At 44.0% G+C, this 144179-nt stretch overlaps 1 protein-coding gene across 1 annotated transcript; it reads left to right on the top strand.

The window, feature by feature from the left end:
• The first annotated feature begins 40790 nt into the window (after positions 1–40790).
• adcy8 (adenylate cyclase 8 (brain)) lies at positions 40791–122835 on the top strand. The gene is made up of 18 exons (XM_041948587.1): positions 40791–41714; positions 67610–67759; positions 76664–76794; positions 77387–77498; positions 79011–79138; positions 84074–84232; positions 86097–86367; positions 97946–98143; positions 101533–101633; positions 102063–102264; positions 104025–104114; positions 104930–105102; positions 106594–106672; positions 113754–113912; positions 117998–118144; positions 120466–120558; positions 120775–120889; positions 122336–122835. The coding sequence occupies exons 1-18, from the start codon at positions 40791–40793 to the stop codon at positions 122833–122835; spliced, it is 3732 nt and encodes a 1243-aa protein (XP_041804521.1).
• Positions 122836–144179: the final 21344 nt, after the last annotated feature.

Raw genomic sequence — 144179 nt, 5'->3', positions numbered from 1 at the left:
TGTGTGTGTGTGTGTGTGTGTGTGTGTGTGTCCAAGCTCCCTGCACACACACACACACACACTTAAAGGAAAGCAGCAATAGAAGCTAAGAAAACCTGGCTGTCAGTAAAATACACAGATGTTCTGTTTTAACTTAATGTGATTTAATGATTAATATGTGTTTAATATTACTTTGGTTCAATTTATTAAGACATCAATTTAATTGTCTATACTTAAATGCTACTTTAGTGCATTTCTTCCCTGTTGAGAGCTTGAAAAGTGATCTGACATAAAGTTTGCAGAGTGAAAATAACTCTGAAGAAGAAGAAGAAACAGCACAGGAGCTTTAAGAGTCCATTTACAGGAAGTGAGAGACTGGCAGACATTTAAATTTCATCGGTCCTATTTTTCAGGCGGTGCTGCCTCAGGTGTGAGATATGAACTTCTGTGCCGGATCCAGCTGATGGATGCTGTATCCCGGCAGGAGCTGACACTCGGCTCCACAACAGAGCATCAAGGTGAAGGATCTGCGGTGGGAAATGTTAGCGCTGTGCTTTGGCTGATGAACGGCTCTGTTCAGATAATTGAGCTCCACGTCCTTCTCTCCACACGACCTTTTTATCAGCTGCACCGATTCATTCGTCGTGTCAACAGACGTACTGGCTGACGTTGACCTCTCTGTCATTTGTCCCCATGAAAAATGCAACTACAAGCTGAACTTTTAAGCTGCATCGACAAACAGCCAAGCAGATGCGTTTGCTTTAGCTGCACAACAAAAAAAAAATATCACCACATTATAACTCACCATAAAGTAATGAGAACTGTCGGCCTTTTGCAGCTTTTTTTTCTGCATTTTATTGTCAGTTGTAATGAAAACAGAAAATTGTCAGTATTTCTAGTCATGATTGAAGTAAGAACTGCACAAGAAATCAATAAAAACACTAGAATCTGGCGTTATGGCATGATGAAAAGTCATTTGCACACAGATGATTTGCAGTGTTAACTATCATGTCTGGTGTTAATGCATTGATCTCAGGTCTGTGGCATTTTGTAGCATCTCGGTACTGATGTTTTGCTGTAATCCTGCAGTGCTGACATACTGTTTTTATGCATGTCCTCACGTCACCGCCGTGAGCTCCTGAACCCTTTAACTGCTCCAGTAAAGCTGCTCAGTGTCCAGCAGATGAGAGTGCACAGCTTCCAGGTGCCAGTGAGTGCAAATGGGGTTAATGGACCGCATTTATAGAGCGCTTTTCAGTCTTACCGGCCACTCCAAGTGCTTTACAACACCAGCCAGCATTCACCCATTCACATGCACATTCATACACTGTTGGCAGAGGCTACCATGCTAGGCGTCTCACGCACACTCTTGCATTGATGGCACAGCAATTTGGCATTCAGTATCTTGCCGAAGGACACTTGGACATGTATACTGCAGGACAACACTTTACCTCCTGAGCCACAGCCAAGTGTGAACACCGTGTTCCTAAAAATCTGCTCACTGCTCGCAGAAACGTCTCTCTGGATAAATAAAGGATGAAAACAAAAATGCAATCACAGTTTTTCTCAATGGCTAGCAGACATCGGTCAATACTGAGCTCTTCATATGGTCTGAATGACCAGGGTGCATCATGGCAGAACAGAATCTCACATCCAAAAACTCTAAATACGCTCGTTGGACCGTGACGCTGCCAATCAGACAGCAAACTCACACAAACACAAACAGCAGGAAGCATCACAGCTTTCATCAATCCGTGTTTCATCATAGAGTAACACCTTTTCACTCACTTACTGCGCTGCTTTCATGTTCTCTGTTTTGTACAAAATTAAACAAAACGGTAATTCCTGAAATTCCAGGCTGGCATCATCATCAGCATGTATGTTATAATCATACTGTGCAGTGCTGTGAGGGTCCAGGTCCTCGCTCTGTCCTCATGTATCTTTGAAAGCATCTTCTACAACGTCTAATCCAGCCCTGGCAGTCTTCATTCATGGCATCCCTTAAAGACATCCGGCCTGTGGATGGTGGTTATAAACCTTCGCCCTCACACAGAGGAAAACTGGAAGGTGGAGTGTGAAGGTTGGAGCAGTGCTGACATCCTGGGATACGGGGCTGCAGCAGAGAGGTGGAATGTGGGGTTACTCGCCCCTTGACTCCTCTTCTCCAGCGGCACGAGCCGATTATACAGATCATCCAGAAATAAATCAGCCTTTCTGTTTCTACGGGCCGACGAGCAGTTTGTGTAACAGCAGACCATCGGTGGACAGCTCCTCATCACATTCCTTCCCCCACAGCGTGCTTTTGTCAGGTCGAATCCATCTTCATCCACAAAGATGAATGTATGTGCAGTTTGGCTGGTTTCCATCTCCATCACTCTCTAAAATGCCTAAAATCAAAGTCAAAGTCAGCTTTATTGTCAATTCTGCAGTATGTACAGGACAAACAGAGAATCGAAATTGCTTTACTCTTCAACCCTTTGTGACAGGACATATATTAAAAAAGAGAGATAAATAAAAACTGTACAATCTAAATAAAAAACTGTACAAACTAAGTAAAAACTGTGCAATCTAAACAATGAAACATTGAGAATGTAATAGTGCAAATGCAAACGGTAGTGCAAAAAGAATTAGCTTAACAACTGGAGGTGAATAAAGTGACTGTGTGTTGTTTTCCTGAGGGGAGGGGTTCACATCAGTGAGAGTTTGTAGGGTCCAGGGTGTATACATGTGTGTGTGTGTGTGTGTGGTGGGGGCATTTCAGAGTCCAGGGTGTGTGTGTGTGTGTGTTTGGGGGGGCAGCAGGGAGTTATAGTCCAGGTTGAGTGTTTGTGTGGAGGAGGGGGAGGGCAGAGAGAGTTCAGCATCCTGACAGCCTGGTGGACGAAGCTGTCCCGCAGTCTGCTGGTCTTGGCCCGCAGACTCTGCAGTCTCCTCCCTGATGGCAGCAGGCTGAAGAGGCTGTGTGACGGGTGGGTGGGGTCTCTCACAATGCAGAGGGCTTTGCGAGTGAGGCGGGAGGTGAAGAGGTCATGGAGGGAGGGGAGAGAAGCACCGACGATCTTCTCAGCTGCTCTCACGATGCGCTGGAGGTTCTTCCTGCAGGACGTGGAGCAGGCGCCATACCACACGGTGATGCTGCTGGTCAGGATGCTCTCGATGGTGCCTCTGTAGAAGGTGTGCATGATGGGGGCCGGGGCTCTAGCTTTCCTCAGTTTGCGGAGGAAGTAGAGGTGCTGGTTCGCTTTCTTGGCCAGCGATGTGGTGTTGGTGGTCCAGGAGAAGTCCTCAGTGACGTGCACACCCAGGAATTTGGTGCTGCTTACCCTCTCCACCGTAGCACCATTGATGGTAAGGGGGGCATACTGGGGGCGTCTTCTCCAGTAAATTCAGTTTTACACCACTTTACATGATGCCTAGCTGTGTCCAGTTTGGATACTGCAGCTTCAGAAACGATGCAGATTCAAAGACAAAAATCCAAAATAAATAAACATGCTGCAAAAGAAAGCACATGTCGCAGAAAGCCAAAACAAATACATTAAAAGCAACCGTGCTGCAAACACAGATGCTACAGAAACAATGCAAAGTCTGAAACACAAACTCTGAAAACAAATGCGATAGAAAAACGCTGCATTTCCAGACGACACAACGGAAGTCCTCCAGGCCTCTAGGGGGAGCGCTCAGTGGGGCAGCTTGATTCTTGACCCAGGAGAGACCAGACGACAGAGTGTTTGTTTTTAATGTGGGAAGAGAGACAAAAAAAGTGGAACATCAAAAGCAAACACTCCTTTGAAACTCCTTTGTCAAGCAATTTTTTCTTCTTCTGTCCTTTAATGGAATGAAAACCAGCAGGAGGCTGGGAGGCATTCAGGAGTTGTCCCTCCTCAGTGTGGTTACTGACCCATGGCCAGTGTCAGTAAACACATCATCCTCAGTCAGCCCTGCTGTCAGCTCGCTCAGGTCAGCTTCACTCGACTCCGTCTACACAGAGGAAACAAAGACTGAACAGCAGAGTCGAAGCAAAGATGTGAAGATGATGCAGTCAGTCGGTACGGGGCAAAACAAAACACTGTTAGACAAATCAGGGAAATTTAGCAAATTCAGCACAGAGGCAGCTTTCCAAATAAATCACAGCCGCTAAAAACTGCTTGTCAATGCAAATAAATGCAGCCTGCAGAGAAATCCAAATCTGACAAATCCAAACTCAGATCAGAGCTGCAGCCTGGAAACACTTCATGTAACAGGCAGAAAGACTTTTACTACATCAGCCAGAAAACACAGCAGCCTTTGTTTGACGACATCTCGTATTTTTACCTTCATTTGACAATAAAGTAAAGAGGAAATGTGGGGTGAAAGCACTGTTGACCTGAGGAGTGAAGTCATGCTTTGGCTCTTTTGTTCAAGCTGAAGTCAAAACATTCATTCTTCAGCCGTCATTCAGCAGCAGGCTGCGTCTTTAAAGCTGTTTTTGTGATCATGCAGATGTTTACAGTCCGACCCAAATGATAAATCTTTATCTGCAGCATGATGAACGAATAAATCCAGTATTTCCTGGTCTGTTCAGTCCTCTCCAGAGGTCGGTCTGTGGAGATGCTGGATTTTGACTCACAAATGGGATAATGAACACATCCTGCTGCTGAATGATAAGTAAAAATAACGTTTCGACAACAGATGGCGTCATATTTAAAAGCCTCTCTCTACTTCAAACTGCGGGGGACAGATGCAGAGATGCAACACAAACACAGGAAGAAGAAACGAGATGCAGGAGAAGAGAAAGAACCTGCGAGTCGAGAAAGAGGCCGAGTTAGAGACCAGCAGGACAGAAACAAGCAGAGATGTTTTCCCTGTTCGCTCTGATCGATGATGACGAGAGCTCCTCTTACCTCTTCATCAGACCGACCCGTGACTCTGCGCTCTTTTCTCTTCATACTGCCTCTCCTCCGTCCTGTCAGCGCCGAGCCTTCTCCTCCTCCTCCTTCTTCTGCAGCTGATTCAGGAGGACTCGGGATGAACACTCAGCTCTTTGAAGAAAGAGGCGACCTCACAGCCAAACATTCACAGCTTCAGTTTACAGCTGCGACCTGAAGCATCAGGATCAGGCCTCAGTCCTGAATCAAAGAGGTTTTCCTCTCAGAACTGCCGAGATGTTCAACAGCCTAACAGGGAGAGACGAGGAAACGCTATTTCTACATCCTGAGGAGCGGCAAATGACTTCTGTCATGTTTGATGTTTTTCTTTTTGTTCCTCTTTTGTTTGTAGCATCAGAATCACATCAACCATGTTATTCTGCACAGAAAGGGAATATTTACGGCTTTTATACCATGAATGCATCAACCCGAGAAAACTAGAGGAGGGATCAGTTGCATAGAGGTGGAGCCTCTCTCCTGTTTAAGGAACAGTGGAGCCAACAAATGTTTGCACTGAGATGCATCTTTTCGAAGATCGTATTTTTGTTCTTTGAAAAATGCACAAAAAGAGGTGATCATGTGTGCTGTTTTACGAGTGCACAGATGCTACAGGAGAGAGTTGACTACAGCTCCCAAGATGCATTTCTGTAAGAAACATCCAATCACAGGCCAGAAAAACCCTGAAAAAAAGAGAACAAAGATAAAACATTCAACATTTTTGGATTTTGTTCACAAATGCAACAATAAATTGTTCTGATGCTCTGATTCTCACCTTTGACCAACCTTTCCGTCATTGCAGCAGTGGCTGAGGCTCATGGGAATTGTAGTATTAAGAACCACCTGGATGCTGTTCGCTGTCACGTGTTTGCTTGTATATAAAAATGTCATTTCTAGAGACTGAAGAGACAGATTCAACTAAAGTCATGTTCAAAATATTAAAGAAAGTGGAATTGTTCTGCATGAAGCCATTAATAATAATAATCATCATCATCCTGATACTCTGTGACTGTTTTATCCAAACATAGCATTCATGTTAATGGGCGAGGCGGCAGAGCAGCGACAGAGTGACTCATCTGCGCCCTCGCCGCCGTTTCCACATTCACTTCACATTAAACAGCTTTATCAGCGTGTGAAGGTTTTCCTGCAACGACGCTCGGCCGAGCCCTGAAACAGACGACCTCAGTATCCAGCATCAGCATCATGTTTCCAGACCGGCTTGCTGCACCAGCCTCATGTGGCGCTCTTTGCATTGTGCACGTGGTGCTCACGCCTCAGTCGCAGCTTCACTGTCCACTGAGGACATGTCAGCAGCAGAGCCTCCGTTCTTAATATCACTGACAGTTGTTCTGCTGATCTTGTGCATGTTTTACAGGTATGACTTCACTTCTCCGGCTCATTTTGACGCGATTTGGCTGCATGTAATAACATTTTATTGCCTCAAACCTTTTTTAAATGTCAGTGTCAGCTGCTGCATTAACCTGTACTGTTGTTGCGTCTACCTGATGATGACCTGATCATAAAATGATGATTTTTATCTGCAGCTTGGTGATATCTGCTGGTCAACAGCATGCATGAGCTTCAGTCACATTTCATACTTGTTATCCGACAACAGAGTCAGTGACAGTGAGGATGAAGGATCGAGGTTTCTCTTGTCTCTCTTTTAAAGTAGCTGCATATGATTTCACGTCAGTCTTCTTTTATTTTGGCGCCGTTATGCTCTGTTGGACAAATTACAGCTTATCTGTGGTTCGTGAGCAGTATACTGATGATGTCTTCCTTTTTTATTATAAAAGGTTTGTGACATTGCACACACACACACACACGATAATGAAGGTGTTGAGATGAGGATGAGGAGTTTATTCTGGTGAAGTAGGAGGTGACGGGGGAGGATGTGGGCGGAGGACTCTGAAAAGTAACTGGGGTGTGAAACAGAATTACAGGATCAGTTCTGTTAATGCATCAATCAGAATAAATGAGTTTGGCAGGTTTACCAGATAAAAAAGTTTCCCTCAGAAGTGAGTTTTTGGTGTTCGTGAAGGAAAATAACGTCACCTGACCGTGAAGAAACTGTGGTCGCTCACCACAGGCTTCATTTCCTGGGGAGGTCAGAGATTCGTGTCATTTGTCCTCTGACTCCATCCAATACTGTGACTGTAAGCTTGTTGGAGATGAGCCAGGTCTCGATCAGTCAGGCGATCAGTCAGATTTCTGTCCGGCTTCCTCTGACGTCCCATCAACAACGCTGACCTCGCGACATTAAGGCGGCTGCGACGCCTGGCTCTCCGTTAGAGAGCTGATTGGTTTAGATGTTGGGTCACCAACATGACTTTTTGTAGAAATGTTTTCGTTTTTTGTTGTAATCAGAGAGATTTGGATTTGGCTGAATTCAGTAGATTTCGGATAGTTCTTAGTATTTGAGTGCTTTCAGACAATTTTCACTACACTGTTTCTTTAATGACACACCTGAGTCTGTTTGACTCCTCTGTACATAACGAAGAGCAGATTTAAGCTTGACGTGTTCTTTTCTTCATGAAATACAGAAGAAATCTGTCGCAAATCCTTTGTGTACATTAATATCTTACTAAATTCACTGTACACACTGTAAATACACATTACTATAAGTTATTGCATATATATAAATATATTCTTTACCTTTATTCTATACAATAAAAGCATTCCAGGGGGGTGAAGCGATGTCGCCCCCTCAACCACTGGAAGTGCCTTCACGTTAAAAAGATGCAACACATTATTATCATGACAAACAGGAACAGACCAGAAATCTTCTTCATGAAATAAAAGCCTGTCTCAAATAAAAACCCAGCTCGTTATTGACGATTATCACTATTATTCATGCGAAATCAAACCTTTACCTAGACATGTACTAACCTTTACATCACAGTTACTTAAAGAAAATATTTTTGTAAAGATTAGAAGCGATAAGAGCCAGATTTTATGACACTTTGCACATCTGACATGTAACACACTGTACTGCTGACTAGTTTAATAAGATGAGTGTGAGCCAAATCCCCGATGCTGCAGTCTGTGTGTTATCTGGACAGGAATATACCAGGTCACTGTCTATTTCTGTCTCAGGACCAGAACTGGCAGTCTAGACAGTCCACTGACCCAGCTCCGTCTCCCCTGTTCCTGCACAAAACTCAAATATTACCAGATTTCAGTCCAGAGAAACCTTTACTTCTTTCTAATTCATATCCCAAAAAACTTTCTGGAAATAATGATTGACTGTCTCAGTGTTTTCGAACATGAATTCAAACCAGCTGACGAGCTCAACCCGACAGAACTTCCTGTTTGACAAATTCATGACGCTTCAACTGTAACTTTATTTGTACATTTGAGATAATCAATGACAAACTGCTGCACTACTTTCTTCTTTCTACAACAGCGGATCAATAACATCAGATGAACAAATTTTACTGGTTTGTGAGACACACACAGACACACACACACACACACACTTACAAAAGGCTTCAGGAATGAGAGCAAACATTCGTTTTTCCATTTAATTGTTGAGGCGAATTTGAAGTGAAAGCAATTAGAAAAAAAAGATGATAATTAGGAATGTTTCCATCAGCTGGTTTAAAGTGAATAAACTAGAAGAAGAAGCTGGAGGTACAGGCTATGTTGTGCATGGCTGTAATAAACAGAGCAGAAGAAGTTGTTTGCCAGCGGCCCAAAAAACTCAGTGAAGAAGAAGAAAAAGAAGTAGACTTTTTTTTCCAAACTTTATTGAACTTGACAATAATTATAAATTCCAGTACGTATCTCCACTATGACTTCTTACAGAAACATAAACAAGTGCAAGGCAAATAAAATTCTATATATTAACCAAGACATATTAGAAAATAACATAATATAGAAAATAAACTAAATAACTAAATAAAGCAGGCAGTCCATCTTTTGCCATGAGACAGACCTTCTTCCCATTACATTCACAGTTCAAACACATGAAAGTGGTGCTTAAGGACACTTTAACACATGAAGACATTTCCATTACAGTCATTAAAAGTTGTGACAGGTTGTTGCAAAGTTCTTGTATTGGTCCATATTTTTCAGCTAAAAGTACTAGAGAGGATAACAAGATTTTTAGTTCATTTTTTAAAGATATTAGTGAAGGTCTTTGATTTTTCAATTTAAATGTATGTAAATGATATTTTCCCATAATTATGATAATATTGATCATATCAGATATTTCTTTAGCGGTGTCATTTTTGTATATTAGGATTTCATTCATATCAAAGGTGTGATGTTCTATATTGTAGAACTTGACCAGGTATGCAGGTTCTGCCAAAATTGCCTTGTGACTCTACATAAATAGAAGAGATGTTCAATAGTTTCAGGTTTCTCCAGACAGAAAACGCAGGCTTCGACCTCAAATCCAAATCTTTTTTTAAGAGTTTCTGCTGCAGGGTAATATCTATTAATAATTTTATATTGTACTTCTTTTACTTTTAGTGGAATTGGCCATTTTAAATATTTGAAGTACTTATCTGTGCTACATAAAACGTTGCTTATTCTAATTTTGGCAGTTTTAGTATAATCATGAAAAAATTTACACTTGAAAGCTTTTCTAATAAATTGGTTGTTACATTTCCTATCACTAATATGCAATTGGTCAATTTTTAACTCTGGTATGACCACTTGTATTCTTGATTGAGGAAGAAGAAGACAAGAGAGAAGTATTCAGGAATGTTTTGACAGGGGGAAACAGTTTCTTCTTCTTCTTCTCTTGGGGTACAAACAACTGATCAGTCATGTGAGTTTTAATGTTTGCTACGTCAGAACTTAATTTGAAAAGGAGTTTCCGTCTCCTTTCAAGAGGGAAAAAACATTTCAGGTGTGTCCATCCACCTTTTCTAATTCATACATCAAGCTGCGTATGAAAGCATGTTGCACCATGTTTTTAGCAGAAGGTGTCGAGGTGCCGGCTTGCACCTGTTTTCACTTTCCTCTTCTTCACACCTGAACTGAACCATCACTGAACTTTTGACACGACAGTTTTTCTCCATACAGGAAATGAGGGCCGGCGATGAACCAGTGAGGCAGACAGATCACATTTTAATTCATTAAACTGATGATTAAATCTGTATTAGGACCGGTCGGCTGCTCCTCAGAAATCCTGTGAAGTGACTTCAGTCGGCAGCTCTCAGCACCTGTCTGTCATCACACCTGGACGGCAGGACAGCTCTGCTTTAAGAGAGCACATTCGAGACATTTGTGATGTGTCCCGGCACTGAACACAATGTGTATTTTTCCTTCTTCCTGTCTGCGGTTTAGCCGTGAGGCGAGGCAGTAATAAACATCCTGCAGTGACAGCTGGCTGGGAAACCTGTCCGGGACCAGAGACAGTATTTACAGGTGCGACCTTGGTGTTTGTAGATTTACTCAGCAGAGGACAGACTGTGTGTGTGCTGCATAACGAGACACAACTCATACCCACATACTGATCTATGTGGATCAGTGGCTGAAGCGACGCACTAACAATGACCGGGGTAGGGGTTTCATTTCCTGCATGGCTCAAGAGACCTCACGTAAGATAATCAAGTCATTTCTTTAAAAATAAGAACAAAAAATTAGACATATCGGTCAGTTCCTGACATAAATATGTAAAAGTTCTGTTTGGCTGGTAATGTCCAGGTTAAAACATCTCAACAAATACTAAATGAATGAGTTTTCAACCTCATGCAGACGTTCATGATCCCCAGAGGATGAATCCTGCTGATGGTGCTGATCCTCCTCGGCTGGTGTCACCAGCAGGTTCATGACGCCTTTAAAGCTAAAGACAGAAATCCAGTCAGATCAATGCTAGCATGCTAATATTAGCATGTGGTTTAGTGACTCTTCATCAAGAGTCCTACGCTGAACGTTTTTGTCTCCTCCTCTCTCTCAAAATTTCCAAAAGCCAGGAGGACAGACCGGGCAGACAGATTAGTGGTGCAGAGTGTGTGGCCGGGTCACTTCCTCTGACTTGTCACGATGTTTGTTCAGGCGGCGTGAGAGCGTCGGACAGTAAACTACCTCATACCGAAAGTGTGCATGTTCCATTAGCACGCTAACACAATCACAGCTAGAGTTGAAATTCATGAGTTCTCCAGTTCTGCCTCAAAGAAATGCTTGTGGAGATAAATCTTAAATAGATAAACAGCAATGATGTATTTCATACACATAACCCACTTCACCCGAACCAGGAATTAAGCCGAAGCGAAACAGCCTCAGGTAATACTGAAGAAAAATCTAATAAAAACGCTGTCTGTCCTTTTCACTGAGCGATGTTTCAAACGAGCAGCTTTAATGTCAGAGCAGCGTTTACCACTTCATTATCCCTCACATCCTGCGAACCGTACGACACACGCTTGATTAAAGAGTGGTGTTCAGGTGTGATGCACTGTGTTTAGGTGTGGTGTGTTGCTTCACAGTGGTGATGCAGGTCTCCTCGTGTTAATCTGATGGTGTTGGTGCAGATCAGCTGTAAAAACAGACGAGCAGCCTATTCATTCACTGGTTTTCTCTCGCTTTAAGTCGTTTTTGTTGAATTTCTCAGTGTTTATCCTGTTTTATTCATCATCTATTCATTTCTCCAGCTCTTTAAATGGACTCCTCTCTGCTGTTTTGCTTTATTCAACATGCCTTCAAAGAGCTCCCGTCAGTCGGACAACTGGATTTCCAGAAGTTCTTAATGAGCATCTGCAGGAACTCAAGGTGGCATAACTGCACATGTAGTCCCAGACATGTGTTCCTGATGCAGATCAGAGAGTTCAAACAGCAGCAGAGTGTCCTCAGTTTACTCTGGGGAGACATCCGGCCGCTGACTGTCTGACTCTCTCTCAGCTGCTCTGGCACATTGTTCCTCTTGCAGTCCAAGCCGTTAATTATTGCAGCCAGTTCACAGTTTCGATAGCAGTGCTTTGGCGCTCTGCGACATCCCAACTGTCAGTTTAATCATAGAGCGGGGTCGACGACACCGACCGCGCCGGGCTGGCTCTGCCTCGCCTCATCCCACGCTGCAAAAAATGTCTGTCACCAAAAGCCACTGCACCCGCTGCTGCTCGACCTTTTCCACTCACGGCTTTAAGACGGCACAGAAAGCTGCCAGATGTTTAAGAAGAACAAACTCTGGATCATTTTCATGCATTTTGTTTATTATATCATGCTCTGCAGGTCATAAACCTGCATTTTATTAAATGATTTCCGTCTGAAACATCCTCATTTTTCTACATTTCATGGTGTCATGGTGCACAAGATGAAACTGAACTTCTTACAGCACCAGCCACTTCTCTTCACCTGTCTTAGGTAAACATTAATTATTAATTAATTAATTACAGAGAAAGAAAGAAAATGAGGATTTGCTCGAAGACGTTTTTGGGCAGTTCGGGTACATTAACCAGAAATGGTCACATGTTGAGTTAAGATCACTGGCTGAATGTGACTCTTGCTGCAGTGTGGAGGAGGATCGGCCCGGGAGCCGGCGAGTCGTTTCATCCGGTGGTGTTCAACCTTCATGGTTCGTGGTTTCCAAAAACAAACAGACGGCACGACACAAAGTGCAACCCGATTCATACGAGCAAACCTCAAACAGACAGAAATGATACAGCTTCACATCAATAAGCACCGCAGCTGCCTGATAACGTTGGGAAATGTGATTCATGTTGCACATTAAATCCTGATTTTATAATCCCGGTCAGCGCTGATTTAGCGAATTGCAGCTTAAAAATTGCACGTCGGTTAAAGCAGAGCTGAAGGTTTGTACATGTGTAAGTTGCATGTAGCTGTTGCATGTATGTGCAGCTCTTTCATTGACTTAGATTTCAGTATGAAGCAGTGTGTTCATCCTCGATGTCTAAAACAAACGGCCATTTTTAGCCACGTTAGCCGGCTGGTCCACCGCTTTGTTTCAAACTGAAATATCAGCCATGAAGTTCAGTATGTTCTTGTTCTATCTATGACATTCATCTCACCCATCAATTAACTCAAATAACCATCTCGTGCCATCATGAGGTAAAAAAATCAATTTTCCTAATACGAATAATATCTCCCAGTTGGTTAACATGACAAATATCACCTTATAACATCAGCATGCTAACATGCTAATGTTAGCATTTACCACAAAGCGTTCCACGTTGATTTTACTGACACCACTTCCTTTATCAGTTCTGATGATCGGCTCCATTATTGATCCATGCCAGTCGAGCTGGCTGCAGCCTGAGAGCTAGTCGTAGCAACAGCCTGCCTGTCATCATCTAAAACAGACGAAATGAGAGAACATTTGTGCAGCATTCATTTTAATTTAGGGCTTTTTGCTCCAAGAAAAGATCTGCTAAGCCCGCCTTCCTGCGCGGTGCTGGCGTTTTTATATCTCAGGATATTTACGGACGTGCTGCTCGGTTGGGAAACAGAAGCAGTCATGCATCAAATATACGGCATTACTGGAATTGAAGCCCGTGACTCCTTTCTGCGAGTTTCCAGCAGCGTAGACGCATAAGTTTGACGCAATTGTTTTACAGCGTGTGTCAGAAAGACATGGCGGCATTAACAGAAGAAACTGACGAGCTTGGCTTTGGAGCCAGTTATCATCGGTTCCTGTTCATGATTCCTGTCCCACAGTTGCACGAGCAGCGAGGAAGCATGTGGAAGAAGTGAAATTAAAACAAGTTTTTAAAGCATTTTCTTCAAAATTGCTTCATTAATTCTTTGCTTGAATTCAGTTTTCATATAAACATCTTGGGTCTTATTGTAGCAGCCAGGTTAACAGCAACAGGTTAAAACTAGTGAAATAAGACAACGTGTACTAAGCTGAAGTATAACAGAGAGTACGGGTGTTGTTTTCTGAGCAGCTGACTCTACAGTATATAGAATTGTTTTTCTTCTCCTGCTCTGCCACCTGAGGTCAAGCTGTGAGTAAAGCTACTAAAATAAGCTCAGGACATTGCTGGAAATCAAACCGCGGCTCTTACTTTGCAGCGAATCCTGTTTGCTTTTCTAAATTACTGTTGGTGTTCAAAGACTGCTCGCTGGTCCAGGAGGGTTTTACAACAAGGCTGTCTTAGCCACACACACACACACACACACACACACACACACACACACACACACACACAGCGAACACGGCCAGTAGCGCGTCAGAAGTGCTGTCTGAATTTTGAAGGCTTATTAATGGTCCATTTCTGTCTGCGCTGATATGATGTGTGCCACCCGCCGCCATGTAAATACGACATCCTGTCCTGGAGAGGGTCGAAAATAGCTGCTCATTAACTGGCTTCTCCTCCACACACACACACGCACACACGCACACACACACACACACACATAGACAAAGTAAGCCGTCCACACACAGACCCACATGAAGATTTTTTTTTCTACACACACATTCACAGGGATTCATGAACACACCCCAACAATTTGTCTCCACGCAGATGATTCACTGGAGCTTTGACTTTAACTGCACACACACAAACACACACACACACACAGACACACACACACGCACACACTCCAGGTTACAGTCACACCTGTGCTGAGTGAAGAGGTTGTATTTTGGACGTGAGAAGAAGACGGACGGTTCACGTGATGAAGGAAATTCAGCTTCCTGCGGATCATTGAGCGAGGTGAGTCGCACCAGCAGAGGGTCAGCAGGCCGAACTGGAGGTGTCAAACAGCAGATGATAACACATGACAGGAAGAAGCGAATCAGCCGCTGGCTCCCCCCGCAGACTCGGAGACGCCGTCTGCTTGACTCGATGACGTGACTTCGACCTTCGGCGTCTGCTCTGCTTTGGTCGAAGTGGCAGTTTCATGTGTGAGATCACATCCTTCTGCTGCTACGGTTCGTGATTCAGTTTGCTAACGTTAGCACGGCGACAGCTACGAAGTTTTATTCAGCTGTGAAACTAAATCACCTAATCTACCTCGGGGTCGAGTAGTAAAGTAGTAAAGTAAAGAGCATGCTTCGGTGTGACGCTGGGCTGGGCACATATCCAGCGTTTAGCTTTTGCCCGATGTTCAGTTCTTTCAGCAGTCCTCCTCTCAGGCTGCAGGTAACCTCCACCTACCAGCAGGTGGGGCTGTAGCCTGTATGCGACGTTATCACAATTAACTAAAATTTAACTAGAAACTAAAGCTTGCTGTGACAAAATTGACCAAAAGAAACTAAGAATATGCAGGAAATGTCTTTAGTTACAACACAACAAGCATGAGGACGTGTTCGTATTGTAACACCTGTTCTCAACTTCTTCAACTTCTTCAATCTGAAAACTAAACCAAAACTTTTTAAACAACAAAAACTAAACTGAAATGAGAAATAAAAACGAATGAAACATAAAAAAACTCTTTGTTAGTTTGTTAGTTGCCTGACAGACAAACCCAGGGCACACAGCATGTAGTTCTGTAACTCACAGTGTTGGTTTATATCCCTGAACATCCCATAAAAAGTAGTGTTTTCTGTTTTAGAGGACGCTGCCGACCACAGTTGACAGTGAACAAGGTCCTTCTGGGACAAGAAGCAGCTTTTTGGCTCTCCAAGACAGAAACTACCACAAAATAAACCAAAACAAGCTTCTCCAGCCCTGCTGTGTGACTTCAGAAACCCTTTCATAGCCAACAAGGTAAGCAACCGAGTGAGCGCACAGTTTTTAAAAACATCTTGCTTCTTTTTTATATGTTTGAACAGATGTTTTGTCGAGTCGCTGAGTCTTCTGTTTTGGAGTAAATCTTTATTCATGGGTTTGGCAGCAGGAAGCTGCAGACCAGCGGCGAAACGCAGCAACAGACGGGGAGACTGGCGTCGTTTTGGGAGCCGACATGTTTTGTCAGCTGCGGGGGTCTGGGGGGAGGAAACGTCGGCGTCGTCAGCGTTTGGCGACGCTCCAGACACGCGACATGTGACACACTGTGTGAACGCTCGGTGACTCCATGCATCAACCTGACAGCGTGCAGCCTGGGACCCTGACGTCTGCTGCTGCTGCTGCTGTGATCAGACACACCAGACTGAAACACACTGCACACAAACCAGAGAAACATTACTTCATTACCGCAAAACCTGTATTTCAATGTGGTTATGTGAACATTTAGAAAGTGAACAGAAGTGTGAAGTATGTCAGGATGAGATGAAAGAACAAGCCCCAGGACAGATGCATACAGAGGAAAGAATGAGCCGTAAAACATTATGATAAAAGCAGGCAGGTCCGTAAAAGTCTATAAAATACTTTACATTTATATCTACATTCATGCATTTGAAGTACAAATGAGGTACAATCCAAGCCTCGAGCCGCAACAAGAGGTTGAAGTAACTCAGTCTCTCTGTGACCAGTTGCTGTTGTTTGCAGATCGTTGCTCAGAAACCTGACTGACGGTGTTCAGGGAGATGGACGCCCGGCTGGTGGCGACTCAATAGACGAGGTGGCTGGTTGAAGAGCAGACGTGTGGCTGCACACTTTTACTGCGCAGGCTGGCAGCTCGGCGTTACGGCAGTCAGCCTCATCTTCCTGATGTTATATAGTGTGAGGCAGCAGTAGTCAGTCAAGATGCGCAGATTTCATGAAAATGCACAACCCTGATTCTCAAAAACGTTGTATAAAACAACTAAAAACAGAATTAAATCATCTGCAAACAAACTGTGACAACAGTTTCCTGAAGTGTTCCTGAGTCCAGGTATTAATCTCTTTATCCAATCATGTGTTGACAAAGTGTTGAACCTCGCTCCATCCTCGCTGTGAACCACTGAGCCTTTCAATCATGATGCTATCACCTGTTACCAATCAGCCTGTTTACCTGTGGAATGATCCAAACAGGTGTTTTTGGAGCGTTCCACATCTTTCCCAGTCTTTAGTTGCTCCTGTCACAACTTGTTGCTGCATCAGATTCAGAATCAGCAGATATTTACAGAAATCAAAGAAGCTGATGAGCTCAAACATTAAATATATTGACTTTGTGCTGTTTTCAGTGCGGTTGAAGTCAGAAAGGATCAGCAGGTGATCACTTTCTGTTATACTGATGTTTTACACAGCGTCCCAGCTGTTTTGGAATCAGGGTTGTATTTGGAGGGTGGAGCTGAGAAGGATTTTCATGTTGTGCTGGTCAGAGGGACCACATGACGGGTACGTGGTGGGTGGAATCATCAGCAGTAACTGGACCAATGGAGGTGGTGTCTGTAAAGACGAGAAGCACCGATCGCTGGGGAAACACACAGAAGACAACGTGAAAACAACATGTGTTCAAATCATTTTCAAATAAAAAGGCAATTTTCTAACAATACAAACAATCTGATTTAATTTTGAAAGCACTTTACACAGCGTTGTTGCACCCTGAGGATACAGTTTATCTGTTCTCTGCTCACTGTCGACTGCATTCACTGCGCCAAAACACATCAATACCTCAAAGTCTTCATTCAAGATCTCCGTTAAGCTTGTAATTGTGGCGCATTTCCAATCATTTACTGTAACTGTTGGGGCTAAAGTGGTGAAACCAGGTGCAGACGCAGTCCAGTATGAGATTGAATGCACTGCAGAGGGAGTGGGATATGAGCCGGGGCCGGACCAGCGAACGGGGGGCAGAGCTGAGCAGGTCCACGGCAGAATCCAGGAAGCTGCTGGGAGTCCGAGGGACGGGAGCGGGGCGGATGAGACGAGTCCTGACTGCAGGACGGCCGGAGAGGATCTGCTCAGGCACACCTGTGATCAAACAGAGAGAGAGAGGCCCAGAGGGACTCACATTATGTTCTGGGTGCAGATGTACAGAACCAGGTGCACGTTTGTCCCAAAAAACGAGGCTCAGAAAAGCAGAGCTTATCTTATTGAGTCAGAGCTGATGAGCTCAAACTGAGTCACGACAGCAAACACAGGAAGAGAGAATTCAGCAGCATGTTGCAGATGAGATAGATGAGCTCTTTTCTTAGCAGGTTGTTGCTTCCTAATCACAGTCATCTAATCATTAGCTCATGAGTTTTCTTTGTATTGTAGCAGGATGATTCATTTTACAGTGATAAAATGCATTAATTAGCATTTCCTGAGACCATTTGAGTGACCGGATGATTCCATCTTTACGTCTTATAGTGGTTCAATGTAATAATAATTTGTAACACAGACATTAAAAGAAGATCAATGAAACAAACGCTGTGATGTATGCAGAATATTTTGTTAAAACAATTTATTTATTTGGTATTGTGATGAAGATTGCGTCGAAGTTGTGTTTTTTTTCCTCACTAGAGTCAATACAGAGTTGTGTAGTGGCCATGAGAGGAACTGCAGCTTGAGAAGATGATTTGAACTGAGTCAGTCTGAGCTGAATTAAACCACCTGATGGCAAACCTGACTGTCCTGCAGGAACGGAAACGCCACCACAGGCAGCGTGGACACGACCAGCGCTGATGAGCTGAGTGTTGAGGTAATTTGTGTGGCTTGTAAAGTGCAGTGACCCATGGGAAACAGAGGTGAAGGTGGTGCCGATCGACATCATTACACAGCCGACGAGCAGCAGCCTCGTTGTAATAAATCACTCAGTGACTGAATGAATCTGCTCTGAGAGGCACACTGGGAAATCTTTGCTCCTGGATGAACAATAGCTATCGAGCAACAGTCAACGCTGCTTCCAGTCTATATGAAGAAAAGGCAGCGACGTCCTTTTTCCCCTTTAAACTTTATTGACTGACTTTATTGTCCCCAAAGAGAAAACATGCAGCCAGGAGAAACACAGAACGCACATACACGTACAACTGCCCACAATCCATAAAACAAACATATAAAACAAAAAGCAAAAGTTTAAACAAAGCAAATCTACTAACAGCAAACCTGGAAAACATCCAGCCATCATCCAAAATGCCTCCAGTGTGAACCATCCCAAAATTCCCAATCTGCAATATGGCTGATGGAAAAGACAGGATCATCAGCGAAAGAGCTGAACCTAAACTTTTTTCATGAACGTTAAGGCAGAGCTGCAGGTCTCCTGTATATATATATATATATATATATATATATATATATATATATATAGATAGATAGATAGACTTTATTTATCCCAAGCTGGGAAATTGCAGTGCAGCAGCAGCATTACACACAGTGAAATAAGTGAAAATAAGACTATAAAGAACAAACTATACATAATAAAAATATAAAAATAGCGAGCAGTAAAAAGATTATATACATAACAAAATAATAAAATAGCCAAATAGTAAACAGTAGTAAAAGTATTGCACAAAAAAGAATATCAAAAGCAAATGGCAGTGAAAATAAAGTGTACCGTGACTGTAAGAACAAACTATATATAATAAAATATTGAAATAGCAAGCAGTAAAAAATTATATACATAATAATAAAATATCAAAAGCAAACAGTAGTGGTAAGAAGTATTGTATTATTATTATTATTAGACAACATGCAACACGTGGTCCAACTCAGTGTCTAAAATGTTGCTGACCAGAGAACAGCAGCTAAGTGGAAAAAAGAAGACGCTTCACTGTGAATGCAGATGATTACAATACTTCGACTGAACTAAAACAATGTCATACTGGTGGAAATCTCTCGCACTCATCCATAAATAGATGCACTGACGTGTTTGGACATCAAACCTTCAGTTCAGGCTGGGCTGCCGTCGTGCAACATTTTCTTAAAAAATCCTCCTCCAATGAAAACACAAAACAACTATTGAACCGCTGTCAAGAATATGCCAAACCAACGGGTTGCGATATAGCCCGAAACCGAAAGCCATGTTGGCCAATCAGAAGCCTGGAAAAAAGCGTTTGGTGACCTGCAGCTCCTCCACAGAGTCCACCGCGTTGCTCCGCCATGTTTCTTCAGTAGCCCAGAGCGGACAAACCACGCCAGAGAGAGCCTTTCACGTTTTTAACGGCCATCGTATGAGCGGGTGAGAGGAGGCGTGTCCAGGTGGTTGCAATCTGCAATCTCACCACTAGATGCCACTAAAGTCCACACACTGTGCCGTTCGGTGGCAGCAACCCGCTGTAACACTTTCATTTAGTTTGTGAGACAGATTTCAGCCTTTTATAGAAAGTGTCTACCACAGGAATGATGACTCTCATTGAGTATGAAAAAACTGGAGGAAGTGATTTAATCTTCAGCATAAACAATCGCAATCACCTGCATTACTGAAAAATCTCATTATCAATTTAAAGTGAGCTATCTATCATCAGCCAACAGCAAAGAAAACAAAAGGACAAAAGAGACAAATTAAGACAAATTAAACTCCACATTTAGGCTCTGAATGATGTGATGACGCAAATGACTGTCAGTTCTAATCATGGACCTAAACATTAAACATCAGCATCTTGACTGTCCTCAGCCCAATCAGCAAGAGAGAAATGTTTCTGTATTGATCCGATTCCAACATTCTCTGATTACCAGCGTGATTACGGATGATTAATGCCGAAGCTCGAAGCCAAACAACGAGAACCGGCAGCCAAATGGACGACGAGCTGAGCGCAGCAGATTACAAGCGAGGGACTGGAGGAATGAGGAGGAGGAGGGAAAAAAGAGAAAGAAAGTCCTCTGGATGACTCATCCCCTCAGGCTGCCTCTCAGATATGATGCCAGCACAGTTGGTTATTTGCAGCAGGCTCAAACCGCCGCGTTACCCTCAAACATGATCATTTCCAGAGCCAGCCTCAGCCTCCGTGACTGCCCGACATCATCCGAGTGCAAAAACATCTCAACCAGTTCTTTAATCTCGTACAGAGGATTAAAAACTTATATCACTTGGAGCGCATGAGGGTGATTTCTGTGTGTTTTCACTGCAGATCAGCTTGTTTTAAGACTTCTTCTTGATTAGTTATGTAATTTTCATACTAGCACAAGTGGAGGATTACTATGGACATATTTTGTGCTTCTCAAACTTCCAAACTAGCATCCTGTTCTGCAAAGATACAGAGCTCTGGTGATGACGTAAATTGAGGGCATATTTCTGTGGGAATTGATTTTTCTTTGCACATCTATTTAAAGGGCCACACCAGCAGCTTTAACACTGAGGACACTCAGGTGGTTTAAGGTCATGTCAGTTTTTTTTTTTTTTAAACTTCAGGTATATTTTCAGCTAGATTACTTTTATCAAGATGAATAAATTCTAAAATGTATTCCTGATAGTGTGGAGACGACTTTGATGCTTGATTTTATTCGCCTAGAATTTCTACTAGTTTCCTGGAAAGAACTGCAATCACAGGAAAATAGAGACACAGTGATCCCTCGCTATAACGCGGTTTACTTTTCACGGTTTCGCTACTTCGCGGATTTGCATCGTGCATTGTGTTCTGCATTCTGATTGGCTAACAGGTCACTCCGCTTCTTCTCTACCTGCGCGTCAATAAGGTTGCAGTTTAAAATGAACACGTACATAAAACAGCTCGCCAAATTTACATTACGTACGTGCAAATTCTCTTGCAATTTCGAGTTTTGCCTATCACTGTGTTCATCTGCACCGCGGGCTTCAAAGGAAGAAAACACTGCAGAGCGGAGTCAGGATGCAGCAGCTCAGTTTGAAGAGCAGTGAAATACACCTGAGTCACTATTTGTCCGACTGTACTTTGTATTTTTTTCATAATCATTTTTAATTTTCTCCCGTTTAATCCAATTACTCGGGTCGCGGTGGGCGGTGCTAATCTCCGCAATTTGAAGCCTTCTGTTCACATCGATGATTAAAATTATTATTTGACAGCACAGTACAGAAGTTATTTGTTAAAAAAACGTTTCTAAAGTACTTTTATTTGTGAAACAAATGCTTGAGCCTGTAAAATGGTTTGTTCTTTCTTTTCAATGTATAATAGAGTATTTAATTGTATAATAATTGTAAAAAAATAAATAAAGGTTTCTACTTCACGGATTTTGCCTATCACAGGTTCTTTTTGGAACGTAACCCCCGCGAAAAACAAGGGTATACTGTACTTGTTTTGGTCATACTACTCATTTCAGGTAGTTCTGTTCAGTGTTTTCTCTCTTCCTCATGCGATGTGGTTGCACACGGGACAGCGGTCTGTGGGGTCAAAGTCCAGTGTTTGTTTGACCCATCTGTCCACTCCACCTTCCTCCACACGCAGGGTTTCTTGCTCTTTATTCTGCTTCACCTGATTTCCTCCTTTGTTTCCGTCTGAATTACTACGGCCACTAGAGGTCGCCACCGAACAATGCCGCTTGCACAGACGACTTATATTTCTGGTGATTTGCAGAGGACTTTCTTTGAAAGAACTGCTCAATTTTAATGAATCTTGCAGAAAATATAATTAGACAGTCAGACGACAGATTTTTTTTCCACATTGTAACAAAACAGTTATTTGGCATTTTCAATAAAGATCATGTTGAAAAAAGTGACTACACATCATGCATCATTCAACAGACTGGCTTCAGTCTCTCACAGAGACTTTCCTTTATGTACGTTCATATGATCCAAGATGTTTAATTAAGGCTTTGCTGAAATTTGATTTGGTTGCTCCCCCTTAATTAAATCTGATTGCATTTTGGCTGAGTTGGATCTGGAAAACCTCAACTCAGCAGGTTTGAATTAAAGGAGCTGCAGCAGTCAGCCAATCAGAGCACAGCGGTGTGAGGACAGACTGTTCAAATCCATTCAGTCAAGAAACTTTAAACAAAACTGCATTTATTGAGAACCAGAAGCAGGCCTAGATTAATCCACTACCTGAGTCCCATACTACCAAGAGTCAGTGTTGGTTTCTTTCACCATTAACCACCATCTTTCTCTAACCTCAACCAAAAAGAAGCAAACCTTATGTTGCTGTAAGTTTGTGGATAAACACCCTATGTTATCATTCAGATGGGAGCTCGGCTGTACTTCAGCACAGAGGTGCTTTGAGCTAACGCTAATGCTAGCATGCTCACAATGACACTGCTAACATGCTGACGTTTACCAGGTATAATGTTTATCATTCTATTTGAGTGTGCTAGCATGCTTGCATTTGCTAACTAGCTCTAAACAAGAAGCACAGTCGTAATTCTATGAACAGTCAGAAGATCAATAACATGTGGTAGTCCATCCATCGTCCATTCACTGGTGGTGACACTATAGGAAAAGTCATGGGATCAGGATTCACCCTCTGGGGACCAAAAATGTCCCGACCAAAGAATCGGACACACACATCAGCCATCATCTGATTTTCATGAGTGAAAACATTTAAACTGGTGTGTTTCCATCGCATAATGACCTTTCTGTTTCACATGTGTTTGAACATATTCATCACTGCTGCAGGCAGATCATGTGCAACATCAGTGCATCTTTCCAGCCGTAATCCGACACCGACATATCTATGAACACGTGTGCTGAAAGTCATGCATGCATCCACATACACATACAGGTGCACATACACACACACACACACACACACTATACATAAACATGCCCGTAACACTAATACGCTCACACACACTCACGCTCGTAACGGACCGCAGGCAGGCTGAAGCTCGTCGGTGGTGGCTTGAGGAGTGCAGGTGAGCGTGGCGGGAGGAGGCGGGGGTGCAGTATGTGTGTGTATGTGTGTGTGTGTGTGCTGATAAGACTCCCACAGCCTCTCTCATTTCCCAGCCTGCCTCTGATCTGTCAGATAAACTACAGCAGAGTTAAAACTTCAGCATCAACAGAATGTGCATGGTGTCATCGCACAGAGAGCGACGACGCAGAGCTGAGGTCAGAGTGACGTCCAGGAGTCCTCACATCGACGGTCTGAGCCTCTCGCCACGTCCACACGGCAGACGTGTGAGTCACAGAAATGAGCTGCTGTCGTCAAAAATAAACAGAAATCAAACTGTGGAAATGCTAGAATGTTGTTTCCAGGAGCTTTACAGGAGCTGCTCTCCCACTGCACAGTAAAATACATTTTCAGCTCACTTAGAAGGTCAGCAATGATAGCAGCCGGGAAAAGAAATGCAGCCACGCATCTATACTTGTCTCACCTTGAGCCTGTCGATTAACACTGATCCATAATGTTGTTTATGTGGAGACAATTTGACAAGATTTCTATACAGCGAGTTCATCATCGTCATTGTATCTGGACGTTAAAGGGTCAGCCACGCTCTGTGCTGAAAGACATGACCTGCAAGGAATCAATGAGAGTTACTGAAGGCCGAGGCGCTTGAACAGAAAGAACGAGCTGGCTGATGTTTGCAAGCTTGCTAGCTGCTCGCAGACCAGCAGTGTTAACCCTGAGATGGTTGTTTTTTTTCACGCTTCACAAGGAACTTGTGTTAGCAAACAGCCTAATAGCAAATGTTAGCACACGAGCCGAGCAGGCTGTCTTCAGTGGCTTGTGTCTGTTGCATGACTCACCGCCTTCAGGTTGTTATATTTAAAGCTTCTGAGAGCTTTGTTTCAACGCTTCCCTCAAATAATAACGATTATGAACTGAATGAGCAAATAATGAAGGACAAAGTGTTTAAAAAAGACACACCTGCCTCACAGTTCAGGTAAGTCAGATTTTCCAGATGCTTGAGGACTGAATTCCTGGATTTTCCCTGGAAAAGAGAAACCAGCTTCTGCTGCAATGAGCACAGTGAAATGGGATCAAATGAGCGTGTAATAAAGCGACTGTACATGCAATTTACCAGCTCAAGTGAGGAACCCCACAAATGTCACCACAGTTTGATTCAGAGCAGCATCACAAAGATTCACCATACGGTTGCACTGCTTAATTGTGATTGGTGCATGGAAGTAGGTGACATCATCAAATCTCTCATGTGAGAAAAGAAGTTTTTTTTAAGATGTTCGGTTGTATCTGATTTCCTCACAGCTTGATAACATCAGCAGCATTCAGCACAACCCACGAAGCCTCTGCTCAGCGTGGCGGTCTCTGAGGTCTGGATGCAGGATAGCACTACAAACAGGAACTACATTCAGGTTCCACTCACTGCATGAATGCATTGATTCTCAGTCCGCTGATGTTTGTCTGGATGTTTCTTCCTCAGTGAGCTACTGTGTTCTTAAGCTGAAGTTTTTTTAGTCCACTTTTGCTACAAACCAAGCTTCCCGTCAGGCTAATAAGGAGTCTTCGTCTCGGATCATGTCTGACCCACGTTTAAACCCAGTCAACGCTGCAGCGAGACAAATAACACAAGACCTTTATTCTTTTGCTGCCTGTCTTTGTTCCATCCACTGATGAGCCGTAATCCTACGGGGAATGAAGAGAGTCTGTCTGCAGTTCCTCGCCAGACTCAGTTTCCACACACTTGATTATCTGTGTTGTTGCCTCGGTTTTAACCCCGATGGCTCCAGAACACCGACTCAGTGCAGAGGCAAACGTTTATCTGTGTAATTATTAACCTTTATTTAACCGGAGAGAGGTGGCTGAGCTTTCACACTCTCTTTTTCCACCCGCTCCCTCCTTCAGTCGCACATTAACATTTGGCAGCAGGTCGGTACAGTTTGTTTTCACTGGAGCTGAATCGGAGTGAGTGAACTGGAGAAGGTTGGAAACACAGAGAAATGCCAGAAGTAGTCAGAATTATTATTTATGGAAAGGAAAAACTCAAATCAGGCTGGATGAGGACCATCTCACATATGTCACAAACTGTTTATCTATCTATCTATCTATCTATCTATCTATCTATCTATCTATCTATCTATCTAGTTTCCTCCTTTCTAGGCAGTCTGACAAGTGCCTTCAAAGAACAGCTCGGTGTGAACGGTCTCACCAACTGTGGATTCTGATGTTGCTGAATCCTGATTGGTGCATCACAGTTAGTGCATCATCATAGTTAGTGCATCAAATTAGCAAGAAGACCACGAAGGACAACAGAAAACTTTAACCCTCGTATTGTCTTCCCATCTACTCTGCACCTTTTGTCGTCAAAATTGACCCGGTCTGGTTTGACTGCTTGTAAAGCATGAAGTATAAAATAATCATCAAATTCTGTGTTGAACCTTTTTAGTCAACTTGTTTCCAACACATCAACATATATTTTACACTTATTTTTGTAATGTATGATATAATAGATGTGATTTATAAATCATTACACTTCATTTTTTATTTAAAAAAACAGAAATTCTGATTATTTTGACTGTGGTTATGATCTGAGGCACATAAATTGATGTATTATCACAGACTGGCACATGTCAAAGTTTAGTCAGGACACTGTTTTGACTGTTTATAAAGCATGAAGTATAAATGTGTGTGTGTGTGTGTGTGTGTTTATTGTACTGGAAAGCACAATAGTTTGATCCATTATACCACTTATTGTGGCCGGGTCAAATTTGACCGGGAAGACCACAGATGCTATAAATTTTAATAAAACACACATAATTAAAAGAATATAGTCATAATTAATTTTACTTGCAAAGAGCATAGTATGGAACCATGCATGTCATTTTCAAGCAATTATATGAGGGAAAAACAGAGTTATGATATGCAAACACTTGAAAACGGGTCAAAGTTGACCCGAAGACAACAGGAGGGTTAAGAAACTACCTCCTCGGTGCCGTTACGTTCAGCTAAAATCAATGTAAAAGTGCTCGGTTCATCTTTGAAAGAAATTGACTGTCAGCAGCTTCTCCTTCTAAACCAATCACCTGCATCCACTCTGAGAGACGTGCATTTAATAAATATGTGCATGACACAATTAAGATGTATAATCAGCTGACATGTTTCTACTCAGAAACACATGAAGCATCAGACTCACAGCCTGTGCTAGAGGACTCCTCTGAGACCTTGTCTTCTGTGGGGGAAATGGACCAGAAACCAGCCTGCCAGAAGAGTTAATAAGGTTATAACTCACGCGACGTAAACAACGACACAGCCTGGACAAACACAAATAAGTTACGTGATGTAAATCATTATGCCGGAAGGAAATTGTAAGTGGTGAAGTATGAAACACAGGTAGCTGAAGCAGCTTGATGGATGAAGTGGAAAACGACCTTCACAGCAGGCGGCGGCAGTCTGAGGGGGAGGAACAGAACATGTGTCTGCAGATAACAAGCAGGGTCAAGGGTTCAGACTCCCCTGAGGACACTCATATGGAGACATATGGACCATAATGCTTTGTGCAGAAATGAGCCCGTGAACCACAAAGAGAAACTGTTGCTCAGTGTTTAAGATGATGCTCATTGTTTCGCTGTTATTAGGATGTTAATGAGAAGACTGTCTGAAGCCATGGCTTCTAATGATGTCCTTTAATTACAGCTCGTCATTTTTATGAATGACTAGGCTCATAACTTGGCTTTGACTGTTTCAAGGTGATTGACGTCTTCACACCAAGTGCACACCGTTTAAATGTATTATGTGTATCACCACAACCTTCCGTAGTGTATATGATATTTATATCGTATAAATTCTTTGATATGCATTTGGATCATGTGAGGGATAACACAGAGGCGAAGAACAAAGCCTCTGGACACGTCCACCTGCCAGCGAATCAGAATCAAGTATTCTCTGTGAGCATGGCTAAATCGACAATCCAAAAATTCTCTCTTCATGTGTTCATAGACTGTGTTTCCTGACTGACCCACAGTGAAGGGACAGTAACACAAAGAGGAGATCAGCTCTAAAGGTGTAAATACTGGTCATCCCTCAGTCTGTACAAAGTCAGGATCCCTTTTAGATATATATTCATTTAACGCCTCAAAATTCCCTTAATTTTCTAAACTAAGCGATTAGCAACAATAAAGCTTAAATTCAGTCATTAAAATCCCTAATGAGAGCAGCCTGAAGTGTCTAAACAACATTTGGGGCTTGACTTTGATCGGTTTTGACCTCATCAACCAGCTGACAAAACCTGTGTTCAGGCCTCTGTGTTGATTCTGTATTACAGGTTTTCTCAGATCTGAATGAAAATTCTCTTAACATTTAGTCATTTGAGCACATCATAGTAGTAATTTCTCTTTCCTCTGAAACAATTGCAAATGTTTTTGGACATGTTTCAGCTGCTTTCATACAACTCTCTGCTGTTTTAAACATTATCAGTTGCTGATGTCACATCAGTCAAAATGAACTACACTCATGGATGCTGAATAGTCGTTCCCAGTAAAACTAATAGTCCTCATTTTATTGTTGAGTCATCACATACAAAATTGTTGAACTAGTTATCAAATTTCTGAAGCAAATTTGAACCTTTCTTTATCATTTTTTCCTGGAAATGTCTCCTAAATGAACAATTATGAGTCCAGACAGACGGGAACGTCTGGATGTGCCAGAATGATTTACCTTTGTTCAGTTACAATATGAGCTGTTATATTGTTCACTTTGTGCACAGCTCAACCAAAAGAGTGTTTCTCATGTTTGTTCTAAATAAGTGACTGCAGGGTATTTTTCTTTTGCACAATGTTGTAGAACTGCAAAGCACATATACAGTAAAAATGTGAAACGTCTTGTACTCACTGACTCCTCTAACTACAGCAATGTGTAACTGTACTGTTGTTTTCAGTGGTGGTACAGGTAGTGTACAGTGCTGTCTGAGTATTTTCAGGTAGTGTCACTGAGTTCTGACCGTTTCTGGAAAACACTGAGAGAATAAACTGTCATAATGAAAACATGACGAAGCCATTTGACTGTCTTGTTCATACACGATGGTGTCAAGACTTCTCATTTTGATGACACTGGCAGTTTCATTGACATAAATACTTGCTTTGAGGGATGGACTATCCATTTTTTAGCAAGTGATGTGCTTTTGCAGGTTAGCCACCAGGTTTTGCAGTTTGCACTAATTGTTTTGAGAAGTTCACTAACTGTAACTTTTAAGAGTGATGTGAGAAAAGCACCAAAGCGACTGAGAAAAACTGTTAGTTCTTCCTCTGAGACCTGCTCATTATCTTGTTAAGACACATCCAACAGAATGCTACAAGTTTCATAGCGTCCAGCTGTGTTCCAGCTGTGCTCCGGTTATGACCAGGCTGTGGTCTGGTTGTGGTCTGGTTGTGGTTCGGTTGTGGTCTGGTTGTGGTCTGGTTGTGGTTCGGTTGTGGTCCGGTTGTGGTCTGGTTGTGGTCCGGCTGTGGTCTGGTTGTGGTCTGGTTGTGGTTCGGTTGTGACCAGGCTGTGGTCTGGTTGTGGTTCGGTTGTGGTCTGGTTGTGGTTCGGTTGTGGTTCGGTTGTGTTTCGGTTGTGACCAGGCTGTGGTCCGGTTGTGACCAGGCTGTGGTCTGGTTGTGGTCCGGTTGTGGTCCGGTTGTGGTCTGGTTGTGGTTCGGTTGTGGTTCGGTTGTGGTCCGGTTGTGGTTCGGTTGTGGTCTGGTTGTGGTCCGGTTGTGGTCCGGTTGTGGTTCGGTTGTGACCAGGCTGTGGTCCGGTTGTGGTCCGGTTGTGGTCTGGTTGTGGTCCGGTTGTGGTCCGGTTGTGGTCCGGTCGTGACCAGGCTGTGGTCCGGTTGTGGTCCGGTTGTGGTCCGGTTGTGGTCCGGATGTGGTCCGGTTGTGGTCTGGTTGTGGTCCGGTTGTGGTCTGGTTGTGGTCTGGTTGTGGTCCGGTTGTGGTCTGGTTGTGGTCTGGTTGTGCTCTGGTTGTGACCAGGCTGTGGTCTGGTTGTGGTTCGGTTGTGGTCCGGTTGTGGTTCGGTTGTGGTTCGGTTGTGGTTCGGTTGTGACCAGGCTGTGGTCTGGTTGTGGTCCGGTTGTGACCAGGCTGTGGTCTGGTTGTGGTCCGGTTGTGGTCCGGTTGTGGTCTGGTTGTGGTTCGGTTGTGGTTTGGTTGTGGTCTGGTTGTGGTTCGGTTGTGGTCTGGTTGTGGTCCGGTTGTGGTCCGGTTGTGACCAGGCTGTGGTCTGGTTGTGGTTCGGTTGTGGTCTGGTTGTGGTCCGGTTGTGGTCCGGTTGTGGTCTGGTTGTGGTCCGGTCGTGACCAGGCTGTGGTCTGGTTGTGGTCCGGATGTGGTCCGGTTGTGGTCTGGTTGTGGTCTGGTTGTGGTCTGGTTGTGCTCTGGTTGTGACCAGGCTGTGGTCTGGTTGTGCTCTGGTTGTGACCAGGCTGTGGTCCGGTTGTGGTCTGGTTGTGGTCCGGTTGTGGTTCGGCTTCGGTATTTGTTGCTCATTTTGTCGTAACAGATGCCGTTTGGATTTGCCATGAAGATGACGACCTTTTGTCACGTCTAGCCTTCACTCACTCACTCATTCCAGACGTCAGGCGCTGATCTCAGCTGCAGCCATTAAACTGTATTTGTGTTTGTTTTGTCTGTGGATGTCGCCGTCATTAAATAATGATTTCATCTTGCAGTCAAGCAGCTTGGTAATGAGCTGCAATCAAATTTCATACTGGTTCACTTATCTTACAACGAAACAGGAAAACATGCCTGAGAACAGCAACACAAAGAGCTGGATCCTGTGTGCAGCAGCTATCAACGGGGAAAGGAAACGAACATCTGCATGTTCTATCCTGTCATCAGGTGAAGTTTTATTCCCACTGTAATGAATAATTAACTGATTAATTAGCGGCTGACTTATGGAGTTTTTGTCGGATGTGTTCTGTCCTAATGAGTTTGATTCAATGGCAGAGCTCCTGGTGGTGAATCATCCCAATAAAATAACCGCGGCTGATCTCGGAGCAGCAGTTGTTCATTATTCATCGTCCGTGGAGCTGCTCCGGATGACGCCATCGCTCCGGTGCGTTTGTCTGCTGTTCAGCTGAGCGAGTAATATAGAAATATCACATTACACCTTCCTCTTCTTTGCTTTTGATTCCTCTGTCTGGCATTATTTTGGGTAACTTTGTTCGTATTTGATAGTTCTGGATTCAGACGGAGCAGCTGGTGCTTCTGAAACCACTTTTCTAGCAGAGCTGCGTTCTTTCAGAGGGAAGTGTTGGACTTTATAAGATCACATTTATTTAACAGCTGGAGTTATTGGCTACTTTGAAGAGTCCCATTTTCAAATTTCAAATATTGGTAAAACTAAAATATCTCCAACAAGTTACAAAAAATCTGTGACTTTTCTGCTTGGTGATGCTCTGATGTTTAGTTTTAGGTGTAAGACTTTCGTTCTTTCCTTTACATCCTCATTTCCTTCTTTGCTTTCTTTCTTGATTCTTTCCTTCTGTCTTTAATTTTTAATTCTCAAAACAAGAGATAGAAGTACTTTTACTTTTGACTCCTGAGTACATCATTTTGCTACTTTTAATAATAATATTAAACTTTATTTGCATAGTCCCATGCACCTGGTGCTTCACATAGAAAAGTATTAAGTTCTCGTTCCACCACTAAACGTGGCAAAACTTTACGCCCAACTGTTGTGTGTTTTTGAGATGATGAATGAGTCTGCTGTGCTGCTGTGGGCCTATCCACGATTCATGCACACATGAGCTGTGAGAACAACTACATAAAACCTCAAGACAGAAAGAAAGAAAGTGAAGTAGAGGCGACGTCCTGCTCCTGGCAGGTTGTGACCTCCAGTGGAGACGAATGATGAGAATAAAAACCTTCCCATGTCTCCCTCCATTATTCAAGGTAAGGCCTATTTTAGCTCTGCAGCTAGCCGCGGGGCACGGCCCGTGCAGGGACTGCAGCCTTGACACGCAGTCAGCTGACGTCTCGGGGAGGGGACGTATTCGTCCTTGCTTGCCATCTTTAAGCCCTGTGCATACGAACAGAGGGCGAGGCGTCCCTCATTTCCTGTCAGCTCGTCACTGAAACCTCAAATTACGGCACCGTGGAATTGATGAGCTGTCAGGCACGGCCCTGCAGAGCTGTCAGGGGCTGACACCCTGAAAATGAGCAGGTCCGGGCGAAAAGGCAAACAGCTTAATTTCTGAGGGAACTGCGACATTTTGACGGGCCAGGGGCCGCGCAGACCGATGCACTTCACTAATGTATGCAGGCTTTAATGTGGCGGGGGCAAAGTAAATGAAGGCTTTCACTCTAAGTGGAATTGCACTACATTTAAATCGGCACCTGATTTTCACGACTTAATATCACAAATGAGCGCAAATCGAATCGGCTTGATTGTTACTTGGTTTTAAGGAAAGTAAGTGAGTGACTCAGTAACGAAAGTGGCTTGCTGTCCGTCTTCGGTCTCTTCTGAGGAGCCACGTATCTGACACGGCCATGATGTTTAAAACCAACAGCGGTGGAGAGCAGCGACGTGCACATCAAACGAGCACTTTAACAACATTTTGCAGTAATTTGCTGGTAGTTCAAACACATTAATATTTGCATCATGATTAAAGCTGTTAAATTACTTTCTTGACACAACTACTGAAACAATTTTTGGCCATAAAAGGAAAGAAGTGATTTTTAACCCCTTAATGCCGATTGTCGCATATTAACATCACACCGCTTTAATCCACATTGCAGCCGAATCGCGCTGCATTCCTCTGATGCCGGTTTGTGCATATTCAACACACACCTAGGAACCTTTGCAAGCACTGGTTTCTCGTCGGACCGGTTAAAGTGAAAGAACCCCTGTTCTAATTGTTGTTACAATGTAATGGTTGTAAGCCAATTCTGTGGCTGTTTTGATAAAATAAATTAATTTTTAATACACAAAAAAGAAAAAAGTGGACATATACTCTCTATTTGAAGCCTATTCTAGTTTGTGAACCTACCTACATTTATATCTGTTGTATGTGCTCCAGAAAATTGAACAAACTCACCAATTATTATTATTTTTTTTTTACCATAGCTTCTTGCCCTGAATATGGGTATTTTATTTATTTTCTTTTTTTTTGGTGTATGTATGATCTGTGAACAGTTCATCTCAGTTGAGTGGCACTTTTCTTGCTGGCATGTTGCTTTTTTATATTCTACATGTGTATTGTATATGTTTGATCATTTTTAGTTAACTTTAGCTTTAGTTAAGGTGACTAGATTTCGCCCGAGCTTTGCTATAGCGTGAAGAAGCCTAATCGATAGAATGCAACGTTATGTTTTTGCACCGTGAGCAGCTTCTGTTTTCATCAGGAGAAGCAGGTTTTGTAGTTGACGACACGTCGTCCAAAAAAACGAAACGTGCACGTGAGTCATTGGTGGGTTGAACTGAGCATTGACCATGCTAATGTGTGCAGAGGCCACAGCAGGACAAACGTCACACACACAGAGTGGATGTAATCAGAAAAGCATGATGCATACTCTGTTACTAAAATAACTGCCATGGAAGCAGTGACTGTTGGAGCTTTTGACCACAGCACATGGCCTTCATGAGCTCCAATGAACCTGGAGCAGGAGAAGACCTTAACCCTCGTATTGTCTTCCCATCTACTCTGCACCTTTTGTCGTCAAAATTGACCCGGTCTGGTTTGACTGCTTGTAAAGCATGAAGTATAAAATAATCATCAAATTCTGTGTTGAACCTTTTTAGTCAACTTGTTTCCAACACATCAACATATATTTTACACTTATTTTTGTAATGTATGATATAATAGATGTAAATTATAAAACATTACACTGCATTTTTTATTAAAAAAAAAACAGAAATTCTGATTATTTTGACTATGGTTATGATCTGAGGCACATAAATTGATGTATTATCACAGACTGGCACATGTCAAAGTTTAGTCAGGACACTGTTTTGAAATAATGTAAAATTTTTTAATGGCTTGACTGTTTATAAAGCATGAAGTATAAATGTGTGTGTGTGTGTGTGTGTGTGTGTGTGTGTTTATTGTACTGGAAAGCACAATAGTTTGATCCATTATACCACTTATTGTGGCCGGGTCAAATTTGACCGGGAAGACCACAGATGCTATAAATTTTAATAAAACACACATAATTCAAAGAATATCGTCATAATTAATTTTACTTGCAAAGAGCATAGTATGGAACCATGCATGTCATTTTCAAGCAATTATATGAGAGAAAAAACCATAGCTATGATATGCAAACACTTGAAAACGGGTCAAAATTGACCCGAAGACAACAGGAGGGTTAAAGAATCGACATCTGAATGAGTTTCCTGTGTGAGTCTGTCTGTCAGACGCTGAAGCAGAAGTGCTCCGATGTTGTAGAGCTGCATTAACTTTGCATCTTGTTTTTTACTAACATGTTGGTTAAGGTGAGGTGACGATTGTTGTCAGAGTAAAGGAACCAAGTAGTTGTGTCCCTAAATTCAACAAAGCCTTCATCACTGATGTGGCAGACAAGAAACCACCATAGGATGAATTTATGGTCTAACAGCACTGACGAGTGCTGCTGCTCTGCTGATAATAACAATAATAATAATTAACTTGTGCTGTATAGCACCTTTCATACAGGAAGTGCTTTACAACAAAGAAATGACATAAACCAAGTGAGTGTTCCACATAGAAAACACAGAATGGACTTAAAAAACAGGATGAAAATATGAATGTAAAAAAGGACGGAGAACAAAACCCACTTGATAAAGATAATGAGGATGAAAATAAAAATAAGGATAAAGCATAAAACCAGACAATAAAGTAATAAAATATAGTTAAAAATAGATGACATAGAAAAAATAAAATAAAGTAAAAAAGAGCATTTTGACAGAGGTGCAGCAGTGTGAGGCAAAGCAGGGTTTCAGGCCTGCATCAGGACGCCACAGCTGGTTCAAGGCTCAAGTGAAGAGATCAGGTTTTAGCTTTTCTTTTAAAAATATTCAGCGAGCTGCTTCTCTGATATCTGCAGGTGGTTCGTTCCAGAGCTTTGGGGCGTACTGGACAAAGGCTGCATCCCTGATTATCTTTCCACTGCTTCTGGAAAACTCCAACACACCAGCAGCAGATGATCACAGTGCTCTTAAAATAATTACGTCGGCTTGAATAAAGGCATGAATCAGCATCTCTTTGATTCATAAATTAAGCTGTTTCTGAGGTGGAAAAAGTTTTTGTCACCTTGTTGACCAACAGATCAGAAATGCTGCAGTGTGCTTGAGAAGGAAATAAATGAAATGACAGTGATAATCTCCTGCTGGGGACATTACAGGAAGCAATAGAGGTAGCAATAGCAAAGGCAAAAGAGATAAAATATCCAAAATAAAAGTTGACTATATGACTGTATGTACATTTTATACAAAAAGACTATAAAAATATGAGTTTGATTGACCATATTTGGATTTATATGTTCATTTCTTTTCTATCAACACATAAAGAACTTGTGATTTTGTTGGATTTGTAGCACATTTTGTTTTGACGTTGTGGGTTAAATTGCTCTGATTAAGGATTTTCTTCATGGTGTTATGTAAAAGCTGCCTGGTTGAGTCCGCAGGCTATTTTTTAAAAAAATCAACAATCATGAATAAAAAACAATTCAGGCTCATAAAAATATGGCAGAATTGACCATGAAGATGGGCTCAGGATGTGTTAGATTCTCTGTCATTTGTTCTGTAAACAGATTTAATTATATTTTGGTCTCAGTTTAGTATTTACATCATTTGATAATACTCATCCCTTATGTTCCTGATGTTTGCTCGTTAAAAACGTGGACGTGCAGCCTTGTTCGCACGCTGCGCCTCGTCTTTCTGAAGCAGCTTTCCTTCTGAAGCTCAGACTCCAGCGACGTGGGAATCGCAGCTTTACAATTTTAATATTTTTTTTTATCAGTTACGGCGCCCTACTTATAAGGACAAATAAAGGGCACGGTGAATAATAGGCAGCTCTCACTGGTGCTTGATAGCGTTCAGCGAGGTTTGGGGAAGGATTTCAGTAATTCTCCTTTCCTGGGAATCAGCAGAGAAAAAAGCTCCGTTCGAGACACGGCAGGCGAAAGGAGGGTAAAAATAGGCTGAATAGCAATGAGGCAACTTTCCTGTAGCCCGGAGCCATGCGTGAGTCAAAGTGGGGGTTGCTTCTCCTCATAAGGACCTCTCGCAGCTCCTCAAGGTTTAGGAGGGAATAATTTTGCCTGATTTAATCCAAGTCCGGCGAGCTCTGACAGGCCTCGGCCCTCCTCTCAGATAAGGAAAACTGGGACAAGATGCTCGCACATAGCGGGGGGGACGATGGAGCCTCCACCGTGCATGTTTCCTTCTCCAATGGGGCTGCGTTTTGGGCATTTTGATGACCCTCAATCTGAATGAATCTCACTTTAAGCAGAGTCTGTGGAGGATGGCTGTAAACACATCTCCCCCCTGTTCATCATTAATTTGAAGTTTGCTGTTTGTGATTAACACTCGAGCCTCAGATTAGAATCGTGATCAAGTTAGATCACAGAGAATATTATTTACATTTTAGCTGGTAAATTGAAGCTCGTATGCTGGGTGACAGCAGAATAAAGCTTGAATTAAAGATCAACACTAGAAATCAGACGTGAATTGTGGAACTGCAAACAAAGTCAGCTGATGGGACTAAGATATTGTTTTAGGTGTTAGAGCCATGGTTAATAATATTGTAGTAGCCGTTTGTCCAAGCAACAAAAAATTTCAAAGCAAACTTCAAATCATAAAAAATCAAAGGGCCACTGCTGCACCATGGGTTTGTGGTGTACGCGGATGGGAAAAACGTAATGTCCAAACAAATGTTCAATTTCAACAAAAAAACATGGTTTATTTAACCAAACAGCGAGCAAGCAAAGAACAAAGACATTCCACAGTGCTTCTCCCGCTCCGGTAAAAAAACCATTTGCCCACCCAGGTGCATGCTGGTCCCTTACCGTAGCCCTACTTATGTCATCGGGTGCACCCCTAACGTGCCCAAATGAAACAAAACCACAAATGACAAACAATAAAAAACACCTATACTAAACAAATAAACAGAATACTAACAGAAATCTAATCATAATGAAATCAAATAAATTGATTCAGAATAATCAAATCTAAATACTAACAAAACTAAATACTAAACTAAACAACACTAAATACCAATAAATAAATAGCTCCAACAAATATAATTTGAAAGCAACATAAGAATTCATATATTTAGTATTTTGTAATTTCTAGTTTGTTTATTTCATGAAAGAGATGTTTACTGTAAGTAAGGGGTCATTTAACGGTCATTCGGGACTTTTAATTTGAGGGCTGAAGGATTTTAGACCAGCACGGATGTATACAGTTTTTTGACCGTGCTTGCTGTGTAACTCTGAAACATGGAGATTGTATTTCAAGACCTTTTTTGTTAACCTTTTTTATTAGATAAAGTATTTTGTTTGATTAAGAACCCGGCTTGCTCGGGTCCATTCTTTTAAAAAGTGCTGGACTGAATGACACACAGATATTGGATCTGCTGCCATAACATTAGGTGTTTCTAAAGTAGCACAATACAATAGCCGACATGAGTCGTGCTAATAGCTAAGAAAGAAATAGCTAACAAATGTTAAAGTCACACTTCCTGTAGAAATCAGTATCTGCTTCTTGCTCTGCGTTGTGACTTCAGTGCACACCTGGTGCAGGTTTTGAAAATACATGAATAAAAAGTAGCACCTGGTGGGAGTCAGCTAATGCTAGCTAACTCGGCTAACTAGCTTCCTCTCTCCACGTGGAATACAAGCTTCACAGCAATGGGTCCTCTGACAGTTTTAGCGTCCTAAAACAGCTCACACGACGGCCTGGTGGGTCAACAATCCTGCAGGAGGATCAATGCCTGCTTCTAGAAGCAAGTCCAGTTTGTGAGCTCTTAGCAGGCTAAACGTGATGATGAATGTGAGCAGACTTTGCGGCTTTCAGGACTTACGGTCAGTTTTTTCAAAGGTCACTGGGAAGAATCGCTGGGTGGTGCAAAGGGACCTGGTCCTGGTCAGTCGTGTCACCGGAAAGTGTTGCTTGCTAAAACTTACAGCTAATGTTAGCAGAGTCTGTAGCTAAATTAGCTTTTTGTAAGGGAATGAAAAGACGCCGCAAAAACACTTCAGCTGCCAAATTCACATGAATAAAATGAGGATGCATTCAGTTTCAGTTCACACCACTGAAATTATTTGTTCAAATTTAAACACATTATCACTGAAATTCACTTGGTCTTGTTTTAAATGATATACCAAAAAACCCTGTAGCTCCAATGCTAACACTGCTATAAGAAAAGGGCTGTTTCTGTTAAAGTAACATGATATAAGATGTCAAACTACTCGTCAATTGTTGGACTTTTCACTTTTAATGAAGCTGCACTCGCGCCTCTGCCTGCCTGCTGAGGCTAGCAAGTCCAGGACCGGTCTCTGTGCTGGGCCCACAAAGATGAAACCAACATCGATCCTCTGATACGAGACAGGAAGCAGGCTTGTATCCCAAAATGTCTCAGCATTTCCACAGTTTCTAAACCGCCATGAACAACATGAGTCTATTTGTGTGTGTGTGTGTGTGTGTGTGTGTGCGAGCTTTGCGGGACAATGAGTCTGATGACTCATTTCACTGCTATACCAGCTGATGCAGTCAGTCCCGTTATAAAACACCAAACGCAGCCTCTCGCTTCACGCCGCTACAACTTCAACGGAGAGCTCAGAGGTCTGACACCTGCTTCACGTGTTAATTATTGTCGCCACTGATCAGTCGCCAAGATTATTTTCTGACCTGCCGCCTCCAAAGTTTGGTTCACTATAACTACTGGTGCACGTTTTAGGAAAGATGGTCGTGGTTTAAAGGAAGTGGCAGTTTGAAGGCGGGATGTGAACCGCTGTCTCCACCTCAACCTCCTGCTGAGGTTTGGTGTCGCTATGACAATGTCCTGATTTTGCCTTTTCCTCAGACCCAAAGTCATTATTCACTCGGCCACAAGAGGTCAGTTGTCAGAAAATGACATTATTTTTAGTGTTAACAAAAAACCTGGTGCTGTTGTTTTTCTTGTGAGAACAGCCTCATTACATGCGTTAGCTGAATCTCAGAATATACATTTTCGTATATTTTCAGCTGTTGGTATATTTTATTGTTTATTGTCTTAGTATATTTTATTTCTGGTATATTTTCTTTTTTTATTGCATTTACGCATATTTTTACTGCATGTTAGTTTATTTTATTCCCTTATCTTTACTTTATTTTATTATCTTTCTTATCTTTCTTATTATCTACACGGGGGTTGCAATGCAAATTTCGTTGATTTGCTCAATGACAATAAAAGGATTCTTGATTCTTTTTCTGTTTTCTTTCATGCTAAACGTATGCATCATTAGCATTGACTCCTGCTAACTCGTGTCGTGTTTTGCTTATTTTGTTGACATCATTCTTGCTTTTTTTGCACAGATAATTTCTGACGATCCATATTTGTTACCAGTAGCTTATTCTGACTCATTAATCGTGAGGTTTACTTTACGCACACTACATATACAAAAGTAATTGGACACCCGAACAAGCTATGACAGCCCCCACTCCTGTGATGGTGGGCGATCCGGTCTGGCTCACAGTCGGCGTTCAGGTTCATCCCAAAGGTATAAGATGGGGTTGGGGTCAGGGCTCTGAGCAGACCAGTCAAACTCTTCCACACCTCCTCCATAAGAGGGTGGAGGTGTGTCGTCTGACTTTCCTGCAGGACACCGCTTTACCTTAATCTTTCCTCTCAAAACTAGAGATGTCCTCTTCTTTCGTTTGACGCCTTCTTCTTTCTTGTTAAAACCTGGCGCCTACATTACCCACAATGCAACACAGGCACAGACAGTTTGACTGGAGATGGCTAACAGCCCAAATATTGGAAACTCACTGACTCCATGAGGGCCTCGACCTCAACAAAGGGACCAGAGAAGAAGAAGAGAGCAAAGTGGGACAGAAAGAGGGAGAGGCAAAAGGCAAGGAGAGAAATATGTGGGGGCAGAGGGGTGGATGAAGGGAGGAGGAGAAAGAAGGAAAGGATGGACATGGATAAAGGAGAAGAGGAGCATGGGATGATGAAGGCGGTTAAGACAAGGAGAGAGGGGGAGCGCGCGCACACACACACACACACACACACGCAGATCCAGAGGTGACTGTGACGTCAAACCGGAGCCCAGCTGACTCGCGCGCTGCTCCGTGCCTTTCGCTGACCAGCCTCGCGCTCTCTGCACATCCACTCCACGCGGCTGCTGCTCGACCTCAACACCGAGGAGGAGGAGAAGGACGACGAAGAAGAAGAAGAAGAAGGAAGGGGGGAAACAGGGAGGACTCAAGCGGAGAGACGGCTCACCGGAGGAGGAGGAGGAGGAACTGGAGGAGGAGGAGGAGGAAGGAGGCTACGTTCTCATCCTCGCGCGCTGCACGGGGACACACAGGACATCATTCTCTGGACACTGTCAATGGAGACGAGTCGCTCCTCGCGCTGTCTCCTCAGAGAGACAACAGAGTAGGATTGTGACGGAGGGTCGTTGTGTGTCTCGGCGCCGCGCCCCGCCGCACCCCCACCCAGGTGTTGCATTCAAGCGCGAGCCCCTCGTGTGGATGGCTCGAACAGTCGGCACTGATCCTGTCTGCGGAGCCTGTTCAGCTGCAAGTTGACAGTCCCGACGCTCTGCCTCCAGACAAACGGATTTTTTCTTTCCTGGTCTTTCCTGTCCGCTGCTCACACACCGGATTTGTCTTTTTCTTGCATCTTTCACGAACGTTACAGAAAACGGGAATTAACGCGTAAATTTGTGGCTTTTTTTGTGCTCCACAGCGGACCCAGCTGTGCCAGCGACGCGCGAGCCATTTCTGGGGCTCACTTCAAAGATCCCTCGCGTGCGACAGCTGCTGCCTGACACCGCGTGCATCCCGAACCTCCGCCTTGTTTTCACGGATCCCGGCTCTCCGTGACGCCGCGGCACCCTGATGGTGCGGACGGTCGGCGCACGGTGGCTCGAGCTGCTGCTTGGACACACCGCCCGGTGATTTTTAGCCTTCAGCGCGGGGACACGGTGCACGGTGGTGATGGTTGTGATGGTGCGCGGTTAATCCGGGAGATGCTTTTCCACTCGAGTCGGATTTATGTGCTGTTTCTTCAGTGGAATCGTTCGCGTGACGATGACCTCCAACCGCGCTTTACCCCGAGCCGTGCTCGCCGCAACCCGAGAGAGAAGCACGCGCCCCCGGTTCAATGCGCACGAGAGGACGTCGTCTCCCCAAAATCGCTGAGCTAACTCGCACCCGGGAAGGCAGGGATAATATCAACCGACACAACCGATAGAAGAAGACAACAACAGCAACAAGAGCAACACGCGGCAGCGGTGATGGAGCTGTCCGAGGTCCGGTGCTCCAGCGCGAGCGAGGAGCTGTACACCATCAACAAGACGCCGAGCAGCAGCAACAACAGCAACAGCAGCGGCAGCGGCGGCGGCGGCAGCGCGCGACCCAAGCGGCTGCTGTGGCAGAACGCGGTGCGGCACATCACCGAGCAGCGCTTCATCCACGAGCAGGGCGGCGGAGGCGGAGGAGGGGTGAAGGGCATCGGGCCGGATGACCCCTACGACCCGGGCCAGGGCGCGCGGAAGCAGTCGGCGGGGCGGACGTCGGTGGGAGACCGGCACAACAACGGCGGGACCAAGGTGTTCCCGGAGCGCGCCAGCAGCGACCTGGGATTCTTGCAGATCGACTGTGCACCGAGCAACTCCGACTTCTTCCTGAACTGGGGCTACACGTACCGGGGCGTCATCTTCCCCACGCTGCGGAACGCCTTCAAGTCTCGCGACCTGGAGCGGCTGTACCAGCGCTACTTTCTGGGCCAGAGGCGCAAGTCGGTGGTGGTGATGAACATCCTGGACGTGGTGACCAAGCTCACCCTGCTGGTGCTGCACCTCACCTTGGCCTCGTCCCCGATGGACCCGATCAAAGGGACGCTGCTGGGCTTCTTCACGGGCATCGAAGTCGTCATTTGTGCCTTAGTGGTGGTGCGGAAGGACACCACGTCGCACAGCTACCTGCAGTACAGCGGCGTGGTCACCTGGGTGGCCATGGCCACGCAGATCCTGGCGGCCGGGCTGGGCTACGGGCTGCTGGGTGACGGGGTGGGATACGTGCTGTTTACCCTGTTCGCCACCTACAGCATGCTGCCGCTGCCGCTCACCTGGGCCATCCTGGCCGGCCTGTTCACCTCGGGACTCCACATTCTGGTCCAGCTGCTCATCTCCCAGAATGCACAACTCTCTACCAACCAGGTGAGCGCCCACCTGTCCTCTTTTCTCCATCTTCCCCTCCTCTTCCTCTCCGCCCATCCTCCTCTCCTGTCCTTCTCCTCTTCTTCCTTAATGGCCTCCTCCTCTTCCTCCTCCATGTTCTACCCCTCCCCCTTATCGTCTTCCTTGCTTGTCTCCTCTTTGTTGCCCCTGTAGCCTCCTCTCCTCTTTTTGTCTCTCAGTCTTCCTCTACTCTTCTCCTCCTCTCTTCCATCCTCTTCCTCCTCTTCTCCTCCTTTACTGACCTCCTCTTCTTCCTCCTTCATCTCTTACCACCTCCCCTAATCCTGCTCTTATCCACTTTCTATTTCTTCACTTATTCTCCTTCTCTTCTATCCTCCTCCTCTTTGGAGCTGCAGCGATTAATCGATTAGTCGACATCTATTCAATGCAACTGAACTGAATATCTTTAGTTTGTGGATGCAACAGGATATTTTAGGATGTTCTCAGATGTCATTGTTTGAAAAATGATCATCGTAATCGGTTACTCGAGAAAATAAATGACAGATTGAATGAAGACATTGGTTAATTGCAGCTCTCCTCCTCTTCTCCTCCTTTATTCGCCTCCTCACCATCCATCGGCATTTCTTCCTCTCTCCTGACGCTCCCCTCCTCCACCCCCTCCACCTCCTGGCTGTTCTGTTTGTTTGGGTTCCTCAGAGAAACTTCCAGACTTGATGATGAATGTGTGCAGAGTGCTGCCTGATGCCTGACGAGGCGTTCACTGACGCTCTCCGCTGTGGGGGAACGTAGATTTAGCTTTTTGATTGTGATCATAAAAACCAAAACTGGGCAGCCGATCCCCGTGTTTCCTCATCAGTGACTTGGCTCGTGTTAGCCTGCATGATGGCGTTCATGTGTTGGCTCAGTTGGGCTGTTTGTCGCTCTGCGTCTCAGATTTCCTGACGGATTTCTCACATTTTGAACTTATTTCTGTGAAAGGTTTCGGTTTTCATGAGGAAACGAGACAGTTTGTGTGCGGCACCAGCCTGACTGCTGAGGTTTCAGCACCAGGAGCTGTCCAACACACACGCACACACACACACACACACACAGAGAGAGGGGTCCTGAAATGCACCAGCTCCAAATAGGCTCAGCACCCCCTACTGGTGAATATTATAATCATAAATCAGCTTTCTTCTTTCTTTCTTTCTTTCTTTCTTTCTTTTGTTTTTTTGTTTTAAAGTCCTTTTTTAACACTCGAGTCAATGTAAAAATAAAGAGTGTGCATTGCAGTGTATGAGCTGTGTGTTCCAGCACGTTGGACTTACCATCTGATGAGTAGTTTAGGACTCGTCCTAAGGCGACAGATCAGGCATCCAAGGAGCTTTTTTATTGACTGGCAGTGGAATATTCTTTCAGTCAGTCTCAGTCCAACTAAACTGTTTATTTAGGTTCTGTCTCTTAAAATTTGGGGATAAAGTGAGCTCTGTTCATCTGATACGGATATAAAAACACACTCAGAGATGAGAGTCAGCACTTAAACCTCCGAGGTGATTCAAATCAAATCCAGTGTGCTGGGACTGGCAACCAACCATTCCTCTCTCCTGCTACTTGTCTTTTTACCTGAATTTGTAGATTCCTGTGCATGGACTCATATGCTCCATTTTTGATGTGGGTGGATGCCTGAAGCACAGGACGTCCCACAAGCTTTGTTTTGAAAGTCTAACAGGACGTTTCTCAAATCAGATCTTTAGGACAGACTGTCCACACTGTTTTTTTTTTGCAAGCGATCAGATCGGATTTGTCTCTCCAGACATCACCAACCTATCTACATCTGTTGCTGTGGTAACGATGTAGGCGTCAGTAAGGCGACACAGCTTTCCAAGACGGGAGCGTGGGAAATGGAAGTGCATCGTTCCGTCCTGCAAACAATCGCACTATCAATATGTAATGCAGGAGACTGTTGCTCTCTGTTGTCCTCCATACCGCTCTGCTTGCAGCAGCGTGGACTCTGCCCACCCGGTCTGATGCACTTCAGTCGTTCTGGATTTGACGTCGTCGCTGTGTGTCGCACTGCGAAAAATCTGATTTGAGCAGCCAGAGCGTCCAGACTGAGATGCATCTGCAGAAATCGCATTTCAAACCACCTCCTTTTTTTTTTTTTTTGCTGTTCAGACTTTCTAAAGTCCGTGTGGACACAATCTGGATAAACCAAAATGTGAGTTGAGCTGGCAGTCTGAACGAGGCGTCAGTCAGTCAGACAGTAAAGCATTAAAAACCTGCAGCTCCCACCAGCCTGCAACTCCTCTGGTTGATTTATGGAAGCAGAACAAGAGCTTTTAAAACTGTACAACCAGAAAGGTTTCTGTTGTTTGTCATGAGGAAACTCAAGCGAGAGAAAAGCCCCCTCCCCCATAATTCTCTTCCTAAGTGGTACTGCAGAGCGCTGCATGGGAAACCTGCTGTATGTCACATCTATACAAGCTAAATCAACAAAATGCTTTTTGATTGGACCATGTCGGTGCACACTTGACAGACTAGCTTATGCTGTTGAAATGTTTTCACTTCCTGGTAATTAGGGAGTGAAAGCTAAAGTGTTTTGAAGGGATTAGAGAACTGCCAGTGTGCACTCAAAGTTAACAAGACAATTATTCATCAGTTTTTCATTTTCTTCTGTGACTCATTCGTCCTGGTTGCTCTTAATGGAGCTTGTTTGACTGAGTGTGAACAGACGTCCTTCACGTTTTACATCACGTTTGAGAATTGTTGGTCAACACAGTTCAGGATGTTTTCTTGGTTTGTTCGGTGGTGAGTAGATTAGAGGCAAACTGAAGCACAGCGGTGCTGCGGACGAAGGCTGGACTTGATAGAAAGTCGGGTAAAAAAGTGTGTTTTAATGCAGCAGTTATTTTCTCAAGAGGTGTGTTAAATATCCTGAAGGGGAGCGTTCGTCCCGTTCCAGACTGAAGGTCTTGAACTCTTCACGTCAGCTCGCTCTGGTTCCAGTTGTCCCACAGCGGCTCCAGCTTGTTTTTATTGGCGCTATAATACTGAGGACTTACAGGCCGTAAACGTGGACAGCACAGAAACATGAAACACAACAGAACACAAAGTTAACTGAACAAAACATCGGATCAGAGTACGTGCTGGAGACAGAATCACACCTGCTGAACCGGTAGCATGAGGGGAGCAGGTATCCAACAGCCTTCAGTGACAGAACAAACGCACTGTCGGCACATTTACAGGTGAGGATCATGTGAGGCGTGAGAGGTGATAATAAAGTTAAATTCTTCACACGTTTCTGCTGAATATCAGTTTTAATTTGATCTCAACAGTCTTTTATTGCTCATTCTGAAATTCTGTGAGTCTGTGTGTGCTTTGTGCATCGTGGATGTGGCAGGACCCCCCAGTTCATGGGGATTCATGCTCTCATGATGCACAGCTTGTTGGTGTTTGACATCAGCAGCACGTTGTCTCATTTTTCTCTCGGTAATTTTCAGCATCTTTAACACAAAGAGGCTGTTTTTAAGTTTCATGTCCACGTTGTCACGCAGGTCAGATGACGGCCTTCAGCCCTTTGATTTGCCATTTGTGTCCTTTTTTATTCCATGTTAAATTATTTTTGAATCTACTCTTGACCGGGTTGTTTTATCTTAGAAAAGCAGAGCTGGAACGACCTGCCAACTTATTGATTAGCAGATCCACAGAATCTTTCTCGGCAACAATTGTGACCGTCGATTGATCGTTCAATTCTCTGTTTTCAGCTTTTTAATCATGAGGATCTGCAGCTTTTGTCTGTTTTATATTGTTGAAAACTGAGAATCTTTGTGTTTTGGACTGTAGCTCAGACAATAATCGGATAAGATACGATAGGATAGATAATCATTGATTACAGACAGTCGCTGATTGCAGCCCTAGAAACATGGACACCTCACACAGATTTGGCGGCTTTCGTTTAGATTGTTCTTACTCTGCTGTGTTAAACTGATTTTGGACCCAGAAGCAGAACCCAGGAGTTAGAGCGAAGTCTACGGCTGCAGGACGGGCAAACAAACTCAGGATTACTGACAAGAGCAAATCTGTGGTGAAGCGTTAGAACCACGCTGGTGAAGTGGACGATCTGGAGTGTAGAGCCGGGGTAAATATACTGCCGGGGCAGATGAGCGGACGGGTTGCAGGTGTGCAGGCTGAGTGGCAGCAGCTGGGAAAAGGAAATGCCACGCCCAGAGAAACACAGAGGGGGAGGGATGAAGAGCAGGAGCACTCAGGACGAGGCAGAGGTGCAGCCGGACCGCCACGTTCAGTCGTGTAGAGGGAGGCAGGTGTACGTGTTGTATTTTATTGAGTAAGACGGACAGAAGCCCATATTTCACTGTGTCATCTTACACGAGGCGGGGTCACCAGGCTGTGCACAGAGAATATCTGAGTCGTGGCTTATTTTCATCGTGCTTGTTGACGCAGCTCACACTCATCGATGTTCAGACATGCAGGAAACACCAGAAACACTCGCGTGCTGCAGCCTCGACGCTGTAAAACAACGCTGAGCGTGCTCAGTGCAACATGCTGCCTGATCTGAGGGCTGCATGAACAGAGCCTTGTCCTTCCACCCCTGTCACGCTGAATCCCATCATGCCTCACTCCTGCGTCTCAGCTGACGCCCTGACCCCACGCCTGGCCGCACGGACGGCTGCGGATGTGCTGCGGCTGACTGTACGCTGCGCTGTGCGTCTCTTGTTGTGGAGCTCCGGGGGGATTTCCCAGCTCCCCCTTGTGCGGGTCAGCTGTGTCACTCCGCTGGCAGCCACCGACCCAGCGGGCCTCTCACAGGGGAGGTCGGAGGTCGAGGCCGCTGCTAGCCGCATCTGAGAGCGTGACACTTTGCTTTTCGGCGGTTGATTGCCAATAAAACCTCTGATAGATTGGACGCAGCAGCGGTTCAGCCTGTTTCCATTTGCTGCTTGAAATATCACAGTGTTCTGAGGTCTAAAGCCCGATCACACATTCCAAGAGTGCGTCCGCTGCCGGGGTCGCCGTTCGTTTTTGAGTTTACGGAGAAAAAATTGATGAAGCTGATGAGGTCAAACATGAAACATACTGTCTGTGTGCTGTTTTCAGTTGAGCAGATGTCAAAAAGCAAGTTTTATTCATGTTTTACACAGTGTCTAAACCTTTTCTGGGCTGTATTTTCAATCAGAGCTGCAATAATTAAGTCAATTAGTCAATTAGTCGATAGACAGAAAATCAACATTAATTATCAATTTTGGTAATTAATTGTTTGTCATCTCCCAGAGTGGAAATATTTTCAGCTTTTTTCTGTTTTGTATTGTTGTAAGCTGAACATCTTTGGGGTTTGACTACCAGTTGGACAAAAAAAGGATGCAGAAGACGTCACCTCAGACTCTGGGAAGCTGTGAGGGACATTTTTCACCATTTTCTAACATTTAATTAACTAAATGATCAATTAATTAATGAAGAAAATAATCAGCGATTGCTGTTGCAGTTCAAAATCGTTTCAAAGTGAATCAAGTAGTACAGATTAAAAATGAAGTAGCATCGAAACAGCTAAACTTCTTAAAAAAACCCCGTTCAGCCCAGTTTGATCCCAGATGGTGAAACATTTTCTGACGTGTGTTTCACCAAATCGTCGATTAACAGGAACAAACATTCAAACAGTCTGAACAGTCCCGTTATTCCTCTGATGGATCCCTGCCTTCATGCTGTGATAAATAAAGTCATCACTGATCTGTGGAGTGTTTTTACAAGTTCAGTTCAATAATTAGCTTCCGCTCTCGCTGTGTTAATCTTAACTTGTGTCATCATTAGAAGTGTTAGCTCTCTGGCAGCTCTGTGGGCGGGAGGGATTACGTTAGCATCGCGTGTTGATATTAGTCGACCTGAAGATGTTCGGAGATCAGGGCCCCACATGTTCCGTCTTAACTCGCCTGCGACGACATGCGAGCTGTGTTGCGTGCGGACGGACGGACGCAGCGGCGGCGGAGGGAGGATTAGGACGGCTCACGCTACGCTCCTGGGGTTAGGACGACCGGGCTCGCTGTGAAATTAAACATCCTCGACTCGAGCGCTGCTAATCTGCTCTTATTAATTGTGTTTGCTTAAGGATGTGAACATATAACGTACATATTAACTCCAGAGAGGCGAGGAGGAGGAGGAGGACGCTGACTGTCAGTTTAATTAGAAAATGAAGCTCTGGATTAATCAAACCTCCCAGAACCACAAAGTTAAACAGGGACGAAAGTGTTCCTCTGCCTCAGAGCAGCACAAACAGTCATGGATGTCACGTCTGTTTGATTTAATGTCACATCAGCATCGTTTTAAAGTAATAATGACGTTTTTTGTCGGGACAGAATGTTGAGGCCTCTGTAACAGGCAGTTTGTGGTAGTTTTCAGTGAGTTTTTCTCACTTTTTGTGGTTAAAGTCCAGATGAAACATATCCAGATTCCTTCTAGCCATGTGTTTACCAGGAAACATGGAGAGTCACACATCTTCATCACACCTTCATCACCCCCATTTCCATCAGGAGAGCCCTGTAAGAGAAGCAAAACATTTTAAATCAAGATTCAATTTATTGTGAACATGAGAAACAGACTTTGGAGCTTTGGAGACCCAGCAGGAAGTAGATCACCATGTGAAGCGGGCCTGTGGATCAGGTGCTTCCAAAATGAAGGAAACTCCCTCAGGGAATGAACAGTGATGCTGGTGAGGAGAACGGAGGGTTTGATCGGATCATCACAGCTGAGGTGGTGGAGGGGTGGAGGTGGGAGCATTTTTAAGATTTGACAGCTCACAGATGATTGGCTAAAGGTGAGCGTGGAAGAAGACGTGAATGAGCTTGTGGAGCTTAGCATGCTGTCGCTAACGAATGAAGCTTCGTGCTGCTGAACGACTGATTGATGGGTGGATGTCACGACGTCGTTGGTTGAAACCGGTTAATTCAAGCTTATGTAAGAACACCTCATATTCTATTTTATTTCAAATATCTTATTCATCGGAAGAGAACAGGATTTTGATATGATGCAAGGAGAGTGATGTGTGTTATCATCCTCACCGTCACAGCAGGAATTATAAAAACCGCTGAGAGTCTACCGCCGCTCCCTCCGTCTCCGAGCCTGATCGCTCCTGTCAGGCTCAGAATAGCCTCCATCGATCCGGCTCCGTCTCTTTAGAGCCTCTCTGTGACCATGCTGGCCCCGCATCCTTTGTCTCCGGCATTCGTCGCCGCCTTTCCTTTAAAACCTTCGCACCAGTACGATCAGATCCCGTCCTCCGGCGCTCAATACAATAACATCATATTGACCTGCTGTTGGCTTTTTCCTCCTCCTGAATAGACTCCGAATAGACCTGATCCTGGTTCTCCATTCGCTGCTGTATTGATGGCTGCCTTTGTGCAGAGGGTATTTAGCCTTTTGCTAGCTCTTCATTGAACAGAGGCGTCAGTAAATTACCGATTAGGTTGTTCTGGCTTGTGGGTGTGTGTGTGTGTGTGTGATATTGTGTGTGTTTTGGTATTGGGGGGGTGTTCTGGTGCAGCTAAGAGCATTATAAAACTGCCAGTAGCACTGTATCTTCTTCCCTTTGTCACACACACACACACAGCTGGAGCTTCACACCCACTGATTAGCCGCTCTTCAAGCTCGCCGCTGTTTCCTCTTTCAAGGTCAAACTCAGCTTACCTGGAGCGCCGGCTGCACGGAGGAGATAGAGGAGCGTGCACATCACAAGGAGACGACACGCATGCATTTTCAACCGCCTCTAGCGAGCCCTGGAAATACGTCCCGTGTGTTTTAACATTAAAAAAAACTTTGCTGCCGGTCAATCGCAGTCAAATCCAGTTTTATTCCTCTTCAAAGCTTCGTCTGCGTCTGCTTTCACTCACGTTTTTATATAAAGACAGAGCGGCTCAGATCTCCTGTGACTGATTCTCAGGGTTTTTTTGCGCACAGTGCCCCCGGCTGATCACGACCCCATTTACTGATTCAAATGAAGAATTTTCTTGAATTTCCACTGCAAATGCTGCACCACATTCATGCACAGGAGACACTTAAAGTTTGTGTTTCTGCGATGACTCTCAGGGCTGCACGTGTGCATCGCAGAGCGCTTTAAATGGCCTGTGCTTCACTTCTTTCAGCCGTGACCATGTTTCTCTTGCGTCTCTTGTCGTTAACACAGTCGTGGCAGTTCAACGTGCAGACATACAGGCCACCCAGCTCCATGTGGACGTCCATGTTCAGCTTTTTTCAGATACATAGAAGCATATTATTTGTCTTTTTATAGAAGCTACGTGTCTCCTGCCTCTGTGATTAACATGTGCTGTGTAAATGAGGCTGTTTGGCCACTTTAAGGACTTCTGCTGGCTGAAACGCAGAGACTGAAAGTAGTGTCTCAAAAGCTGTGTTAGATTTGGATTTATTTAGTGTGATGAGAACAAACAGAAGAGAGAAAATCCTTGTGCTGTCCTGGTCTGACACTTCGGAAAGTGTGATCAGATCACTGAAATACTCGTTTAAAAACAATACTGTGCATATTCCCTGCAGCCGGCGGTCACTTGTTACTAGGCAGAATGTCTTCTTCTATGACAGGGAAAGGCCGCCATGTTTATCCCGACGCAGCTCCTGTTATCTGAAGTCGCTGTGACCTTTACAGTCTGCTTGTCATTCAGGTGACGGCTCACCTCGCTGCCGTCTATCTGCAGATTAACTCTTGTTTCCGTCTGAAGACGTTCCCTCCGCGAGCAGCCGACTGACTCAGCTCGATGAGAAATCATTTCTGGGGGAGGAGGGCCGATGGCACAAAGGGCCGAATCAGTGCGACTCCTGCATCCTTTATCTCCTCTCCTTCCCCCTCCCTCACCTCTCTTTCACCCTTCTCCTCCTCCCTTATCTCGTCCGTTTCATGCGATTGATCTCGGACGATCTCGCCGTTACCAGACACTGCACTCAGCCACCCTTAATATTTAATGAAGGATCAGGGCCATCAGCAGCAGCTTTTTGAGCTTTTAATGGTGGAGTTTTCCTGTGACATTTTTGTGCTGTGACCTCTCAGGCATTTGCAAAAAATTGCTGCAGACGTAAAAGCTTTTACCGTCCTTCGTTCTCAGTCTTCTGTCATGAATGACCCCAAAAACAGAAATCAGCAGGCGCCATTACAGTTTAACCATCCAAACACGACTTTTTTTGGAGATGCTTCTGAAGGGGACTTACTGAGGGCCAAAGCTTTTTTTAAAAATCATGCAATATTATAAAAGCTTCCTCCAAATACAGTTAAATCACTTGCTTAGCATGTGTGAGGCTCGGCTGCACTAAACATTCATTTTGTACCCAAATAACTTACCTAAATTCTCAAGTAGTGTCAGGAGCCTTCGTTTTCCTCGACTGCAGAAGGGTCTAAGCCTTTTATTCCTGTATTAGAAGCAGACATGCAGCACTAATTCACCCTGATCTGATGAGTTTTTATCAGATTTTAGTGTTTTAATTTGCTGTCGCTGCTGTTTTCTGTTCACACAATCAACACTTGAAGCGTCTCTCCGTCCATTTGAATCACCTGGAAGTGTTTTATGATGAAACGTCTGCAGGAAGTGAAATAAAGTTTACACAGCGAGAGTCAGTTTCCTGTCGCTGCGTAAGACATCACAAGACAATACTTTGGATTACGCAGTGAGACACTGTGGCCATTTTCGGTCTGTTTAAAGGCGAAAAGAGTGAAATGCGTGATTTAATATTTGGCTCACTGCCATCACAAACTTGGCTTTGGCCGCCGTTTGTCACCGTGTTTATTCCTCCGGCCTCGTCCTCGCTGAGACCACATGAATCAGTCTGAGTCTGAGACGCCTCACAGTGGCTCATTTCCTCCTCTGTCTGCTCTCTGCTGTGGGCTCTTAAACCTTTTGGGGAGTTTCAGTGCCGGACGAGTGTCCTGACCTGATAAATGAAACCTTGTGTGGTTTTACAGCACAATCGGTCCTGACGCTGCCTGCAGGGAGTACTGAAGCCGCTTTCCGCTTTCTCTCACTGAAGTTTATCCTTTGTTGCTTTTACTCAAACGTCGTATCGTCGAGTCAGCGTGCGAGCGTTCAGCAGAGGCGACCGACCTCCAGTGTTACCTGCAGCTTTTCTCGCCAAGCGCTGACTCAACACTCACCTCCTCCTCGTCCTCCACTATCAGCTGGCCAGCCAGACGAGACACGTGTCCTGAGAAACCAGGCAGGCGAACAGAGGAAACAAATACAAAAACCAGAGAACAAGACAACGCGCTGATAAAGACAGTCTGGCAGGGAAACGAACGAGGGTTTGAACTGAGTAATGAGAGCAGCAGGAGATGTTAGCCTTTCAAAATAAAACAGGAAATACAACACGCAGAGAGAGACTGTCGCTGCTGCTGGTAAATATAAGAAGCATGACTGTTCGCATGTGAACTCTTTGAAGTCTTTGGGTTTTCTTTTGCAGTGTCAGCAAAGTGTTCTTCATTTCTGCTGCACTAAAGCTTCTGATCAAGGATTTGGCTTGAGACACACACCCAGGTACTTCAGTGTGATGAAGTGTATGAAAAACAGAGCTGCTCTGTTTCAGCCTGACAAACACAGACTGAGGGAGAGGAGCGAGAGCTGCTTTTCTTTATCTCGCATGATAATAAACTGAATATCTTTTTTTGGCTGTTGGATGGACAAAATAAGACGTTTGATTCAATTCAGTGTTTAATAAAAGCTGAAAAGTAAATGCATGTTTGGAGGTTTTTTTAAATCTCATGATCAGCTCAATCCACTTGACACTGAGGAGCTAAAACAGCTGCATCTCCATCTTGCTTGTGTAGACCGTGGAAAGAGTTTTGTGCAGAAAATTGATTTAAAGGGTGAACCCTGGAGCTCTTCAAATCTAATAAAAATAAAAAGATATTTACCAGGATCATAAGTTGAATTGTAAAACTGGAAGCCGGAGTTACGGCCTCTGATCCTAATGATGAGCAGAGATTTAAACCAGAAACCTGGTTGCCTGCCTGGACCTCATCCTGCCCTCTGTGTCGATGCTCCTCGCTGTCCCTGCTGCCCTGTCGCTGTGTTAATTAAGCGTAGTGGCGGCTCGAGGCCGGGTCAGGAGGTCAAACGGCAGCGGCTCTGTCTTAATGGACAGAGCGGCGGGACGTGTCGCATCTCCTCAGGGGCCCGAGGTCGAACACACGACAAACAGAGTAATGATCAGAAACAGGTGAGGAGCTGACAGGTTGACACCCGATTGGGATCTTGACTTCAGGCAGACGTGTGGACTCATCCGTCTTCATTGAGGCTGCAGATTGACTCCACCTGTTTGGCTTTAGGTCAAATCCACACAAGTCTCCCAGTCCACTTTCCTGAGGGGTCTCCAGCTCTGAAAGATCTAATCACATTTTCAACAGTCTAAGATCAACTGATATGCTAGATTTAAGATGGAAAAAGCTAAAATTCACTCAGTGGCCACTTTATTAGGTACATTTCTAACACAGGACAACATTCCTGAGAGATTCTGCTCCATGGTGACTTGATAGCATCACACAGTTGCTACAGGTCTGTCGGCTCCACGTTCATGCCGAGAATCGGCTGTTCCACCACATCCCATGGTGGAAGCATGTTACCTGCTGGAGGTAACATTAGAAGATGATGGACTGCACATAGAGGGATACACATGGTCAGCAACGATGCTCAGGTAGCCTGTGGCAGCTACAGCATGCTCAGTCAGAGTTCAGTGGCCTTATGTGTGCCAAGAAAGTCCTGATTACACTGCACCCAAGGATCTGAGATTATCCATTATTTCCCATCATCGGCTTAGTTCCCATGAGTCGTGTTTTGTCTTGTAACACCTGGTTGTTTGAGTCACCTGCTCACATTTCTTCCTCATTCTAATGTTTGGGGAGTAGGTAGGTATTTGCATTAAGGAGCGGGTGTGCAGGCGTACCTAATAAAGTGGAAACTGAGTGTATAACCTTTGCTTTAGCTGCATTTCAACATGTGGCGACACCTGTCTCACCCTCTGCCCTCACTTCCTACCATCAGACAGACCTGACCCCCCCCCTCCCTAAATGTATCTATGCAGCTTTACTCAGAAAGATCGTCCATATTTCAGAAGCTTCAGTCCAGTTCTCCTTTCTTGGGAGCTTTCAGTCCTTTTGGTTGCAGAATTAGTGAACGCATGCAGACTCCACTGGATGCTCATTGTTATTTATTCAAAATAGATATTTGAAGGATCTAAGGGACGCTGAGGAGAGCAGCTGTCTGAAAACATGAAGTGTAGTTTAAAAAATAAAGTTCCTCGCCTCCTCCCTCGCTCTTCTCATCCTTTTTCCAGAACAACCTGAGGTGGTTTTGTGCGAAACCTTCTTCCTTCTTTGTGTTTTCACCTCGTAGATTAAAGTGGGTTTGATATGCAACAGCATTTGCCCTGTTTGAGTCTGAGAACATATTGAGTGGGGTTTTAGGCTTAAAGTCGGGGTGATTTTCGGCTTATTCTTCGCATTGAGGATGATTTCAGACGGGATTACCTCCCAGCTGTAATCTATTCATAGCAGCGGGCGCCAGCCAGCGGCGTTCACCGCTCTCCTCTGGGGTCAGCGTTTAATGAGATTACTTTTGGATTACTGTTATCTGTTTGAAACGTGGAAAAACAGCAGGTAGAAAGATGCACGAATGCCTCACGGTAAAAATGTTTGACCACAAACGATTTATTGAAAAACGTCCCAGTCGTCAAGCGTGTCGCCATTTTTTACTGACGTTAGCAGAAATCTGAGAAGGTGTAAAGATTGACGGCTACGTACGATGACATGGAAATAATAAATAACATGCAGAGATTTAAACTGATTTTGCTGAGGCTGATTTGCTTTTAGTCGTACGGTGGCTGCCAGGGACAAACTTTATGGAAGAAAACAGACCAAAAGACTTTAACAGAAGCTTTTAAGTGCTGTCTCGAACGGTTTCCCGCCTGTGTGCCGGCGCCTTGTATTGATTTGTCCATCAGAGACAAATCTTTGGCCTTTGTTCTGATCCTGAATCTGCTTCCTCCGGCAGTTTTGACTGAGAAAATGAAACTCAGCCTCCCTCAAAAAGCTCCTCTGGCTTTCCGACAGGTTGTACCGGCTCTCCGCAGACGACTTCAGAGCCTCTCTTAGACGCTCGTGTTTAAGTTGGTTTGGGCATTTTAATTTAAAATGAACACTGGAGTTTGGATTTTGCTATAAAACATCATTTACAGCAACAACTTTTACTTCAATGACTTAATTTACTGTGCGTTTTTGTCTGTTTGGTCTGTTTCTCCCTCTTCTTCTGCTTCTGTCTCTGACTCTCTTTTTGGGGAGGTTATTACTAAATTAATTTTAATATTTAGCAGGTGACAGGTTCGCTGTACGTCTCCCGTTACAACCAATCAGGTTCCTGGATGGCACACTGGATGCACTGAAGCCTCTTGTTATAAAGACAGAATAAAGTCTTCACTGCACTAATATCAACAAAATGGCAGAAATAAGTGGGACGTTCTTGACGTAGACTCAACAGTATCTCGTTGAAGCAGTTAAAGCCCAGTGTGGATCCAAACAGAGCAGTCTGACACTCGCCATGAAAGCGGCTGGCTCGCGGTGGATCTGCCTCTGGGCTGTGTGCAGGTCGACACCCTGGTTTTACACAACAACGACTATCTGTCATGTCTGATAAGACTGTGGCAGCAGGAAAACCATTAGCTTTTAGAGAGTGTTGGACAACAAACATGGACATCATCACAGCCGAGTGTGTCATAACCGGACAGGAAGAGTGAGACATTTGGATTTTCTATTTTATGTGTTTAACCTTTATTTAACCAGGAAGTCCCTTCAGATTAAGACCTGGTGAAGACAGCACGCCAGTTCTGCATCATTGCTATGACTTACCCTGATTTTTCAGGTATTTAGTTGGCTTCATCAGGCAAAAACAGACATTACCATATGGTTATTAAACAACTTGAGTTTATAGCAAGCTGCAGAAGAACTCCTGAGATATTAAATGTTAGTGCAGCTAACATGACAGCAAACACAGCCAGCAGACACACAGCAGCATGACGAGTGTAAGCCCAATAGTCACTCTCCTATTAGCTCTGGTTTGGTCTCCACCAGCTCTTTAGCTGCTAAATGCTGCACTTTGTTCCCCAGCTGGTCTCTGACTGTGTGTCTGTTTAGGCTGAGACGCTGTGCAGAGCTGCAGGGTCGGCAGGGATTTATGTCTTCCTCCATGGTCTCGTGCCTTGTAGTGGCCCGTGGTCCCCCTGTGTGCTGAGCGTCCCCTGGGACGACCGGTCTTCGGTGGATCCAGTATCACAGACTGTCTGTCCTCTCCCTCGGGCTGCTACCTGCTCTCAGCGATCCGTCGCTGTGACAGCTTCGGGGAACAGCCGTCAGCTCGCCGTTCACGACAAACACGGCTGTTGACTCCGCGAAAAACAGTGTTAGCACTGTTACTGCTTTATCACCTGAGGACTCAGCAGTAATTACTGCACTATTAGATGAGTCCATGTAGTCACACTCATTTTGAGCTACACACCTGTACAGTTTCACGCCTGCATCTGAGTCACATGGTGGAGACATCACCAGCCACGCTGTCACAGCTGGTGATGAAGCTTTTAGCTGTTTAGAGTTGCATGTTTTATATTGCATATTAAATTTATACAGAATGACACTTCAAAGACAGAACTGCATGAATACAATGTAACCCCCCCCCCACTCAACAGAGCCCCATCCCTACAACAATATTACTGTACCATTAAGTAATTAAATAATGATCTTATAAAGAATTACTTATACATACAAATAGAAAAATAGATGTATATAGAAATCAAAAATAAGCAAATGTGAATAAATAAATAAATAAATAAATAAAACATTAAAATAAAATAAACAAGATAGCAATCGAGATAAACAAAATAATATTCGAGTATCCAAAAAAATAATAAAAGAAAGGAAAGGAACTGAAATTAAATAAGTGGGCTATAGATTTTATACAATATAGGATCAATTAGAGTTCCATGTTTTGATCGAGTGAACTGGATGTCGCACTGCTGCAACATTTCGTTGCACACAGGCGCTTTGTGTTTTCACAGTGTCGTTGCTGTTCTGCATGTGAGTCTCTGTCCACCACGAGGTGAAGATCCAGAGAGAAGTTAACTGTTCATCTGCATCAAAACTGTGTCCTCGGTTGTGATTTGTGACCTTAAGGACCAGGGTTATACACAGAGCTTTAAAAGTGAGCAGCACTGATCAGTGATACGCTGAGATTTCCCACATCTGAGGAGAAAAGAGGAGCTCACATGCAGTATAATGCCTAGCAAGGATTCAGTTAGCGGTATCAGTAAATCAGCCTCAGAAGAGCGTAGATGAACTCTGACATGCACCAGTCTGATATGTGTGTCAGCGCTCAGTGACTCTGTGCGCTCAGGCAGCAATCCATCAAACTTGTTTACAGCCACGCAGAGAGCTGATGGAGCTCGCCACAATGGCCGCTCTCAGCTTCTCGTCCCGCTCCTCGCTCCGAGGAAAAAAACAAGATGTTGAATCCATAAGGTGACATTAAAGAGACGAGCGTGCCGCTGAGCTGCGGGCTGAGCTGTGGGGAAATGTCAGGATCACATGCTCGGGAAGGCTGTGCCAAAGGCCGCAGCAGGGGAGGTGCATGCACGCTGGATGTAATGTTGAACGCAGAGAAGGTTTGTCAGAGGTCGGAGGTGGCTGTTGTTAAACCGCTGCTGCGATCTGCCGCTGCAGCGCTGACGGGGGTGTTTTCCCTGCGTGTCTTGTGCAGAGCCACATGCATGTGACGCTCATCTGAGGTTAATGCACAAACATGTTTGTCTGTGTGTTCGGGGCTGGAAATCATCAGTGACCATCAAGCTGCTTTCTTTTTTTTCTCAGAGCTGTATCTCATCACTGCTTGGTGGAAACCTTGTAACTCCATTAGCTGAAAGCGTCAAAGAAAGCTAGTAAGTGAAGCTTTGAGTAGAGATTGATCTGAAACTGTTTAAAACTTGACAAGTGTTTCTTAAATGGTGAATGATGCCAAGAGGGTGATTCTAATAACTCTGTTCATCCCCCGACTTTTGATTTATCAATTGATTTGTCCTGTTTTTATTCTTTTTTCTTCTTCAGCGGGTCTATCTCCTGTCCTGCTGTGACGCTTAATCTCAATCAAGAAAGTGTCGACTCATTGTATTTCTTCCTCTAGCGCCATCATGAGGTCCAAAACTTTCTCCAATACACTGATTTATGACTAAATACCTGAGAAACTAACGACATCCCGTCAGTCAGTTCTTTTACTTTGGTGCACATTTGCTTTGCACCATTAGCTGCAAGGCATCACCGTGGTAACAACGACCACTACGATGCCAACTCACACCTGCAGAGGGCTAAAAACAGACTAATATCAATTTCTATCCGTTGTACAATCTGGTTTTCTTGGCTTTACAGCCTCCCAGAGCTGCAGCGACGTAATACAGCTCTGTTTTAGTAAAGGTCTGAAAAGTAGTTAAAGACAGTCCCATACCTGTCAGATAAATGTGGTGAGCGACGTGTCCCTCGAGGTAAAGTAGCTAGAAATGTACCTTAATTACAGCACTTGAGTAAATGGACACTCAAAGTTTGTTCCAGAGTCGGCAACGTGTTGTGACACGTCGTTAAATTGACGCCGCCCTTTGAGGAGGCGTCTCATTAAAATGTGCTTCCAAGCAGCGCACGCTAAAAATTCATCACGTTCGGCGCATGCAGTTAGTCCGACGCTTCATCGCAGCGCTGCTTCCGATCGCACGCTCAGAACATATTGGTGAATGTCTCAGCTTTCACGGCTGCTGGTTTGATGCTGCAACACGCACGTCCTCCTGCAGAAGCTCAGTTGTCATCACAGTCTTTAGTACGATCTTCACGTTCGGCCTGAGAACACGGCCGAGCTGTTCAGGCTGGAGGTGCCAAGAGGAGCTGTTTCCAGGCTGACAGGGAGAAGTGTTTATGATGTGACTGTATAATCCGTACACTGCCCTGCTTCAGAGACAGGAGACAAACACAGTGGTTATTTTGGAGCCTGTGTTTTACATTTGTGGTTCATCAGATGGGATTTGGAAGGAAGTCTGCTGCGTTTCTTTACTGCACGAAACAGGAAGAGGGTTAACGTTTCTGATGATGCACAGAGACGCTCATAGTTAGGGTTTGTTTGTGTTTTAATAGCTTTAAACCTTCACACTTTACAGTTTTGCAGGCTAATTTTAAAGATACTGTGGGTTCCATTCTGAATGTAGATGGCTGCTGCTACTGTCTACACTGCACCGTGCATTTTAGTAAATATTCTGAGAGCTATATTGTAGCCTCAGATCACTCCAGCAGCTACTTGCGAGTGAGCTAGCATGGCTACAAAGCTGGATAGAAGCAAATACTTCTAAACTCAGTGATTTAACTAGAGTTAATATAAAAGGAGTATCTGTGAAACCAGAACCACCAGGTGTATGACTGTCCTACATTAACCTGCTGAATAAAATGCAGCTTGTCTTATAATCTTTTCTTTCAAGAAAACACACGTGAAGCGCTGAAACAGATAAACGTAACGTTTCCTAAATCATCTACAAGGCTTTTGCTGCGTCTGCAGGTGGAGTCACACCTGTGGGAAGCAAAGGTGGTCAGGGTGGAGCAGGGGAGGCCCCCTACTCAAAAAATGCCCCTGAGGCAGAGAAAGTACATTCATTAAAGAGCCGGTGTGTTTAGTGGCATCTAGTGGTGAGGTTGCAGATTACAACCGGCTGAATGCACCTCACACTTCCTTTCCAAACATGTAGGAGAAGCTATGGTGGTCTTCACTTTAACGTAAAAACGTGAGTCAGCGTTTGGTTTGTCCGCTCTGGGCTACTGTAGAAACATGGCGGCGCAACATGGCGGACTCTGTGGAAGTGTGTGTAGGTATAAGGAGCTCATTCTAACATGAGCTGAACCTTATTTTCAGGTGATTATACACTAATGAACACATGATTACGAATATTCCATCTCTACAACTGACCCCTGAATGCCGCGCATCGGACCTGCTTCGATGTAAAAAACACAACACGGAGTGGTTGTTTGCATTGGAAATAACAAAAATCTCTTCGTGTTTCCTGTGATTGGGCCACTTTTCTGTGGTGAAGTCAGAAGTGTCTCCTGATTGCATCGTTGACACCGGTCTAAATGTGTTCTCCTCCCAGGAAAAGCCTCAGTGGCTCCAAAACCGTCCGTGACGATAGTCCCTGCCGAATGACATCAGATGTCGCCATGGTAACCAGCCGCATATAGGTCACGTGCCACGGGATTCACATTTGGGAGCAGAGTTTCGTCCGGTCTAGGACGGAACTGAAAACTGAAGAACTGAAAAAGAGAAAGTGCTTGAATGCGACTTTTTGATGCTCACACAGAAAAGAAAACACGAGATGTGTGTCGCAGGAAGGAGAAAAGGGTGTGAACGGGAACAGAAACTCAACGTCACGGCGAGAGACGCAAATGTTTAACCAGCAGAAATCAATGTTGCACAGCCGCAACTGATTTCGCCTGTAATCCAGCGGTGTGACGAGGTAAAGGCTGGGATTTAAATCTGATGTTATTATAGTGTTTCTACTATTTTGACCAAGTCTTTTATAAACCCGAGCCTCGGCGATCACAGTTGAATCAGATCCTCTCTGACACAGTTTCAACGATTATTACCAACCATGACTCTTTCTCTGAGCCAGTCCAGTTTAGACACAGTACGATCAGCAGCTGAGCAGCTCTGCAGTACACCTGCTACTGAACCTCAGTGCCTTTTAAAAATAAAGCGTCCATACATCCCGCCCTGTCTCCTGGAGCAGGACACGTGATTCCTACCTGGATCACGTTTTCTGACGTGACGGCAGCTGGACGCCGTCATTCGTCTGTTCCCTCGCTGTGGTTAAAGCCAGGTTTAGGCACGAATGAAAGATCATGTTTGGGGTTAAATTAACCACTTCGTGAAGATCAAGGAAACCTTCATTATAATGTCACAATATTAGCAAAAAGCACAGACTTTTGATATTTAACACCACAATCTTTGCCGTGAGTGAAACATTTATAAGGTGGATGTGAATGTAGCAGCAGCTGTTTCACCTGAGAAGTGAAGGAGAGGCAAAGTGACTGACAGTGAGGAGTTCATTAAGGAAACTGCTGCCTGTTATTCATCTCAGTCATTCACTCAATCTCAGCGATGTGTTCTGTCTCTTTCTGGTCATTTAAAGAGACGAGCTGGTCCTGAGGGTCATTGTGCAGACTGGCTTCAAACGCCCCTCTTTAATACGGCTAATTACTGAAACGCGGTGCTGTGTAAAGCTTGTATTGGCAGATTGTCACAGATCCCGCTCCAGTCCGGGTTATAAAAGAGACGGATGATGATTAGATCAGGTTCATTCTGGTTACACAAGCTTTAATGGAGTTAGAATAGAGAGACTGACTGGTGGGATAAATACTGACAGTGTGTTCACTGCGAGAGCTTCAGTTTGTTTTTCCACAAAGTCTGACTGCAAACATCACGGCGGTGATGAATTATTAATCGAGGCCCTCCATGCCGTGTCAAATTTAAAAGTCATATCTTTTGACGGCCTGCGTTGACTGTGGAATATCTCCATCTCGTCGTCGGCAGATAGCCGAGCGTGTGAAGCCGAGTTAATCATCCGCTGTCCTCTTGTGTTCCAGAGTAAATCCCTTGGTTTGGCAGAGGAGGGCTTTCTGCAGAGACCAGCGCTCTGCTGCTCCGAGCCAGCTGCTCTTCTAACATGTTTTCATACCGCCGTCATCAGATACCAAAGAGCAGGTTGAACCGTGCTGTGACTCCTTCATCTGGAGTACATGTGTTATTCTGTAAACGCTCCTCTATGCATGTAGTGTAAGTCCAGACATGCAGGAAGGTAACTGATAGCTCTGAAATATTGATGCCGGGTGGGAGCCTGCGCTGCGTGGCAGATCTGGTCGTCTGCCTGCTGTTTCCAAGTCGTTTTGTTGGGTTAAGAGGCGACACTCGCTCATCGTGCTGCCGATGTGACGAGTGGAGAAGCTCCCACGCTCGTCTTAACCTCGCTTTCTTCCCTCTGCAGCCTCGAAATGTGCCGTTACTGGAAGATCAGGAGACGAGATGATCGCATTGGTCTGGCTTGGTGCGATTAGCTCCCTCTTTTCATTAGCCCACTGTCCTTTAAATTCTGCTCATATTGGATGATTGTGCACATTTTTACATCCAGTGACAACAGTTGGTGCTGCTGCAGGAAGCTGAGCCCTTTATGTGGTGAGGTGCAACATAAGGGAGTGAAAAGTTCTGCAGAGCTGCTCTGCTTTGCACATGTGAGGGAAAATAGGAGTTTGAGAATGAGAAAAAAAACGTTCAGGTGGTGCATCAGCTGCCATTAATTAATGCTAACAGCTTGAGTAACTTGCCAGAAATGAAGCTTGTCGGGTTCGTGTGCTGTTTGTTTGCAGCCACAGGTCACATGTGAGGGAAGGAACTCCAAACGAGGACAGAGCGGACCTCGTCTTGGATTATAACAGCCCAGCGGAGACCAAACGTTATCCCTCCGTACACTTTCGACTGCTTCTGGATTTCATTTAATGTGAAGAACATCCAAAGGATGGAAAGGATGACATCTGCTTTAAACTTTTCACAATGCAAACCAGAGAAAAGCGTCAAACGAGGTGAACAGTGGTGCTGCAGCTCCACAGGCATCAAGACAAGAAGATAAGGGAAAAAATCGTTTGTAAGACCTCGTTGAGTAAATGCAGGAAGCGTTCCGTGTTGCAGTCTGACTGATTTCAGTTGCTTTGTGCTGGTTTGATTTCCTTTTGGTGCATTGTTTGGTTGGGATGGGATTTTTACTTTATTCCTTTTTTAAATTATTCTTTTTTCTTTTCTTTCCTGTACTCGGAGGAATTCTTTGGGTTTTTGGGGGAGTTTTATTGATGCTGAGGTGTAGACGCTTCACCTTTCTGTTTATGCAGACAGACTGTAACTGACTACAGATGTGTCAGTTCATGTTCCATGTCATGCTGGATGCTCCTCACCCTTGAATCAAATTGAAAACATTATGGTAATTATTACTATTATTAACCCTGCCTCATTATTTTCCATGTAGCTGTTTGTAAGCTGCCTCTCCCTGGCCCACTGCTCTTAATGAGACCTTGTTAAAAACATCCACATCACTGGCATTTTGCTTTAATGAGTGCACCGGCGGTATCCGTGCTGATGCCCTTTACGGCGAGCCAGCGCTGCTCTTTTCCAAAACAACATGGACGCCGCCGCGGCTACCGCAGCTGCCGCAGCTTACGAGGTTTTAATTTTCGTCTCGGCGGGAGGAGCAGAGGCCTTCGGGGGCCAAGTAGAAATTGAATCATGGCTGATGGCGTCCTGGGAGGGATTCACAATAACACACAATAACACCGCGTAATGCACTGGGAGGCTCCTCGGCTCTGTGAGATACAGTAAAAAGCCTCAGGGGAGGAGACTGTGAGGAGGATGGCTCGGCGTGTGTGTGTGTGTGTGTGTGAGTGTGTGTGTGTCTGAGAGGAAAAACACACCTACAGATATTCAGTTTTGAGTGTTATGGTAACATGCTGGGTTTCCTGAAGCAGCAGTTTCTTCCGGCAGAAACAGGTTACATGACCACCTCCACCGAAATGAAAGCGGTTTCAGTGAATAAAACCCTCTTTGAGTCTGAGGCTTATTCAAAAAACACAGATTGTGACAGATTAATAAAGTATCTATCTATCTATCCATCTATCTTCTTTGAGTCTGAGGCTTATTCACAAACACAGATGAAAATTTTAAGTTGTCTTATTTTTTGCTGCTGCAGAAAACAGAACTGGAAAACATCGATTTTATACGTCAAAGTGTGATGTCCCAAAGTGTCCCATAAAGCCTCAGTGTCCTCAAGTGACGTCACTTGAGTCAGTGTTGGTTGGGGCTGAAGAGTACAAGTTAGGCAGTGAAACAGATCTGTAGGTTTGGGGTTTATCTGGGGTTCCGTTGCATTGATTTTGTTATAGGAGTGCAGTGCTAAACCGGTGGAAAAGAAGAGTGATGTTTGGCTCCAGACCTCTGATTTGAATTTTTGTGGTGCTTTTAGATTCAGGCTAAATGAGCAGATGCTGCACAGTGAAGGTCATGTATTTAGCATTAGCATTAGCTGTTCACTTGTGATGTGGTCTTTTCCTGGAACCTCTGATGACCGTCCTCTCTCTGAAGCAGAGTTGGAAGTAAAACGTCTGTTCACGTCCTGTCTGAGTTGATGTCTTGGTGGTGTCTTTTAAGCTTAACCTCCATCTGTCCTGCACCTCGACTCCGTGGGATTCACTGACTAAACTAAACAAAACCTTTACCATGAAGGTGGAACCATATGGGTTCCACCTTTTACACGACGCTGGCTGAGTCTTTTGTTTGTGTATGAGAGCTTGCAGCTTTGATCGGTCCCTCATTTAAATCAAATGTCTCTAATTATATATCACATTAGCAAGTACGAGTCAGGATCTGTGAGACTGAGCTGAGCAGAGCCAAACCTTCGTCTCAGTTAAAGGTCTGAATGTCTTCCTCCTCTCAGGAAAGCATCGAGCTGTTGAGAGCGGATCAGAAAATCCCCTCTTCATGCTCTGCGCTCCCCTCTTGAAACGTCCTGTTAGTGCAGCAATTTTACCAAACAAGCACTTCAGAGCTTTTCTCTCAGCGACGGAGGACACTGAACCGTCTGTTTGAGGTTTTCATCAGCTGTGACACGACTCTGCCTCGAATGTTAGAGCGACGGCGTTTTCTCCTCCTCAACAAAGGGAAAACCGAGACAGTCGGTGGGGAGCGGTGAAACAGGCTCGAAGTTATTTAATGGCATCGCTTTGATTTACAGCGCACCTCATGCTAATGAGAGGAGTGAGCTGTAAACGGAGCATTTAAACACACATTTCTGTAGATTTTAGAGACTCCTTTTCACTGAGCCTTTGAGACAAAACACAGAAGAAGAGGTGGCTAATTACTGGAGGAACCCAAAGGAAGAGAGGGAAAATAGCCTCATGATAAATTCTGGAATTATAAACCTGCCTCGGCATTTATGTATTTTTGGAAAACAGGGTGTTTTATAAGCATTTAAAGCACAAATGCACTGAGTCACCGATGGTGTTCGTCATCTGAACAGCTCGGTCTGCCTCAAGCGCTGCCTCCGCTGGATCCATCTGCAGTTTACGGTTCATACAGGAAGTGGTGGAGCGTTGCTGTGCCGTAGCCGCCAGGTTGGTGGATGGCTGCGTAACGTGTTTGTGTTTGTCCGTGGCTTCATCAAATATTTAGCGAGTCTTGAGCAGGAGTCGTCTGGTGAATATAACGAAGATTAAGTGCTGGTTTTGGCAAAGACATCCACTGAAGAGAAGATGACCTCAAGTGATGAAATATTTAAACATGCTTCCTATAGATACTGTCATAAAATATTAAACTATAAAGATACTCTCTCCCAGACTGTAACTAAGTACATTAAACGGACATAAAATATGTGTTTTCTTTGTCCAGGTGTCCACATACTTTTGGCCATACAGTGTATTTTAGCAGCCCACCTTCACACGGTCATGATACACCTCCACAGGTCTCCTCACTCATTTTTGTTGCACCTGTCAGGACACTCAGACCCGACAGGTGGACTACCTGACAAACACTGAAGCACATCTGCAGTTTGCATCACTGATTCAGTGTTCAGTGATTCAGCCAATCGATCTGATTTTCACACAAATAACAGCATAAAACTAAAGAATCGATAATCTGATCATGTTGTAAACTTAAATTTAGACCTTGTTCCCAAGCAGAGACCCAGACTCTGAGGGCTCTGCCGCCCCAAAGACCCCAGCTGGGATTCAAGCTTCGCCTGCAGAGGTCAGGTCATCACCTGGGCAGGTAATCATCTCTTTTATTGATCAATGACCTTATCAGGCTCCTGCAGATACAGTACCGTCTGCCCCTCTGTTGGGCAATAAAACCTGTCCTCAGTGACCTTCTGATAGAGACAGAGACAGTACAGATGGTGGCAGAAGCCCTGAACCTGTCCAGACCTGCCTGTGCTGTAATTACTCCCCATATACACCATGCTCTGTGTGTGTGTGTGTGTGTGAAGCAGTAAGGTGGAAGCACTGAGGGCTTTTCATATGTGAGGTGTGTTGAACTCAACCCGTTTTAACACTTGCGTCAGGCGGGAGGAGGCTGCTGCAGCGGCGGCGGCGGTGAAATCCCCCGTTCAGAGGAGGGGGACGGCCGTGTTGCAGAGTGTTGCATCAGCTCTGCTTTCACATGATTTAATGGGCAGAACTGCACTTTACAGCAGTGATCATCAACTGGCGGCCCGCGGCCCAAATCCGGCCTGCCGAACCGTCCGATGCGGCCCGCGACTCTATTTCAAAACTGTGAGGTTAACTTAAAATAGCAGGTAATTACTGACCTGGTGTCAGAACAGAACACAGGTAACAAATAATGTTCAGCAGGTCAAATAAAACGTTCAGTGGCTGCAGCGATTTCAGATCATCGGGCCGAAACAGGCTGCTCACGCTGCTGAGTGGCTGCAATTACTAATTAATCTATGACAGACAATGAATGTAAGACATGGAGAGGTGATACAGAACCAGCTCTGATGGATAAAACAGAATCACAGATGGAGGAGATACCAGATATTAAAGGGGAGACAGTTCTCCAGCTGAATGGCAACTGTTGAAAGAGGGTTCCCCTGATGATGAAACTAAAAATATGATGGACGAATTGATGCTGGAAATAATTTCTGTGGTGTGCAAAACCTTTTCGTATCGACACCATCAGGTGTTCGTCAGCTTCTGGTGATTCACGATGCCGAGCGTGTCGCCTCACGGCAGCTGCAGTCGCTGAAGGTTCAGCAGGTGGAAAAGTGGGAGGTTAAAACATGTGATGAAGGAGCCTCGGTGTTCAGTGACCTGTTTCATCCTTTTGTCTCTGTTCTCTCATACTCCGGTTTCACGTCTCCTCTCGGTGGACGTCTCGGCTCGTTGACTCGTTATGGTGGTGGAAATCAGAGACGTCACACTCTGACATCCATTTTTAATCTCACCTCGACACACTCTTATCGTGGCTTCCTTTTAAATGAGTTTTATTTTTCAGTTGGAGCAGTCAGATCTCTCCTTCTTGGATACTTGAAGACGGTTTTAGATCATGTGAGACCTCTCTGTGAAAATAAGGCTCCTGTCGATTCACCTCTGCACGATGTGAAGCTTTGAGCTGGATGAGTTTCATCTCTTAGTTACTCAATCTTTGGTCTGAACAACTTGCAGAAGCTGCTCCTGATCGCTGTAAACTGAAATATGTCGTAAGCATAAACCAGCAGTTTGCAGGACTTCCTCTCAGTCCTGTCATCTTCACTTCGCGTCCATGTCAGACTGATGTGTTTGGTCAAATGCCTCAGAAGTGATTTAGGACTAGAATTATTTATGACAGAGTCTCCAGTCTGGAAGACGGGCGAGCATCCGGTCAGACCAGGTCACCGTTTGTTTAACATCCAGTAGCTGAAGGGATAAATGAAGCAGCAAACACATAACCAGAGCTTTATCAGACACATGTTACAGAATACTGTGTAACACTTACATTACATGGTGTTATATGACGTCTCTGATGCCTCAAAGGTGCTGCCAGTTTCACTCTCCTCTCATTTCCAGTCACCTCTCAGCTGTTAACTCCCTGATAAAACCATTTTTATCTCTAAACACAAAAATCTCAGTTTCTTCTGACAGGATGTCGGTTATTTACAAGTGATGATGCAGCACAAACACAGGAACAAAATGCAAGAATTCAATGTGTTTGATGACCAAAACCAGAACCTGGTCCCTAAACGGCTGTCGAGGTTCAGAGCTGCTGCCGTGTACGATCTCACCGTCTGTGTCTCCATCTGTGTTCCAGGTCGCGGCTCAGGCTGTGTTATTCATGTGTATGAACACTGCTGGGATATTCATCAGTTACCTGTCGGACCGGGCTCAGCGTCAGGCCTTCCTGGAGACGCGGCGCTGCATCGAGGCTCGGCTGCGACTCGAGACGGAGAACCAGAGACAGGTGAGTCCACGGCGACAGCGACGCCGCTCGCACGAGGTCGAACCTGCTCGCGCTGCCCTCTCGTTATGACTGTGTTGACTGAATTTCTGCCTTTTACCGTTTGTTCCATTCAGTGACAAAAGCCTTCACCGTTCAGAAGAGCTGCCATAGCTTGTGGAGCCTGAAGGTCTGAATCAGGCAGGTTTACAGTGTAGCTCATCCACCACTTTGGTCCACACCGAGATGAGACACCTACAGCAGGGATTTCCATAAAATTCCCCCCAAATGTTTATGATCTCTAGAGGACGAACTGTACCGACTCTGGTGAACTGCTGGCTTTTTCTGTAGCTGCAGCTGAAGGTTGACGTCTGTGGATCAGATAAATATCCTGGAAACGACTGGATGGATTTGCCACAGATATTCAAAGTCCCTGGAGGATAAATTCCAATGATTTGGGTGATTTTCAGACATTCGTGGTGTGCAGTGATCACCTGACTTTTCGTCTAGCGCCACCATGATGTGGCCACGTAAAAACTGAAAATAAAAAAAAGTTTGGTTCGTACTTTCATGCCCCCAGAGGATGATAGGGGAAACAATTATTGCCCTGACGTTTGCTCCAGGGCCAAAATTTCATTTTGTCCAGTCGTTTGGTTTATGGCCAGTGAGACCCCCTTCAGCCTGCAGATAGTAGCATGCTAAACCAACATGGTAAACATATCTGCATGTAACATCAACATGCTAACTCTATCATTGTAAGCTTGTGAGCATGCTGAAATGTTGAGCTGCAGTACAGCTCAGTCTCACTGGTTGCTTTATCATGTTGGATGGGCTCAACTTACAGCAGCAGCCTTGTCATTGTCACCTTCTGGCTCAGATCTGAATTTAGCACTAAGCAGAACTCTAACCTGTACACTTAAAGAGATATTGACCTCCAGATGACCCCCAGCAGCCTGAAATAAGGTGGTAACTAACAGAGCAATGTGTAGACTGATGTGTTTTTCCCTCCTGTTGTTTAGTGATGGAGCTCAGTTTGAGGAGCGTTTGATAGAGGAAGCAAAGCGGTCGGTGGATTTCAGTTGACAGGGCCGAATGTTAGCAGCTCGGCTAATGAGCCCGCCGAGAGGAGAAAAACATGGACGCTGCATCGATCCGCTGCTGTCATGCATCACTTGTGGACACACACACACACACACAGCTGCAAACACTGCCTAACAAGGCAACACACACTCAAACAGAAACAATACAAACTGAAGTATGCACACACACACACAGCGACACAGTGAGCGTTGTTTACGCAGTGCAGAGGACGGGCAGGACGGTTGTAATGGAGCGAGATGGGACCCCGCCCCGAGCACGCCACCTTAATGTGAGCCAATCGGCGCCGGGTATTTCTGTCAACATGCTGTAAGAACACAGAGTTTCTGTCACAAGATCGGCTGCCTCTCTGTGTGTGACGGTGGCATGAAGGCAGGACGGGACACTGCAAGCAGAGAAATTTTATAATAAAATTTATAAAACGACTGCATTTAATGTGCAGCAGATCTCTTATACGGACGCCATTCTGCACTTCCTGTCATCCCTTTTGAGCAGTTTAGCTCCTTTAAGCTCATTATTTTGGTTTTACGCTCCATAACTTTGCTGTTGTGGTTCAGTGGCAGCGATCTCATTACGCTGCAAAACCCAGCTCTCAAAAACAAGGAAAAAAGCAATTAAAGTTGGGGAAATTACTGAAAATATGCTAAATTATCTTTCAACAGAACAGGAAAATTTTCACTTAATTGTTTTTAAAGCTGAAAGAAAATTAGTGCATTTGTCTGGATACAAATTCTGACTTCAACAACGGAGTGGTGTGCTTAATTCTAATAATTCTAGTTTGAAAGGACTCATTTTTCTCAAGTCTTCAAGTGTTTCTCCCAACAGTAGCAAAGCTTTTCCTCTAAAAGCCCCAAATCTGAAAATAAAAGACACAATTCTGCATCTTTGAAGGCTTTAAAGAAACTGATCTTTCCTGTTTTGGAATAAATCCCTTATGGATCAGTGCAGAAGCACAGATTATGAATATGGATCGAATTTAAACCCTGACATTACAGTTTTTCTCAATCACTTTGGTGCTTTTCTCACATCACTCTTACAGTTTGTGCACTTCTCAAAACAATTAGTGCAAACTGCAAAACCTGGTGGCTAACCTGCAAAAGCACATCACTCGCTAAAAATGGATAGTCCATCCCTCAAAGCAAGTATTTATGTCGATGAAACTGCCAGTGTCATCAAAATGAGAGGTCTTGACACCATCGTGTATGAACAAGACAGTCAAATGGCTTCGTCTTGTTTTCATTATGACAGTTTATTCTCTCAGTGTTTTCCAGAAACGGTCAGAACTCAGTGACACTACCTGAAAATACTCAGACAGCACTGTACACTACCTGTACCACCATTGAAAACAACAGTACAGTTACACATTGCTGTAGTTAGAGGAGTCAGTGAGTACAAGACGTTTCACATTTTTACTGTATATGTGCTTTGCAGTTCTACAACATTGTACAAAAGAAAAATACCCTGCAGTCACTTATTTAGAACAAACATGAGAAACACTCTTTTGGTTGAGCTGTGCACAAAGTGAACAATATAACAGCTCATATTGTAACTGAACAAAGGTAAATCATTCTGGCACATCCAGACGTTCCCGTCTGTCTGGACTCATAATTGTTCATTTAGGAGACATTTCCAGGAAAAAATGATAAAGAAAGGTTCAAATTTGCTTCAGAATTTGATAACTAGTTCAACAATTTTGTATGTGATGACTCAACAATAAAATGAGGACTATTAGTTTTATTGGGAACGACTATTCAGCATCCATGAGTGTAGTTCATTTTGACTGATGTGACATCAGCAACTGATAATGTTTAAAACAGCAGAGAGTTGTATGAAAGCAGCTGAAACATGTCCAAAAACATTTGCAATTGTTTCAGAGGAAAGAGAAATTACTACTATGATCTGCTCAAATGACTAAATGTTATGAGAATTTTCATTCTGATCTGAGAAAAGCACCAAAGCGACTGAGAAAAACTGTAAATTGCACCTAAAAGCTCTTTTACTGTTGACTTTAAACTGAAAATCCAGCAGAAGTGACATTAAAAACACGACAAAGGAACAAAGTGTTGAACCTTAAACATAATCTGAATGAGGATGGAAGTGGTCAGCGAGCTGCTGGAGGGCTTCAGCTCTCGCCTAAAATCAAGATGCGCTAATGACTTTCAAAGCTAATCTGACACTGAGTCCGCCGGCTCTCAGCTGTCCAAACCGGAGACCGTGACCGGTGGAGCGAACACACGCTACAGCCCCCGCTAATTGTCCACACTGCAAAAAGTGTCCAGCTGAGCAGGTCAGTTACTGCTGTGGCTGAAACGATTCAGCACAGAAACACTGGTGACATAAATGTGACTCATCAACAGTGTCTTCAGGTGAGATTCGTCCGCGCTTTAATTATTGATGAAATGTTGATGGATAGCTCACCTGGTGGAACAGTCCTCACTCCCCTGCCTCCCTCCAGCTGCGTCAAAAAAGATGTTATTTCTAGAACGTAGCAAGAAAAAAATCCTAGCTTTGTTTTCAAGGAAACACGTGTTGAGAAACACCATGTGAAAATATCTCAGTTATATGCTTCAGTTCCAGATTTGAAGGAACTTCGTTATCATCAAGATAATACCAAATGTACAACTATCACATTTAGCTAAAAGAGGGATGTGCTAAGACATAGCAATAAAAACAACTGGAGTGAACAGACGTGAAATGATAAAACATATGAAAGTATGAAACGGTTTAAACCTGCAGCGAGGAGCTTTTGTCTCCCCCTTCTGGCAATGAGAGTAATTACACAAACGCTGTCGATGTGCTTGTGTCGGTTGCCTCCACCATACTCCCGGTCGTCGTTTGCGCCTCCCTTCAGCCCCGGTAAACCTGACGTGAAACACATCCCCACCTCTGCTCCAGCATGGGGACGTCGCCACAGACTCCAGATTTAAAGATCTGCTTTCCTGTGAAACACAGATTCAGAGATTTACCTGGCGGTGACAGGATTAATCAGCATGAACATCTTTAAAACTTTGCGTCAGGAATGATCAGAACGATGTTTTGAACCATGAACAGAATCGAACCCAACCGTTCAGCAGGAGCAGCTTTTTGACGAAGAGCGTGAACTCGTTATTAACCTGATTTTCCTCCTTGAGTTGACGAGACTCGTTCACTGTCTGACACTTAGATATATTTTTCTATGAGCATGTGTCAGTTTCTAATTGAAGCAAAGATGTTTATAATGTGAGAAATATTCAACTCCAAGACACAGTTTCTTTATGGCAGCATCATTTCATGAAAGGGAAGTATCCCGCAGGTCTCGTATGGAAGATTATCAATAACACTGCCAGTATGTAGAAATAAGCGAGACATGTGACAAGTGCAAAAGACATACATCCAATGAAAATGCTTAATAATTTGATGCCACAAAACTTCAATTTGCAGGTTCTGTAAGTCTGTAAAAGCCTTAAAGACACTAAGAGCATGAGCAGAAGAGATCTAAATATTTGTCTATAATAGTGTGAAATTAATTAAATTGATTTATTATAAACATGATGTTGGCAGGTGCAAACAGAGTGTGTAGACCAGGGGAGCTACTTCCTGGATACTGATTAATGCGAAGGGCTACCAGTTTGATACACACTTCTGAAATAGCCAATTTGCTCAATTTACCTTTAACTATACCTTATTATTAATAACTAATGATATGAATCATGTGAAGACACTGATCATGTTGATGATTTCTAACAATAAATATCAACAATGATTTAACAAGATAGGAAACAGATAAATATCAATATGCAACACTTTGTTTACTTTATTTCTATATTTTCTTCAAGTGCAGGTGTTTTTCAAATTGAACTTTTTCAAACGGTCACTTCTCCAACAGTCCCAGGAAATCACAACGTCCCGTTTTCACCAGGCAGAAACATCATGAATTACTTTGCACCATGTTTGTACGAATAATAAATCATGTAAAATACAAACATCAACTCGTCACACTGGATGCTAAACCCCCTGCACCTCGCCAGATCACGGTCCAGCTGGCCAGTTCCCGCACATCGCCGACACTCTTCTTACCGTTGTAGTTGCCCCCAGTTGAACAGTGGAGAGAGCGGCGATTAAATCGGTTCCATATTTCTCGTCTTCAAGTGCAGTTTTAGCAATTAGGATCACTGCTTCTTTGACAGCCTCCCCGTCGAAAAGTCCCTCTTCATCGTGAAAATTCTGTTTTCTTTTTTTTTCTGACATCTTTTTGGGGGTCAGTCATCTCCGCTAACTTGTTTCCAACATGTTTTTTATGATCTCCTTCAAACACTAGGTTTTTTTTAAAATATATTGTCATTTCCAGTTTACATGGAAGTGCGATTTAAACAAGAATAGCAACTGAAAAAAAAAATTAATTGGTAAGTGGCGCTATTTGAGCTATTTTTAGAACAGGCCGGCTGGCGACTCATGTGGTCCTTCGGGGCGACCCGGTGATGCCTGGTGTAGATGTTCCAAAACTAGATGCAATAATGATAGAAAAAAAAAGGATTTCTTCTAAATGGGTCGTGAAAGGCAGCCTTTGATTCATGAGGCGTGTCTTCAAAGGTCTGAATGTGATTATTAGAGGATGTGAACACGGCGACAGTGTGACCGACTGTTGGAACATCACAGCTCTGAGACAAGCTGAGCTCCTCAGACGCTCAAACTTTCAGACCGAATTCAAGCCGACTCTGGAAAATCAACATTTCTTGCAGTGAATCTCCAGCTCCAGACCCCCGGAGCGTTTGGTTGTGATGCAGCAGCCGAAGTATTAGCAACGCTCCACTGAAATGCTTGTCTGTCTAGACCTTAATTTGAGGACGCACCGCTCCGCTTTCCAGCACAGATACCAGGCCGGCACAACGGAGGCGAGCAGGTTTTGTTTTTGTTGTAGCACGATCAAATCCAATCAAAACGTATCCATCAGGACAGGAAAGGGTGATGCACGAGCGTCAATACACACACACACCTGTGGTTTCTATCTCAGCCTTCATAGCGGTGGTGTCTCAGCACATCACGTCCGGATAGATGCACGTCAACTCTCCTGAGAAGCAGCATTTTTATCACACTTTCTCCCTGAGTTGAACATATCGGCTATTAAAACGTGGTCTGGGACATGCCAGGGCTGCAGTGCCCCCTAGTGGCGGCTGCTTAGAATCTTAGCTGCAACAATAATAATTTCAACCCCGTACCAGTCCAGAAAAAATGAGCCAAAAAAGACGCTTGTTTGTCTGCTGCTAGCATTGTTGTTCCTCCTGTTGTGATTGTATCTTCAAATGGTTCCAATCAATCGATTCACGAGAATCTGAGCTTTCTAACGGTGTTTGATGAGTATGAACGGAAACGAAGCGTTTGTGTCAATAGAAAAATAAGCTAAATAAATTCTGCGATGGCTGCGGCCGGTCGTCGGAGCAGCGCGTGTGTCCCGTGGCTGCTAGCTTAGCGAGTGGTAGCGTGTGTTGTTGTCATGGTTACTGTCAGGCGCGATGCTGCCGCAGAGCCCCTTTTCTTCTCAATAAATACTTGTGTATTCGGCTGGCGGCCCCCCTTACTGAAAACATCCTGCGCCTGGTCTGGGTCGATTCTGATTGGCTGCAGCTTATTCTTAAGATCAACTGTCACACCAACCTGCTGTTCATTGGTTTGATCGTTTTCATGTCAGAGCTCGTCCTGGTTTGGCCTCTCTCTCTGTCTCTCTCTCTGTCTCTCTCTCCACCTGTCTCTCTCTCAACTTTCTCTGTTTCTCTCTCTGTCTCCCTCCACCTGTCTCTCTCTGTGTCTCTCCACCTGTCTCTCTCTGTCTCCCTCCACCTGTCTCTCTCTCTCTCTCTCTCTCTGTCTCCCTCCACCTGTCTCTCTCTCTCTCTCTCACCTTTCTCTGTTTCTCTCTGTCTGTCTCTCTCTCCCTCCCTCTCCACCTCTCTCTCTCTCTCTGTCTCCCTCTCTCTCTCTCTCTCTCTGTCTCTCTCTCCACATGTCTCTCCATCTCTCTCTCTCTCTCCCTCTCTCTCTCTCTCTGTGTCCCTCTCTCTCTCCATCTCTCTCACTGACAGAAAGTTAATTCATGCGCAGAAGAAGAGCTGATTCGGGAAAAATGATGAAGATGGAGAATACTTGTCCTGCGTTTTCTCATAAGCTCCTGTAGTTAGATCACAGTGTATCTCACATGCATCCCTTATCATCTGCTTTTATCATATCCTGATGCAAACCAAAGGCCACATGCGAGCGAAACATAAGCTTTGAGACTTTCTGTCTGTTTCAGCACATTTATGGTTCGCGAGGAATGAAGCGTTTGAAGACAAACCTCTAAAATACGAGTGCATGTTTGATCAGTAGAAGCAGGAGAGTAATAAATCCCAATATATGTTACCACTGATCTCATAGGTTGGTTTCAGGCCCGATGCTTGCGTTGCCATGACGTGATCAGTCCACATTAAATACGCTTTTTTCCCTCGGTGTCATTATGGAAGTTCAGTGTTTCTGCTTCACACACCTCATGTCACCTTTCATTCAAACGGTCCCTCTGTGCTGGGATCAGACACCACTGGAGCCACATGCTGTAGTCTGGATCACATTTATTCAAACTCTCACTGACATTTCATCAGATAAACACATGAAACATGCAGATGTGTTGTGGCAGCAGGTCAAGCTCGTTTACAACCAATAAAGGACTCAATAACAGACAAACCGACGAACTGAGATTCGTTGCGGTCCGTCGGTTTAGCGCCCCAGAGACCAGCTGGCTTTCTGAGCGTCAGCAGGATTTCTGCGTGGAGAAACTTGAGTCTCGGTCCTAATGTATTCAGTATCTGAAGGAGGCAGTTGCTTGGCGCCTGTGCAGATCCCCGAGGCCAAAAAAACACTGAGGGACTCTGCACGGCGTCTCCCACTCCAAATCTGTTTCTGCTTTTGCCAAGTGGCGCTGCGTCAGTACAAAAACCACGAGACACATTGGGTTGTTTGTGTTGTTTCTGCGGGCCTGGAGGCTTTACAGGATCCTGCTCGAGGAGCTTAGGCTGGCGGAGTCAGGCTCATCTCTGAAATCATTTCTTACGGACAGACCTTTATGTAATTTGTTCTTTCACTTGTATTCGGCTGCCTAATACTCAGTTTTTGACTCTGTTTAATTCCCCTTTGCTCTTAATCTCGGTGTTGTGTTGTCTTATTCACTGTGAAACACTCAATATTAAAAACTTGTTCCACTCTGCTGCAAAAAAATCTCACACTTATCATTTTCATATAGATTTTATCCATTCTCAGTGGCGTGCACAGAGGGGGGGGGCGGGGGGGGGGGGGGGGGGGGGGGCACCGCCCAAAACGCGCGCTAAAGTGCCCTCTTGGACTCCAAAACGCGTGCTAAAGTGCCCTCTTGGGAGCAAAAACATGTGCTAAAGTGCCCTCTTGGTTGCCAAAACGCGCTCTAAAGTGCCCTCTTGGACGGCAAAACGCGTGCTAAAGTGCCCTCTTGGATGCCAAAACGCGTGCTAAAGTGCCCCCTGGGAGCCAAAACGCGTGTTAAAGTGCCCTCTTGGATGCCAAAACGCGTGCTAAAGTGCCCCCTGGGAGCCAAAACACGTGCTAAAGTGCCCTCTTCAGTGGTGAGGACACGCTATATGTGCCCTTTTTTTCCTTTCCGCCCCTGCCCTTAAAAAAGTCTGTGCACGCCACTGTCCATCCTACATGTATATTTTGAAAAAAAAAACATGACTTTTATCGACCTCATAAGAAGGATATTTTTTGCAGGTGTTGATTCTGACATCCAGGTATCTGATGCTGTGCTTTGTTTTTGGTTGTTTCACTAATACGGTTGATCTCTCTGCCCCACAGGAGAGACTGGTGTTATCAGTCCTGCCACGTTTTGTAGTTTTGGAAATGATCAACGACATGACAAATGTAGAGGACGAACACCTCCAGCACCAGTTTCACAGAATCTACATCCACCGCTATGAGAATGTCAGGTGAGGCCACCAGCCTGGCTGCAGTGTGTCTAAATCAGCAGCAGCTTGATGGATGTTGAGGGTGGGGAACGTTTTACATTTCCCACACACACACACACACACACACATGCTGATATAATTTAAACCAATTGGTTTCTGTACCCGAATCCAATCGAATTCAGCCTCCTCTCTATCATCCAAGCCTGGCTTTCAGGAAGCCGTTTACTGACTAACACGAGGCTCAGCAGAGAGAAATCACATCCGGACTGTTTCCAGCAAGCTTCAGAACAACTTGATGGACTTCAGGTCACAGAGTGCAGTTTCAGGTCCAGTCCGGCCCTGATCTGGGACCTGCTCGTACGTTTCTCGTTAGTGATGCTGTCACGTAGTGCATCTGGACACACCTTAAACACTTGAGCCACGCACTGAAGATCCTTCAGGCGCTGCAGTCAGACTCCTTAGATTCAGGGCATGATTGTAGCAGGGAAAATTGGACTTCAGGTGCTTCACGCAGGCGATAGAGTCAACTTTAAATGGCTGAATATTCTCAGTGTTTGGATGGTGTGAAAGAACTGAGCCGGATATTAAAGTGACATTTCCGTATTTTATTCAGCATTCTTTTCGCAGATGTTAAAGGCTTCACAAACCTCTCCACGACGCTGTCGGCGCAGGAGCTGGTGCGAATGTTGAATGAACTCTTTGCACGCTTCGACCGCCTCGCACATGTAAGTGATTCAGCTCCTTTCACCCAAAATCTAACTTTTCGGTATCAAACGCTCCCCCAGGCTTTAAAGTCGGCTTCTTTTACAAAGAACAGCTGCGGTCGCTTCAGATCTTCTCACTTACAGTTGATTCCAGTGTTGACATGTTGACATCTAAGAAGATTCGTTGAGACTATTGATGTAAACATCCAGGCTGAGCTCATGGATGGACCATCAGGTCCTCACACTGAACTGATCCAATAGTTTGCAGGGTCTTCCAAAACCACCATGGTCAGTCCAAAAACAGTTCCACTGAGCATGTTCTGATCTGACAGCTCTCTGGCCAGGCTCTGGTCAACATGAGGCAACGAAAAGTGAGGGTTTGGGAAAGGCCTCTGTTGGGCTCAGTTATGGAGAGAAATGCAGTTTGGTTTGACAGAATAGCCAAAGAAATGCAGGAATGCTCAAAAGTTTAATTCTAATTTTCCATGAAATAGCAGTTTTCCCGGACATCCAGGTACTCATTTTTATGGGATCTTTAATGGCCAATCTCAAATTGACCATCACCTTTGTTTTATAAAGGAAAAAACTACAAATTTTTAGCTGCAACTTTCCAAAACTAGAAAGGACAAAGGGTTGTAACTTGTTTGTCATCTTCAGGAAATAGCACAGGAACCAAAATGTGATTAATCTGAATTCATGCTGATTTCTGTAGATGCCAAAGGAATCATTTCTATCTACCAACCTTTGATTGGACTTGTCTCTTCCTCGCCGTTCAGGATCTGATTTAAAGGGCCAGTGTGGAGGATTCAGGTGGATCTGTTGGCAGAAATAAATATAATAATTCTAAGTATGATTTCATTAGTGTATAATCACCTAAAAAAAATATGAATCATTGTGTTTTCGTTAACTTAGATTGAGCTCTCTGTATCTACAGAGGGAGCAGGTCCTCTTCCACAGTCCACCATGTTTCTACAGCGGTCTCCTACACGCTTGGAAAGGGAGGCTAGAGGTATTCAGCTGGCTGCAATCTGCAATGTGACCACTAGATGGCACTAAGTCCCACAAACAGGTCCTTTAAACATAAAGCTGAACTTCGTTCTCCGCGTCTTACAGAGAAATAAGTCTGCAGGAACCCTGATGTGACTCCGCTGCCTGGTTTATTGTGTCTTTCCTGTGGCTGCCAAAGTTCATGGAGGCTAAATAAAGAAAGCTGGATGAATATTTGATTTAAAACAACAGAGTCAATAACTGATAGAGCGTTCACTCTGTAGGAGTGTTATTAGGACATTAGGTTGACCGTCACGCTCGGCGGCAGTCAGCACGTTAATGCAGAACCAACCTCACATGGAAGTTATTGCCACTGCTTTATTTATTCTATTTATTTTACACTTATTTTTCTCTGCATTCCTGTTTAGATCACATGCTAAATTTTATTATTTGAGTTCTTCTGTTGTGAGGTTGACTGAATGAATTTACTGTATGTTGTGTATTTTAGTACTTGCTGCTGTAAACTGGTGCGGTTGGTTGTTGCAGGAGCACCACTGTCTACGAATAAAGATCCTGGGAGACTGTTACTACTGCGTGTCTGGCCTACCTGAGCCCAGACAGGACCACGCCCACTGCTGTGTGGAGATGGGCCTCAGCATGATCAAAACCATCAGGTACTGTCCTCCCCCGCAGTGTGTTTACATCAGAGCATGGTGACACCATTTTAGCACTTCCTGTGTGCAGTGTAGTCGTGGATGTACAGATGTCTATCAGTGGATTACTCTGAAACTGAAAAAAACTAGAAAAATGTGATGAGGAGTGTCTTTTCTGTAAAGTCTAAGCAGATTTGTAGAAGATTATTTGTGATGGACATCAGAGATATAGCGTAAGTCTCCGTGAGTAAGTTTCAGTCACACTAGTGATCTGCACGCATATGAGCTGCGGATTTATTTCAGAATTCAACCATCACACTGAGAAACACGCCGTTTTCCTGCTGCTGCTGAGTGAACTTCTGCCGGCTGTGACTCCAGGCATTTTCACTGGTGTGACTGGGACGACTGGGCATGCTTGTCATCATCGAAACAAGAAACATCATGACGTTTTTTTGCAATTTCAGCAACATCTGCTGCCCCCCCCCCTCCACACACAGCCCCAGTCTCGTCTGTCTGTGCCACAGAAGCGTTCAGTGTTGACAGGCTATTACTTGGGACATGTAACCAATCAGAAAGTGCTGTGGGCGGGACCCTGAGTGAGGCTGCAGACAGAGACAGGCGGCTACATCAGAGCCAAAGCACTGCATTTTACAGTTTTTCTCTTTTCAATCGCTTTGGTGCTTTTCTCACATCACTCTTACAGTTAGTGCACTTCTCAAAACAATTAGTGCAAACTGCAAAACCTGGTGGCTAACCTGCAAAAGCACATCACTTGCTAAAAAATGGATAGTCCATCCCTCAAAGCAAGTATTTATGTCAATGAAACTGCCAGTGTCATCAAAATGAGAAGTCTTGACACCATCGTGTATGAACAAGACAGTCAAATGGCTTCGTCATGTTTTCATTATGACAGTTTATTCTCTCAATGTTTTCCAGAAACGGTCAGAACTCAGTGACACTACCTGAAAATGCTCAGACAGCACTGTACACTACCTGTACAACCACTGAAAACAACAGTACAGTTACACATTGCTGTAGTTAGAGGAGTCAGTGAGTACAAGACGTTTCATATTTTTACTGTATATGTGCTTTGCAGTTCTACAACATCGTGCAAAAGAAAAATACCCTGCAGTCACTTATTTAGAACAAACATAAGAAACACTCTTTTGGTAGAGCTGTGCACAAAGTGAACAATATAACAGCTCATATTGTAACTGAACAAAGGTAAATCATTCTGGCACATCCAGACGTTCTGTGTGTCTGGACTCATAATTGTTCTATTTAGGAGACATTTCCAGGAAAAAATGATAAAGAAAGGTTCAAATTTGCTTCAGAATTTGATAACTAGTTCAACAATTTTGTATGTGATGACTCAACAATAAAATGAGGACTATTAGTTTTATTGGGAACGACTATTCAGCATCCATGAGTGTAGTTCATTTTGACTGATGTGACATCAGCAAATGATAACGTTTAAAACAGCAGAGAGTTGTATGAAAGCAGCTGAAACATGTCCAAAAACATTTGTAATAGCTTCAGAGGAGGAGAAATTACTGCTATGATCTGCTCAAATGACTAAATGTTGTGGAGGTTGAACTAAGAGTGCTGAGAAGTTTTCATTCTGATCTGAGAAAAACTGTAAAATTAATTTAATCCTTTTTTTTCTGACCTGAACAATGATCCGAAAATTTGTGACTAGAAACAGTTTCAGAGGCTTCACACAGCTTTAAGTACAGTTTGGAAGTACTTGTACTTCACTTGAATGTGTCTAACCATCACTCCTCACTCACTCAGTGCATGAGACACGGTACAACTTTGCTTTTTGGTTTGCAGTTTATCTATTTTTGAAGCACACAATCACACACGCAGTAGCATTGAACCCTCGCTTCAACTGTTGCACGTTGAATCAGAGAAGCGGGACACCTCTGCATTTCCCTGCATCTTTAAAGGAATCGACTTAAAAAAAATAAACCTCTTTTACCTCGCGGTGTTGGACGGCAGTGCTGTTATCTACACATTTCTTTTATCTCATTTCTCACAGCACTCGCTGCGCCAGCTCTGTGATCTGAAAGCAGTATTTGCATTTGTGAGAATTAGCCCCTGGCTGTGTTTGTACAGAGCGTCAGTAACAAATAATGCATGCAATCACGAGGCTCAACCGTATCACACATCCATGCAGAACTGAGAGAGGAGAAAACATATTTCCAGCGATGGTATCATTTTTTAAAATTACACAACAGGGATTTGCAGATCTCTTAAGCTCGTGAATTGCGACACATCACTGACTGTTTAATCCTCAGTTCGTGTAAAATTGAGGTATGCAGCAGAAATAGTCTCCAATCACTCACTTATAACACACAGTCGCTCTGCGGTTACTCCTGAAAATGCTCGCAGATTCTGGAGTTTGTGCTTTTAAAGCTTCAGGCATTTTCATTTTGATTATCTTCCTCGTCCCTGTAACATTTTGGCCTTGAGCGCGACACCGAGGGAGAAGAGGAGGACTGATGTTTGCAGGAAAACGAGGGATTAGCGAGGGAGAAACTGTGAGGTTTCTGCCGCGTGTTATTAAGTCAATATGGTTCCTGCCTGCAGACGACACTCTGCGCTGCAGCGTCGGTGTGTCGCTGCTGCCGAGACGATGAAATAAAATCCAGAGTGGCTGCTTTGAGTAATAATCCATCACTTTCCAGAGGTTTGCTGTTATAAGATAGAACTTTACTGAGCGATTGAATCATCTGCAGCTTGTTTCTATGTAATTATTTCTACACTTGTGTGACACTTATTTGTGTTTATTCAGGCAGGTTAATGGCTGCCTTTGTACCAATTTAATAACTGGAATTTACTAGATGTACTCCTTATTCATCATCAAATTTTCATTCTTTTGATGATGATGCTCGTGTTTACAAGAGGTGCGCCAATTACAGCTGCACAAAAACACCAAAACAAAGAGGTGCCTCATTTATCAGCGCCATTAATGCACATCAAGATGCAACGTTCCTGTGAAAATCCTTGAGGTCAAACATGAGCACAGAGCAGGTGAGACATGCAGCACTGAGTGTTCAAGGCTCATCGAGTTTGTTTTTCAGAGATTTTCACTACGACACGGATTAAACAACAACAACAACAATAATGAAGAACCCAGCATGGTTCTGAGTGCAGCTTTGGAGGGAAAATGCATCACGTTGTTTTAATGTTTCGCCATGCTAGAGCGGCCTGTTGATGGTTGCTCCGCTGGTCGGTCGATCACTTTGACTGCATCTCAACAAGTATTTAATGGACTGACATGAAATATGAGATCCACATGTCCCACAGGTTGAATTATTTGATGATCCTTTAACTTTTGATGCACCATCATCAGGTCAAATATCGGTTCTACCACCCTCAGCTGTACTTTGTGTTACATGCTAATGAGCAACTAAGCTAAGCTAAACTAAGCTAAACGAAGATGCTGAACATGGTGAACATTATACCTGCATAACGTTATACTTGCGTAGCAATGCTAACAGCATGTCATCATTGTCATTATGAGCATGTTAGCACGCTGATGTTAGCATTTAGCATTTAGCTGAAAACACAGCCTCACAGAGCTGCTAGCATGGCCGTCACACACTGCGTCTCTTTTCATGGTCGTGTGTGGCCGATCAATCTGTATTGACAAAGTTTCTAATGAGTGATCTTTCCAGCGTGAGTTTCAGATGTAGAGGGGGTCGTCCTCCGATCAGAAGGTCGCTGGTTCCCTCCCCCGGCTCCTCCAGCCTGCATGGTGAAGTGTCCCGGAGCGAAATATTGATCCTGATTTGGGTGAATGTGGGATGTGTCGTAAAGGGCTTTGAGCTGCATAAATGCAGTCCATTTACTTCTGACTCGTAGCGTGCTGCATTCTGATGGTTTGAAACGCACACATTTTCATTCCTGCAAGCTAATCACTGAAGTCCTGGTTAGGCATCAACATGAGGCGTGTTGTGGAAAAGAGTGCGTCGCACAGAGCTCCCTCCAAAAAGCGATTTAACTGGTTTCCATCAAATTGCTCAATTCTAAATACTGACTGATGCCCTTATCTAAGCTATCCTGACATGTGGCAATAGAAGCTGAGGTGCTGACCTCTGACCTCCACGGGGAGGTGCAGAACTTCCCTGCAGAGTCAATAAAGTATCACATCGTCGTCACGATCGTCATGACTAACTGCAGTTTGTTTGAGTTGATTTCCAGCCCCGGGTGTCGTCCAGCAGTCGACTGGCTTTAAGCACCTGTCACGAACTCCCAGGATGCCTTTCACCTCACATTCATCACCGCTGTTATGAAGCATGAAATGAGACCGCGAGGCAGGGACGGGCGTGACAGCCCTGTCTGCTCTTCACAGAGTTTTATCAGCCCCAGTTTGTCCTGCTTTTATCGTGTTCAGGAATAATAAAGTATGAAATGAGAAACAAATATATTAACGGGTGTGAAAAGTGCGCCGAGCATGTTGTTCACCTCCGTTTCGGGCTCACTGATGCGCGTGAAGCGCATGGTGTTCATTTCTTGGTGAATTTATGAACAGTGTTTGTCAGTCAGCGTTATCGTCTGCCCGCCAAAGGTCAGTTTCATGTATATTCATGTGCTGAATTAATGTGCACAGACACTGTTTTGTCCACAGTGGCCCAAAATGACTCCTGGAATATTTTAGATTAACTTCTGTCACTCAAGACCACAAAACTGTATGTACACACTTTTTAGATTATACTAAAATATAACATATTGATCATTAAATATTTATTTTCACCTTCATACATTACATACGTTACTTTTTATTATAAAATACTCGTTTATTATAAATTGTCAGTCATAGTGAAGCATAGAGGCTCTTCATCGTACGCTCGGCGCTTCACTCTTCTTGTTCCAGGCGTTAACCTGGAAATGCTCGTGATGAAGGTGAAAATTTAAAACCTGAACTCCTCGTCTCGCTGTTTCTTCCAGATACGTGAGATCACGTACGAAACACGACATCGACATGCGCATCGGGATCCACTCGGGCTCTGTGCTGTGTGGTGTGCTGGGACTCAGGAAGTGGCAGTTCGACGTCTGGTCCTGGGACGTGGACATCGCCAACAAGCTGGAGTCTGGAGGGATCCCAGGGTGAGGAAACCCGAAGGATTTACCTGTTTATTTTCCTGTGGGGCACTTTGCCTTTAATTTGATTGTAGTGGAGACAGACGGGAAACACGCTGAGAGAGAAAGTCAAATTACATTCAGCAGAGGTGTGAGGCCAGAACTGAACCACAGATGTTGTCGCTATGGAGACGCTCCTGGTGACAAAAACTGTTTTAAATCAACATGTGTTTTATAAATGACTGTTTGGATTTAGTTTTAGATCTGTGAGAGTTTTTTTGTGTCACTGCGATGTGATTATGTGATTATGTGATGCTTTTTGTTGTTTTTTTTTGTTTAATTTTGGTTGTGTGTTTCCCAGTATTGAAGCCGGTTTTGTTCCCTGGGTTTGAAGTCTGCCTGAATCTTTTAATGTATCATGCAGTGGCGTGCACAGACTTTTTGAAGGGCAGGGACGAAAAGGACTTCACTTTAGCATGCATTTTGGCACCCAAGAGGGCACTTTAATGCGCGTTTTGGCTCCCAGGTGGCACTTTAGCACGCGTTTTTCAACAATTGGGCCACAAGGGGGGGCAGTCGCCCCCCTGCCCCCCCCCCCCCTCTGTGCACGCCACTGGTATCATGTGTCTCTTGTACAGAAGTGCACTTTTTATAGTCCAACCAAGAACCGGTAAACTTTAATACGGTCATGTTTAGTGAGGTCATGTCAAGTTTGACATGTGTGGAAGGAAATTAACTTGTCGGCAGTTAAATACACTCTAATGGGACATTTTGCCGTCATTTTTTTTGTTTTTCTGCCAAATTATATCTGCAGTTTCACTCTCTGCTCCTATTCTGTTTTGAGACTCGGGGTGGGATTAGTTCTTGAACTGCTGCTTTGAAATATCCTGCCAGCATCTGTTCTCGGGCCACGCAGGAACCCAGACCTGTGGTCCTTACTGAACTCAGTTACATAACACAGATGGATGAAGCCACCGCTTCAGTGTCTCTGAGCCACAGACAGCAGGTCTCTGAATGTCTGATGATGTGGGATTTCATCTCACTCATGAGAGGGCTGGAACATACCAGACCTGACCTGCGAGCTTAGTGGCACTCAGTCACAGTTGTTGATGTTGTGGCCCTCATTTATAAGACTGACTTCAGGTCAGTTTTTATCTGAAGAAAACCACATATAAGCAGTCGTACTTTGACTCTAAGCAAAGTTTAGACTTGCCCTGAGTGGTCTTCCTGCTGGTTATGTCGGGGAATTGCAGTCTGAGACACATGTGGATCCAGGTCTGTGGTGGACTTGATGGGATTTAGACGACCTACAGTCATTATTACTGATCTTGTCACATTGGATTTATCAGAAGCTTTAACCCCGCCCCCCTTCAAGATGGTTATGTTTGTTTTTAATTCTCTGTCAATCATTTATTCATTTTTTTTTTCTCTTTTTTTAAACTGCAGCTCTGTGAAGCTTTTTTTTTGGTTTTATTGAGCATTTCCTGTCTGTTTCAGACTCAGTGTTTCCAGCAGCAGCAGGTGTTTTCATCTCTGTACACCACCTGCTCAGCACCAACCGGCAGACAGACTCAGAGTTAGAGACGAGCTGGTGAAGAAAGCCGAACATCGAGCAGTTAAAGAGTCAGATATTTTTCCTCAGCTGTTGGAAAGTTAATACAGGACGTACATTCATGACCAATGGAAAGATGCTGCTGCTCTGTGTTTGCTGTGTGTGTAAATATGCAGCTGTTTCCGGACATGTCAACCGTATGTAAATGTGTCAGAGCGGTGTGTCACTCTGTTGTTGTGGAGTTCTACTGCCCCCTAGTGGCCAGAAAAATCCTGTAGCGCAGCCTTAAAGCAGGATTTAAAAACAAATGTGACAATACATTTAACGGGACTCTTCCAGGAGGATCCACATCTCCAAAGCCGCATTGGACTGCTTGAACGGCGACTACGAGGTGGAGGAGGGCCACGGGAAGGACCGCAACGACTTCCTCCGTCGCCACAACATTGAGACGTACCTCATCAAGCAGCCGGAGGAGAGTCTGCTCACCCTGCCGGAGGACATCATGAAGGAGGCGGCCAGCTCGGCCGACCGCCGGGCCAGCAGCGCCACCTTCAACGAGGCGTCCTGGAGCCCCGAGCTTCCCTTTGACAACATCGTGGGGAAGCAGAACGTAAGTCCCGCCGCTGCTCGTAGTTCAGGTCATGTTGTGCTCTTTATCACACTGTGAAAAAACATCGATCTTAACAGCAAACTCTCTCTGGGGGTGAGGCTTAAACTATTGTTTTTATTCAAACAGAAAAAATAACATTTTGTAGGTAGAAAACAGGATTTTTTAACTGTTTGTCAAACTCTGTGACAAATTAGAAACAAGTAAAATAATAATAATAATAATAAAGGCACATTTTGTGGAGACTGTGTTTGCTGAAAATAAGACTTTAAGCCTCACTGCAGGCTGGTTTCTTAAGATGGACGTTTTTTGCAGTGCATGGACCTTCTCAGTTGTCCGCCTGTTTGTTAGTTGTTTTGTCTTTTTTTTGTTTTCCTGGGAATGAGTGGACGGCTTTGTGCGGGGAGATTGTGTTACCGTGGCAACGCGTGTGTCAGCCTGCCTGTTTGTGAGGATGACGAGCTTCTGATTGTGTGGCCCATTCAAACGTCCTCTTCATCCCTTCTTCATTTGTCTGCCTTCCCGTCCGCCCATGACAACAAATCAGCCCCCGGAGGCATCATGTTGGCTGAGACGCTCGATTTTAGAGAAAGTTTTGGATCGACAGCTGTGAGCGCTGCAAAGTGGAGACTCAAACATCCCAAAGCATTTGCGATCGGCCTGCAGGTCCTGACGTTGACCCGGGAGTGAAAGTTAAAAGCGTTGATAAGCCGGCGTGCAGACAGCGCTAACACCGTGTCCACCTCTGCAGCTTTGACTTGTGGTCCCCGAAGTTCATTCTTGCAATGTTGTGCTAGTTCACAGTTCACCGGAGCAAGTTCAAAGTTCAGTTCACAAACATTAACATAAACTTGTTCACAGCCATAGTTCGCAGTCCCAAAGAATGAACTAGTTCACATTTTCTTCTACTATTTCCTGAAATGAGCTGCCGAGGCTGCAGACTCTGACAGTGTGTTCTAGTGCCAGGTGCCGTAAACATGGCGTCCTTTACTCTCGCCGGAGTTAATGAAGCTCATGTTTCCGTTCATTAGTTGCAAAGAGATACATTCAGTTCAAAAACATTGAACAGCACATTAAACGAATGCACATTCATGCACAACACTGCCTCCTTGTATGACTTGAACATGTGTTCCCTTGGTGAGATAGTGAGTTTTAAAGGTATCCTTATCACTGATATGCAGATGATACTGAATTTTACCATCATTGATTCAACTTGCTCTTTCGTCCAATTTAATTTAAAAAAGCGTCGTCTTTGAATTGCTTTTTTATTTCAACCAACAGTCCAAAATCCAAAGACATTAAATTTTCTAAACTGAACGACAGGGACGAGCAGCACAAAACACAGACTTTTTGGCATTCTTCCTTGAAAAGTGACTTTTAATCTATCTTTAATCAGCTAATAGTTTCTGCTCTGAATTTATTATCTCAGTTAGTCCTGAAAACATTACAACATTGTCTATTTTTGCATTACTTCCCACATGCTGTTAAGAATTGGATGGCGTACTCGTTTCTGCAGCTTATTGCTGATGGAACAGTGTGAAGGAAAGCCTTGAGCCAGAGCCTTTTTTTCTTTGTGAACTCATTCAGAAACTTAAGTGGGCCTTTTGACCAGACACTGTCTGCTACTGTGAGCAGCAGCAGGGAGCCAGTTGAGAGCTATGAAAGTGAAGCAACATGAGCAGTTTTTGGCTGGACGAAGACCAGAAGTGCTGCAGTGTTTTGGAGTTTTACTGTGCAGGCTGGCAGTCCTGTCAGAGGCGAGACATGTCCAGTGTCAGTATAAGGAGCTGATTGGTTTACACTGACACCTGATCTTTCTGATGTTGTATGGTGTGAAGCAACAGTTTATCTGTATTTAATGTCTTAGTTGTGTTTCTTATAGTGAAGCGCTTTGTGACGTCTGGTCAGAATGCTTCTGTATGAGCACAGCTGGGATGCTGTGTAAAACTTTTCTAAAAGAGAATGTGAGCGCGTTCGTTTTGACATAAACTCAACTGAAAACAGCACAAAGTCACTATATTTAATGTCTGACCTCATCAGCTTCATTAATTTGTGTGAATATCTGCTTATTCTGAATCTGATGCAGCAACATGTTTCAAACAAGTTGGGACAGGAGCAACTAAAGACTGGGAAAGATGTGGAACGCTCCAAAAACACCTGTTTGGATCATTCCACAGGTGAACAGGCTGATTGGTAACAGGTGAGAGTATCATGATTGAAAGGCTCAGTGGTTCACAGCGAGGATGGAGCGAGTCCAACAGCCAGCATCTGTGATGGTCTGGACTGTGTTAGTGCCCACAGGTAACCTGAACATCCGTGAAGGCGCCGTTAACCCTGAAAGGTGCGAACAGGTTCTGGAGCAGCAGATGCTGCCACCCAGACGACGTCTTTTTCAGGGACATCCCTGCGTATTCCAGCAGGATGATGTTAAACCACATGCTGCAGCGCTGCAGCAGCGTGGCTTCATAGTCAAAGAGTGCAGGTCCGGGGCTGGCTGCCTGCAGTAGAGACCAGCAGCAGGTTACAACCCACAGGTGACTGAACACACTCAGAAATGTGTACTCGCTGTGTTATAATCACAGCATTACAGTTCCAAAACACATTTATGAGCATGTTTTGACAGGAGACTGTCCGTTCTGATAGGATGCCTATAAATAAGACTCACCCCCGCTTTTTTTTCTGTTCTCTTTGAGATTTAAGTGGCTTTTTCTAAGAAAGACACAATAAAACATGAAAACTTAGCATAAAGCTTACAGGCACCGTGCAAATCATTTCCCATTAAACTTTGCTCTGTTTCTGTCTTTAATGCCGAAAAGGTCGTAAACAGATTTGTGTTCTTTGTTGTTTTTTGTCATTAACTCTACTTGTCATATCTTTGAGCATCAAATTATTCATTTATTTGACAATATATTAACTGTAGGTCCACTTCCTCCTGTAGAGGCGAGTCTAATCTATAAATACGTAATATTTCTTGTTACATTCATGCAACCTTTCACAGTCCTCACACAGTCCTCAGGTTAATCAAACATTTGTTAATTATTTATTGTATATAATATTATAAAGTTATTTCCAGTTCCCAGAGCCCAGAGTGATGTTTTTCATCTCGCTTATTTTGTCCACAAAATAATTTTTTTTATTTTATTTTATTTATAGAAATTCATTTCAGGACTATGAATTAATCACCAGATTTTAAACAATTAATATCCTGTCATGTCACTCCAGTGGTTGCAATGTAAAGCTGTGTTCCCCAGCCCCCCTGCACGCTGTGAAATTTGGCTTGAGTCTGAGCTTGTGACGAACGTGCCACAGCTTCCCCTCCTCACGGTGAACCCTGCATCACCTCCTGTGTGTACACAGCATGAGGAGCTTAAAATGCTTGATGTAACCGCACGTTTGGATTCAGAGGAACGTTATTTCTGAAAAGTGCCGCTGCTTTGTTTCTGGCACAATGAGAAGCTGCCGGGTCATTTCAACGTGCGGCTCTTTGCATATCAAAGGCTGCTCAGAAGAGTTTTAAAGTGACTTTTATGTCGTCGCTCGGCTCCGCCCGGAGCCGAGCTTCTCCCTCTCCAGTGGTTTTCTGTCCTCCGGGTCCCCGTCCTGCCTTCCTGTTGGTCTGATTCAGTTTTCAGCATCACTGGATTTAGGACAAGGTAGAATATTAGGGTGTGTGTGCGTGTGTGTGTGTGTGTGTGTTAGTCAGACAGAGAGGAAGAAGAGTGAATTGCAGGAAATGAGAGCATGTTTTTCATCTTTGTTCGGTTGTGCAGGAGTGTGTGAAACCCAACATTCATACTTGCAGGAATAAGTAGAAGCTTCCTGATCAATCAGCCAGGCCAAACACACACACACCATCACATTTCACATGCTAAAAAAAAAACAACAAAAAAACGCTAGCTAACTAGCCTAGCTCACCTACCAGCACCTCTAAAGCTCACCAATCAGCACATTATACCCCTCATGGGAATGAACTGTGAAGATCCACAACACGTCACATCTGATTGGGTGATCCGTGAAATGACTGACGCTGCAACCAACCATTATTTTCATAATGGATTCATCTGTTGATTCGATCGATGCAATCATTTAGTCTATAAAACAGAGAAAAGCAGGAAAAACCTCACACATGACAGGCTGCAGGAATTTTAGCATGTTTGCTTCTCTATTGGTTATCCATAAATAGAAACTGGATAAATTTTCTGCGTCATCTCCATATTTAAACTTACACAAGCTCACTAAAAATAGTCAGCGCTGGTGATTGAATGATGTGACAGTGCAGGAGGTGGACCTGCAGACATAAATACAGTCACACACTGACAATGGGAACACGCATTAGCTGCAAACAGCTGTTTGAAGACATGCGACCGAGAGTGATGACCGATGATTCATCCCCTTTACATGCAGCTCCATGAAACACCTGTAACCAGGTAACAGCTCCGTGCTGATAACTGCCAGAAAAACAGCATTTAGCGCCCGTGGTTAATCGTCCTCTGTCAGTCATCTTGTTTTTACTGTGAAGTACGCTGATGGCTGTCGCATAAGTGACATCATATCCTGTCCATCAGCGCGTTTTCGTTATTGCTGCATCAGGACTGATGGCCATTATCAAACCCAGAAGACTTATCAGGAGGAAAGACTTGTGAGTCCTGGACGACGAGCTCCAGCCCTGAAATCAGACTCCCAGCTCTGTGCAGGCTCCCTGCACCGGCTGAGTGGCTCTGTCTTTACCTCTTTCATGCTTCACTGTGTGCCTGCTGGCTCCCATGATGCACTGCACTGTCACAGTGCTTTCACCTCAAAGGAGGTTGTGTATTTCCTCAGAAGCCCCAGTTACTCAGTGACTCTCCACTGTGAAATCAGGGCCAAAAAGAAATGGGTTCATTTCCCCGTTTCTTTTCTGCTGTCGGTCTGCGTCAGTGCTGGTTTTTCAGATGTTTGCTTCGCTGCCTGCTGAAGAAAATCCACCGAATGCTGAAAATGATTTAAGGTGGCTCGGTGGTCTGAGGCGATCTGGACGCTCCACCCTGATTCCTCTGAAGCCTCCATAGTTCACCCTGAAGCCGGGTCATAACGAAGGCTACAACGCTAAGTGACAATGCTGTTTAAGTAAATAATGACAAACATATTCTCTCTGCCTTCAGGTCCAGTTCAGCTCCAGTCCTCAAATCACATCCAGCTGAAACCTTCTCCTTCATTTTAGTCATCAAATAAAAACGAAGCTGCTGCACGGATGTTTAGTTACTGCTCAATTTGGCCCCGTTGGATTAAACTGAAGCTGTATTCTGTGTTACAGCAGCAGCTCACTGTTATTTAGCACGAGTACAACAGAGAGCATGAAGGCAACATTATTAAATGATTTGTTCTGGTTTCTTTGTGCTGCATTTCTGCTGATAAGTTGAACAGAGTCGATCAGAGTCATAGATTAGGTCATCATTAGGTCATTGTAACGGCCCTGGTGAGCTCAGACCCAGATGCAGAGAAAAACACAGGAGGCAGATTGAGGTTCAAACAAAAAACACTGTCTTTACTTTGTTCCAAAAAAAAAACAAACACAAGGAGTCCACTAAGGCAAACAAAACAGACAGGAAAAAGGCAAAACTCTTCAAAATCTATGGCAGGGAAATCCAACCAACACTGGGAGCCAAATGCAGCAAAGTAGAGGTGAAATCACTGGGAACAAAGACAATCTGGCAGAGACATGTGGAACTGATGGAGGTATATACACACAGGGACGGGAGGGAGGTTAATCAGGGGCAGGTAAGTAAGTGGCCTCAGGTGGGGTTGATGAGAGGCAGGAAAACACAGGAAACTGGAATGACACAAGAGGTGGAGTTACAAAAATAAAACAGGAAACAACATGAATGTTACAGTTTGTTCGTCATGTTAAGTCAAACAGAAGCTGGTTTTGCTACTGTTATTTTAACATAAGCCTCAGCTTGTATTGGAGAATAGAGAATCCTGAGTTCATGCTGCAGACGCTTGTTTCAAACATCAGAAAACAGCTGTCAGATTGATGTAAAACTGAGACAACCTTGCTGTTCTTAAATCTTTAATTTTAGTGAGGCGAAAAACGTAAAGTTTGACCTGCGGTTGGCGCTAGAAGAATGGTCATGTTTTTAAGCGCAGGGCCATGTTAGGACACCTCCCACATGAAGAGCCTTAGCTGCATCTTTGCATTGCTCTGAATGCTGCAATGACCATGCAAGTTAGCATGTCAGCACAGCTACGGTACAGTCAGCCTGTGAGCAACTGCTGGAACTTAGCATGTTGACATTTAACGGTAACGTGCTGTTAATGACACATTGCCAGATCTTCTTTCGTAACCTCTTCTTTATTTCATGCACGTTGCATTTTCGTTGTTTGGTTCAGAATTAGAAATGTTCGGGACACAGCTGAAGAGGAGCGTAGAGGAAAACCAGGATCAGTTGACGTCTGCACGCTGCAGTAACAAAATAAGAGACATCAGTGCGGTAATGTTTAACAGCTGAGGCTGATGAGAACTCGGCCTTTAGTTTTAGGGATGTCCCGTCAACAAACCTGCTGGTGCTACATGAGCCAGCGTTTCACAGCAATCTGTCCAGGAGTTATTTCACTTCGTACTCCAGTGTGGGTCCAGATCCTCCATTTGCCTGAAGCCTGTTTGTGGTTGACATAACAGCCTGCTTGCAATCCTTGGAAGAACACCTTCTCCACATAAGTCCCTCTGTTACTCTCTGGCTCTACAGCAGACTTATTCTGTCACACTACCAGACATGTGAGAGCTCCAGCACATGGAAATCTTTGTTCACACTGTCCGATCTTACCGCCGACCCAACTTCCACTTGCCCTTTTCCTGGCATCATGTGTTGGCATTTCCAAGAGACGAACACGTCCTGTTATTTATATGTAGGATAACATGTAGCCGCATATTGCTCCCCCCATACAGCCGACTGCTCTGGGCAACATCACGCCGGCCGGTTTGAAGAAGGGAAATGTCGAGATGGAAGCACGTGCCCTTTAGGCTGCGTGCTTCCTCGGGGAAAATGACGCCAAAAACAATCATGGCAGCGCGGCTCATAACAACCGTCCCCTCTGAGTACTTGTGTCATGAGAGCATGGCTGAGGACAGGGATCTTACTGACCTTATGAAGTATTAGATTCACCTTTCCGATATAGAGTCGTGCCTCTTTCCTGTGATCCATGTCGGACCCTGCTGGTCCCAAAAGAGGGCCGAGTACAAAAGCATGTTCCGCAGCCGAGCTTTTATTTTCAGACAGCGTGGAGATGATGGAGTTTTCTCACGCTGCAGACGTGTAAAGTGCACAGAGTGTCTGTAAAAAATGCTGTCTTGGGTTTGAATATTTTGTTAGATGAAGAAAGCGTGTAGTTTCATCGAGTATGTGACATCTGCCACAGTGAGGAAGCTTTGGAGCTACCTACAGTGGAATCTGTGGGGGAAATCTTTGAAGCTCAGAGTTCATGTTTGAATCCAGAAACTTAAAGAATATCCATCCGCTGATACTGATGGGGGAGTCTGTGCTGCATGTGTACACCTGGAGTGCAGCAGATGTTTTACAGTTTGTGAAAAAGTGAGTAAGACATAAAAAAAAACTAAGAAGGATTTCAGAATAATCACTTTTTTTTTTATTAATGCTTCATTTACTGCAGGCGCCTGGAGTATTTACCTCATCCTGACCGAGTCTGTTTCATTATGGCTCAAGCTCAACTTGTCGGAAAACACCAGGCTAGCTGTTTCCCTCTGATGTCAGAGTTATGCTAAGCTAAGCTAGCGTCTCCAGGCTCCATCTTCATATTCAACGATAACAGACGTGAGAGTGGTGTCAATCTTCTCATCAAACAATGAATAAGCATGTTCTCAAACTGCACTTTTGCAGCAGATTACAGCTTGAGCACACCTGAATGGATTTGTTACATGTCCCAGTGCATCATGGCCCCAGTCCAGTGAGCCTGATTCCTTAAAGTCTAAGCCTGACTTGGTCTGATTTATCAGTGTCAGCCGTGTCTGTCCAGAGACATTTCTACATCGACCTGAACTGAAGTTCAAAACCTGAAGGCTGATGTCTATTTCTTTCTCTATTTCTCAACCCTTAAAAGTTCTCCTTTTGCCTTTCATATGCTTCACACACAGTTAGCTTATGCTAGCTTGTGTATGGGACACTTTAATGTCCAAACCCCGTCCACACTGCGTGGACATTAAAATGAACCCGAACTGAATTTAAACGTCTCACGAGGCTTCGTTCAGGTTGCAGATCTCAGCTGCATGCACCGTGTTCCACTCGCTCATGATGACGCTGTGTCTGAGATCATGATAATCGTGTCATCACCATGAATTGGCCCTGGAACACAGCGTTTGCTCACGCCGTCCACTTGTCTTCATTATGATGAGGCTCCTGGCTGATGCAGACATGTTAATGATTTGACACACAGGCCACACATTTTCATTCATATGCAACAGAGGCTTTGTTGAGTCCAGGTTCAGCGTCAGTTCAGCTCCATCTCCCTCATCTCCACTGTGTGCTGAGAACAAAAACGGCCCGTTTACTTTCAGTTAATACTCTATTCTGGCAGAGACACATTCGGTAAAGTTCTTCATATTTAGGCAGGCAGGACTTTTTTCCTGATTCTGTATTTTATTCTGCTGACATCCCATTTACTGGGATCTGCTGAGTTAAACTTCCTTGTCAAAGTGTTTTAATTTCCTCATCGTTTTTTGCTTTTTCTTCATAGTTCGGTGTCATGAAAGTTACTGAAACAAGTTGCTTCAAAAAAACAAACCAAATTGTCGTACTGGATGAAGCGATGGAGTGGGTCGTTTGACTTCGTATCGAAGGTCTCAGTGTGTGAGAATCGTTCCAACGCTGATAAATGCTGCAGAGGCACTGAAATGCAGTCATTCATAATGTCCAGGTAGCTCTGCTGAGACTGAAACCTGCCTGTGATGAAGGTCGGTGATAGTCAGGATGGTCCTGGCAGGTAAAAAAAAAAATCAAGCCTAATCAAGATTTCTCTGAGAATATCAATTCTTTTAATGTCTGTAAATGAACTTTTAATGATCGCAGTATGCTGGATCCCATTTGTGAACGTGTTGGATTAAGTGAGACGAGGCGAGGCATTTGATTGGCCGGAAGTGGCGAGAGACATCACACATTTCTCTCATATTCACATTAATGGCTGCCGGCTCTATAGGGCTCAGACACTTGAAAGGGTAATTTGTCCAAAGTTGCCGTGCGGCTGCTTTAGCTCGCAGTTAATGCTGGAGAGCTGATGTCAATGGCTCTGAGAAAATTACTGCTCACGCATGACCTTCATCCCTTTTAGCTCAAGTGCTTCTTTTGAACGAGTGTGACGTGTCCACCAGGACGGACAGGAGAGTAGAATTCTGATTGAACCAGGATCTGTTAGAGAGGTTGGATGATTTCAAGTTCTAACATCATCACATAAGCAGCAGACGTCAGGGAGGTGGGGATTTAAGGGAACTATGGGTTGAACCCAGATGCAGACACAAGGGGGCGCTGGTTCGAATTAACAAAATTAAAAACCAAAAACCACAACTCTGGGAACTGTGATGAAACAATCACTAGGGTAAATGGGCATAAGACAGGGACACATTGAACAAACACATGGAACGTGGCTTGACAATGACAGCTTTAGAATTACACTTACATGGACTGTGGCGTGGCTAATGACAAAGACAAGACAAGAAACAGACTAACAGGAACTGTGGCAAGGCTAGGGAACATGGACTATACAAAAGACGCAGGACAAACATTTGCAAGAATGCAGCAAAAGCAAGAAGAAAGACAAACCGAGGAAACACTCACATGTAACGAAGAGTGAAAAACACTCACTGTGGGACTATGGCATGGATTCTCAAACAGCAAGGCTAACGCAGACAACACCAAATGACACTGGACAAACACTTTCATGAAACATGGCCTGGACATGAACAAAGACAACACAGAGGAATACACTTCCTAACGGGCAAATGGCAAAGACAAGGGTTTTTCAGGCAGTGGCGGGTAACGTAGCCAACGACCTGACAAAGACTGGGGGGAAGACACAGACTTAAATAGACAAGAGAGGACAACTAATAACACACAGGTGAAAACGATTAGACAATCACAAGGGCGGGAAAACACAGGAAGTAAAGCAAACAAAGAAACATAACTTGAACCTTCAAAATAAAACAGGACGTGACAAAAACAGACTATGATAACACAAAAGGAGAATCTTCAACATAAAACAGGCGTCATGACAGCAGGTAGTCACCTTTTTAGAAACCTTCTTTCGTGTCGCCTTCATGGCACTCTGACACTGACTCAGTTTCATCTTCTGCGTTGACGTAATTAAAACATAAAAGAGAAAAGAACAACCTAAAGTGTCCTTTAATGTGACTTTGGTGGCTTCTTCCATTATAAATCCTTTATTCCTTTATTGCACTAAGAGACATAATATGCCACCAAACAAACAACTCAAGATGTCAGATTGTTAGCATTAATTATTATTAGTCTGCAGTGCACCGTTCTGCTGAGGGCAGTAACATCATGAACTCTGCATTGTGAGGGCTTAGAAAGCCTCAAAGAGGTTCTGTACATGGCGGGTATTTTATTTGCCAATTAAAATATATTTAGACTACAAATAAATAAATGATTTGTTACTTTCCCAACAGAATTTTTGTTTCAGCTTTTGTGCTGTTAAATTAAATGTGAAGAAAATCTGATGAAATTGAGGGTTGAGCTGTTAACTGAGTAAACGTGAACGATCCCGGTGATAATAACGAACGATGCTGGATGCGTTGGAGGAAAAGTTATTTTCATAGAAAGCAAAAGCCTTCGAATAATTGTCGCTATAGATAACTAAAGCACGATTTGCAGTTGATGAAGTACAACTGCAAAAGCATCAGTGTGGATTAAAAGAGAGTTGTGGAAGGTTAGAGCCTTCAGACAGAAGGAAGGCCAGGAGGGACAGGAAGTGATCAAGTGGTAAATTAAAACCTGAGGAGACCCTTTTAAACTGAAGAACCTCGTGCCATTCAATTATCCTTTACAACATTAGCCCACATTTTAATGGCTGCTTGAGGACATAATGTATTTGAAGAGTTTGTTCAAACATTTCGGAGGTTAAACTGTTTTTTTTTTTTTTTTTTTTTGAGGATCCAGTCCATGAAAATGTGATCGTCTTCTTAATTTTGTGCATTTGGTGTGTCCGTCCTGACATTTTGCAGCTGAGCTCCGTGTCTCCTGTCCTGCATTTCATGCGCTAAACTTTTCATTTTCACCTGCTCTGCGTGTCTGCCTCCTCAGTCCTTCCCCTGTCCAATCGATGTGTGCCTGATCACCACTAACATCAGTGCAAAGCGAGCGCGCTGCGAGTGAATGAGAGATGCATGACTTGCTCTGAGCTGTCTGATTTTGAACGTTGCATTTTGGTCTTCCCTTTTCTTCCTTTTCCTTAATTTTCTCTTTCTTTTGTGCCTGTAATGAACGTAACTGTGTGTCTGTTCTTCTTTTTCATTTTTAACTTGAATGAAACAAAAGGGGGACAAGCAGGTTCATTCTATGTGCATGTGCTTTCCCCCTAGACTCTGGCTGCCCTAACGAGAAATTCGATAAATCTGCTTCCAAACCATCTCGCACAAGCTTTGCATGTCCACTCTGGTCCTGAGGAAATTAACAAGCGAATAGAGAGCGCCATCGACTTACGGAGTGGCGATAAGTTGAGAAGAGAGCATATCAAGCCTTTCTCACTGATGTTTAAAGACTCCAGCCTGGAAGAGAAGGTAGCTGGGGTTTTAGACAGATAACTGTTTTTTTTTCTTTCTCTCTCCCTCCTCACATCTATTCTTAGATGAAGATTTTCAGAAGCAAAACAAGGAACAACGACTTTTTTTTTCCTATCATGAGTAAGCTAAAGGCACACGAGACACTGCTGTGGTACCGCAGAGAAAAAAGCACTTTTTATTTTACTGTATTTACATGAGTCACTGTAACACGGGGCAAACCTTAACGGCGTAATCGAGGGATGATGTGGATTTATGGGAAAAAATATATACAGATACTGGTCCAGGGTTTTCTTTGTGCTCAGTATTTGGTGTCCCAGTGTATGGAGTCTGAAGCGTGCCACCAGAATAAATATGGACTCACAGTTTTTAATTGCAGCCAGTAGCGACTACTATGAATTGAATTTGCATTTAGATGTTGTGCTAATAAATTCAGAGCAAAAAACAAGGGTCAATAAATGTGCCAGTTAATAATTCTGTTACTGTTTTGTGCTTTAAATTATAAATTATAGTTAAATGGAATTGAAAAAAAAATGCTAAATTTTAAAATGTTTACATTTTCCATTACATGTTTTTAAAAATAACTTTAAATTAAAATAATCTTTTAAGGCTTTTACATTAACTTCACATTTTCCATTTTAATTTAAAGACGGCTGAATTTAAATATTTTTATAATTGAAATGTGAAATTAAATTATGAGATCAAGACAAAATGAATAAATTGAATAATTTACCTGCAAATGTTATACTATTGTTATACTTGTTTATTTGTAATGTGTCATTCAAACTGAAAAGAGCTTACTCGGTTTAAAGGAGATTTTTTCTTAGTTTCCATCCAACCAGCTCTGAAAACAGTCAAACTAGAGCTCTCAAAGTCAAGCATGGCATTAATAGAAATACTATACACAGTGTATATACATACAGTTCTTCAGTTTATAATATTTAAATATATTATTTTAAATATTCATTTTTTTAACTTGGTGGTAATAAAGGGTTAATCATCAGCAGGCACACTTCAGACTCCTCTAATGTGCATGAATAAACACAGTGAACCTGATCTCTACAGTAAATACTGACTCTTTTGAATGACATTAATCGTTTTAATTGAGTTACTGCCAACATTGAGCCCAAACCTTTAACCAACGTAACCACGACTCATGTTTGATTCTGAAATTTAGAAAATCTGCTTTGATTCTTGCTTCGACGAGCATCGAGCAGTCAGCGGGTGAAAAGATTGATGTCTGACGATGCTGATTCGGTTTGGGAGGCTGCAGAACCCCCTTCAGTTTACTCATGAGCCAAAGTCCATGCCATGGTCCCGTTACCCTTTTACAGTCTTGTGGAAAAAGTTGACTTGCTCAACTTTTCTTTTTTTCTTTTTACAGAAGCACATTGCATTCACTAAAGAAACAAATCTGCAGCTTACATATCCCATAATTATGACTTTATATTTCATCGTTAGAGACCTTTTTTTTTTTTAGCTAGATACTTGAGTTAGTTACTATAGTTACTCTAGTTACAAGCTAAATTACTAGACCTGCATTTTTAAACTTAAAAACTGGAGCACATTTTTGATCGTGATTGCATTGTTGCAGCTGAGGTACATCGATTATAAAGGAAAACAAGATAAGAGGGTAGATAAGAAACAGGACCACAGTCTAACGGTGAAAGACGGGATGATGACGACATCGACTTCAATTCCAAACTCATCCTGTGACGCCAAACATTGGTCAAACCCACAGAACTTTATTTTAAATTGACTGTTTCACTCAGTGTAAACACATGAAGAGCTTCATCAGAGTGATGAATAAGACAAAGCCACTTAATGGAAATAAAAGTGGAAAACTAGATCTTTAAGGGGTTAATTTGCTTTATTACCTCTTTGGTTTGATATTTGTTATTATTGGGTTTGTTTACAGCTGAACTTTTTGCTTTCAGCTGCTGACACCAAGTAAAGCATAGCAGTGTTTTGACTGAGTGCTTAATGCTGATAATCCACAGGTAGTTATCTTGTAATCATGAGATGTTAGGTCATAATTAGAAGAACATGTATCTGAATTTTTCTCTGGTAAATGCAATGCACTTCTGCAGCTTTTTGTCCCCTTTCTTTCCATTTTTTGTTCCATGAATACGCTCATCTTAAACCTTTAAGTTGACCTCCATATTGGCCCTTTTCTCCCCCTCACATCTATGTGTCCCTTTCAGTCCTGCCGCCATCTTCAAAACTTTTCCAAGAGCCTTATTTTTTTGGTTGACCTCTGAACCTCTTCAGTAAATGTGCAGTGATTTGCTGTTGGCCTCCCTCATTTTTTTTGCCAAAGTTGTGACGAAACGTGAAGCATCCTCTTGCTAATTTCCCAGCACCCTTTGAGAAAGAGACAGAGCGAGGACGGGGCAGCGGGGGTCACGGGGTGGAAAGTTTGAGACTGAGACAAGTCAGGCTGCCGGTCCAGATTGGTGACTCATCGGTCTAGAGTCTTAGACTAGCGCAGGGCTTGTTTCAGGAGATGCTAATGTCGACGTTCTCAAACACCAGATATACCTCAGTACAACCAGAGCCAGCTCAACTAAGTAAAGCTTACTTTATAAGAAAAGTTATTTTATTTTGTGAGCATCTCAAATCTTCAACATTTTGGAAGATATGTCACCCCACCCATCACCCTACCCCCAAAAGTCCACAAGTTGTGGTATGCTAAGCTAAGCTAATTGCTTCCAGTTCCCAGCTCAATTCACACTGCACAAACATGAGATAGATTTCAATCATCTCATCTGATTCCTCTGAAGCAATTTTCCAAAATGCTGAACAAGTTCTCTACCACCTGGCCGGGTACAACCGATGAAAATTAGCTAGCTCATATTTTCTTTTGCTCAGTTAACAACACAACAGCTGTGCTAACGTTGTTTTGAAGGTAAAATCAGTGGAGCGACGCAAGAGAAAAGGCATCAGAAGCTTAAACTACCAATTAGCTGTTGTTGCTCCGATATTTAACTGTGTGTTGAGTCGTTAGCGCTAGCATTGGAGGGCATTTAAAGACTTTATAGTTAATTTCCTGAAAAAATCCAGTCCTGCCCCATTTTAGCCTCGCAGTTAGCTTATTTTTTTATTTTCTAGCTCTCTGTTTGTGTCTCTGACTCAGCTAGCAGCTAATAGCTAACATTAGCATTGTGCTTATCAGCTTTGCACCTTCCCCAGGACCCCACAGCTAACCCACCGGCTCTTGTCTCTCTCTAACGCTTGTGGTTGAACCATTGCATGCGTCCGTGTCGGTGCGTTGGTGTGTTTGCTGGCGTCCAGGCTTCTCCGTCAGTCTGAAAGCTTGTTTCTCCATCTCCCCCCTCACCTCCTCTTCCTCTTTTCTCTCTCCTCTTCTTCTCCCTTTCACTGTGCAGTACTCCCAGATGAGGGACGAGGTGTTCAAGTCCAACCTGGTGTGCGCCTTCATCGTGCTCATCTTCATCACCACCATCCAAAGCCTGCTTCCCTCCGCCAGGTAAAAGACGACAGACTGTCAACATGGTGGACAGTACTGATTGATAGCTGCAAGATATTTTCACATTTATAAGAGTTCCTCCACGCCGTTTCAACTCTTCTTCTTTCTTTCATCAGTCGAAACACATTTTAGGAAAAATTAACACTGCCATTTTTGCCTGATCCTACAAGTGTCATTGACTTAAATGTGAATTGCAAAAAACTTTCTGTGAGGAAAGTATTATTTATAATATGGGAGATCTGTAATTATAGGATATTATCTATATCTATTTGTCATAAGAATGTGAAATAAATAAAATAAATAAAAGTTTTTAAGCTGGTGCTGTGATGTGTTGAGAAAGGCCTGAGCCAGCAGCGGTAGTATGATCATTATTATTTCACAGCTGACAGTATTATTATTATTATTTTATCATTCCATATGTCTCTGCAGGATGGTAACCATGGTGATCCAGTTCTCGGTCCTCATCGTCCTCCATTCCTGTCTGGTCCTAGTTACGACGGCAGAGGACTACAAGTGTCTGCCTCTGGTCCTGCGCAAAGCCTGCTGCTGGATCAACGAGACTTATGCAGCGCGAAACGTCATCGTCTTCGTCTCAATCCTCATCAACTTCCTGGCAGCAATGATCAACATAGTGAGTTCAGTTTCCACTTCCAGATTACTGTTGGATTGATTTGATATTTGTTTTCTACGCTCTGAACTCGCAAATACCCGCAAGGACCCAAATGCAAACTCGGCACAGAGAGATTTTGAGATTTTCTTTGAGACCCACATCATAAATTTAAGAAGTAAGTTAATAAGGCGCGACCTTGTCTGTGGCATTGGTTCCTACTGAGGATGTAAAAACAGTTTCATTCAACAGCTGCTCACTCTCGTTTTTAGTCAGAGATTACTCAAATAAGGTTAAATATCACATTTGTTGGGGACTATTTTCAGCGGTGGATGAATCTACATTTGGTGCTCTTTGTGGCAGCAGGACGGTGTGTGTGGAACTGGTCAGAATAAACTACGGTGTGTGTGTCTGTGGTGATGAAGGAACATGGCAGCCAGAGTTTTAATGGAGTGATCTATCAGGCTCAGAACTTGTTACTAGATACGTTTACTATTAGTTAATTAGTTTGGATTTTTTCATGGGATTTATTGACGATAAGAAAAATCCATCAACAAGCTTATCCTTTAAGATTAGTCATGTCATGTTACACTGCAGAACGTTCATGTTAAATCCTTGAATAGTGTGAAAATTGAATGTGCATCTGACATAAGGACCAGCTTCAAACTATAACCACAAAAGGTGTCAAATCACACCAAAAAGTGAAATCAAAAGTCCTTTAACTGGTTGAAAGGAATTTGAGAACAAAGAGGATTATGTAATCAGTTTGTCAGTGTTGTGGCAGCGTTGAGCTACGTCCTCTTTCATAACGTCATTAATACAAAAGCTGTTTTTGTCTTTATCGTCTGAAAGGGGGACCTCTTTGACCTCAGTTTACAGGACGAGCCGGAGCTGTTCTTCAGCAGGGCGCCATCTGAAAGACATTACTTAACTAAAGAGCACATGAAACAAGCTCATAATTAGCTTTTGGTGTTGCAAGGTCTCTGATTGCATCAAGCAGAGCTTATAATGCAACACCGAGTCCTGAGAAAACGATCAGTCACTTCCTGATGGCTAGTCTTTATAAACAGATATGCCGTTATGAATGCAGATAAATAAAAAAATTCACTGCATTTGCTCTTCACACCGTCTGTTTACCTGCATGCAACAAAGCTCGCTCAAACACGATTGGTCAGTGCTACTCAAACAGACCCTGCAGACAGATTCTGCACACGTATGCACATATCTGTTTAAAGAGATTAGTGTTAATGAATTCAAACTGTTCAATGTTTGACAAAGACAACAGTCTTTCTCTAAGTGCTTCGAGTTAACAGAACCATGAAGACGTTAATCGGGCTTTAGCTGCCGCAGACTGGAAAACTCTTGCAAATACATTTTGCTGTTGCTAAAAAAAAACACTGAAGTGCTCAAAGAAAGAAGCAATAAACAGATACTCAGGAATACAACAAAAAACAGGGATTTTATGTCCACACACCCAGACACTGCTCTCTCCCTCTGCTTGATTCTTTAATAAAACGTCGTTTTTTTTCTTCGATCTTAACTCCATGCTGATGCTGTGCTCATGTTAAACGCTCTCCTTCTTTTTCAAACAAATATGAATGTTAATAAATGGATTCTAGATGATTCAGTTGAATCTAATCCCGTTTACTCGCTGTGAGTCTCTGACACGAACCCCTCGAAAGACTAAAGGCTTGATGGGAAATGTGTGACGAGGAGTTCTGGGTATTTCTGTGCTGGTTTAGGACTGTAAAACAACAGTAATCCCCCCTGTTGGTCTCTCACAGCTGTGGTGCGACTTCGACAAGTCCAGCACCTTCAGGAACCAGACGTACAACGAGTCGGCCTCCATCCCAGACATCTGCTTCTACCCAGAGGTACAGACTAAATGAGTTGTCTGAATTTGGCAGTCAGGTCCATCTGTTGTGCTTTTTCACTTCTGCGACAGCAGCAAAATGATGAATTAAACATCCCCGACATCTGCTCGCACCCAGAGGGAGGTCTCGCCTCAGACAACGGCGACCGATGGAGCCATCACAACGTCACGGGGAAAACATCCATTATTTTGTCTTTCTCACACAATATGCGGCTAATTGATGGAATAAGGAATGAGGAAGGAACGTTTTATCAGTCCGGGCTTGAGCCAAGAATCGTCGCCTGTATATGTCGCGACCTTATTTCCTCCAGCGGGGCAGCAAAGCTTGTGTTTACAGAGTAAGAGAAGCCAAAGGAAAGCCATACATTCATTTTAATGGTTCATCCTTTAAAGGGACACTCCACCAACTTTACACATAAAGGTCAGTTTATTAGTCATGGTTCAAACGAATCAGCCAGTGAAAACACCTGTAGAGCATCTGACGTGGCTCTGGAGCACCTTTATCCAGACTCAGGAAACGACCCATGGTGATGTCATAGTGATGTCATCACAGGTATCTCAGTGTAGATTTGGAGACTATAAATTAATCACTGAAATCCTGTGCTACAAACTGTGGGTATGGACTTTAAAAAGAGGTGGGTGTTTATGGAGAGTCTAATGAAAAGATGTTATTGAGTTGCATTGTGGGAAATGTAGGCTCTAATGTTGGGTGCTTGACCCAGGATCCGGACCTCTGCTGTAGATGAAAGTTGTTACAGGTCATCCATGAGGGGCGCTTGAACAGAACACAAACCAGGTCTCTCTTTGTCGTCCCAGTATTTTGTGTTCACGGGGGTCCTGGCGATGGTGACGTGTGCCGTGTTCCTGCGGCTCAACTCGGTGTTGAAGTTGGCGGTGCTGCTGGTGATGATCGCCATCTACTCGCTGCTGACGGAAGCTTTCTACACCTCGCTGTTTGTCCGCTACGACACCGTCCACCACAACACGGAGTGAGTGTTTCAGAATCATATATGAGTGTTTGGATGTCCACTTACATTTGGCCGTGTAGCGTCTGGTTACATTGATGTGTGCAGAGTGGGAGTCTTGTTTTCATACCCTCAGATATTGCTGTCAGTATCAGTCTGGTAAATCGAGCTCCAGTCTTTTGTCAATGTCACCGTGCATGAACAGAAACTGGAGAAGAAACTACCTGAACCTGAACACTTCTCTCTATCGGACTGAATCTTCATTCACCAACATTATACCATATTAACAAAGTACATGTGTTAAAGCAAAGACAGATATGTGCTCCTCTTCCTCTTCAAAAACACGCCAGGGAGCCACGTTGACCTTATTTCTGTACATAAATGTTGCAAATGTGAGAAAACTCATCTTGCAGGTGTCGTCAGTGATTGTACAGTGACCTTTACAGCAGCCAGGTACGAAGGCAACCTGAGGATGGAACTGTGACCTGTTAAGAATACCATAAAGGCTCCATAGGGAGCTGATGGGAGTCACATTCACTTCTTCTTCTTCTTCTTCTTCTGGGGGATACGAGAGAGAGGGTCAAGATAAAAAAACCTCATTAGGAGAGGAACAACCACTTTGTATGATTTCCACTGCAAAAAGTTCCACATTAGTAATATTTTACTAATTTATGCCGAAAGTCATGAAAACAGGGCTGTGAATCATTCACTATTCATTTATTACCTAAAAATTAGCTTTATTCTGTTGTAAAGCAGCATTAATATGATACTAACAGCATGTCCTATTTTTAAGAAAACCTCCAGCATGATTAAGTTGCTGCATGAAACATCATTTGTCAACATTTTCATTCTTTGGAAAAAGAAAAATGTCTCCTGCTGCATAAATAAAACTTATTATTTTCCTAATAAAATGCTGCTAATTTGGACTTTTGAAAATGGCTTGAAATCAGAAAAAATCTGCAATGCAAACACTCTTTCTGTAGTTTCTCAGAGTAACTGAGCTGCTCCGCAAACGCCACAAGAGGACCACGTCTGCACTTCAAGGATCCGTTTCTTCTCACAGCTGCAGTCGTGACAAATTTAGCTGCATCAGGAGTGAGAATGAGTTTAAATGAAGCTGCTCCTTCATATGAAATCTATGCATCACATGGCTGCTGTTTCTGTCTGTAGGATGTTTGTGGTGATCGACTGACACGTCTCAAATCACCGGATGCTTTGTGATGCAGATGAATGTAAATGTTTGGTTTCCACTCATTGGTCCTGTTGGATTTTATTTTGTGTTGGAAGTAGCAGGTATATGAGACGAGAACAGTGGTTACCATGTAAAGTTAGCTCATGCTCTCCTTCGGGAAATCAGGAAAATCAAAAGTGCTTACTTCAATCTGAAAAGGCGATGCGGTGCACGCACATCTGTCACATGCAGAGCTGAGACGACTCACGGCTGTTCAACCAGCTGCACTTTGCACCAGTGAAACGACAGACGAGCAACATTTTCTCTATTTTTCGTTCCTACAGAAACTTCCTGGGGACCAAAGAGACGTCGCTGCTGCTGATGGCCATGTTCCTCCTCGCTGTGTTTTATCACGGCCAGCAGGTAAGACGACGCCAGCTCCGACGCTTTCATCGTCCGTGAAATTTGATTCATCTCAAACGCAGTCCAGAAAACGACCCCCTGAACATAACCAGACGTTAGACCGTGAGGTGTGCTCAGAAAACCTTTGTCTTTTTATCCTGTTGTTACGGTACGAGCCCAAAACAGACCAACAGTACAAAAAGTGAAGAGCAGGCAAGCCAGAAAATGTGTTGTCACTGATTACACCAACAGAAGCTCCAAAAACATGAACATTAGAACGGGAACACTTTTTGACTGATGAGTCTAGATTAGTTGCATCCTGTTGAACCACCAACCGTGATGTAAACAGCTGAACTAAGTCCACTGTGATCAGAAAACACTGTGGAAGTGATGCAGAGCTGCAGACTCACTAGACTTGAATGAAAGAAAAAGACAGCGATGAATGCGATCACATAACGAGCTGACGTATGTCACGCTACCTCGCTGATGCTTTAACAATCATCTCGAGATCTGAGGAGTCTGAAGCCATCATAGACTCCGAGCACTGAGCACTGACTTCCTACTGAAGAGATACTTCAAGCGATCATCCAGTAATATTTCCGCAGATATTGCTGTTGAAAATGTTAAATATAATTTGTTTATGTTGTGAAAGCCGCAAACTAGATCCCATTTATCTCCTTTCACTGGGACTGGAGGCAAAAATCTGAGAAACAGACATCAAACCTGGAGCTCAGCTCTGAATGTGGAGTTTGGGATAAATCTCTCCAGGCTGTTGTGCAATAAATCTGATGAGTTGTGAAATCAATAACGGAAGAAAAAAGAAGAAAAACACCCTTTTAGTCGAACTACTCGCAAACTTATGCAAGCTGTGATGAGGGACCCGGTGGGGGCAGCTTTAAGGGGCCACATGTCAAAGAGATTGGGAAGCAATCATCCATATTACCAGAAAACCATCCTGTACCATGTGAACTGCCCGATAGAAAGAAAAACAGAAACAAGCCGCTTTGTTCACACATCTGATGCATTATTAAGCCGTTTCTATAAAGATGCAGTCAGTCTGCAGCCTGAAGGAAGCCGGCGCTGCTTTCATGCTCTCTCTATGGCAACCTTTGATCACGCAGTTCAGCGGCTCGGCGGCGGTCAGAGATGGAGGACAGACGGCCGTAATTGAAGGTCCTTTGTAGCCCCATGAAAGTAGAGAGCAGCCACATTTGAAGTCATCCAGTGGCATATTGATTTTCCCAGGGTCAGCGCTACCACTTGTTTGCTGAAGCAGAGACAATGACAGCTCAGCATGAAGCGTGCAACAGCCCTGAAAGCTGTGAGATCCATCAGGCCGAGAGAAAAGAGCCCATATAAAAGAGACTGTTTACTCTTTGAAGGCAGGTCCAGTGTGCAGAGTGTGATCCAGCTTTTCAGGCCACCGTTAATGGCTTGATGCGCCAAATTTAAGCACAATGTGAACTCCGTAAGTGTCTTTTCTGCAAAACAGAAATATCTGTGAGAAAAGCACTTTGTTATTTCTCCTGCTCAGGCTCACAGCAGGTGTTGTGATACGAACATTTTTATTTTTTATATGGCACAAAGAGCAAATGTTAAATAAAGATTTACATAAATACATTGTGCAGGAAAGACTAGTTATCTTAAAACATGAGACTGAGTTGTTTGAGCTTTTGATATTTCTGAGAAAGAAGCGCAAACATGCAGCTGATAATTTGTATAAAAATTCTTTCCATATGATTTCCAGGAGGCTAGAACGATACGTAGGTCTCTGAGGATATGCATGAAGGGTGTTAAGCTGGAATTATGCTTCTGCTGAGATGCACATAAGAGCAGTGATTAAGTGTAAATCACAGACGAGCCGATGTGCAGAACCTCAACCTGCATGTACAGGAAGACGATTTTGTGATTCAAGTTTTCTCTATTTTTTGACACAAGTTTTCTTCGAGCAGAGCTCTGGAAATTAAATTCTCCTTCGCGACACACAACCATGTTGCCCATCTTGTCTTCAATCAAACTAAATTCTTCTGTTTGACAGATGTCGTGGTTTGTTTATGCTGTCACCACGGTGACATTGATTTCCGTTTCTTGAGTTCTGCTGTGTTTTCTTTGTCATGACCCGTGCTATGCACGCTGGTTTTTGTTAAGTTTCCCATAGTGTGTTGTCTTTGCCTGGTTTTTGTTACATCCTGTTTTATTTTGAAGGTTCATGTTATGTGTCTTTGGTTTACTTTACTTCCTGTGTTTTCCCTCCCGCGTGATGGTCTGATTGTTTCCACCTGTGTGTCATTAGTGTTCCCTCCTTGTGTATTTAAGTCTGTGTCTTCCCCCCTGTCTTTGTTGGGTCGTTGTCTGCGTTAGCTTGTTGTCTTGTCCCCTTGCCGTCTGCCACAGCCACAGCCTTAGTCATAGTCCTAGCCATAGTCCCCATAGTGAGTGTTTGTCGTGTAATTTCTTTGTCATGTCCGTGTCGCGTTTCATGTCTGTGTTACCCCTTGGTTTGTCTGTGTTCATGTCCGTGCCGTGTTCCTTGTGAGTTTTCCTTTTATTCTAATTTGTATAGTCAAGCTTTGTTTTGTTTTCGCTAGTTAAAGCCAAATTTCAGTTCTTCGTTAGATTTTTCCTTGATTTTGTTTTATTTAATAGTCGTGTTATTTTCCTCCGAGTTTTCAGGAAGTTATTTTTGTTTCTGTTGTTTTGTTAGTTAAGTTCAAGGTCTTTTATAGCCGTTTGTTTCTTCCTCCTTGGGGAGCGTTTCTGTTCTTTACTTTAGTCATTGATAATTTGCTCATAGTCTTGTCTTTGTCTATAGTCCTGCCACGCTTTGTGTTAGTGAGTTTCTTGGGTTGTCTTAGTCTTTTTCCCCGCTCCGTTGAGTTCGCATGTTCTATGTTTATTCATTGTTTCCCTGTGTTGCCTTCGTTGTATGTATAGCCCTCGTCCCTAGTGTGTGTGTTTTATCATTGTTTTATGTTTTAATTAATTGAACCAAGCGCCCTCGAGTCTGCATCTGGGTTTTACCCATAGATCCCCTAAGTTCCCTGTAAATTCCTGACATTCTTTACTTCACTGCTTCTAAAACTATGAAAAAAAAGTATGAAAGAAGTGTGAACGTGTCTAAATGTCACCTGTGCACTCAACAACAGGTTGGTCGAACTCCAGAAAAAACTAAATTCATTCATAATGTGCAGAAGCCTTAAAAAGAGAGAGCTGGCCGACTCAGACATTAATCACAGATTTCAAAGATCCACCAGAAAGGTGCAGCGATGAAGCACAACAGAGGTGAGATATCGCTGGAATAAAGAAGCAGCTTCATCATGTAGAACAAGAACAAGGCGTTTCAGTCCTCTGTAGCTGAAAGCTCACAGCAGCGTCGTCTTTTGTTGAGGAAATGCACAGAGGATGTACAAACATTAGTCAGCGCTTCTCTCAGCAGAGACATTTAAGTGATGTTATTGTGTTGAGAAGGAGAAAGATGGAGGAGACTCGTTCACTCTTTTATTCTTCTCTCCTTCGTGACAACAGTCTCTTTGAAGCTCTCGTTCAGCGCTCGCTGAACGTGACCCACAAAACACACATTTTCCATTTACACGATGCTGAAGTGCACAATAAATAATGTGAGCCTGGGAAAATCTTCATCAGGTAGATGATTACAGTCCACTGTAAAGCTCGCTCTTCTCTTCAGCTCTATTATTGAGCGTTTAACTGTAAGTAATGTGAGATAATGAGGCAGCTCTGTGACACTTTCATCTGTGCTCTGCTGTCTGAGGCTCATTTTTGCTCCTCTCCTGAGTCCTTTCACGTGATTAGCCAATGGCTGCAGAGCACTGACCGCTGCTTCCTGTCACAGCTGTAATGTCGTTATGAAGCAGAGTGAACGTGAAGCATTTCATCACAAAGCTGCAGACGCGTCTCTTATTTTCAGACGTTTCTTCCTTTCAGGACCGGCTGGTCAGAGTAGATCAAACAACAAAGCAGCATTTTTCGTTGTTCTCCATCAGTTGGTCGATGTTAACGTTCGGCTAAAGTCAAGTCCAAATAGCTGACTGCTAGGAGACAGGACGCTAACCCTCCACCCTCACATCCTCTGCAGCTAACTCCACCTCCTCCTGTGCTTCGCAGAGAGGACCCTGATGACTGATCTAATCTTTGTTTTGGTCCTTCATTTTGCTAAAATAAAAAGGCAATAAGACCAATAAATGGCCGTGAAAGCAGGCAGCTTTTTGCTCACTGCTGCAGTCTGTGTAATATGAGAGGAGATTTAGCAGAGAGCTGATGCTGTAGATTATCTGACACTTTCCAAAGATGATAACATTGTAATATAAATAAATACATAAATAAAGTTTTATCTTATCTTATCTTATAGCACAATGACCACAGCATATGCTAATATATAAGTAAATAAGGTAAAAAAAACAAACATTTGTAGGTTTAGTGTGGAGGATTTAATTGGATCTATTGGCAGAAATGTTTTATAATATTCATAATTATGTTTTCATTAGTGTATAATCACCTGAAAATAAGTAGTACGGTGTTGTGGTGGTGGTTCTATCCTTTATATCTTGATCCTCCTCCACGCAGTCCGCCATGTTGCACCGCCATGTTCCTACAGTAGCCCAGAGCGGACAAACCCAACACTGACTTTCATGTTGTCATGCTCCAGAGGAGGCCGACGTACCCTGGAGAAAACATACTACACTTCAATTATACTTACTGGAAACATTTTTTACTATTACTATACTTTACTGTACTCAAAGATTCATGAGAATTCAAAATGCAGTTGCAGTTCAATTGTATTATTTCACCAATGTGCTTGAAATATACTTAAATATACTTGAACTGAGGTGAAATTAAAGTTCACTTTGATTAAGCTGCTAATAGTGTTTTACAAAGGACTTGAAAATAAGTTTACTTTTCAGAAGTACACTTTATTACTATTACATTTATTTTAAATTGATCACAAATAGTAAAAGTTTAATGACTTCTCTCTACTAGTTATATTCATAATGAAGTAAACTTCTTTTTGACCTTGCACTGAGTGAGGTGAGGGGTGGTCCTACACACTGAACTTTAAAGGATAACTTTCGTTTTTTACAGCCCCAGAGGAGCGGCGCGTATATCCGTATAATGCGAGTACTCGGGGCATCCATGCGCAGCCTCTATATAACGCATAATCTGCTGCGAAACTCGTTCATATTCCAATATTTTGTTCTGATATGCTGGTGCTATTCCCCTCTGAGCCGGCGGTCGGCTAGTTTAGCTGTAGTTTTGGCACAGCTATGGTTCGTTATTGCGTATTCGTAGCGCGCGGCGTTCGGTAATGACATCATCCACGTCAGAGGTAGTTGTCTAGAGACGCCGGATGTTGATAACATGCCACCACGGGCTCAGAGGGGAATAGCACCAGCATATCATAACTAAATATTGGAATATGAACGAGTTTCTGCAGATTATGAGTTATATAGAGGCTGCGCATGGATGCCCCGATTAATCGCATTATACGGATATACGCGCCGCTCCTCTGGGGCTAATTTCTTCAAAACGACTCCAAATGCCACCAAAGTTGTCTGGGTGAGTAAATGGGCGTATTTAATGCTACAAATAAGGTCCAGGTTGTAAAAAACGAAAGTTATCCTTTAACACAGCTTTGAATTCACATTCTCAGAACTGCACATCATGGAATAATGATGGTGGCACTTTCACTTCTCAGGATGAGTTAGAAGCTGATGTTAAAAACACGTCTTCGGAAGCCAAAAGACATTTAGTGCAGGAAAAGTCTCCAAACGTTCGCGTTTTTTTGTCTCATTTCTACAAATACTGTCGTGTTTGTGTAAATCTGCTTTGTGTTTAACATCCTCATATGTTTTATTCGTAGCGCCCCAGAACACACGACTGTTCTGCAGTAACGCTAATGACACGTTGTGGAAGACGACAGCAGCTCTCATGCTTTTATTACCAGTGTGTTTTTATGCTTCTCTGAGGGCTAATAGAAGCCGTTTAGAATAAAAGCGTCGCTGCGGAGGTCATGTTAGTTAACGCCTGAGCGACTGGTTATTTCGCCGGCCACCACCTCATTATCCCGCCACCAAACCAGCCCCGCAGGCTTTGCATTCTTAATTAGCAAAGCAGAAAACGAGGCTGAAGTTTTGCACTCACTCATATGATTAAGGGACTAATTGATACCAGGATTAATCACAAAACTGTTTCCGCCAGTCGCCAGAGAGAGACGCTTAAATCCACACAGGCTTATCTGCCTACCCCCAAAATTAATTTTCAATATCAGGGATTTTTTTTCCTCTCTCTCCTACGAGTACAAACTAAATGCTACAGACTTCTGTTTGGCTCTAATGTATTCAAATGACTTTGCATTAATTGTGCATTCAGAAAAGCAATTTGTGTTGCCCATTAGAAACCTTTTGCAGCACTTCAGATTGATCGCACTCTCTTGTGTTCCATAATTGATCCAACCTTTAACAGATTTTTTAATTTAGCCGTTCATTATAGAACTGCAGCCTGGCCTCTGCATCATTTAAATGATATAAAGGACAGAATTCCCCTGATTTTGGGTTATATTTATAAGCAATTAACAAAGTCTCAGGGATTTTCAGGTCTTGAGAGGCTTGAGAACCAAATGTCTGGAGAAAATGGAAAATAATACAGAATCGTCCTAGTTATTAGTTTCTGTTAAGAATAATCTCTCGTCAGGCAGCATTCGCAAGGTCAGGATGAGTATCTGCATGAATCATGCATCAGCTCCAGCAGATTTGTCAGTTGACTTGAGAGGAAAATATCTTAAAGCTGTGCGAACGCGTGGGTTTGAGTCTGAAGTGTTTCTCAATGACATAAAATATGTATGAGCATCAATCAGAGTTAAAGTTCTGAGTTTAACACTCAAAATTTCCACCGATCTGCTTCTTCGGGACTCTGTGGGATGATTGACAGATGACTGCACTTTATCTCTGAGTCAAACAAACAATGAACAGCATGCACAGGACTGAAAAGTGGCCGCTGGCGTCCACAGAAGGTGATCTGCTGCACATGACTGACCTGAGAACAGAGACGGACACATTATGAACTTACTCTGTCACGTTTGTGTCTTCAGCTGGAGTACACGGCCCGGCTGGACTTCCTGTGGCGCGTCCAGGCCAAAGAGGAGATCAACGAGATGAAGGAGCTGCGAGAACACAACGAGAACATGCTGAGGAACATCCTGCCCAGCCACGTGGCCCGACACTTCCTGGAGAAGGACCGGGACAACGAGGTCTGCACAAAACCTGCTCGCTCGGTCTGACTGGTGAAGCGCTGTGGAGACGCTTCAGCTTTATGTGCCTGTGGGAGTTCTGAGACCCCAAAAAACAAACAAATTCACATTTTTTAAAATGTTTATCTTCATGTTTTGAGGGTACGACACTGGAGCAAGAGTGTCGGCAGCATGTCAGCTGCATGTCAGCAGCATGTTGGCTGCATGTCAGCAGCATGTCGGCTGCATGTCGGCTGCATGTCAGCTGCATATCAGCTACATATCAGCTGTATGTCGGCTGCATGTCAGCTGCATATCAGCTACATGTCGGCTGCATGTCGGCTGCATGTCAGCTGCATGTCGGCAGCACGTCAGCAGCATTACCACGCGACAGTGACTTTATTTTGAAAAAGAAAAAGGAGATGCGATGATGTCATCTCAAAGAAAATTCCAGTTTGATCTTATTTTTTGTAGTTTTTTCATCATTTGTATTAATTATGATAACCAACACCAAAGTACCAGTGGAGATCTGGGAACAGACACCTTCTTTACAGGTCAGACTGAGCGTGAACTCATCTGAAATGTTGCTCATAATCCTTCATTGCACAAAACAACAGTTAGTTCAGTGAGAACAGCAGGAAGTCTGTCAGCTGTGATGGATGTTGGCAGCAGAACGTTGAGCAAAATGTTTCCGTTCACCGTTTTCTCCTTCAAATAAGTTTGAGATCTCAGCTTTTATCTTTGTGAGCAACACGTAATTAACACTTGAACAGAAATGATGGACAAAACTCGGAAATTAAGACCCGACTGCAGGACTGCCATCGTCAGCCACTGACATGAACCGAGATAAAAGCTTCCAGTGAACCAAATGGCCGAGTGTGAGTTCAGTAGTGCCTCTGCAGGGCTCAGCTCAGTTTTCATACAGCAGCACCTCCTCGCACACATCTGCACGCATCACCTCATTTCTCAACACAGACCTGCAGAATAAGTCCTCTGTGTCCATCACAATGTGTTCCCTGAGCCTCGATGTTCCAGCACGCAAAGATAAGAAAAGGCTCCGTAATCACTTTTCATATAACTGAACGGGGGGTGGGGGTGGGCTGGTTTTGCCTGCATGCGTTTGGTTTTAATAACATGTTGTCAGTCAGCAGCAGAGAACACATTGATTTGTCTCTCCGTCGCTGCAGTGACTCTGCAGAGTCAAACTTTCCAAAGTTTCTCTTTTTGTTCACTTTATCTCTGCTGCACTTTTGCTTCTGTGCTTAAACCTCCTTTGACTGGAGATCTGCACTTGTTAAAAGTCCTTAACGCACACGTCTGGGGTTTCAACGCACCCTTTTCATTACAAAGCTAAAAGTAGGCGAACACTCAAACGTTACAACCCGGCTACAGACGTTTGTTTCCATTGAGGCACCAGAGCATCAGTGAGGTCTGACACCTGATCAGCCGGCGTTCCAGCTCATCCTCAGAGCTGTCGGATGGGGTTGAAGTGCAGGCCAGTCCTCCACACCAGACTGGGAAACCCTTTTCTTTATGGGGCTGCTTTGTGCACGAGGGCCCTGTCAGCCTGAAACATGAAAATACACAAACTGTCGCCACAAAGTTGGAAGAAAATATAACTGAAGCTGTAGCATCAAAACCTCTTCTCTGTGCACTAATCGCTCCGCACAACACGTTTCCAGAGAGCTTCACATCACTCCCGCCGACGCTCGGCATTGCTCGTGGTGATCTGAGGCTCGTGCACGCCGCCTGGTCATAGAAAGCCATGCTGTGGAACCTCTGACACGCTGTTCTCGTGCAGAGGACGATTGATTTGATGTCTGACCGCTTTGCAGCTGAGTTGTTGTCTCTCCAAACTGTTTCCACGTCACAGTAACAACACGTACAGTCGACCTGAGCAGAAATTTGACTTAAAAGAGGGCCTCTTCAGGGTATGGTTGTGGTCCCGTTACAGACCTGCAGTTCTAAGTCTTCAGCTTTTTTATTAGCCACGACCACGATCCTTCCCCAGCTTTATCCACACCATTGTTGCCTCGCTCAGAAATAATAGAAAGCGATCATTTTGAACACATCATAATCAAAGTCTGGCTGATTCTGAAGTTCAGAGCTGCCAGCAATGAAGAAGGACGATGTGATGACTTTGGAAGGAAACATCCACCACCAGCGTTTGATATTAGCTCAGGCAAAAAAATAAAGTAAAAAATTGTTGCTTTTCTTGTTTCATGGTGGAAAAAGTCGTGTTTCTTTCCCGGTTCGTTCTGCTGCATTCTTCTCGTTAACTAACGTGATAATGGCCGACTGTGCTGGTCGGCGGAGCCGGAGTCAAATCGCCGCATTGTCCCCGTCTGTCCTCGTCGGCTCCTTCATTATCGACTCCTCCAATCTTCCGTCGCGTCCCGCACAAAAGGCGAGCGGCTGATGAATTATGAATGTCAGGAGAGGAGAGCCGGTATCATTCTGCTCCCACGCCTGTTCCTAATTAAACATGAGACGTGATTAAAAATGCATCCATTAGGATAGGCTGGGTCCTAATCACTCGTTACATTATTAATCAGGCTGTTTATTGTTCCGTGATTTAGATCCTGGAGCAGCGGGTCATTAACAGGCTCCTGCACCCTGAAGAGGTGTTGATGATCTGTGGAATTACTCAGACTCATTTCCATCAACGTTTTCATTTTGAGACTTTTTTATTATTTTTCAAGCTCGCAGGTTTCAGGGCCTTGCTCAAGGACACTTCAGCAGCACTCTCAGCTGCTGGTTTTCCTTCAGAAAGCTGCGTAACAGCAGAAGACGTTGATAAAAACATCCTGTAGAAGTGTACTGGAAATTTTCTTCCCCAACTCTGAGAGCAATAATCTCTTTTTCCCAAATGTAAAACCTCTCAGTGTGGAGCTGCTTAAGATCATTCTCGTAACAAGAAATATCAGCAAACATTTCGGATTCACTGCCGATGGAAAGAAAACATGAGATACATTCAGACCTTGTGCCTACAGTAGCGTTACCACAACGAGAAAAAATACACAAAACTGTATCAGAAGCCGCCACGTGAAGATCTGCGAGCCCCCACGTTCACATTCACCTCCGTTCAGCCCAGAGATGTAGAAAACGTACGTTAAAGAGGCGTCACTTGCAGGATGAAACCCCAAATAAACCTCAGAATGCCGGCTCAGCCTCGAGAGACGCAGCGAAGAACCAAGAAATTAATTTAGTTCGACTTTCACGAACTTTCAAGCTTTGACATTTGACTGAGCTCATTAAGTGAGTATAATGTCAGTGAGGATGTCACAATGAAGTCAGTGGCTTATTTACATAAGTGTGTAATTACGCTGAAGATTCAAGCAGAAGCCCAACGTTTCCTTAATTATTAATATGAAATGTTGAACTATGGCTGGACATTATGTTTGCCAGCCTATTAATAAAATATTTCAATAATGACATGATGAATTACTCCATGTGACATTAGTATGTGAGGACACGCATGTCAACAAGCCTGCTGTGCTGTGCAGTCATGTGTCAACATTGCCCCCCGGTGGTGGAGATCGTGTAGTGCAACATACAGAGTCCAGAAGCTGCTGCAGGTTCTGGAGCATCACAGTGGTCCCGAGCAACACAAAGAACCGTCAGACTGCAGTTTTTGCTGCAGATGCAAAAATTGTTTTAAAGAGTTTCTTGACATTTGAGTTTGAGTTTGAGCCAATTTAAAAAAGAATAAAAGAGGAAAGAGATGTGCAGAGAGACAAAAAAAAGACTTCTGCTGCGATGGGTTATTAAATATATACTGAGCAGAGCCATCATAGACTGAGCAATGCTGCAGTTTGTAAAGCTAAAAAAACGATCTGGCTGTTTCGCTGCTAAACCCGCTTTCGTCCCTAGCTGGTCTGGTTCTGGGTAGCAGAAACACTCTGCTCGTTTTTCTCTGGAAAATCATGACAAGGAACACTATTGGACATCAACTGATTGTATAATCTAGCAAACAAACTACAATCAATAACACACAATCAGGAAAACAAATCGATTCGACGCCACAAAGGCTAACAAACTGCACCTTCAGCCTCAAAAGTGTTTGTGAACAAGAAGTGCTGAATGTGTGACACATGTCCCCACAGGAGCTGTACTCGCAGTCCTACGACGCCGTTGGCGTGATGTTCGCGTCCATCCCGGGCTTCGCCGACTTCTACTCGCAGACTGAGATGAACAATCAGGGAGTCGAGTGCCTGAGGCTGCTCAACGAAATCATCGCCGACTTTGACGAGGTGAGACGGCCATTGAAGTGGGTCCAAGGGGTTAGTTAGGTACAACAAGACTTAATCAAGTGAATGTGTGTTTGCGGCTCGTCCTGGAAAACCTGGACGTTTGTGATGGTTTGACGGTTTTCAGGTCTGTCTCTCGTGATGTTTGGTTCGTCCCACAAAAGCTTACGACTAAAACCACCTGAGGAAACTCACAGTTCTGGACCCCAACAATGTTAGAAACCAGCCAATTCAGTTCACAATAAACTACGGAAAATATGACAAAGACACGCTGCTAAGATCAGCAGTGTTTAATACAGCCATTGTTAGTGGTGATGTGGGTGTCAGGACGCACAACAACCAACAATTCAGTAATCACAAGAAAAGAAAAGAAGAAATCTTTCATAACTTCAAAACTGACAAAAATGGTTTCCAGGATTTCTCTTCCAAAGGCTCCAGATGATCCACCGCAGAATTATTAACGAGAAAAATACCTTCAGTTCTTTATTTCTGTCTCTTGATGTTTAACATCTACACACACCGCAGACCCGACTTCAGCTGAGAAATCTGGACTTGACATTACAGATTAAATTCAGGATGTCTTCATAACCCGGGCCTGTGTGTCTCACACTGAACTTTAAAAAGTATCCTGGTGTCTGAAACTGGCACAAAGAATTGGTGATGTTAGCAGATATGAGAGATGACAGCGAGTGATTCTGAAGGAGGCTCCGAGTACTAGAAGCCGAGAAGAAGACCAGAACGGCACTTTTTAGGATGCAAGTAGCAAAGCAGTTAATCACACGTAAGCAAACTGAGTATTTCCTCCAATAATGACATGTAAACCAGTGTCTTTCTGTCTGCTGTCGGGGCTCTTTGATTCAGGCAGGAGGGGGGGGGGGGTGAGGCTGCCGGTCTCTGGTGGTTCTTCAGCCGTCCTCTGTTCATGCTGCAGTCACGTGTGGTTTCAGGCAGGAAGCTGAAAGAGAGAAATATAGCTGACATCCCAGTACTGTGGGACAAATGTACTGAGGACACTTTGTGCTGTCTTTGTCACTCAAGTACACTAAAGTGTACTCAAGTGGTCCTCGAGTACCGCTGAGTGATACTTGAGCGTACTTGAAGTGTGAATAGTTGCTAAGCAACTTTTTCTGACTAAAGTCCACCAGTGAAAATCCAGATTCATGAACATTCAAAACACACTCGCAGTACCAATGTGATGGAAATATACTGAAATATACTTTAATTAAAGTTCACTTTAATTAAGCTGCTAATAGTTTTTACAAAGGACTTGAAAATAAGTTTAGTTTTCATAAGAACACTTCATTAGTATTAAAAGTATTTTTAGTTTAGTTCACTTTTGAAAAGTGCACTTCAGTACAATTTATAGTACACTTACAAAAGATTGAATTTTTATAAGCACTTGAATCACTTTAAGTACTGCAGAATTAATATATTTATTTTTAATACATTAAAGTAGAGCTTAATGACACCTGTTTAGAAATGCAGTTTTTAAAAGCTTCTTCAAACATGCTTTAACCCCTTGACGCCCGAATTTATTTAGAATTATATTAAAAAATTTATTCTTTGTGTTTTTGCTTTCAAACTGATCCTAAATTAAGATTATTAATAAATTAATATTTTTCTGGAGCATATACAATAGATATAAATTTAGGTGGGTTCACCAACTAGAACAGGGTATATGTCCACTTTTTTCAATGCTTAAATGCAGTAAAAACATATTTTTTGTGTATTCAAAATTCATTTATTTCATCAAAACAACCACAAAATACAAAATTGGCTTACAACCATTACATTTTAACAACAATTACAACAGGGGTTCTTTCACTTTGACCGGTCAGACGAGAAACCAGTGCTTGCAAAAGGTTCCTAGGTGTGTGAACATGCACAAACCGACATCAGAGGAATGCAGCGCGGTTCAGCTGTAATGTGGATTAAAGCGGTATGATGCGACGTTAAGGGGTTAAATTAAGCCCAAACTTTTCTATGCTTAAATTATATTCATAATGAAGTAAACTACTGTTTGCACTGACTGAGTTAGATTAGAGTGTGAGGCTGCTTACGAACATCAAAACCAGATTATATAACAACATATATAACAACAGTTTGAAAACGCGTCACATGCCACATTCACACACCAGTAGTTTTCTGTCCTCTCTGGTCATGTGATCAGTCAGTTGTGAGGCAGCCTGGCAGAAGGCAGGAATCCATGTACTCAGACCAGGTGTTGGGTTCTAACTGGACTCGTTCGTGTCTCCGCGCTGAGCTCAACCTGCCGCTGATGTTCAAGTCAACACTCACTGATGCTCCGAATCTCTCTCTCACAGCTGCTCGGTGAGGATCGATTCCAGGACATCGAGAAGATCAAGACCATCGGCAGCACCTACATGGCCGTCTCTGGCCTGTCGCCCGAAAAGCAGGTGAGATCCTCCAGGTTTCGCCCGGAGGACACGCTGTACGTTATTACCATCGGGACATTATTGTGCCTTTATTGTTTATGCCATTCATTTGTGACATGTTGCACTGGACAAAGCGGTGCCACCAATCATCCATCGACAAAATCAGTAAATCTAGTTCAGCCGTTCAGCCGACTCACGCTCTTCTTCCTCCCCTCCCCTCTCCTCTGCCTCCCACAGCAATGTGAAGATAAGTGGGGGCACCTGTGTGCGCTGGCCGACTTCGCCATCGCCCTCAACGACAGCATCCAGGAGATCAACAAGCACTCCTTCAACAACTTCGAGCTGAGGATCGGTAAGAGCTCAGACAGCTCTCTTATCCTTCCACGATGAAGAGTTTAATGATCACAGTGTCGTTAATAATGATCTATTCTGTATGTTCTTTGACTGTTTAATCATTTAAGTCACAAAGAGAGTAAAACAACAAATAATAATAATAAACTTTAGTTGTAGAGCATCTTTCTTACAGGAATTACCGCTCAAGGTGCTTTAAAACAAAGAAAATCACATGAACCAAGTGAGTGATTCACATAGAAAAGACAGAATGAGCATAAAAACAAGAATAAGAAATGAAGTAAAATAAGAGAGAGAGTAAATGACAGGAAAAATAAGAACGAGCATGAAAACAACGACAATACGGAAGATAATATGGAAAATAAAACCACAGAATAAAATAATAAAATATAGGTAAAAATATATTACATAGAAAGCATGAAATCAAGTAAAATACAGCATTTCAAAGTAAGTTAAACATCGAGCTGCTTCCTAGTTTGTTCCAGAGCGTCATGGACGAAGCCTCCAACAAACCAGCATAAACAGTGGCGTGCACAGACTTTTTGAAGGGCAGGGGCGAAAAGGAAAAAAAGGGCACATATAGCGTGTCCTCGCCCCTGAAGAGGGCACTTTGCCACGTGTTTTGGTGTCCAAGAGGCCACTTTAGCGTGCGTTTTGGCATCCAAGAGGGCACTTTAGCGCTCGTTTTGGCATCCAAGAGGGCACTTTAGCGCTCGTTTTGGTGTCCAAGAGGGCACTTTAGCGCCATTTTTGGCGTCCAAGAGGGCACTTTAGCGTGTGTTTTGGCGTCCAAGAGGGCACTTTAGCGCCATTTTTGGCGTCCAAGAGGGCACTTTAGCGCCATTTTTGGTGTCCAAGAGGGCACTTTAGCGCTCGTTTTGGCATCCAAGAGGGCACTTTAGCGCCATTTTTGGTGTCCAAGAGGGCACTTTAGCGCGCGTTTTAGCGTCCAAGAGGGCACTTTAGCGCCATTTTTGGCGTCCAAGAGGGCACTTTAGCGTGTGTTTTGGCACCCAAGAGGGCACTTTAGCACGTGTTTTTCAAAAACTGGGCCATGGGGGGGGGTCGCCCCCCCTGCCACCCCCTGTGCACGCCACTGAGCATAAACATAATAAACAAAGGAGTTAGCGATGTAGCTTTGTGCTTTGTATACAAGAAGGAGGACCCTAAAAGCAACCGTGAATGTCACAGGACGCCAGTTCAGAGCAGCTGTCTCGATTCTTTTGTCACGTCTCATCACAAACATGAAATAAAACTTCATCTCGGACGTACCGGTTTTTCCACCCGACGCCGGCTGCAGCATCCGTTCTTCCCGGATGTTTTTCTCATCGTAGCAAAATGAAAGCTTTCAGACCAGAAACATGAAGTCCAGGTGGAGACTGGACGAAGCATGCTTTAACGTGCCGTCTGCAGGTGTAACACCTGTCACCTGTGTGTCTTTTGGCAGGTATGGCCCACGGCTCGGTGGTGGCGGGTGTGATCGGTGCCAAGAAGCCTCAGTACGACATTTGGGGGAAGACGGTGAACCTGGCCAGCCGGATGGACAGCACGGGGGTCAGCGGCAAGATCCAGGTCCCCGAGGAGACCTACCTGATCCTGAAAGAGCGCGGCTTCGCCTTCGAGTACCGCGGCGAGATCTACGTGAAGGGCATCAGCGAGCAGGAGGGCAAGATCCGGACGCACTTCTTGCTCGGCCGGGTGCAGCCCAACCCGCTCATCCTGCAGCCGCGGAAGATCACCGGGCCGTACTCGCTGGCCGCCGTGGTGCTCGGCCTGGTGCAGTCGCTCAACAGGCAGAAGCAAAAGCAGATCCTCAACGAGAACAACAACTCGGGCATCATGAAGGGCCACCACCACTACAACCGCAGGACGTTGTTAGCGCCCGGTGGCTCCGAGGTGGGAGGGGGGCATCACGCCGAAGCGGCCGATAAGACTGAGCTGTCCTGAGGGGCAGACCGGAGTTTCAGGTCCACACAGATCAGTCAGAGGCAGAGCTGCTCTTCAGCCGGAAACGATCCCAGTGCTCGCGGTAAACTGGAGTGGCTGGTGAGTCAGAGAAACTTTAACTTCCCAGCACTGAGAGCTTCGCCTGGTCTCGTATCGCCAGTCCAGTCCGGTCCGGTCCGGTCCGGTCCAGGTGTTTCCACAGCTGGAAGAACGACTGACCAATGAGAGCTCTGCAGGCAGGATTCGCAGCTTCTGACCGGGGTGGAAAATGGACAAACCCTTTTAAAACCGTTCTGAGCTTGAATTGTGGTTCAGATGAGGTCGTGTTGACCGCGTTCAGGAGAAGAGGTCACGTGATCGCCCCCCCTTTTGTGGTATTCACACCCTCAGAAGTGGGAATGCTCGTAAGGCTCGGAGTTCGGGAGTTGTGACGTGTCTGCTGACGTTTTCAGAACTGGTTGAGGCCACAGAAGTTCACGTATCGGTGGATGTTAAGTTCATGTATTGTAATTTTAGTCATGCGGATTTTTCTTCTTAATTTAATAACACGTCTGTCGATATCGATATTCAAGTCGGGAGAAGGCCGAGCGTAGCTCCTAGCTCGAGAGAACACACAGATCACAGTGTGAATCCTGCAGAGCTCTGAGATGCAGCAAAACCCCAAAATTAGCTTCAGAGGAAATGATCTCGTGTTGCTAATGTGATGATTGAGGCTGAAACAGGCTGACTGGATGAGCCCAGAGAGGCATGTTCCAACCTTAAAGGTCCTCTGTGGAGCTTTTGACCACTACCAGCGCTGTGGAGCAGTGTTTTTAATGTGTGGGTCCCCCCTAGTTTGTTTGTTCTCACCTGAGTGCAGGTGAAGGAAAGACCAGGAAAGACAGCAACGCACCAACAGAGACGATGACGAAGAAGACAGCCAGCGAGCGTTTTATTAAGGAGGAAATGCAACAAGTCTGTTCGTGTTTTGGTGAGAAACACTGAATGTAAACAGAAACTTTGTTGTTTGTTTGTTGGCGGCTTTAATGCTCCAACCAGGTGAAGCAGGACACCTGGTAACCTGGTAACCTGGTCTACAGACCTGCTGACCCTCAACATCCTGAATGTGACGTAAGGATGAACGAAGCCACTGTTCCAGGTGTGTTAGCCCAGTTAGCACACGTGCTCTGAAAAGGTTTCTCTGGCTCCTCCCACTCAGGTTTCACTCATCCAATGAGATTGTTTCTGCCTCCTGACGCAGCTCTGCTTGTGATGAATGTTTGTGGAGCTGAAACTCCGCTCTTGCTCCCGGAGGAGGAGGAGGAGGATGAAGAGGAGGAGGTGGTAGGGAGGGACTGGGCGGGACCGCTGCGTTCTGTTTTCAGCGCCCTCATCTGTTCGGTGTCTGTTCGACCGATCCCCTCGGACTGTCTGACGTTCCTCCTGTCGTTTCCCCTTTTTATGTCGCCCGGCCGCCGCCCCGCCCCCACCCAAAACCCAGAAACCCCGCCCCGCTCTGACCCTCGCCCGGTGTCGATGTTTCTTTTTTGTATTTCTTTTATATATGAGAACACAATAAAAGGGGTCTAATTTTTTATATAAGCCATGTGTCTGCTGGCCTTTATTTCCTCACTTTGATCGTATGATTTCCAACAAACGTCAAATTCTCTCAAATATTATTTATTTATGACTGTTTTTTTGATGAAGATGTTTAAGTTTACAGGATTTCTGTAACATGATAAACATTATTTAAAGTCCCTTGTAACAATGTCACAAAATACTTCCACGAATCTGCACCACAATCAAATGAAATCCAGCAAAACTCAATAAAAGTACCGTAAATATGATGAAACAGTCAAATAAACAAATGAAAGTCTCGGCTGTGAAGGAAGTCTTGATGAATCGCAGCTTCGGAGGAGCTTCTGGATGATCCCAGACCACGTGGACTCATCAGACCGGATCATCTGCACACAGTATGCTCACCCCACTGAGTAAACTGTTCAAGCCTCGAACCAAGTTTTAAAACAACAAATGCTGTGTTTAATTAAGCAGTGAAACAGTTCCGGTGGCTCTTTGTTCACTTTATGGTCGTTTGTACTTTGCATGAGTTCTGTGAAGCGTGCAGTCAAAGACACGGCGAGGTGGATGTTAGGGTGCCTGCAGGTCCTTAAAAAGTCACACAGGTGAACGTTTCAGTCACGTGACCACAGTCAGGATCCAGAAACAGACAACCAGGTGTTTCCAATGAACTCGTCAGGCCGACAGGTGTGACACTGTGCTGAAATCTAAAGGGAAAAGAAGAATTAAAATAAATAATAAAGGCTGAGCTTCAGACACTTTAACAGAAGCATTTCATCTGGTTCATACAAACAGAATCTGTAACCTCAGTCGGTCGTCAGCGACTGATCTCCAGGGAAAAAGGAGCTAAACTGCATGAAAGTATGTGCCAAGAAAAGTTTTGTTTTCAGCCCACTTCCAGCTGTAATCCACATCATGTGAACTCAGTTCTTCCTGATCAGCAGCACAAACAACAAGAGAAAGCTGCTGAAGCCTCCTTCAGCTGCAGAAAATTAACCATCGTGAGTCTGAAGAGAGAAGAAACTTCAGTCTGAAACAAAAGAAAACGATGAATTTTAATAAAACATGTTGGCATCCAGACCAATACACTCACACTGTTCTCATCTAATCCAGGATTGGATGCATTATTCTGTGTGTGAGCTGATCTAGTTTAGAAAAACCTGTTAGACAACACAAGTGAAAAACAACAAGTAAATCAGTAAAGAACAATAAACTAGAAGAGGAGAGCTCGGTGAGTCAACACCAACCTCTTGCAATGTGTCAAAACGCCCACCAGATGGCAGAAGATGCTCGGTCAGACACTGAGGAGGGTCTTAACTTGAAGAGCAGGTGATTCTTCTGTGGTGCCATCCCACCTGCTGTCATGGTGCAGTGACCGGAGGACCCGGTCCTGGACCCGAGAGCGTCAGCACTGAATGCTTCCTGACAAAAGCCACAGGGCGATAATATTCTGTCAGGAGCTGAATGTAAATATGAGGACAATATAACGACTTTTTTTTACAGTATAAACTTTTATTAAGCTGATAAAAAAGGTTTTAAGTCAGAAGAGAGGTGGCGTTCCAAAACTGTCTGGACTCAAAGCAGAATTCATTCATTTCCAAACAAACATACCCAATCATGACCCTCTCACCTGTCACCAATCAGCCTGTTTACCTGTGGAATGCTCCATCAGGTGTTTTTCACAACAGAGTGAGTGTCGCCACACTATTAAATTGCTGTTTATGAACATCATGAAAGTTTCACCTTCTAATATGTAGTAATGTGGCAGATGGTCATGTCACAAGGTCACATGGTCACAAAGACTGATGAACTGAGCTCAGGCTTCAGGAGTTCGGGGATGACACAGATGACACAGGTCTCGCATTTCAACCACTTTTATCAACACTTTTTAAACATACTTTAAAGTTTAAAAATGCATTTCAGTCTAATCCGTCAGTCAGGCTGGTGAGGTTTGCCCCCTTATGGCCTCGGCGGCTGAAGACGGGATCGAGCCTTCGCCACACCACACACACATCCTGCATTCAGCGGGCGGCGTCCAGTCAGCTCGCAGCAGCTCATGAAGCTGCTTCATCGTGATTGAAGGCGATGAGAGCTGTCAGGTCTAACAAAGCAAAGCACAACAACAGCTGAATGTTCATCTTTTCCACCTGTTTCCTTCCATCCATGTTTTTGTCTTTTCGGTCGGCCTCGCCCCAACCAGGCTCACAGAGAGAGTAAAACAGTCAGACCAGAACGTCTGCCTTCTGACACACACTAATAATACAGCATGAATCTGATTTATTCTCATTTTAATGTGTTAAAAGTTGCGTACTGCAGCTTTGAATGTGCAGGAAGACGTCCCTGAGTTGAATAAATGAGTGAATCAAACCGAGCTCGAAGGGATTGATTGTGTTTCTCTCCTTTCCCTCCCTCCGTATGGATTTCCTGTTAGACGCGAAGGAGGAAGAGGAGGAGGAGGAAACGACGGGAGAACTGTTTCCATGGCGACCACCGGCATGTTAGGGGGTGCAGCGTGCGTGTGTTCTTGGGTGAAGTTTTTTCAGATTTCAGATGTCAGACCTGAGAGGGAGGACGAACGAGCTGTAACGACTCTGAACGCAGGGAGCTGAAGAAGAAGAAGAATTCAACGCAAAACGAGTCAAATGTAAATGCCACAAGCTGAGACGCCCCCCCCCCCCCCCCCCCCCCCCCCACACACACACACACACACACACACACACACACACAGGTGTTTGCACTCAGACTGGCTGCGATTACATGATGTCACAAAACCTCCTGGACCAATAGGGATGACGAAGGTGTGACTTACAAACAGGTGCAACATGAGAAGCAGAGCTTTTAGATGCCACCTGGTTCTGAGGAGAAGTTTAATTAGACAAAAGACATTAAAAGCAACAAAACTTAATTTTCAACTCTGGTTTAGATCCCAGAGGATCTGTGAGTTGGGATGTTAGAGAAATTAATACAAAACTATGCAAAGACATGTAGAATATTTGTCACACACAGTGCACATATTCAATTTTATTTTTAAAAAGGCATTCAAAGAAAAGCAGCAGTGATGAGAATTAATTCAGTCAATATAATAGCTCTGAATTAATTATCATTATTCAACTATTATTCAGCAGGACGAGAATCTGACCTGCAGCACTTATTTCAAAGGAAACTTCCACTCTTCAGTGTGATGCTGCTGCAGTTACTGATCCTGAGCCCCTAACGATATGTTGACGGAGTGGTAACGAAGCAGCAGCACGAGGCGAGCAGGAACAGACCACAACGACCCAGCAGGGTCTAATGGGGTTTATTATCCGGACAGCGTCGGCCTCGGGGGGTCAGAGGTCGAAGTCGAGGGCGGGCTCCTCGTGTGTTTGGCTCATTTCTGCTCCCAGAGGTGTCGGACGCCCCCGACCACAAACACGACGCCGCCAGATGCGTTTTTCTAATGGCTTTTCCTGCTGGCTGCTTAAAATACCAGCAGACACTCAGCACGCTGCAGCAGAGGAGAGCGTTTGAAGCTGTGCACGGACACGTTTCACACATAATCAGCCGCTTATCGTCATCTTTGTTCCTCTGAAAGATTTTCATCAGCTTGATTTTAGAAGCTGTCAACAACACAGAACTGTTGGCTCGTCCACACGAGCACGGCTGCTTTTAAAACGGAGCTTTTTCTGCGTTTTAGGTCCCTGAAAACGGAGTTTTCTGCAAACTCCCTCAGATATTCAGGGTGAAGATATTCAGAAACTTGCAGGGTTTACTTTCAGAGTTTTGTTTACATTAGGTGACATTTCGTGGCCAAAATAGTGCCGGTGCTAACCGAGCTGACCGGATTTTAATATGTTTAAACATGAATGTGTTCTGGTTGGCTTTAGGGTCAGGATTATATCGCCACCTGGTGGTCTGGCAGCTCTTGACAGCACTTCAGCTGTTACTGTTTTATTTGGGTGGAGATTTGCTTTAAAACAGTGGAGACATTTTTGTGTACATGCATGACATTTAACCGCTAAATACCAGGAATTTCATTCATCAGGTGGACACAAGCAGGAAATAAATGATAAGTAGGCAACTTTCTGCAAACATGATCAGCATATGAACACTATAATGTGATATTATGTCAGCACTGTGTTAGCAGCCTGCTCCGCTGTGGCCAAAAAATACAGTTAAAACTCAACAGGCTATTTGTGGAAAATCAAGAAGTTCATTCAGCATAATCAAGCTACACTAAATAAATGTAATTTAAATATATGTGTGACTAAATTACTGATGTACCAAAACATGCATCACCTACAAACTGTCCAAACACACGTTTTACTTTACTTTACTTTTAAGTTTACTTAGTCCACAGCTGGTTTTTATTCACATGCTAACGGCAGATAAAGCAGAGTGTGACAAGACAGGTGTGCATTTACTCTCGTTCCTCTGAGCGCTGGTTGGAAAAGTCTTCAAAAACGTTTCAGCAAGGTGCAATTCAGCACCTGAACAGTGGGGGGCAGTAAATCAGGATGTGAAGCATCGCCTGCGATGACGCTGCTGCTGCTTTTAACAGAAACCTCCTCAGTGTCGTCAGCTTTAGCTATATTTACATTAGTGATCTAGTTTATATACTTTTTAATCCTCCACGAACATCCAGAGGATAAACATTTTAGTTACAATTCTCTCTCAGGACAAACAGCAGCCGTGTGCAGTATTAGTCACGCTGCTGGAAAGGAATAAGAGTGACGTTGTGTCTCATTTGTTTTCATGCATCCAGTATAACAGCCTCACCGAGCTCATAGAACTGTGCTGTTGTAATGCCAAACATTGTTCACCAACACACTCCCCTGTTTCCTCGTCTCTGTCACACACACACACAAATACAGCCGAGAGCCTGTAGCATCACAGCTGAGCTCAGATTATTACCTCAGAGCTCCAGAGCCTGCTGTCTGGATCAAATGAAGCAGCCAAGACGAAGCCAGTCCAGAGACGAGCATTTATTCACGGCTAATAAAAGTCTCGGTTCACCCCCACCGCCGCACTTCAATTTGAAAGCAACCAGAAATAATAACGAGCCGGACTTTCGCTGGTTGCTTTCGGGGCGGACATTAAACCGACTGTGTAGGATGACGAGGCCCTCGCCTCGCTGCCATCGAGGGCCGCTGTTGAAACAAATGCATTAACGTATGAACGACGCGACGCTTCAGTTTAGATCAGAGCTGCTTTCTGCATCTGCTGGTGAAAACAGAAGAAACGAAAGTCAAACTAACGATTTCTGAAGCTGCTTGAGTATGAATCGGCTGTGTGCTTACCATGGCAACCGCCTCCTTCCCGCCGGTGATGCTCCTCAGTTGACCACAAAGAGTCAACCGCCATCTGGGCTAACAGGCGGAGGGAGGAGGGAGAATCACACACACACACAAACACACACAGTGCACAACACACACAAGGCATGTGTAATTAGACACGAACACACACCGTTACAGCATGCCACACAAACACACAACTCATAAATGTGTGCCAGAAATGAGTCAACACCAGTGGCGTGCACATACTTTTTGAAGGGCAGGGGCGAAAAGGACTTCACTTGAGCACGCGTTTTGGCTTCCAAGAGGGCACTTTAATGCGCGTTTTGGCTCCCAGGTGGCACTTTAGCATGCGTTTTTCAACAATTGGGCCACAAGGGGGGGCAGTCGCCCCCCCTGCCCCCCCTCTGTGCACGCCACTGGTCAATACACAAGCTCGATTGAGCAAAAACATGCAGAAACACATGAAACTCAACTGACCGACAGAACAGAAACACGCGATTGAAAAGCTTTATCGTCGTTTTCAGCAAGAACAAGTTGAGTCAGGGGAGAGAGAGCAGTCCAGTCCACTGACTCGAAGCTCACCGGACGAAACGCCTTAATTATTCCTCTGCGTACGATGATTCTTTACAAGCATGACTGTTTAAAATTTGTAAATCATTTCCAGGGTCTACAAGCTGTTTTTGTGTGATCATGTCGCGTTCAGGCCGCGTCGCGTTCAGGGCCACCGGAGGCTGAATCCAGACAAAGTTTGCAGCAGAAGCCCTGCAGCACAGTTCAGAAGCTGCTCTCCGTTCTGCTCCGTTTAAAATACCCGCCTAATCTATTTTTGACGACAGTCAGGTCAAGCTGCACAGAGCAGATCGAGCCTGACAGGAAGTCAGACACCGGAGCGGCATAGAGATTTTCAAATCAGCTAAATTTGAGCAAGTCACCAAAATCAGGCAGGTAAAACATTCTGCTCCTGAAAGTCTTCCGGTGGCATTTGAAGCCGTGTGGAGTCTGGTGGAGTCTCCGGGTTGGAGCCCGCAGGTGGATGCTGGCATCAGGGATCATGAAATGCTACGTCACCAGCACCAGCGTAGCTTTCAGGTGAGCCACCAACATATCTGAAGACGTTTGTTCTGCGCCTGTGAGGCTACACCAGCTGCTGTCACCACGAGCTCTGCAGCTTTAGCTTCATCTGCTCAGACAGAACAGCGCCCTCTGCTGGTGTTTTTCTGTAAAGCAGAAGCAGATTCATCTTTAACACTGAATTTGGTGAAACGTTTAACTTCTCTCTGTCCGTTCTGAGCGATTCTGTCTCGTTTCAGATTGATTCCTTCTGTGCTTTTGTAACTTTTACTCATGTTGCTGAGCTTTTACACGTATCACTGTTTTTACTTAGCAAGTTACTACATCAGTAAAACTAAGATGGTGATTTTTTTTGTCACTTTAACAACCTGCACGAGCAAAATAGGATCCTTATAATTGTTTTTTCACTGAACACAAAAGCCCATCCAGTTTACCCAAACACTTAATCACACCGTCCACTCAAATTCATGCCCAGACAGAGAGATGGACCGTCAGTTATTCACGCTGGGTGCCCTTTCTGTTTACTGTCCATCCACTGCCTGCGCGGAGACGGGGGGTGAGGGTTGGGAGGGGTCGCGTTCGCTGACACACACGTCCCTACGCTTCCCCCCAGAGACTGAGCGCCCTACATTCAACCATCCATCCCACTGTTACATAAAACCACCACCGCCACACAAGCCGGCTTGCTGCCTGTTGCTAGGCAACAAGCCCCGGAGCCCCATCGTCGAGCCTTGCTGGGCCGCGGCTGTACCTGAAAGTGCTCAAATGGGTCAGTGAAGACAAAAGAACAGAGACAAACCGGGCAAACGGAACGAAAAGAAGGAAAGAGAAAGCTTTAACCACGTCCCCGGGTCTGCTCTCTGCATAATGAGGTTTGTTAGCTGTTAGTCAGGAAGGACCGAATGAGGAAGAAGCAGAACAGAGACGGATCTGTGGAGAGGAACAACAGGCAGGGAGGGGTGACGAAACGAGACAGCAGCTGTCCGTCCCGGCAGACTTCAGACGGCTGAAACAGGACGGAAACAGTGGCCGGAGGATGAAGCGTTCTTCCAAAAGATGCTCCCACGTCTGGGATGTGTTAGAGGGGCAACAGCAGGGTTCAGATCTGGTCTTATGATCGCCATCGTTTTTATACAGCATGCAAGCACCTGCATCTTTTATGTGTTTTCCTTTAGCTCGCCACCATCTGCAGTCGTTCATGCTGTTTTGTAAATCTTTCACCCAAAAAAAGGGAAAAGCTCGACTTGTTTTCTGCACATAGTTGATGTCATTGAGATAAAAGAATAAACATCTCAACAAGCTGCTGCAGATATTACAGTTTGTTAGGAATCAATACGACATTCTGTTTTTTATAGTCGTTTGTGATTCAACTCGTCCAAATTAAAATATATGCACAGAATGCACGAAGTGGTCTGGATAAGGGCCCAGTGTGCAGGTGCAGGTGAACAGGTTTTGTAACCACTCGCTAAACTCCTCCCACAAGCAGCCACTGTCCAATCAGCTTAACAACCACAGGTAGATGAAGCAGGTGGTATGCATCAGGCTGTTGAAAACGGTTTGTGCAGCTGGAGAGAAAATCTTATCAAACGCATTTTTTCCTCCTGTTTTGGCCTTTGGTCCACACACATTCAGAGTTTTACGTCACTAAAGTGGATCTTTTTGATTCCTCCTGACTCTTTGTTTCTTTGTATCCGTGTTTACGTGTAAAAGTTTGAGAAGAGTTTGGGAGACAATGACGTCATCGCATCAATTCACGCACGCCGGCTGTAACTTAGCGCCATGAGCAAGTACAGCGATGGCGAACCGAGGTTTATTTCGTTAGCTTAGCGCTGCGAGGCCGCGTGTCAGAAAGGTTAAATACAGATGAAGAAGTTGGTGTCCAATAAGCAAGAGTAAATAAGTAATTAGCTGCTGTTGTTTGTGGTTTTAAGTTACTAAAAGGAAAGTAAGCTCAGAATGTTCTTCTTAATGTATCGTTGATGTGGACTTTATCGCCACCTACTGGCCCGCCATGCTTTTTTAACAGTAGAAATCACTTTGCGTTCTTGTGTAACCCATGCCAACCAACCTCTCCCTGCATGAACTCTTATCTAGCGGTAATGATAATGATATGGATCCATTCAGAAGAGACACATGAGCCACAGACAAACTCTTGCTGGATCTCGTGGGCATCAAAATAATCCTTAAATTAGTGGAAAAGGTTAGCAGCTTACGTTACTCCAGCGGTTCATGATATGCAGCGTCTAGCTGTCGCTGTTGTCAACCACCAATGCAGCATTGCATTGTGGGACATTTGTGCAGGAGTAGTGTCCAGTGTTTTCATCCTGAAATATTCTCAAGAAATAATTTGAACCTCACTTAAAACTTAGTTTATACATTAATTAGCTACTTAGCTGTTAAGGTTGCTAACAAACTGTTACTCATCAGTTATTGTCTAAAAATGATGAAATTTGCTTTTGTCTCCCTCTTTCTGAAATAAAGGACGTACTGTGTTGTACTGTCTACGTTTCAGTGGTAAACCTGCAACCGTTATCTCTGGAGAGCTTTGGTTTTGCTTTTAGCTTTTAGTGACTCATGTGACTCAGGAAATCATCATTTCACAAAAAATACAACCGAGACATCAGGAGACAGCGTTTAAGACGGACGGACACTCACCGGTTCATGTTCAGATCAGTAACCGTGCAGCAGTTTTCTCTTTCTCACCTTTTATCCCAGCTTATTATTTTCATTTGAGAACAGATCTTTTAAGTGTCTTGCAAACAAAACGACAAATCTTAAATTTTCAGACGGATGGAGATGAACTCATCTCGGGCGCTGACGTCATTCCAGCGCAGACTGATGGTGGGATTTGCATTCAGAGTTCACGTCCTTCCTCACAGACTGGGTGCATCTGTAGTTCACATTAATATTCAGCATCAGCCTGCAAAGTCAATTACTCTGTATATACGAGGTGGTAAATCCTGCATTAAATCCTGTAAAGGATCACAGCGGGAACCAGAAGCTCTGATACTCACAGACCATGCTGATGTCAGATATCCTTTATTTGCTCTCTAATCATGTTTTTAATTTCAAATGTTTTGAATTATGCAGATGTTTGTGACTTTTTGTACAAACCACATGTATGAATTATACATACAGAGTTAAAGTTGAGAAGTTATATAACAGTTATTATATTGGATTGATGTTGAGAAGTGTTGAGGTTACACGATGGATTACCTCCGGAGGGATCCATGAAAGAGAGACATGCTAACGTTAGCTGGACAGAATCAACACGTCCTGATAAGTGAACAACTGAACAGGTCAGCTGACTCCCACAAAGTACCACACCTTCGTCATCGTGTGGTTAAAGCTGTTTGCTGAGGTCCAGAAACTGCTTGGTTAGGTTTAGGCTGACTTCTGGTTTCATACGGTTTCAGCAGCAGTCTCCAAGTCCTGTGTTTGTTTGACCCATCCGTCCACACCACCTTCCTCCATGTGGGGGCTTTCTTGCTCTTTATACTTCGTCACCTGGCTTCCACCTTTGCTCCCGCCATAATAACCACGACCACTAGAGGTCGTGGTGTAAGAATAAACGGAAACATGGGTTGTATTAACCTGCCTGCACATGTTGAAAGTGTGTTGTCAAATATTGTGCACAGACAAGAGATTTAAAATATTAATCCTGATTGAAAAGGGGAATAAAACGTCTCAAAGTTTGTAGGTTCGAGTGGTGCACTAAGTTCTGCATTTAGTTCGCAGCAGTTCATCCATCACACGGCGTCTCTATCCCTTCGAGAATTAGAAATGTGCCACAGTAGCTGTATTGTCTTTGTCGTTTATCTTTCCTCATGCAACAGTGACGAGGATTTAACATTTCTGCTTGATCCGAACTAAACATTTAACTGGTGTAAAAGAATATACATTTATTTATTTATTCCGAAAAGGAATTCAATGAATCACAAACAGTCGTTGTTTAAAAGGAACTAAAGCAAAGCCATGTGTTGGATCTCCAGTCCCTCTTTTAACTCCTGCTCACCAACAGATCTCTACACTGCCTCTGAATTATTAACGACTCCCTCATCAATGTTTGATTCCACATTTTACAATTCGCCATCCATCCCCAGCTCTCCCTCGCGACGCACTTCCTCTGAGACGTGCACAGCGCCAGCACATCGAGTCCCGGCTGTGATTAGCAGGTAGGTGGAAGTGCTCGGTTAACTGGGTTCAGGTTTGGTTTGAATGCGTCCTGATGTTTTTTCTTTATAAGTGAGGTTCGTTGCTCATCTGTCATCTGTCGCAGAGCTGTGATGAAGGAAGGAAACATAAATAAAACACAATGTCCTTCATTCCCACCGCTGTCAGACTGTATATTTATTATGTGTTGTATCTGTGTCTGCTTATACCTGGAGTCAATGTCACTTTATCCACCACATCGACCTCCTTCCTCTTGCACTAGATGGCACAAAGTCCATCCATCCATTATCTATACACCGCTGAATCCCCTCACGGGCGGGCTGGAGCCTATCCCAGCCGTCTCTCGGGCGAAGGCAGGTCGCCAGCCTACCACAGGGCTACATATACAGACAAACAACCAAGCACACCGCTCATTCACACCTACGGACAATTTAAAGTTATCAATTAACCTCAGCATGTTTTTGGACTGTGGGAGGAAGCCGGAGAACCCGGTGAAAACCCACGCTGCACAGGGAGAACATGCAAACTCCACACAGAAAGACCCCAGGCGGGATCGAACCGGGGATCTTCTAGCTGTGAGGCGACGCTGCTAACCCTAGCACAAAGTCAATATATTTACTGATTGAGCTCATCAGCTTCATTGATTTCTGTAAATATCTGCTTATTCTGAATCTGATGTTTCAAACAAGTTGGAACAGGAGCAACTAAAGACTGGGAAGATGTGGAACGCTCCAAAAACACCTGTTTGGATCATTCCACAGGTGAACAGGTTGATTGGTAACAGGTGATAGCATCATGATTGAAAGGCTCAGTGGTTCACAGCGAGGATGGAGCGAGGTTCAACACTTTGTGAACACATGATTGGATAAAGAGATTAATACCTGGACTCAGGAACTTCTGAATTCTGTTTTATTTAGTTTTTTTGTGCATCTGTCGATTCGATCCGTGACAGTTTTCTCTCTCAGGAGACATCAGTTTATTTCCGTCCACCTGTTTTTTTTTTTTTTGTGCAGTGAAAAACACGAAACACCAGAAATCTGAACTTCACTGAGTAATAAAACCAATGAAGAATAGTGAGAATGACCTTTTCAGCAGCTTTCATTCCATGCAGTGTTCATGTTGTGAAAAGTGCTTTAGCAGCTTCATACTTTCCATTTTCGTTCAGTCGATGTGAGCCTGATAGATGCATGCGGCGCTGGCCGACGTCTCCCGTCTCCTTTAAAGTGTGAGCGTGTGTGGAAATGACTCATAAAAGCCTCGTCTTGTTTTTGGAAAGTGCGTTTTCGAGCCTGCGTTCGTTCGTCTTCCGGCACGTCCGGCTGCTGCAGCAGACTGCAGCTCTGCTGTCACTCACAGACACAAAATTCACCATCGTGCGAACTGTTGTGTGATCTACGAGCCGAGGTAATGCTCATTTCACCGCTCAGTGTTTGTCATGCATCGGCTGATCACCTTCAGTTCAGACATGGAGGCTCGTGCACACGCGTGGAGGCGGATTACATTCGTCTGCTGGTCAGGAACATTTTGAAGGCCTGATTTTAGGAAATATTGTCACACGTAGGCTCATTTACATTTGTTCTCACATGTCAAACACACTCACATTGAAAAGACTGTTTGTGGGACAAAAGCTCTGTCACAGTTGACACTATGAATAAAGTTTGTGCCTCCTGGTAACCATCCATTTCTTTGAAGACTGCTTGAAGTACACGGAGAATTTTTCACACAGATGCTTCGAAGTTGTCTTATTTTTGAACATATGCTAAAACATACTGGGACTAGACACCAGTGGGACTAACACTGAATGAACACTGCTCTGTTTGTTGGTCGCTGTCAAATTACTAAAACTCAAAACATTTTCTTACAAAGGCCGTGAGAAAATTCAAACTGTGAGCCAAAGTTAACACTGCCATCAAATGACCGATGTAAACGGTCTCTCCTGCGTCATCCTGCGCTGTTTGACAGCAACACCTTCGTTTTCGAGGTGTTTGGGGAGCTCTCGATGTCGAGTGTCAAGGACACGACGGAACAGATGCATCTGAAACTGAAGCTCCACTGGAACATGAATATTTCTGAGGCAGAAAAGAGAATGATGAGATGAAGACTCATCCTTCATTCACTGTGATGAAAATGCTGTTTTCAGTGTTGGGATCCAACATGCGTAATGAAACAGGGCAACAGATCCATTTGGTCCAGGTGGGTCATGTCAACTATTATTAATTAATCCACTAATTAGAAACAATGCGAGCTGCAGCGTGTACGGAGCCCTCATGTATTCTGCAGATTTTAGTTTTAGACGTCATCCTGCGTGGAAAGATTTGAAACTTTCAGTGTCAGAGCGTCACCTGAAACGACTTTGTTCCTACTTCTCTTTCCCTCAGCAAAAACAACACAGCAACCTTGTTAATTTCCTACCAAAAATAACCTCCGCTTAAGATTTCGTGACAACAGTCCCACCACAGCCTATCATCACACAACCCGACTTGAAAAGCACTGAAAATAGTCTCACTCTCGATGAATTTCTGGCACTTCTCAGCCTATAAACCTCTTAAACAGAAGCAGTCGGAGGCGAGCGGCACCCTCCATCCCAGGAGAGACACTCGAGGGAGAATTTGTGAATCTAGGACAGTCGATAGCGCTCCGCTTGACTGACGCAGGCAATTGTATGGCAATCTGCTGTAATCACTGAGCTTAACTATCTATAATTCAGGAGAGTGAAGGCCGGATGATTCAAAGGACAGACAGGCTTTCTGTAAAGCAGGAAATAATTCATCAGATGCTTCCGTCCTGCTCGGCGGGAGCGGCGGCATCTTAAAACAGTGTACGGCAACAGAAAAGGCACAACCGGTTAGCTTTGCAGGAAATGGCTCAGAAACGTACAGTATTTGTTGCCGCCGTTGTTCAACGACACATTGACTCAGCAGCCGTTGAATGCATAAAACCAGACGTCCGCCAACTGAGTGATCAGTCGATGAATTGATCGTTCAGTGGACAGAAAATTGATTGAATGAATATTTCTTAGAAGTAATTTATCGAAGAGTTCTCGGGCCCGATACGCTCTGTGTTCGTTTATGGTGGCGGTGATTCACAATTTTAAAAAATCTATTTTATTGACTGCTCTGCTTTGTACCACCATTGACTGCTGACTCCTTACTCCTCCTAACCAGCCAGTAGGGGGCACAAGTGATCAACAGCCGCTTCACTTTGGCCCCAGACCAACACGCTCCCACTCCCAACTCTTCGAATATACGTTGCTCTATGTACCGTTCTACGGAGTCAAGTTAGCAATGATAAACATGCAACATCCAGTTAGACTTTCAAAATAAAGCTTGCTGAGAAACATGTCTTATTTTATGAGTTTCGGATGTGCAGTAGAGGATAAAGTTAGGTGACATTTGACCACAGTCTTTGTCACGTGACCTTCACTGTCATGGTAACAGTAATAAACACAAGTAAGGCGCCAAAACTAGTTCGTAAGATCATGGTTTGGGTTAAGGTGATTATGTTAGCTACGTAAGTGAAGTTACGTAACATAAGATGTCCGTGTTGACTCTTGGTTTCCACACAGGAAATAAACTCTTCCTGCATGGACTTTTTTTGCTCTTTATACTACGTCACCTGACTTCACACCTGACATCAAAACATCGTGCTAGAAGGGCTCCAGAAATGACACTGGAGGCGTACTTAGAGCGTCGTAGTCTGAATCTGCTTTATCTGACTCATTAGAAGTGACAACAGAGTGTTCAAACACACCTGTAGCCCAGACAGGTGTGTTGCTGCTGACTTCCTGTGAAAAATGACGAATGTAGCATGGCGTGTAACCACGACCTTTCCTGAACCTTTAGCTGAGTGAGCTGAGGCCTAAACCTGGCACATCTCCATCCTCTACGATCATCACAGGGTCGCTGAAGTATCTGCTCCATTCCCGTAGTTATTGTGACATCTGATCCTCCAACTTGTTACTGTTGGTTTTGTATATTTAGAAATGTACTGCTACCTTCCTGGTGCTTATTCCAAGCTGCTGCAGGTAAGAACTTTGTTTAATAGACACAGTGAAAAACTGCAGGTGCGCCAATAAAAAGATCATCCAGTTAAAAAAAAAGCAGCAAAGTGCTTCGGTCAGTTTTCATTTACATTTACACGCCCAACCCTTAAACCTCCTAACAGTCCAACATCTGAGGAAACAGGTTCCGCTGGTCTGATCCGTCTGGCACGTCTTTACAAAACAAATCAGACACCACTTAACCTGACATCGATTCACTCCACTTAAACTCACAGCACTCGCAGCGCGGCTGATCTAAGATAAGATACGATAAAATGAACTTTACTGATCCGTGAGGACAAAGTGGGTCAGAGCAGCAGACGCGAAGCAAAGGATATAAATAAGAATCCAATAAAATAAAAGGTCCAGGGCGACACTGAGGCTGCAAAGTCTCGATATTCACCATCAGATGAGGAAGTCCTCTTTACTGTGACCACTTAAGGACTTTGACAACTTGTCAGCTCAGTGTTTTTAGTCGTGACTCAACTTCATCAGTCTAATGAAGGGCCCGGTCACACCGCCATTTATAACCGCCGGATTATCGGCGGGTTAGCGTTAGCCTAACCCAGTTTCATTGTATGTCAAAGCTTGTGAAGGCGAGTCAATTTGCTTTCATGTAGAGTTCAGCTGTGAGGAACCTGGACACACAGATATGTGCCGTGAAACCGAAAACATCTTGAAAGTGCTGACTTTTTAGGAAACTATTAAAAAAAGCTGCGGTTAAATATCTAACAAGTTAAGATTTATTTGGGGGTTTCGTAGAGAGCTTTACCCTTCGCATCCATTTTTCCACAAACAACAATAGATGTGCACGTAAATCCTCAAACATGTGAGAGCTGATTCATTTTAGAAAGAATTTTATACAGAAGTGACAAGCCCGGAGGCACGAGGTTTCTGGACTCAAATGCAGAACTCAGACACCACAGCAAGGTTTCAAAATCAATGAGTAATTTATTAAACAAAAGGCGCTCAGGATTATAACAGCTCATGCAATGTATGGCAGAAAAGTACAACAAAAGACGCTAAGGAATAATTTGGAAATGAAACACAAAAAGGGCTCAATCGGCAAGATTAAAGTATCAAATGAAAATCAAGGCAAGGCTAGAAAAATACTATACTAAACTAGGACTACTTACAAAACAAACTAGGAACAACAAGGAGACAAGGATCTAGGAATGATGGATAAATCATGGCGTGGTACAAAGACATGGCACGAGACAATCTGGCACAGGACAAAGGGAGACGCAGACTATATATACACGAGGTAACAATGAACAGGTGGAGACAATTAGGGCGGGGTAGACAATCAGACAGGCGGGAAACACACCGGGAAGTCAAGGGCCTGAAACGAGAGGAGAGTTAGGTTTCACAATAAAACAGGAAGTGTAAGACAAGACATGACGCTCGTGAACAAAAACACTTAACAGATCTGACGAGACATGACAAGAAGTGGATTTTGCTCTCCATCTTTTACGGTGGAGTCATGCTAAGAGGTCAGAGCTAGTGAAGAGAGGCAGGGACTTAAAACAAAGCTTCCTTTAATACTTGGCAGGCAATATGGAATAAAGACAATTCAGGTAAGCTGTAAGACAGAGACCAGTGCATTCAGGACTTAATGCAACATCTTATTTAAAGTTATTTTGCTAGTTTTAACAATGAGTAAACTGATATGCAGGTGTGAAAGTTCAGTGGAGAAAGAGACAGAATTAACTCAAAAGTAGAAGAAATTGGATGTGAGTGTTGCAGACAAACAACGGGAGGTAGAAGAAGCTTTATTCAGCTTCAAGGTTCAATATGCAGAATGTAAACACCACGCAAAGTCATGTTGCCACACACTCCTATAGGTGGCAGCATGGGGATTACTTATTGGTTGGTCGCCCACCATCACAATAAAAGAGAAAGAGGAGGCTCACAGTGCAGGAAAGCTAACAGGAATGCAGCCGCTATGAGACGTATCCTGGCCTGAAGAAAGTCTGTCGGACTGACTGAAAAACAGTCTCTGCTTCAAGATGAACACGTCCCGGAGGAAGCTTCATTATACAGACAAAGAAAATATCACTAAACCTCATTTATATAATAAACGCTCAGTCTGTCAGTTCTGCCGTCGCTCTTCCAGCTTCTAAACTTTTGCAGCAGAAAGTTTCCGTCCTAATAAATATAATAATCATAATAAAATAATTTTTACATACAAACTAGTTCTGTGTCTTCAACAAGCCGAGCAAGAGGAGATCAAAGATGTATTCTTTTTAATCAAAAGCCTTCAGCCTGTCTGCAGTTTCCCTCTGTGCTCCTCAGACGTCGAAGTACTGCTGTTGTTGCTTAGCAACCATTACACCCATGAAAATATAATGAACAGAAGTGAGGAGACGCTGTAATCTTTGTGCCTCCTGCAATGAGGCCGACTGAAAATAACTCTTACTTTACTGAGTCTGAAGTTCAGGTTTTGAGATGAACACCTCAGAGGTGGAAACGTTTGTGTATCAACAGAAGCAAAATGCGGCAAAGTGCAACAGAAACAGAGTGAGTGGAAAAATCATGACGTTCATGAAGCACGTGACTTAAAACATCCATGAAAAACAGCCACAGGTGGAAACATCAGATCTCGGCTGAGTGATGAGAAAACGACAACGTTCATCCGATGAATGCATTAAACAAGCAGAAATGTCAGCTGTCCAACATGTCTTCCACCTCGTTTCCCACAGTTTGACGTGCGACTGATGCTCATTTAGGTATTATTTTAACGAAAACAGAGATTTTTTAAAAAACGTGTGGACATGTAGAATGTAAAATACAATCAGCTCATCATGCGAGATCAGAATTTTCTCTGATAGTTGATGTATTGTTGATGTAGACTTTGTCGCCACCTACTGGCCTGTTTGAGAATTTGCAAACGTGTTTGTGTCCTCGTGTGTACGGAGAGATTTTGTAAAGCGAACATTGTGTGAACAGCAATTATATTTGTTTCGCAAAGTGGACAAGGCCTTAATTACATCATCTCCTGCGACTGAAGAAGCTCTATTGGACAGAGCGAGATGAAGAGGCGGACAGGAAACGGGGAGGGAGAAGGAGGCGTCACGTGTGCATTCGGCTACCGAGGCGCTCGGTTAAATTTTGTAACATTTGTGATACCTTTGGAGGAAAACCTTGAATATATCTATATTGTATATATACAATAATATACAGTATACAAATATCTACTGTCAGTACTGCTATAAGGAGTAAACAATAACTTGGAAAATGTTTTCGTCTGTCAATGCTGCGTCCACGCTGATGATGCAGTTTCATGCAATGAGGAAAAACTGTGGCGGTTTATCTGATTGTTTCTTTGGAAATGCTCCTGTCAGAAATGAGCGTTTGACCAGTGAAATCTGAATTCATTGACTAAATACAACAACTATTTCTTGACAAACAACAGTTGGTGTCATGACTGTTTGTTTTCACGGTGGGTTGCCAGGTTTGGTGCCATCGTGCATGCACAGACCCCAGAACTCACCGACGTGTCTGGCAGCCCTGCAGCTGGAGACGCTGCACTTACAATAAGTGCAGATGGGCAAACAAGAAAAAGCTCCAACCAGTTCCTCTAAGCTGTAACCAGCCAGGCTAGCTGTTTACCCCTGCTTCCAGTCTTTATGCTAAGCTAGGCTAACCAGCTCTGTACAGACAGCAGGGTGACATCAACCATCCCATCTCACTCTCTGGAAGAAAAGCAAATAAAAAATGCTGAATCACACCTCTGAGTAGCCTGACAGATTATACATCTGTTCACCCCTGCGGCTCTGGTTCTACTCCTCCTGACCCCTAGGGGGCAGCACTAGATATGTTCATTTGAAACTGCAGGCATTCGCAGCAACATCGCAACTTCGACTTCTAAGTGGATGAACAGAAGGAGGTTTGACCTTCTGAAATAAAACACAGAAAGTCTATCAGAGCAGCCAATGTGAGTGATTATCTGAATATCTGTATACACGGTGTGTGTGTGTGTGTGTGTGTGTGTGTGTGTGTGTGTGATGATCCAGTGTGTACCCACCCAGACTTGGATTGACATGGCAGACACGGGGCCCAGGGGAAGGACAAGCTGCTAGACTGGCTGGGGGTGGAGGGGTGATGGTGGGATGATGGTGTTTTTCTTGTCTGGGCTCAACCCACATCCAAGTCTCAAACATCACCCCCTACACACACACACACACACACACACACACACACCGACAGTTGCTGTCTCATACACACCTAACAAAATGTGACAAGTGTGCCTCTGAACAGTCCCCCCCCCCAAACAGAGACTTTCTCAGTATTTGTCTTCTTGTGTTTTTAGCCACACTCGTAGTATAGCTCGAGGTGATGCTAGCTGAAGCTCTGAGCCTTTACCCAGCTGGCCTCCTTCCTCTAGTCTCAACAGTGTGAGAACAAAGCAAAATCAATCAAAGCAGAACACACTGGTTTTATTTTGGTCCACACACTGGTGGAGTAACGTCACTGCACGCTGCACAAACAAATGCACTACTGTAGGAAAATGGATGGACGTCATCCTTCACTTACTGGCAGAGCTCCAGGCTGATTTATTGGTCTACTTGCCACATGTGACATGCGACAAGCTTTGCACAACAGCCTTGACCCCGAACAAAACCTGATAACTTCGTATGGACCACTTGAATTTGGATTGGGTTGCCATGGTAGCTAGGTGGATTTGCAGAAGACTGCTGTTTCACGTGTGATTACAAACAGCACGTCTTCAGAGGAGCAGCTTTAAATTCCATATTGTGCACAGCTGATGTGACAGCGTCCTCCGCTTGACCTTTGACCTTTGAGAGAAACCACCGATCCTCTTTAACAGATCAGCTGAGTCACTCTACCTGGGCGGAATGTGAGTAAATCTACACCGGATGCAAATCTTCGTTAACCTCCTCACGTGAATGAATCTTGCTGATCGCCGTTCAGGCGAGGGGCTGTCGAAACGGTCTAAACATGGATTTGTAGGACGTGCAGCTGCCCTGGACGTCCAGCCGCGGACCTCACATGCTGCTGCTGCTGTAAGCAGAGCTCCATCTAATCCAAACTGCTCGCAGGTCTCAGGGGCGCAGGGCTGAAGGGCGAGTCGATTGGTCTCTAAGTGGGAGACAAATTGAAGCTTGTTGAGGCGAACGAGCCAAAACTGAATGCTTTCTCTCTCTCTCTATCGCTTGTTCTAAAAATGTTGTGATGGGTGTGCTCAGCGGGGGGGGGGCTGTGCA

This window comes from Chelmon rostratus, chromosome 12 (assembly GCF_017976325.1).
Source record: "Chelmon rostratus isolate fCheRos1 chromosome 12, fCheRos1.pri, whole genome shotgun sequence".
Classification (NCBI taxonomy): Eukaryota; Metazoa; Chordata; class Actinopteri; order Chaetodontiformes; family Chaetodontidae; genus Chelmon; species Chelmon rostratus.
This window is presented reverse-complemented; position numbering and strand designations above follow the sequence as displayed.

Coding starts and splice junctions, on each gene's coding strand:
- adcy8 (XM_041948587.1), top strand. CDS start 40,791: ATGGAGCTGTCCGAGGTCCGGTGCTCCAGCGCGAGCGAGGAGCTGTAC. Junction 77,499..79,010: donor GCTTCGACCGCCTCGCACAT/GTAAGTGATTCA, acceptor TGGTTGTTGCAG/GAGCACCACTGTCTACGAAT. Junction 102,265..104,024: donor TGGCAGCAATGATCAACATA/GTGAGTTCAGTT, acceptor GGTCTCTCACAG/CTGTGGTGCGACTTCGACAA.